At 42.8% G+C, this 104,789-nt stretch overlaps 2 protein-coding genes and 1 pseudogene across 3 annotated transcripts; 2 read left to right on the plus strand and 1 right to left on the minus strand.

The window, feature by feature from the left end:
• The first annotated feature begins 4,905 nt into the window (after nucleotides 1–4,905).
• Nucleotides 4,906–42,407, plus strand: LOC129815063 (rab11 family-interacting protein 1-like). Its single transcript, XM_055868389.1, has 5 exons — nucleotides 4,906–5,441; nucleotides 17,160–17,602; nucleotides 17,727–19,662; nucleotides 30,843–30,957; nucleotides 41,431–42,407. Exons 1-5 carry the CDS (start codon nucleotides 5,092–5,094, stop codon nucleotides 41,626–41,628), a joined length of 3,042 nt encoding a protein of 1,013 aa, XP_055724364.1. The 5' UTR covers nucleotides 4,906–5,091; the 3' UTR covers nucleotides 41,629–42,407.
• A 698-nt stretch (nucleotides 42,408–43,105) lies between these two features.
• LOC129833759 (transcription factor IIIB 50 kDa subunit-like) lies at nucleotides 43,106–58,164 on the plus strand (annotated as a pseudogene).
• Nucleotides 58,165–58,653: 489 nt separating this feature from the next.
• Nucleotides 58,654–68,255, minus strand: LOC129815067 (prolactin-releasing peptide receptor-like). Of its 2 annotated transcripts, XM_055868401.1 has the most exons (3): nucleotides 68,076–68,255; nucleotides 61,813–62,322; nucleotides 58,654–61,630 (listed from the first exon to the last, which is right to left on the minus strand). In XM_055868401.1, exons 2-3 carry the CDS (start codon nucleotides 62,262–62,264, stop codon nucleotides 60,994–60,996), a joined length of 1,089 nt encoding a protein of 362 aa, XP_055724376.1. In that variant the 5' UTR covers nucleotides 62,265–62,322; nucleotides 68,076–68,255; the 3' UTR covers nucleotides 58,654–60,993. The 2 variants fall into 2 exon arrangements, with proteins under 2 accessions (XP_055724376.1, XP_055724385.1); XM_055868410.1 differs by lacking the exon at nucleotides 68,076–68,255 and having other exon boundaries at nucleotides 61,813–65,206.
• Nucleotides 68,256–104,789: the final 36,534 nt, after the last annotated feature.

The raw sequence follows: 104,789 nt of genomic DNA on the forward strand, positions 1-104,789 counted from the left end.
TTAGACACGGCCGCCCAGCAACCCCTCCTGTTGAGAGTGCAGATGTTCCGCACATGTCAAAGCTGTGGAACTCTCATTGTGTAATAATATGACTCTGCTATTGGTCTCCAGTAAAATATTTACTTTCTTCTCAGGGTGTGCCATGATATAGTCGCCAATTATTGTGTCACAAGTATTTTCTGAAAACAACTTGTTGAGCTTTTCCAGCGGATGCTTTCACACAGAGTTAATAGTCAACCTACAAACTGTCCAAAGTCAATGTAACATTGCAATCTGTACTGTATCATTCTGAGATCCATGCAGCTGGGTAAATGTTTGATCCTCTGTGCCATTGACTGTGATGGTAATGGAGTTCCTTTCTCTGCAAAACTCAAGCCTTCAAGATCAGAGAGGGGCATCACAGGACTGGATAAGCCTTACCAAGACTCAGATAATTTCTCTCAGAGCTACAACACAGCAGCCATGGTTCTAACCTTGTGAGAAATCTAACATTCTACTACCACCACCATCTCCCCACAGAATAGACAAATTTTACAATGATAACACATAGGCTACTTGTTGTCAGACCAAATCCAGGACACATGATGTGCTTTACTTGTGCTTGAGAGGGGACAACCTTGTCAAACGTATTTATTGGTGTATTATATTTGTGTGCAGTAGGGGGCAACCTCTACACATTTGCTGCCGGAGTTATTTTACTCAAAGTGGGTATGTAAGATCTTATTATGATAAAACTACATCATTTAATTATGTGTAACCATACTATGCATTTATTGCAGATATTGGGCTGTTATATCACATTGTTATGTAACTGGTGACGAGTTTAAATAGAATGATCTGAGTAGAAATCATGCTGTTATTATGTAAATCAACATTAAAGTGATCACTCCTTTGAATAAGAGGTGAGACATTTGCATGAGAGATATAAGAAAGCCCTGAAGGTATATGTGGAAGATGGACATTCAACATTCAGCAGGGGGCAGAAATCCAGAATGATTATAAACCACCTCTTTCAATACAGAATGCCTCAAGAATCAATCTTAACTGGCAATTGTGTTTCCAGGATAACACTGAGAAGATATTTATTGTACTGTGAGATAGCTTTAGAACTCAAATCATGATGTTTTTTTCCCTAAAGAGGCAATTCAGTCCTCTTCCAACAGTCAAAATGAACCTTCTCTGGTACAGACTTGTAAACTGGTCTAGCAGTGTCTTGACAGACTGAAGGAAAGGTAAGAAGATAAATGAAAGAGATCATGCCTGTGTTCATTTCTGTGATTTGCATATACTAACCCCTATCAGAAACCCAATCAAACTTTTCGGTTTATTTTAATTTTGCTCAGAGTCAATTCTTATTAGAAACATAATTGTTTTGATGTAAATAGAGATGGGTAAGGTACATTGGAGCCACATTATGGTGGCTGTGCAGAGATTCATTTCATCTCAATGCTCCCTAAAAAGAAATAGCCTTGAGTGATTGGATAGATATTGCCTGCAGGCTCATGGTTCACTAAACCTGTCCTGGTGAAGCTGGATTTGACATTACAGCCATGATGATTTGACTGACATACAGATGAAGTCGGAAGTTTACATACACTTAGGTTGGAGTCATTAAAACTAGTTTTTAACCACTTCACAAATGTATTGTTAACAAACTATAGTTTTGGCAAGTCGGAAAGGACATCTGCTTTGTGCATGACACAAGTAAGTTTTCCAACAATTGTTCACAGACAGATTATTTCACTTATAACTCACTTTATCAATTCCAGTGGGTCAGAAGTTTACATACACTAAGTTGACTGCTCCTTTAAACAGCTTAGAAAATTCCAGAAAATTATGTCATGGCTTTAGAAGCTTCTGATAGGCTAACTTACACAATTTGAGTCAATTGGAGGTGTACCTGTGGATGTATTTCAAGGCCTACCTTCTGGAAAAAAATTGTAGACCTTCACAAGTCTGGTTCATCCTTGGGAGCAATTTACAAATGCCTGAAGGTACCACGTTCATATGTACAAACAATAGTACGCAAGTATGAACACCATGGGACCACGCAGCCGTCATACCGCTCAGGAAGGAGACACGTTCTGTCTCCTAGAGATGAACGTACTTTGGGGCGAAAAGTGCAAATCAATCCCAGAACAACAATAACGGACCTTGTGAAGACTGGAGGAAACAGGTACAAAAGTATCTATATCCACAGTAAAACGAGTCCTATATCGTCATAACCTGAAAGGCCGCTCAGCGAGGAAGAAGCCTCTGCTCCAAAACCACCATAAAAAAGCCAGACTGCTGTTTGCAACTGCACATGGGGACAAAGATCGTACTTTTTGGAGAAATGTCCTCTGGTCTGATGAAACAAAAATAGAACTGTTTGGCCATAATGACCATCAATATGTTTGAAGGGAAAAGGGGGAGGCTTGCAAGCCAAAGAACACCATCCCAACTGTGAAGCACGGGGGTGACAGCATCATGTTGTGGGGGTGCATTGCTGCAGGAGGGACTGGTGTACTTCACAAAATAGATGGCATCATGGGGTAGGAAAATTATGTTGATATATTGAAGCAACATCTCAAGACATCAGTCAGGAAGTTAAAGCTTGGTCGCAAATGCGTCTTCCAAATAGACAATGACCCCAAGCACACTTCCAAAGTTGTGGCAAAATGGTTTAAGGACAACAAAGTCAAGGTATTGGAGTGGCCATCACAAAGCATTGACCTCAATCCTATAGAAAATCTGTGGGCAGAGCTGAAAAAGTGTGTGCGAGCAAGGAGGCCTACAAACCTGACTCAGTTACACCAGCTCTGTCAGGACGAAGGGACCAAAATTTACCCAACTTATAGTTGGAAGCTTGTGGAAGGCTACCCGAAACGTATGACCCAAGTTAAACAATTTAAAGGCAATGCTACCAAATACTAATTGAGTGAATTTTTACTAGGATTAAATGTCAGGAATTGTGAAAAACAGAGTTTAAATGTATTTGGCTAAGGTGTATGTAAACTTCAGACTTCAACTGTACGTAGGTTAGCTATCAGGAACAGGTTGGTAGTAGCTACTAATTCTCACATGTGTAAACCTATACTGTCTTGTCTTGGATTATATGGTGTTTTCATTAGTGGACCTGATAAAATATGTGCATGTAAACTCAGCAAAAAAAGAAACGTTCTCTCACTGTCAACTGCTTTAATTTTCAGCAAACTTAACGTGTAAATATTTGTATGAACATATCAAGATTCAACAAATGAGACATAAAACTGACAAATTCCACAGACATGTGACTAACAGAAATTGAATAATGTGTCCCTGAACAAAGGGGGGGGGGGGGGGTCAAAATCAAAAGTAACAGTCAGTATCTGTTGTGGCCACCAGCTGCATAAAGTACTGCAGTGCATGTCCTCCTCATGGACTGCACCAGATTTGCCAGTTTTTGCTGTGAGATGTTAACCCACTTTTCCACCAAGGCACCTGCAAGATCCTGGACATTTCTGGGGGGAATGACCCTAGCCCTCACCCTCTAATCCAACAGGTCCCAGACGTGCTCAATGGGATTGATATCCGGGCTCTTTGCTGGCGATGGCAGAACACTGACATTCCTGTCTTTCAGGAAATCACGCACAGAACGAGCAGTATGGCTGATGGCATTGTCATGCTGGAGGGTCATGTCAGGATGAGCCTACAGGAAGGGTACCACATGAGGGAGGAGGATGTCTTCCATGTAACGTACAGCGTTGAGATTTCCTGCAATGACAACAAGCTCAGTCTGATGATGCTGTGACATACCGCCCGAGACCATGATGGACCATCCACCTCCAAATCTATCCCGCTTCAGAGGACAGGCCTCGGTGTAACACTCATTCCTTCGACGATAAACGCAAATCCGACCATCCCCCCTGGTGAGACAAAACTCGTCAGTGAAGAGAACGTTTTGCCAATCCTGTCTGGTCCAGCGACGGTGGGTTTGTGCCCATAGACAACGTTGTTGCCGGTGATGTCTGGTGAGGACCTGCCTTACAACAGGCCTACAAGCCCTCAGTCCAGCCTCTCTCAGCCTATTGCGGAAAGCCTGAGCACTGATGGAGGGATTGTGCGTTCCTGGTGTAACTCGGGCAGTTGTTGTTGCCATCCTGTACCTGTCCCGCAGGTGTGATGTTCGGATGTACCGATCCTGTGCAGGTGTTGTTACACGTGGTCTGCCACTGCGAGGATGATCAGCTGTCCGTCCTGTCTCCCTGTAGCGCTGTCTTAGGCGTCTCACAGTACGGACATTGCAATTTATTTCCCTGGCCACATCTGCAGTCCTCATGCCTTCGTGCAGCATGCCTAAGGCACATTCATGCAGATGAGCAGGGACCCTGGGCATCTTTCTTTTGGTGTTTTTCAGAGTCAGTAGAAAGGCCTCTTTAGTGTCCTAAGTTTTCATAACGTGATCTTAATTGCTTACCATCTGTAAGCTGTTAGTGTCTTTACGACCATTCTACAGGTGTATATTCATTAATTGTTTATGGTTCATTGAACAAGCATGCGAAACAGTGTTTAAACCCTTTACAATGGAGATCTGTGAAGTTGTTTGGATTCTTACGAATTATCTTTGAAAGACAGGGTCCTGAAAAAGGGACGTTTATAATATATTTGTCGTGACCACGATTTTGAGTACCACCGCTCTTTTTTTTCTTATTTTTTTTTTTTACTGTACCATGATTCAACCAATTTCAGTATTCAGCAGGAAATCTAAATTAAAACCAACTTTTTATTAATAGCCTACTACTTTAATATTACGTTTATACTATATTATTCTTCTAGTGGATAACGTTTCCTCATATTGTGGGTGGTATATTTCTCACCTCAGGCATTCGATCCAAAATCGAGCTCCGTTAATCTGGGGGAGTACCTTGGCTCAGCAAATGACCTGTCTTGCAAAAGTCTGCCGTACATCCTGTACAACATACCACGCCCACTCAGCTGTTTCCGCAACTTTCCATTCGTAAAAGTTTTCCTCTTGCGAGGTACACTAATTTATCTACTTCTATTCAACACACCGAAACGTTTCTAGACGGTATTGGTTTTCCTCGGGCTAAACCGCCGTAGGTGTCAGCCATGTCTCTATCAGACCAGAGCCGACAGTGGTATCCGACCAGTGTACAGGTAACTGTGGTTCAGGCAAGAAGCCTGAGGATAAAGGGGGGAAATGGCACCAATGACGCATACGCCATCATGCAAGTGGCCAAGGATAAATTCGCTACATCGGTGGCAGAGAAGAGCGTGGCACCGGTGTGGAAAGAAGAGGCCACGTTCGAGCTGCCGCTCTTCCACAACGGCAACACAGAAAAGTGTACGTTGAACGTCCACGTAATGCACCGGGCTCTCGTGGGACCTGACAAGTTGCTCGGCCAAGCAGTCATCAACCTGTTGGAGCTCAGCGAGGTTAAATCCCGTAATAAGACTGAGTGAGTGTTCTCAGTCTCTGTCCAGTAATAGGCACAGCCGTACTATTTCTAGATTGCTCCAGAAAGGGCTTTGGAGTTAGTTCCATAATTCCTTTTAAAATGAATCACTGTAGTTGTTGAAATAGCCTAAGGCAATAATGGAGCGCCACAATATTTGTCAACAATATTTGTCTTCAGTAGGGGTTGTAATTATACAAGAACAGGGACTGCACCATATTCCAATTATAAAATAATCATCTGACTCAACATGTAACCAAAATGTTATAATGTAGTAAGTTATAAGAGCAGGCCATAGGCCTAAAAATGTCCCACAGTTTTACTCTGACAGTTAATTCACCCAGCAGAGGTGCAACAACCAGTTGTTAGAGTGAAACAAGCCAATGGAATAACAGCGCTTTCTCCCCTTGCTTTTTACTTCGCTCCTCATGCCTTCCCCTCCCATTGAGTGACACTGTTTTTTTTAGCAACCTGGGCAGTCTACTGATTTAGCCCGATCATAACAGTGGCGCATGTGAGGAGCACAACATCCCATTATGAGCGAGATTCCCAAATATACACTTCGATACAGCTATGACTCGAAGTGACTTTGTCGTAGCAGGTTATGAGAATTATGTTAAGGAAAATGTTCCTAACCTGCTATGAAAAGTTACTTCCGGTCGTAGATGTATCGAAGTGGCGTGTTTTTAGGGAGTCCCCAAAGGCAATACCTCACTAATTGCCTCTCCTGTGAGTCTTTAGTTCATATCAGTGTTCTCTCTCTTTCTGAATATCTGTAAAGGAACTCATTGATTTTATTACAGGCCTTCTCTCCTAACCAATTAACCAATGGGTTTGCATTACTGAAGCCTCTGGCTGACCTTCCTCATTATTGCTCTTTGCTCAATGGTAGAATTACTAGGAAGGCTTTGCTGGTACAGTTTATTGCTAACACAGTCTAACTGAAAGAATATAATAAATACTGCAAAAGGATAAACAACTTTCCTGCTGGGTCTTTGGTCAAACTGTTACTGTTTTCCTTCACACATTAAGTGAAGTCTTTGTTAAAGAGTTGAGCAGCAGGTGTTTATTAATTAAGCTGCAGGCTTATTTATTTCAAAACTTCTTGAAATATAATCTGGAACAAAAAGTGCTGTGGACAATAAAAGGCCACTCTAAAATGTGCAGTTTTGTCACAGAACACAATACCACAGATGCCTCAAGTTTTGAGGGAGTGTGCAATTGGCATGCTGACTGCAGGAATGTCCAAGAGCTGTTGCCAGATAATTGAATGTTAATTTCTCTACCATTAGCCGTCTCCAAAGTCATTTTAGAGAATTTGGCAGTATGTCCAACCGGCCTCACAACTACAGACCACGTGTAACCACGTCAGCCCAGGACCTCCACATCCGGATTCTTTACCTGCGATATTGTCTGAGGGGGTGCACTGCTGAGGCATATTTCTTTCTGTAATGAAGCCCTTTTGTGAGGAAAAACTCAATCTGTTGGGGGGAGCCAGGCCCACCCATGGCAGCCCCCTTGCCCAGTCATGTGAAATCCATAGATTAAGGCCTAATGACTTATTTCCTTATATGAACTGTAACTCAGTAAAATTATTAAAATTGTTGCATGTTGCATTTACATTTTTGTTCGGTATACATCCCACTAAGTTGTCTCTATGCCAATAGCTTATTTAGCTGCTATACACAACAGCAGGTGATGTGCACGCACACACACACTGATGTCTGGGAAGGGGGCACTTGAAAGTGGATATTGCTGGGTCTTTTTATGTATAAGGAGAGCACTTCTTGGTTAGACTGTATTAGAGTAAATCTACTTTGGTTATTGCATCTTGATCTTTCTGATTACCTTTATGGCTCAATATTTTTGACAGAAACGGACAAATGTAACTAAGGCCTGGATTGACAATACAATCAAACTAGCAAGGGCAATGATCACAAGTCAGTCATAACGTGGCTAATAGGCTAGCGGATCTATTGATTTAGCAAGCTAAAAACACGGAGCCTAACGTTAGCTAGCTGCTAGGAGGATGTCATGTCATTCGAGGAGTTGGTGAGTGACTGACATTTTCCCCTCATTGTTTTTCGATGAATATACACAGCTAGCGATGCAGGTGTCATTTCGTTAGCTAGCAAAAACTTGAACAACTGTTATTCAGTTAGCATATCTCTTGCATTCGCAAATTCACTCTGGCTATCTATCTACTCCGATTTCAGAGCACTCTCATCTGAGTGCCAGAGCACAGAATAACTGATGAATTTACATACGCGCAACATCCGCTGATTATGGCCAGTGTCAATAAACATAGGCAATGAAAGTAATAGTTAGTCACAAACGCTCTAGATAACATTTACATTTAAGTCATTTAGCAGACGCTCTTATCCAGAGCGACTTACAAATTGGTGCATTCACCTTATGATATCCAGTGGAACAACCACTTTACAATAGTGCATCTAAATCTTTTAAGGGGGGGGGGGGATGTAAACAGCCTAACCAACTCTGGTAGGGCAAGTAAAATGGTCAGAGTGAGCTGTTCTCTCATTTGTGTCTGGAAGTAGCTAGCTAGCCAACTTTAGCCAGTTAGCTTTGGGTGCTTAATTGAGACAAGCATGCATTGTTGGCAGGCAAGCTGCGGAAGGACAAGTAGGCTACAATTCTCCATTGTTTATCAGTGCAATTTTGAAGGCCAACTAGCTGAAAATGTTTGAGGGTTTATCTAATGTTCCTTCGTTAGATGTTAGCTCATCTTTCTCTGGCTAACATTAGTTGATCTTTTTGTTGTTGATGTGCATAACTAAGGGAGAGAGAGAGCTTACCTTTTTCATGGTTGTTTGATCAATAGGAATGTAAAGTTTGGAAATGCAATTGGCATTGACATATTTGCAGAAAATCATTCAGGTGTATTTTTGTGGCTTTTGGCGAATGCGTTTTAATGATCTAATGTCGCAACTGCCTGTAAACACACAGTCCAATTCAAAGTAATGATGGCAGGCCCTACTGCCTGTAAACACACAGTCCAATTCAAAGTAATGATGGCAGGCCCTACTGCCTGTAAACACACAGTCCAATTCAAAGTAATGATGGCAGGCCCTACTGCCTGTAAACACACAGTCCAATTCAAAGTGAATGATGGCAGGCCCTACTGCCTGTAAACACACAGTCCAATTCAAAGTAATGATGGCAGGCCCTACTGCCTGTAAACACACAGTCCAATTCAAAGTAATGATGGCAGGCCCTACTGCCTGTAAACACACAGTCCAATTCAAAGTAATGATGGCAGGCCCTACTGCCTGTAAACACACAGTCCAATTCAAAGTGAATGATGGCAGGCCTGTGTGCAAATGGCTTGTTTGCATAAGGCCTACTGTAGCTCTGATTGGTTATGGTCCACCGGTCTGCGTAGACTCCAGTCCTGGATGAGACAGATGTTTTATTTACTGCAGTGTCTATTAATTGTCCAAATGCACGGCCGCTTTCCCACTCTATTTTGCTATAGAATTTCCACAAATTCTTTAGTATATGTAATACCCAAACGTTCTAAGAATTTATGTAATTGATGAAAATGACCATATATTTTGCTTGTCAGATTTAAAAAACAACAACATTTTGTCATATTCGTCCTGGTGCTAAAATGCTGTCAGTTCCACTTGAAAGAGTATTCTCCATGATAGTAATTGGTTTCATGCAATCTGAGTAGGAGTCAGTCTGGAGACAGAGCTGAGGATCTCCACGGCTGATAGCCCATTTTGCTGTGTGACAGTGATAGGTTCATCTGACATTATTGTTATCGTTGCCCTTTAGCTCAAATGCCAAACTTCAGCAGAACATGTTTTCTCAGACCTGAATTCATCCCAGACCTACTTTCATATGCACTCCTCAAAGCCTCTCAATTTTTATTTTTCTGGTCAAAGGATGTCCATGCCAACTCATACAACCTGGTTCATCCACCTTAGCCATTGTATACAATACTATCAACTTTTGCAGCATCCCACAGGATTATCGTTTTGAGTGCTTCATAAAATCTTATATAAAACCAATGCACACACACTTTGAGCCATATTGAGGAAGTTTTCTCATGGTTTGTTCTGCTCTGATTTCTCATTGTTGACTGTGGTGTACCTGATTTCTGTGGGGCCCAAATCCAGACTTAGCCTCACATTCTGGAGTGTTTTTCGGTGAAAAACAAACACATTTCTGTCTCTGTGCTCTCCCTCCCTCTCAGGGGGTAGGGACTTGACTGTGGCTTTACCAGCTCCCACACAGACTGTTATGTTTGACTTAAAGCAGATAACTGTTAATGGTCATGTTTAAACAGCCTCACTGCCAATTCTCACTAGCCGCTGGAAATGATTTCTTGCTAACTCTGAACTGTGTTTGCGTATACCTGCAAGCCCTCCCTTTTCTAAAGGCGGAACATGAACCATGGAGATGTCGGCCTCTGTGAAGGCCAGTATCCCAGAGTCGCCTTTTCACTGTTGACGTTGAGACTGTTTTTTTACGGGTACTATTTAATGAAGCTGCCAGTTGAGTACTTGTGAGGCGTAGGTTTCTCAATCAAGACACTAATGTACTTGTCCTCTTGCTCAGTTGTGCACCGGGGCCTCCCACTCCTCTTTCTATTCTGGTTAGAGCCAGTTTGTCTGTTCTGTGAAGGGAGTAGTACACTGCGTTGTACGAGATCTTCAGTTTCTTGGCAATTTCTCGCATGGAATAGCCTTCATTTCTCAGAACAAGAATAGACTGATGAGTTTCAAATGAAAGGTCTTTGTTTCTGGCCATTTTGAGCCTGTAATCGAACCCACAAATTCTGATGCTCCAGATACTCAACTAGTCTAAAGAAGGCCAGTTTTATTGCTTCTTTAATCAGAACCACAGTTTTCAGCTGTGCTAACATAATTGCAAAAGGTTTTTCTAATGATCAGTTAGCCTTATTAAAATGATTAACTTGGATGGGATAACACGCCTATGTAGATATTCCATAAAAAATCTGCCGTTTCCAGCTACAATAGTCATTTACAACATTAACAATGTCTACAGTGTATTTATTTTTATTTTTTTCTTAATTTTTTTAGCCCCTTTTCTCCCCAATTTTCGTGGTATCCAATCGCTAGTAATTACTATCTTGTCTCATCGCTACAACTCCCGTACGGGCTCGGGAGAGACGAAGGTCGAAAGTCATGCGTCCTCCGAAGCACAACCCAACCAAGCCGCACTGCTTCTTTAACACAGCGCGCCTCCAACCCGGAAGCCAGCCGCACCAATGTGTCGGAGGGAACACCGTGCACCTGGCCCCCTTGGTTAGCGCGCACTGCGCCCAGCCCGCCACAGGAGTCGCTGGAGCGCGATGAGACAAGGAAATCCCTACCGGCCAAACCCTCCCTAACCCGGACGGCGCTAGCCCAATTGTGCGTCGCCCCACGGACCTCCCGGTCGCGGCCGGCTGCGACAGAGCCTGGGGGCGAACCCAGAGACTCTGGTGGCGCAGTTAGCACTGCGATGCAGTGCCCTAGACCACTGCGCCACCCGGGAGGCTCTACACTGTATTTCTGATCAATTTGATGTTATTTTAATGGACACAAAAAAACGAGGACATTTCTAAGTGACACAACTTTTGAACGGAAGTGTATATGTTTGCGATTCTTCAAAGTAGCCACCCTTTGCCTTGATGACAGCTTTGCACACTTTATATTCTCTCAACCAGCTTCACCTGGAATGCTTTACCAACAGTCTTGAAGGAGTTCCCAAATATGCTTTTTGGCTGCTTTTCCTTCACTCTGTGGTTTTACTCATCCCAAACCATCTCAATTGGGTTGACGTTGGGTGATTGTGGAGGCCAGGTCTTCTGATGCAGCACTACATCACTCTCATTCTTGGTGAAATAGCCCTTACACAGCCTGGAGGTGTGTTGTGTCATTGTCCTGTTGAAAACCAAATGATAGTCCCACTAAGCGCAAACCAGTTGGGATGGCGTATCGCTGCAGAATGCTGTGGTAGCCATGCTGGTTAAGTGTGCCTTGAATTCAAAATAAATCCCTGACAGTGCCATCAGCAAAGCACCATTACACCTCCTCCTCCATGCTTCACGGTGAGAATCACCCATGTGGAGATCATCCGATCACCTACTCTGCATCTCACAAAGACACGCCGGTCTCAAATTTGGACTCATCAGACCAAAGGACAGATTCCCACCGGTCTCATGTCCATTGCTCGTGTTTTGGCCCAAGCAAGGCTCTTCTTATTGGTGTCCTTTAGTAGTTGTTTCTTTGCAGCAATTCGACCATGAATGCCTGATTCACGCAGGTTCCTCTGAAAAGTTGATGTTGAGATGTGTCTGTTACTTGAACTTATTTGGGCTGCAATTTCTGTGGCTGGTAACTCTAATGAACTTATCCTCTGCAGCGGAGGTAACTCATGAGAGCCAGTTTCATCATAGCGCTTGATGTTTTTTGCGACTGCATTTGAAGAAATTTTCAAAGTTCTTTAAATGTTCCTCATTGACTGACCTTCATGTCCTCAAGTAATGATGGACTGTCGTTTCTCTTTGCTTACTTGAGCTGTTCTTGCCATAATATGGACTTGGTCTTTTACCAAATAGGGCTATCTTTTGTATACCATCCCTACCTTCTCACAACACAACTGATTGGCTCAAATTCATTAAAAAGGAAAGAAATTACACAAATGAACTTTTAACAAGGCACACCTGTTAATTGAAATGCATTCTCGGTGATTACATCATGAAGCTGGTTAAGAGAATGCCAAGAGTGCGCAAAGCTGTCAAGGCAAAGGGTGGCTACTTTGAAGAATCTCAAACATAAACAAATACAAATATATTTTAACACCTTTTTTGGTTACTACATGATTCCATATGTGTTATTTAATAATTTTTGATATATTCACTATTATTATACAAAGTAGAAAATAGTCAAAATAAAGAAAATCCCTTGAATGAGTAGGTGAGTCCAAACTTTTGACTGGTACTGTAACTACTCAGCTACTACAATGTAACAGTTGTGACTGCTATCCCTTTTGTGAAGTGTTCCAAAAACACATGTTTTCATATGATCACATGTGAAGTTAATGTGATACCATGTGACAACATGTAAAGCAACATGTGATATCATGAAACTACACGTGAAAAATGTTGTCACATGAAGTGTTCCAAAAACACATTTTCACATGATTTATCATGTTAAATTACGACTTCACATTAAATTTTCCACGTGAAATCATGTCGTTTTTCTGTAAGCGATGTGACCCCTAGGTAAATTCCAGGAGCAGGCATGTCTTTCCCTGACGTTCTGGCACAGTATTCCAAAAACTAGCAGGGAGGAGTAGGACAGAATGAGTATTTGGGGGGAATTCAGTCACTCAGTAACAGGGTGTGTGAAGCTGCCTAATATTCCATGCTGGATCAGTATTTTTAGACTCAATGGACTCTCTCATAAGGGTGAGGTGTTACATAAACAAATCACTTGTTTACTCATGGACACACCCACATTAACTTCTTATGGCTGCAGGGGCAGTATTGAGTAGCTTGGATGAGTAAACGGCCTGCTCCTCAGTCATAGTTGCTAATATATGCATTATATTATTAGTATTGGATAGAAAACACTGACGTTTCTAAAACGGTTTGAATTATGTCTGTGAGTATAAAAGAACTCATATGGCAAGCAAAAACCTGAGAAGTTCCACTTCCTGTTTGGATTTTTTCTGATGCTGGTAGTTTTTCAACCAAGCTCCCATTGACATTACAGCGAGATATGGATGAGTTTTCACTTCCTACGGCTTCCACTAGATGTCAACAGTCAATATAACTTTGTCTGATGACTCTACTGTGAAGGGGGGGGGCCGAAGGAGACAGGAATGAGTAACCACTGCCATGAGGTGACCACGCGCGTTCACGTGAGAGGCAGCTCCGTTCCAACGCTCAACTGAAGTCAATGTAATTCTCCGGTTGGAACATTATTCAAGATGTATGTTAACTTCTTATGACTGCAGGGGCAGTATTGAGTGATTTGGATGAAAGGTGCACAGAGGTGCCCATAGTAAACTGCCTGCTCCTCAGTCCCAGTTGCTAATAAATGCATATTATTATTCACATTGGATAGAAAACACTCTGAAGTTTCTAAAACTGTTTGAATTATGTCTGTGAGTATAACATAACTCATATGGCAGACAAAAACCACTTCCTGTTTGAATTTTTTCTGAGGCAGGTAGATTTTCAACCAAGCTCCCATTGAAATTACAGCGAGATATGGATGAGTTTTCACTTCCTACGGCTTCCACTAGATGTCAATAGAACTTTGTCTGATGACTCTGTGAAGGGGGGCCGAAGGAGACAAGAATTAGTCAGGTCTGCCACGAGTTGACCATGCTTTCACATGCGCATTCACATGAGGAGGACCTCTGTTCCATCGCTCTTCTGAAGTCAATCTAATTCTCCGCTTGGAACGTTATTCAAGATGTATGTTAACAACATTCTAAAGATTGATTCAATACATCATTTGACATGTTTCTACTGACTGTTACGGAACTTTTGGACATTTCGTCACGTTTTAGTGAACGCGCGTTGTGACTTTGGAATTGTTTACCAAACGCGCTAACCAAAGTAGCTAATTGGACATAAATAACGGACAAATCAAGCATTTATTGTGGACCTGTGACTCCTGGGAGTGCATTGTGATGAAGATCATCAAAGGTAAGGGAATATTTATCATGTAATTTCTGGTTTCTGTTGACTCCAACATGGCGGCTAATTTGACTCTTGTTCTGAGCTCCGTCTCATATTATTGCATGGTTTGCTTTTCACGTAAGGTTTTTTTGAAATCTGACACAGTGGTTGCATTAAGGAGAGGTATATCTATAATTCCATGTGTATAACTTGTATTATCATCTACATTTATGATGAATATTTCTGTTGAAACGATGTGGCTATGCAAAATCACTTGATGATTTTGGAACTAGTGAATGTAACGCGCCAATGTAAACTCAGATTTTTTTTATATAAATATGAATTTTATCAAACAAAACATGCATGTATTGTGTAATATGAAGTCCTATGAGTGTCATCTGATGAAGATCATCAAAGGTTAGTGATTCATTTTAGCTATATTTCTGCTTTTTGTGACTGCTATCTTTCGCTGGAAAAATGTCTGTGCTTATTGTGGTTTGGTGTGACCTAACATAATTGTTTGTAGTGCTTTCGCTGAAAAGCATATTTGAAATCGGACACTTTGGTGGGATTAACAACAAGATTACCTTTAAAATGGTATGACACAAGTATGTCTGAGGAATTTTAATTATGAGATTTCTGTTTTTTGAATTTGGGGCCCTGCACTTTCAGTGGTTGTTGTCATATCGATTCCGTAACCCGGATTGCAGCCATAAGAAGTTGTTAAGTGAGGACTGAGGAGGTGTGTGTGTGTGTGTGTGTGACATCTTTCACATTTCTCTCATACAGTCTCCATCGCAGCGATGTAATGCTCAAAATATTTCTCATAGCACTTACAAAAATGTATATGTGTCGTCAGTTCGCAAGGGATTGTAATGACAGCTAGGACATATAGTAATGTCCATCAATTCTGTAATTTCTCTGTACATTGCACAGTAATTGACTCAATAGAGGGACAGGTTGAGCAAGCCTGACCGCTTTGTTTTTGGATTGTTGTACAATTCCCAAATGTATTGCTCTATCTTTCCCGTGAATTAATAACAGCAATGGACAATAAAGAAATATATAAAATATGTGTTTTATTGTCACACAGCAGATAGGTCTCGGTAAATGTGTTGTTCTACTAGGTTAATCATAGTAGTATAGTGACCCTGGAGAAAATAAGGGTTATGTTCCTTGGGTATTCAAACCAGCAACCTTTTAGTTACTGGCCCAATGCTCTAACCACTAGGCTACCTGCCACCCCAGCTGACACCCCTACTTACCTTGTGCTACCTTTCCCCATTCGGTCCTCTCTAAAACACAGCTGCAGTAATAGTGATGGAGTGAGTTGATGCTCTCTCACCCCATTCAATGATTCATCACATTTGTCATTCTGTGAGTAGCCAGTCTCTTTCATTGCCTTTCTGTTTGGATTTACATTGAGTGCTTCACTGAAGATAAGAAGCTGCAGTCACGGCATTGTGTTCATTGTTCATTTTATTTTTGTAACCTCCAAGAGGGTACTCATTGCCACACACACACACACACACACACCCTAACCGTGCAGATCTAAAGCCCCTAGCTGTCTCTTCCTGTCCTCGTCCTTTTTCATTTCCCTCGACTTCAACTGGGTTGTTTTTTCAGGAAAGAGTTTGAGGAACAGACAACCTCAGGCCTTATGGGTTTTGCTTGACAGAGACTTTTACTGCTGCCTCAGCTCTTAATTGTTCAGTTCCAAACTATAAATTAGTGATTGTTTTGACAGATGTATGTACCTTCTAAAATAACATAATGACAATTTGTAGAATACAAACAGACAGACTAACCCCTCTTGTTTGATGTTTTATACAATAGTGATTTATTGAGGGTCATTGAACCAGTCAGCGTGAAGAATTCTCTTTGTTGAAGAATTCTAACAATGTCAGTCTCTGTACTTTGACCTTCATATCCTCAAAAGGAATCTTCTGTACAAGTGAACCACTAAATGAAACAGACTTTAGGCATAGAGGAATTATATTTATGGTATTCTAATTTTCTATTTTGTGAACCACATTCATAAATAGACAAATGCCTGGGGATTTCTAAAGTCATTAATTAAATATGAACCTAAATTGATTGGAATTGACTCCCACAGTATTTAGCATGCATAGCACTTTGAGATATCAGCTGATGTAAGAAGGGCTATATAAATATATTTGATAGCATGTAGCAGGGGTGGGAAAAAATCACTCAGAACCCACTAATGTAATCTATCAATTCAATTTTACATTGCAAAATTATTTCACTCCTGCAACCCGGTTCCCCCTTTTAGTAGCCTTTTATTGTACATTAGTGTTTTAAGGCATGGTATTCAGTCTTAACAGAGTAGTGACAACAATTTATTAGGACGGCACAGATAGAAATAGAAGAAATGCATAATGTTCCTGCTGGTGAACATTTAGTATGAATCATTATTGCCCAAACACTGACTCTCCAGAACACTCACCGCATCATCAGTCATTTCCGCTGGTCCCTCCACCCTTGGGCCAATTCAGAGAGAGCTACTGTACTGATCACTGTTTCCATGGAGGAACTCTAAACAGTAAAAGGAAAAATGGCATCAGCCCCTACTTACTGGAATTATTCACTTGGTTATGATAAACTTTTGGAACCCTGCAACAAAAAGGGATAAAAATAGCATCCTTAAATAAAGCTATGCTACGGGTGAAAGCGTTCTTTATTTGTGAAAATCTATCAACATGTAGACACTGTCTTTTTTATAGCTGGAGACTGGGATTATTCAGACAGATCAGTCAGTCTGAACAGTGTGTGTGTTATCTGAAAATAAGTGGTTAATGCCTACATATGTCAAGTTATTTCTGAGCTCACAAGTTATTTTCAATGGCCATGAACCCCTGGGGGAGACAGCAGGCATCTGAAAAATAAAATATTATGTTGATTATTTTTTCACTGCCTCATTAACTTACACCTTTAGTTCTTGTGACATCTCTTGGAGAACAGCATTTCTTTTATACCAGTTATATTCGGTTGAAGTTTTTTGATAAATAATACAGATTTTCTCTCGACAGATGGCATAAACTGCTGGACAAGGCAGGCAAGCCAGATAAAGACCAGGGAGAGGTGCAGGTGGACATCCAGTTTATGAAGAATAACATGACAGCCAGCATGTTTAACCTCTCTGCTACAGACAAGCCACGCTCCCGCCTGGGAAAGTTCAAGGACAAGGTGCGAGGCAAAAAGGAGGTTCTGTCGGACACTGCGTCTGCCGTGGTACCGTCCTTCACCCAGGTTCTGACGGACAGTGAGGGGGAGGGAGAGGGGGTAGGGAAGGGGGTTGCAGACAAAAGAGAGAAAAAGAAGAAAAACAAGCTGAAGTCTCTGTTTTCTCCCAAGTCTAACCTGCAGCGTCATGGACTGTCTCAGTCTATGTCTGTCCTGGGCCCTCTGCCTGAGAAGAAGTCCTCACTGAGTGGCAGCCGCTCCACAGGCCTCAATGTGGACTCCTCTGACGGTGAGAATCATCACAGGCTGTACATTCAGTTGAAAATATAGCAGCATTATCTATTTGAAAACGCTTATGTTACACAGTATGTGTTTGCAGATCTAACCTTTCCCCGTTTCTTTCTCATCCAAAGGTAAAAATAAATTCACGTTTCAGACCCATAAGCGCACAGGCAGTTCCCTGTCCCTAGGGCGCTCTAAGATTCCTGCCCCGCTTGCAGAGCAGAGTAACCTGTGCATCAATGGCACTCACATGTACACAGAGGAGCCCCAGCCCCGGAGCGCCCGCACCGGCTCCAACTTTAGCCTGGCCAGCTCAGGCCATGGCTCCATGGAAGACCTGCGCAAGGCCCAGGGTCGTAAGAGCTCCGGCACCTCCATGGACTCTTTCAGGGCCCTGAAGCAGCCTTCGAGCTGGGCAGAGGAGGAAGAGAGGGTTATGTTGGATGAGGAGAGGACGAGAAAGGAAGAGCAGGAGAGTAAGAAGTTAGACGAGGAAGAGAGGATAAGGAAGGAGGAACAAGAGAAAATCAGGATTACGGAGGAGGGGGAAGAAATACGGCTAGAAGAGGAACAGGGGGAGAGGAGACTGAAGGTGGAGGGAGAGGACAGAGTTTGGAAGGAAGACCAGGAAAAGTGGAGGTTAGAGGAGAAAACGAGAGAAATGGAGGAACAAGCGAGGTGGGAAGAAGAGGAGAGAATTAGGAGAGAAGAACATGAAAGAATGAGGAGAGAGGATATACTGAGAAAGGAGGACAAGAGGAAAATGAGGGAGGTGGAGGAAAGATTGAAGAGGGAGAAAGATGAGAGGATTAAGGAGGAAGAACAGATTAGGAGAGAACAGGAGGAGGAGGATATGCAAAGAAGAGAGGAAGAGGAGAGGAAGATGAGGAAGGAGGAAGAAAGACTAAGGAGGGAACAGGAGGATATACTGAGAAGAATAAGGGAGGAGGAAGAAGATGAAAGGAGGGGTGAAGAAAGAATGAAGAGAGAGGCTAAAGAAGAAAGAATGAAGAGAGAGGCTAAAGAAGAAAGAATGAAGAGAGAGGCTAAAGAAGAAAGAATGAAGAGAGAGGATGATAGGCTGAGGGAGGAGAAAGAAGAAAAGAAGAGGATTGAGGCGGAAGAAGAAATAATGAAGAGAGAGGAGGACAGAGTGAGGAAGGAGGAGGAAGAAAGGAGGAGGAAGTTTGAGGAGGAAGAAGGAATAATGAAGAGAGAGGCTGAAGAAGAAAAAATTAAGAGAGAGGAGGACAGAGTGAGGAAGGAGCAGGAAGAAAGGAGGAGGTTTGAGGAGGGAGAACAAAGAATGAAGAGAGAGGCTGAAGAAGAAATAATGAAGAGAGAGGAGGATAGGCTGAGGAAGGAGGAGGAAGAAAGGAGGAGGAGGATTGAGGAGGAAGAACAAAGAATTAAGAGAGAGGAGGATAGGCTGAGAAAGGAGGAGAGCAGAATGAGGGAGGAGGAAGAAAGAGTGAGGAAGACCGCAGAGGAAGATTGGCTGAGAGAGGAAATGGGGATAAAGAGGATGGAGGAGGATGAAAGAATTCAGAGAGAAGAGGAAGATAGGCTGAGGAAGATTAGGGAAAAGGAAGAAAGGCTGAGGGCAGAGAAGGATGATATGTGGGGAAAGGAAGAAGAGCAGAGGAAGATGAGGAATGAGGAGGAAAGGATAAGGAGAATAGAGCAGACGTTGAGAAAGGAAGAAGAAGGAACGAGGCTTGAAGAAGAAAGGGAAGAGGAGAGAAAAGATGAGGAGCAGAGAAAACTGATGGAGGTGAAAGAAAATATGAAAAAAGAGGAGTTGAGAGGACAGGAAGAAAAGAGGAATGCACAGATGGAGGAAAAGAGAAGGCATGAGGAGGTGAGGGTAAAGTTGGACAAAGTTGAACAACAGATGAAGCAGAATAGAGAGGCAGAGGCCATCGTGTGCAATAATCCTTTTGAGGAAGTCTCTCCTACCACTTCATGTAATGACAACTCTTCAAATAACCCGTTTGAGGAGACCACCACAACCTCTTCTACTGGTCCCATCAGCCGAACAAATAAAGTATCAGCAGTCAAGCCAAGGTCAGTCCCACTCCCAAACCACACACACACGAGCACACACACACCCCATCACTGTCTCAGTTCCCCAGAATTGTGTTACCACTTGGGTGTCATAAATTATGGCTGCACTAGTTATTTAGTCTGCAAAAGCAGCAGGTGGTCTCCAAAAGCAACACACACGTTTCTGTTGCTCTGTCTCCTCATCCACACACACCTACTAACATCCCTGTATCCTCACTGAACTCTCATTCAGACATCCTCTTTCATCTTCTAACAGAACTATGTCAATTATGCTAACATTCTCTTTTCCTGTGCTGTCAGTGCAGGGTGGCACAAGTCTGATTAGAGTGGAAAACCTGCCAATTTGTCTGAGAATACTTTTATACAACCAGTTAATCAGGCCAGGCAACAAGCCTGATTTATGGATGTGGGACAGTCAGTATAGCTGCTTGTAGAAACTCAGCAGGATGCAATTGGGAGGATTTTATTGGATCTGTACAGCTGTGGCACAAAATACAGATTCGAGCACAAAACCTGTCGCTTTATCAAAGACTTTAGTACAGGAAAGTGTTTTGTCTAATATATTAAGTCAATTGGAACGCTTGGTAAGAGTTAGATCTCAGTGTGTTGGTGTCGTGGGCATTTGGTGTGAAGGGAGTGTGGAAGCTGATGTCATGGTATGTTTGTCTGTGTGGCGCATGACACTACTCCAACATGCAGATCTCATTAAAGCACAATCCCCTAAAGGAAAGATGGGCAACTTTGATGGGGGTGGGGGCCACCAAAAATCTAAACTCATCATGAGGGGCTGCAGTTGTTCGCAGTTCTGCGTACCCACAAACATACCACACTCATTTTGTCATGAGGTGGAGAGGAAAATAAGCTGTTTTACAGCTAATTTCCTGCAATTCTACACATTCTTCCATAGGGTGGAGAGAATTTTTTTCAATTTTCAAAATGATATCTGAGTGAAAGTGACTAACAAAATCAATGGCGTCCCCCCAGCCAGTAATTCGACCATGATAATTAGATAGCCGGCCGCTAAACTATCAGTAAAACTGCTGATGCACAATCAAATTTCAAAATTGCACCTTACCTACTATTCTAACTCGTAAGTTGAGACCCCGACTAAGTTCCAAAAAGTTAATAATTGGGAAATTGATCCCAGGGTCTTCAAAAAAGTTGCCCATCACTGCCCTAAAGTAATCTAATAACTTAATGAAAATTGTACCGCTGTGGAAAACGTAGATGTGAGTGTGCATCTCTGTGGCTGTGTTTACACAGGCAGCCCAATTCTGATCTTTTTTTCACTAATTGGTCTTTTGACCAATCAGATCAGAAAAATTTCTGATGTGATTGTTCAAAAGACAAATTAGTGGAATAAATATCAGAACTGGGCTGCCTGTGTAAACACACCCCTTGTGTCTTCGTATTGGAAGCCTTTGGCTAAACTGAGATTGGCTGCGCTTCCCATGACTCAATCGTACCTTGTTATAAAGATTCTACAGATCAGTCATATTAAAGGTGTTACAGAGAGACATAAAGCATTAGGTGATTGCTCAAGTTTTTAACAAGGGTGTTGATGTTGAATGACTCATGCCAATATGTATCCTGATGAGATTGGACCAAAGAAACCATCCAATAGGATGACATGACTCAGTATAGGCAAGTCTGTTTGGTCATGTGAACAGGGAATGGTTCAGAGGGTACAAGCATTACCTTTTATATTGATCATTTACATTTGTTTTATTATTTGAAATCTACATGGATAACCTTTCTGTTCCCTAGTGTGTTTGTGTAACTAACCTAACCATTATAACTAACCTTCATGTCTCTCATAAAGACCTAATGAAGGAATGAATGATGAAATCCCATCCTTTCTCCCATTGTCTTTCTCCCATGGCCAAATGTTTGTGTAACCAATATTCTATTGGTTACACAAATATTTGGCCTCCCATCCTATTCTAACCACCTGTTGCCGGCTTTGTATTCATGTTGCCTAATGAAACTGCTGTATAATATGATATTTTTGCCATCTAAACAATTTAATGGCAATGCTACTAAATACTAATTAAGTGTATGTAAACTTCTGACCCACTGGGAATGTGATGAAAGAAATAAAAGCTGAAATAAATCCCTCTACTATTATTCTTACATTTCACATTCTTAAAATAAAGTGGTGATCCAAACTGACATTAGACAGGGAATTTTTACTGGGATTAAATGTCAGGAATTGTGAAAACTGAGTTTAAATGTATCTGGCTAAGGTGTATGTAAACTTCCGACTTCAACTGTATAAAAATGCCTAGAATATTTCAATTTTGGAGAATGTCTTATAAAATGGATTAAAGTTGTGTGTGTGTGTGTGTGTGTGTGTAAAATAATAAATCATGGCTATATTTCAAATTTTTAAACTGTCAAGAGTGTTAAAACTAGGCTGTCCACTATCGGCATATTTATTCATTATCGCCATCGAAATGTTAGCTGTTAAAATTAGATCCAACAATAATATTAAAGGATTAGAAATCCAAGGCTTGAAATCAAAAGGTGCCATTGTACGCTGATGATTCATTTTCTTTTAAAACCACAATTAGAATCCATCCACAGCCTCATAGAGGATCTAGATACTTTTTCTAACCTCTGGATTAAAACCAATTTTCATGTATTTGATCACAAAAAAAAGCAACTTTTACATTACCGTGTAGTTTACCAATAAAATGGTCTGACGGGGATGTGGACATACTCGGTATACATATCCCGAAAGAAATGTTTTGACTCCAATACATTTTTATAGAAAGTTAGCAAAAATAGATAAGATCTTACCATGGAATGGAAAATACCTGTCAATTTGTGGAAAAATTACCCTGATTTGACTCTTTAATCATATCACAGTTTACCTATTTGCTTATGGTTTTGCCTGCGCCTGGTGACATGCTTTTTAAATTATATGAACACAAAATATAACATTTTATTTGGAATGACAAGCCAGACAAAATTAAAAGGGTCTATTTTATATAATGAATATGAATTCGGAGGGTCAGAAATTATTAAAGCATTAGACCTCTCACTAAAGGCATCAGTCATACAAAAGTTATGCTTAAATCTGATTCAATTAATGAACATGCACCTGTGAAACGGTCGTTAAGACACTAACAGCTTGCAGACGGTAGGCAATTAAGGTCACAATTATGAAAACTTATGAACAATTCTGAAAAACACCAAAAGAAAGATGCCCAGGGTCCCTGCTCATCTGCGTGAACGTGCCTTAGGCATGCTGCAAGGAGGCATGAACACTGCAGATGTGGCCAGGGAAATAAATTGCAATGGACAGCTGATCATCCTCGCAGTGGCAGACCACGTGTAACAACACCTGCACAGGATCGCTACATCCGAACATCACACCTGCGGGACAGGTACAGCATGGCAACAACTGCCCGAGTTACACCAGGAACACACAATCCCTCCATCAGTGCTCAGACTGTCCACAATAGACAGAGAGACTGGACTGAAGGCTTGTAGGCCTGTTGTAATGCAAGTCCTCACCAGACATCACCGGCAACTACGTCGCCTATGGGAACAAACCCATTGTCGCCGGACCAGACAGGACTGACAAAAGTGCTCTTCACTGACGAGTTGTGGTTTTGTCTCACCAGGGGTGACGGTCGGATTCACTTTTATCATTGAAGGAATGAGCATTACAGCGAGGCCTGTACTCTGGAGCGGGATTGATTTGGAGGTGGAGGGTCCGTTAGGGTCTGGGGCGCTGTGTCACAGCATCATCGGACTGAGCTTGTTGTCATTGCAGGCAATCTCAACGCTGTGCGCTACAGGGAAGACATCCTCGTCCCTTATGTGGTACCCTTCCTGCAGGCTCATCCTGACATGACCCTCCAGCATGACAATGCCACCAGCCATACTGCTCGTTCTGTGTGTGTGATTTCCTGCAAGACAGGAATGTCAGTGTTCTGCCATGGCCAGCGAAGAGCCCGGATCTCAATCCCATTGATTGATTTTGACCCCCCCCCCCCCCCCCCCCCCCCCCCCCCCCCCTTGTTCAGGGACACATTTTTCAATTGCTGTTAGTCACATGTCTGTGGAACTTGTTCAGTTTTATGTCTCATTTGTTGAATCTTATGTTCATACAAATATTTACACGTTAAGTTTGCTGAAATTTAACGCAGTTGACAGTGAGAGGACGTTTATTTTTTTGCTGAGTTTATGTATATAGATATGTATATATATTTACCCCAAAAATGTATGGGGGATTAGAAATGATGCAGACAATTGCATTGATGGATGCAACAAGCTTTCTGCAAATTAAAGCTGATCCACCCCCTAAAAAAAAAGAAAAAGATTTGCATTTGGCGAAAGGCTCGGCACAAGCATACTCAGGCTGACTAGCTCTTGTTCATGCAAATGAGAAATACATTTTTTCAGGCTATCCAGAGGGCCAAAGTTAGTTACTTTAAGGAGCAGTTCTCTCACTGTGGGTCTAACCCCAAGAAGTTCTGTAAAAAAAAGAGCGCTCCGATGCTCCTCCCTCTTTTTCCTCTGCACCGCTACAAAGTTTTCCCCTGCAGGCGGTCACTGAGTCCGAGGTGCTAAAGGAGGTCCTTAAACTTGAGCCCAAAACCATCTGGGTCAGATGGTTTAGACCCTTTCTTCTTTAAGGTTGCTGCCTCTATAATCACCAAGCCTCTCTGACCTTTTCAACATGTCTCTCCTTTCTGGGGAGGTTCCCATTGCTTGTAAGGCAGCCACGGTTCATCCTTTATTTAAAGGGGGAGATCAAGCCGATCCTAACTGTTATAGGCCTATTTCTATTATGACCTGTTTATCAAAACTGTTGGAAAAACTTGTCAATCAACTGACTGGCTTTCTTGATGTCTATAGTATTCTCTATGGTGAGCAATCTGGTTTCCACTCAGGTAATGGATGTGTCACTGCAACCTTAAAGGTCCTCAATGATGTCACCATTACCCTTGATTCTAAGTAATGTTTTACTGCTATTTTCATTGGCCAAAGCTTTTGATACGCTAGACCATTCCATTCTTGTGGGCCGGCAAAGAGGTATTGGGGTCTTTGGCCTGGTTTGCTAACTACCTCTTTCAAAGGGTGCAGTGTATAAAGTCAGAACATCTGCTGTTTCAGCCACTGCCTGTCACTGTGTACACCAAGGCTCGATCCACTCCCACGCTCTTCTCAATTTACATCATAGCTCAGGCAGTAGGAAGCTCTCTCATCAATTTACAGTGGGGGAAAAAAGTATTTAGTCAGCCACCAATTGTGCAAGTTCTCCCACTTAAAAATATGAGAGGCCTGTAATTTATCATAGGTACACTTCAACTATGACAGACAAAATGAGAAAAAAAAATCCAGAAAATCACATTGTAGGATTTTTAATGAATTTATTTGCAAATTATGGTGGAAAATAAGTATTTGGTCAATAACAAAAGTTTTTCTCAATACTTTGTTATATACCCTTTGTTGGCAATGACAGAGGTCAAACGTTTTCTGTAAGTCTTCACAAGGTTTTCACACACTGTTGCTGGTATTTTGGCCCATTCCTCCATGCAGATCTCCTCTAGAGCAGTGATGTTTTGTGGCTGTTGCTGGGCAACACGGACTTTCAACTCCCTCCAAAGATTTTCTATGGGGTTGAGATCTGGAGACTGGCTAGGCCACTCCAGGACCTTGAAATGCTTCTTACGAAGCCACTCCTTCGTTGCCCGGGCGGTTTGTTTGGGATCATTGTCATGCTGAAAGACCCAGCCACGTTTCATCTTCAATGCCCTTGCTGATGGAAGGAGGTTTTCACTCAAAATCTCACGATACATGGCCCCATTCATTCTTTCCTTTACACGAATCAGTCGTCCTGGTCCCTTTGCAGAAAAACAGGCGCAAAGCATGATGTTTCCACCCCCATGCTTCACAGTAGGTATGGTGTTCTTTGGATGCAACTCAGCATTCTTTGTCCTCCAAACATGACGAGTTGAGTTTTACCAAAAAGTTATATTTTGGTTTTATCTGACCATATGACATTCTCCCAATCTTCTTCTGGATCATCCAAATGCTCTCTAGCAAACTTCAGACGGGCCTGGACATGTACTGGCTTAAGCAGGGGAACATGTCTGGCACTGCAGGATTTGAGTCCCTGGCGGCGTAGTGTGTTACTGATGGTAGGCTTTGTTACTTTGGTCCCAGCTCTCTGCAGGTCATTCACTAGGTCCCCCCGTGTGGTTCTGGGATTTTTGCTCACCCTTCTTGTGATCATTTTGACCCCACGGGGTGAGATCTTGCGTGGAGCCCCAGATCGAGGGAGATTATCAGTGGTCTTGTATGTCTTCCATTTCCTAATAATTGCTCCCACAGTTGATTTCTTCAAACCAAGCTGCTTACCTATTGCAGATTCAGTCTTCCCAGCCTGGTGCAGGTCTACAATTTTGTTTCTGGTGTCCTTTAACAGCTATTTGGTCTTGGCCATAGTGGAGTTTGGAGTGTGACTGTTTGAGGTTGTGGACAGGTGTCTTTTATACTGATAACAAGTTCAAACAGGTGCCATTAATACAGGAAACGAGTGGAGGACAGAGGAGCCTCTTAAAGAAGAAGTTACAGGTCTGTGAGAGCCAGAAATCTTGCTTGTTTGTAGGTGACCAAATACTTATTTTCCACCATAATTTGCAAATAAATTCATAAAAAATCCTACAATGTAATTTTCTGGATTTTTTCTTTTTCTCATTTTGTCTGTCATAGTTGAAGTGTACCTATGATGAAAATTACAGGCCTCTCTCATCTTTTTAAGTGGGAGAACTTGCACAATTGGTGGCTGACTAAATACTTTTTTGCCCCACTGTATATGCAGATGATAGTCTTATACTCAGCTAGCCCCTTCCCAGATTGTGTTAAACGCTCTACAACAAAGCTTTCTTAGTGTCAAACAAGCTTTCTGAACACCTCCAAAACAAAGGTCATGTGGTTTGGTGAGAAGAATGCCCTTCTCCCCACAGGTGTGATTACTACCTCCGGAGGGTTTAGAGCTTGAGATAGTCACCTCATAAAAGTACTTGGAAGTATGGCTAGACAGTACACTGTCCTCTCAGCACATATCAAAGCTGCAGGCTAAAGTTAAATCTAGACTTGGTTTCCTCTATCCTAATCGCTGCTCTTCACCCCAGCTGCCAAACTATCCCTGATTCAGATGACCATCCTACCCATGCTAGATTACGGAGACGTAATTTATAGATCGGCATGTAAGGGTGCTCCTGAGCGGCTAGATGTTCTTTACCATTCAGCCATCAGATTTGCCACCAAAGCTCCTTATAGGACACATCACTGCACTCTATACTTTTCTGTAAACTGGTCATCTCTGTATACCTGTCGCAAGACCCATTGGATGAACCCACTGATTCTTATTTATAAAACCCTCTTAGGCTTCACTTCCCCCTATCTGAGATATCTACTGCAGCCCTCATCCTCTACATACAACTACTGTTCTGCCAGGCACATTCTGTTAAAGATCCCCAAAGCGAACACATCCCTGAGACGCTCGTCTTTTCAGTTCGCCGTAGCAAGTGACTGGAACGAGCTGCAACAAACACTCAAACTGGACAGTCTTATCTCAATCTCTTCATTCAAAGACTCAATCATAGACACTCTCTTACTGACAGTTGTGGCTGCTTCGCGTGATGTATTGTTGTCTCTACCTTCTTGCCCTTTGCTGTTGTCTGTGCCCAATAATGTTTGTACCCTGTGCTGCTACCATGTTGTGTTGCTACCATGCGGTGTTGTCATGTGTTGCTGCTATGCTATGTTGTTGTCTTAGGTCTCTCTTTATGTAGTGTTGTCTTAGGTCTCTCTTTATGTGATGTGTGTTTTGTCCTATATTTTTATTTAATTTATTTTGTTTTGAATCACAGCCAGGTCCCCGCAGGAGGCCTTTTGGTAGACCATCATTGTAAATAAGAATTTGTTCTTAAATGACTTGCCTAATTAAATAAAGGTTAAATATAATAAATAAACAATAAGAGGTAACTCTGCGTCTTCCTTCCTGTGGCAGTCCTCATGAGAGCCAGTTTCATCATAGCGCTTGATGGTTTTTGCAACTGCACTTGAAGAAACTTTAAAAGTTCTTGGAATTTGCCGCATTGACTGACCTTCATGTGTTAAAGTAATGATGGACTGTCATTTCCCTTTGATTATTTGAGCTGTTCTTGCCATTATATGAACTTGGTCTTTTACCAAATAGGGCTATCTTCTGTATACCACCCCTACCTTGTCACAACACAACTGATTGGCTCAAACGCATTAAGAAGGAAATAAATTCCAACAAGACACACCTGTTAATTGAAATGCATTCCAGGTGACTTCATGAAGCTGGTTGAGAGAATGCCAAGAGTGTGCAAAGCTGTCAAGGTTAAAGGTGGCTGCTTTGAAGAATCTCTGAAATCTAAAATATATTTTTATTTGTTTAACACTTTTTTTTGGTTAATACATGATTCTGTATGTGTTATTTCATAGTTTTGATGTCTTCACTATTATTCTACAATGTAGAAAATAGTAAAAATATAGGAAAACCCTTGAATGAGTAGGTGTGTCCAAACTTTTGACTGGTACTGTATATGTTTTTTTATGTGTGGTAGTTAGACATTGTCATCAGCAAAGTTCAAATGTGTGAAGGCAACCATCTTATACAGCTGTAAAGTGCAGATTTGGTTCTCTTACTGCATCCTCCCTATCCCTCTTCTTCCAGAACCTCTTCATGGGTGAACCCTTCTCAGCCTAGTGTGTCTTCCAACCCCTTATCATTATTGTCTCCTGAAATTGAGATTTCTATGGACTCCCCTAGAGTCGATGGGGAAACCAGAGGCGCCCAGGACCCGTCTACTGATCTAATGGAGAAGAAAGACCCTGCCCCCCTGCCCCCCAACAACCAGCGCTGGGCTCGTATGGACAACTGGCCTAGCAAGGGCAACGCTCATTCTGTCACAGTGAACCTCGCCCAAACAAAGCCAACAAAACAGCCACATCCTCCAAGGCATCAATCTTCCATGTCACTGGTGGGATGCGGGGATGACCAGGAGAGTGTTAGTGGTCAGGACCATTCCAGTATCAGGATGGACAAGGGTCCTGCTCCAGACAGACCAAGCCAGGCTCCAAGCCAGACACAGAGGAACCAGAGTATGACTAGAGTGAACCTGGGACATAAGGACATAGTAGGTGCCTCCATGTCCAAGGTCTCTCAACGTGTAGTACAGATGATCACACCACTGAGATTTTCCTCCACAGCTACAACAGAACACACAAGTGGAGGCCAGAGCTCTACCCACCATTCGAACCAACCAGAACAACACATGCCATCTGCCACTGGGGGGTTGAGGGTGGCTAAACACAATAAAGGTCCAGCACCTTCTAGGCCCCAGGACCCTCCAGGGAAGACAATGGCAAAAGTTGATGTATTAGATAAGCAATTGAATACTGAGGAACATGACTCTTTGGTTGAGTTTGATCCAAATAATCCCTTTGCAGAAGACTGCAGAATGGAGAAGTCCTCTGGACAGGGTGAAGAACAGAGACTAACTGGTGAACATCAGGAGAGCCTAGACTCTCCCAATCACCTGAGTCGTACCTCCACAGAAGCAAATCCAGGTTCAATGCAGAATAGTGTGCTTGGGGACTCAATGGAGCTTCCAACACCAGATGTTCTGCTAGCTGAGGATGGCTCCCGTTCCATCAAAAACACATTAGCAGAGCGGGTCTGTGTTCCCTTGCCTCCATTGAAGAAAACATCCACCTCTAGAGAGGAGGATACTGGTAAACATAGTTCTGTAAAACTACAAAGCCCAGGGGCTTCCTCTTTGAGTAAGCTTTCCTCAAGTATCTCAGAAAAAATGCAGAATCGAGGTGTGGGTGTGGCACTAACTTGTGTTAACATTGCCCAGCCCCCATGTGTACCCTCACCTGCCCCCTCCTTCCTACCCCAACCCAAGCCCCTGAAGGGATCAGGGGGCAGGAGTAACTGTCCTCCCCAGACAAGCTCTCTCCCTGGCCAGAGGATCCTGCTTCAGGCTGGAGCTATGTCCTCCGTTGCAGAGCATTGCAGTGGAGAGGAGGGGGGAGGGAGAGGGGACAGGCCTACCTCAAGCACACGCAGGTGAGAGAGAGATTGCAGCCTTTTCCTGTAGTGTGTAGCAGCTTTGTGCTCTCCACGAAACCTCTCCTGTACTGTAGTTAGATTCACTAAACCTTTCCAATCGCTAGTAGGATGCATTGTTCGAGAACACTTCATGAATGTGACCCTTGTAAAATAATTTTACTCTCTTATAAAATGTTTAATTTCACTTACCTGAATTGAATCAATGGAACTTCTGACCAAGTTGTTTTTGCAATACTTTCAAAAGTTGTACAGGACATCATAGCTAGTACTACTTTAATAATGATTATATAATTCTGTAGTTATTATTAACATAGTTTAACGTAAAGCAACATGAGCATAGCTCCCCAGAGAAATTAGCACTATATTAAGTAATCAAAAGAGCACTTACTAATTACTGCAAATCTAATTTAGCTCGATTTAATTGCGATGTCATTCACACAATCCCCTCAGCCCAGTATGAATCATGGCTATAGAAATGCCAGCCTTTGCAGCTTTCATTGCTTTTTGACAAGTTATTCTCCCTGTAGAATCTCAGACAAATCTCAGTTGCGCCTGTAAAATGCCATTGTTCAGAGTATGTGTACACTGTGGCTCCTCTGCAGTCTAACCTTATATGAGAGGGAAAGAAGAGATATGCTTGCCACTGTGTCACGTATGATGGGAATCAGTCAAGAGGGAAGAAGAAACCATGCTCGGCTTGCTTGTCATGTCTAACTCTGTCTGTGTTGTCCGTTTTGTTTTACATTGATTTTATTTATTTTTTAATCCCAGCCTCCGTCCTCACAGGAGGCCTTTTTTCTCCTCTTGCCAGGCCATCATTGTAATTAAGAATTTGTTCATAGTTGACTTGACTGGTTAAATACATTTTTGGTCCACCGGATTGAACAAATCATTTCAAGCTGTTGGCAGCAATTACACTTGCTTTATGAGAAAATGTCATTATCCGCATATCCCCCATATCCACCTGCTGCATCTCCTCAAATATCACAACACTTCAGGAAAGTTTGAGCCTCTCTCATTTTGACTGTCTCTGTCTATCTCTATTCAGGCCCCATCCAGTAAAGCCCTTGAGCTCCCTGGAAAACCAGCTAGCCTCCAACATCCAGGATGGGCAGGCTGGCATATCTACAGGATTCCTCGGTGTCCTTCAAGAGAAGATAAAGGTACTAATGCAATATATCTCTCCCATGAGAGCAATGGGAACATCATTGAGTGAACTGATGCACACCAGCAGCAGATGAAAGAGCTACCTACAGGTTCTCTCAGCAATCACCTGTCACATAGATCTGCTTTAGGCAGGAGGTATGTGTACTAAATAATCAGATCTCATTGTGTCTACAATCTATTTTGGGAAAGTGTGTGCATGTTAATATGCACATACTGTATATGCTTAGTCTTATGCCCTATAATATGCACAGCAGTGGCTCTTCTTGATAATATTATCATAATAATCGTATGCAAATAAGGTACCAGTATATCTTTGAAACCATTCCCCCAGGCACCTCATGAAAATGCCCTCTGCTGCTGTTTCAATTTATCCATTCCAGTTCCTTGATGCATGCACAGTTGGTTTTATTAAAACCTCAGTGCAATATTCCCATTCTTGCTGCGCGCACGCCGACACACACATGGTGCACACACACATGGTGCACACACACACGGTGCACACACACACGGTACACACACACACACACACACACACACACACAGTCTCAACAAGCCCTCCCACCAAATGCTCACTATAAACAATTCCCACAAACATTATTTATCTTGACAGTGACTCACCTTAAGGTCACTGTGAATAACACTGGCATTTGCCTATGGTGTTGGGATCTGAGAGATCAGAGCTCTGAATGAGTTCTCACAAAGCAGTCAGAGCTCACACAACACAATCTTTTCTCAAGTCTCTGATTGATGATATGGGCACAATCAATCGAATGTATTTATAAAGCACTTTTTACATCAGCAGATGTCGCAAAGTGAAATACAGAAATCCAGCCTAAAACCCCAAACGGTAAACAATGCAGATGTAGAAGCACGGTGTCTAGGAAAAACTCCCTAGAAAGGCAGGAACCAAGGAAGAAACCTAGAGACTTACCAGGCTTTGAGGGGTGGCCAATCCTCTTCTGGCTGTGCAGGGTGGAGCTAGTACATGGCCATTAAGGCCAGCTTGTTCTTCAAGATGTTCAAACGTTCATAGATGACCAGCAGGGTCATTCAGAGGTCGAGACAGCAGGTGCGGTAGAGAGGCAAAATCAGCAGGTCCGGGACAAGATGGCACGTCCGGTGAACAGGTCAGAGTTCCATAGCCGCCAGCAGAACAGTTGAAACTGGAGCAGCAGCATGACCAGATGGACTGGGGACAGCCAGGAGTAATCAGGCCAGGTAGTCCTGAGGCATGGTCCTAGGGTCAGATCCTCTGTGAGGGGAGGGAGAGAGAATTAGAGGGAGCATACTTAAATTCACACAGGACTCCAGATAAGACAGGAGATTTACACCAGATATATCAGACTGACGCTAGCCCCCCTGCACAGAGACTATTGGAGCATAGATACTGGAGACTGAGACGGGGGGGTCGGGGGACACTGTGGCCACGTCCGACAATGTCCCCGGACAGAGCCATCCAGGCAGGATATAACCCCACCCACTTTGCCAAAGCACTGCCCCCACACCACTAGAGGGATATCAACAGACCACCAATTTACTACCCTGAGACAAGGCTGCGTATAGCCCACGAAGATCTCCTCCACTGCATGAGCCCGGGGGGAGGCAAAACCAGACCGGAAGATCAAGCCTGTGACTCAACCTACTCAAGTGACGCACCCCTCCTAGGGACGGCATGGAAGAGTACTAGTAAGCCAGTGACTCAGCCCCCATAACAGGGTCAGAGGCAGATAATCCCAGTGGAGAGAGGAGAGTTTGCCAGGCAGAGACAGCAAGGGCGGTTTGTCGCTCCAGTGCCTTGCCGTTCACCTTCGCACCCCTGGGCCAGACTACACTCAATCGTAGGACCTACTGAAGAGATGGGTCTTAAAGACTTAAAGGTCGAGACCGAGTCTGCGTCTCTCACATGGATCGGCAGACCATTCCATAACAATGCAGCTCTATAGGACAAAGCCCTGCCTCCAGCTGTTTGCTTAGAAATTCTAGGGACAATAATGAGGCCTGCGTCTTGTGACCGTAGCGTACGTGTAGGTATGTACGGAAGGACCAAATCGGAGAGATAGGTAGGAGCAAGCCCATGTATTGCTTTGTAGGTTAGCAGTAAAACCTTGAAATCAGCCCTAGCCTTAACAGGAAGCCAGTGTAGAGAGGCTAGCACTGGAGTAATATGATCAAATATTTGGGTTCTAGTCAAGATTCTAGCAGCTGTGTTTAGTACTAACTGAAGTTTATTTAGTGCTTTAGCCAGAGAATAGAGCATTGCAGTAGTTTAATCTAGACGTGACAAAAGCATGGATTAGCTTTTCTGCATCATTTTTGGACAAAAGTTTTTTGCAATGTTACGAAGATGGAACAAAGCTGTCCTTGAAATATTCTTGATAGGTTCGTCAAAAGAGATCAGGGTCCAGAGTAACGCCTAGGTCCTTCAGTTTTATTTGAGACGACTGTACAACCATCAAGATTAATTGTCAGATCCAACACCAGATCCCTTTGTTTCTTGGGACCTAGAACTAGCATCTCTGTTTTGCCCGAGTTTAAATGTAGAACATTTGCAGCCATCCACTTCCTTATGTCTGAAACACAGGCTTCCAGGGTATGCGATTTTGGGGCATCACCATGTTTTATCGAAATGTACAGCTGTCGTCCGTATAGCAGTGAAAGTTTACATTTTGTTTCCGAATGACATCACCAAGAGTTTGAATATATAGTGAAAACAATAGTGGTTCTGAAACGTAACCTTGAGGAACACCAAAACTTACAGTTGATTTGTCAGCGGACAAACCACCCACAGAGATTAACTGATATCTTTCCGACAGATACGATCTAAAACAGTCAAGAACTTGTCTGTGTAGACCAATTTGGGTTTCCAAACTCTCCAAAAGAATGTGGTGATCGATGGTGTCAAAAGCAGCACTAAGGTCTAGGAGCACGAGGACAGATGCAGAGCCTTGGTCTGACGCCATTAAAAGGTAATTTACCACCTTCACGAGAGCAGTCTGCTATGATGTGGTCTAAAACCAGAATAAAACATTATTTGTCTTCAGGAAAGCAGTGAGTAGCAACGGCTTTAAGAAAAAAAATTAGAGGAATGGGAGATTCGATATAAAGTACCAGTAACAGTTTGGACACATCTACTCATTCAAGGGTTATTCTTTGTTTTACTATTTTCTACATTGTAGAATAATAGTAAAGACAACAGAATGAAATAACACATGGAATCATGTAGTAACCAAAAACGTGTTAAACAAATCAAAATATATTTTAGATTGTTCAAAGTAGCCACCCGTTGCCTTGATGACAGCTTTGCACACTCTTGGCATTCTCTCAACCAGCTTCACCTGGAATGCTTTCCCAACAGTCTTGAAGGAGTTTCTACATATTTTGAGAACTTGTTGGCTGCTTTTCCTTAATTCTGCGATCTAACTCATTCCAAACCATCTCAATTGGGTTGAGGTTGGGGAATTGTGGAGGCCAGGTCATCTGATGCAGCACTCCATCACTCTCCTTCGTGGTCAAATTGCCCTTACACAGCCTGGAGGTGTGTTGGGTCATTGTCCTGTTGAAAAACAAATGACAGACCCGCTAATTGCAGACCAGATAGGATGGTGTATCGCTGCAGAATGCTGTGGTAGCCATGCTTGTTAGGTGTGCCTTGAATTCAAAATAAATCACATACAGTGTCACCAGCAGTGTCACCATCACATCTCTTCCTCCGTGCTTCACGGTGGGAACTACACATACAGAGATCATCCGTTCACCTACTCTGCGTCTCACAAAGAAACGGTGGATGGAACCAAATATCTCAAATTTGGACTCTTCAGTCTAAAGTATAGATTTCCAGTAGACTAATGTCCATTGCTCGTGTTTCCTGGCCCAAGCAAGGCTCTTCTTCTTATTGGTGTCCTTTAGTAGTGGTTTCTCTGCAGCAATTCGACCATGAAGGCCTGATTTCACGCAGTCTCCTCTGAACAGTTGATATTGAGATGTCTGTTACTTGAACTCTGAAGCATTTATTTGGGCTGCAATTTCTGAGTCTGTTAACTCTAATGAACTCATCCTCTGCTGCAGAGGTAACTCTGGGTCTTCCTTTCCTGTGGCAGTCCTCATGAGAGCCAGTTTCAGCATAGCGCTTGAAGTTTCTTTTGCGTCTGACCTTCATGTCTTAAAGTACTGATGGACTGTAGTTTTTTCTTAGCTTTTTTTGAGCTGTTCTTGCCATAATGTGGACTTGGTCTTTTTACCAAATAGGGCTATCTTCTGTATACCACCCCTACATTGTCAAAACACAACTGATTGGCTCAAATGCATTAAGAAAAAGAAATTTCAACATTTTGTATTTTAACAAGACACACCTGTTAATTGAAATGCCCTCCAGGTGACTTATTCATGAAGTTGGTTGAGAGAATGCCAAGAATGTGCAAAGCTGTCATCAAGGTAAAAGGTGGCTACTTTGAAGAATCTCAAATGTAAAATATATTTGTTTGTTTAACACTTTTTTGGTTAATACAAGATTCTATATGTGTTATTTCAAAGTTTTGATGTCTTCACTATTATTCTACAATGTAGAAAATAGTAAAAATATAGAAAAACCCTATTCTACAGTTTTCTTTACATTTTCCTGGTCAAGGTTTGGCTTTTTCAACAGTTTGGTACACATCCGGTGGATAGGAATCCATTTATTATGTTCAACATAGGAGGGCCAAACAGAGGAAGTAGCTCTTTTCAGTAGTTTAGTTGGAATAGGGTCCAGTATGCAGCTTGAAGGTTTAGAGGCCATGACTATTTCCATGAATGTGTCAAGAGATACAGGATTAAAAAACTTGAGTGTCTCCATTGATCCTAGGTGCTGGCAGTTCTGTGCAGACTCAGGACAACTGAGTTTTGGAAAATTTGCAGATTCAAAGAGGAGTCTATAATTTGCTTTCTAATGATCGTGATCTTTTCATCACTGCTGAAGTGAAAGCCATCCTCTCTTGGAAAATGCTGCTTTTTAGTTAGCTTTGCGACAGTATCAAAAATAAATAAATGTTATTTTGTTCTTATTCTCCTCAATTAGGTTGGAAAAATAGGATGATCGAGCAGCAGTGAGAGCTCTTCGATATTGCACGGTACTGTCTTCCCAAGCTAGTCGGAAGCTTGCTTCAGGGCTCGGGTATTTTCTGTGTACCAGGGAGCAAATATCTTGTGGCAAATGTTTTTAGGGGTACAACTGCATCTAGGGTATTACACACTGTTAAATGTAGATCCTCAGTTAGGTGGTTAACCAATTGTTGTACTCTTACGTCCTTGAGTAGGTGGAGGGAGTCTAGAAGGGCATCTAGGAATATTTGTGTTGTCCGAGAATTTATAGCACGGCTTTTGATGATCCTTGGATGGAGTCTGAGCAGATTATTTGTTGCGATTGCAAACGTAATTAGACGGTTGTCCGATAGTCCAGGATTATGAGGAAAAACATTTAGATCCACAATATTTATCTCACGGGACAAAACTAGATCCAGGGTATGACTGTGGCAATGAGTAGGTCCGGAGACATGTTGGACAAAACCCACTGAGTCGATGATGCCTCCGAAAGCCTTTTGGAGCAGGTCTGTGGACTTTTCCATGTAAATATTAAAGTCACCAAAAATGTGTATATTATCTGCCATGACTACAAGGTCTGAATTAGGAATTCAAGGAACTCTGTGAGGAACACCGTATACGGCCCAGGAGGCCTGTAAACAGTAGTTATAAAAAGTGATTGAGTAGGCTGCATAGATTTCATGACTTGAAGCTCAAAAGACGAACGCAGTCTTTTTTTTGTAAATTGAAATATGCTGTCGTAAATGTTAGCAACACCTCTGCCTTTGCGGGATGCGCGGAGGATATGGTCACAAGTGTAACCAGGAGCAGAGGCCTCATTTAACACAGTAAATTCATCAGGCTCGAACCATGTTTCAGTCAGGTCAATCACATTAAGATTATGATCAGTGATTAGTTAATTGACTATGACTGCCTTGGAAGTGAGGGATCTAACATTAAGTAGCCCTATTTTGAGATGTGAGATATCACTATCATCTTTCAATAATGACAGGAATGGAGGAAGTCTTTATTCCAGTGAGATTGCTAACGCAAAGACCGCCATGTTTAGTTTTGCTCAACCTAGATCGAGGCACAGACATGGTCTTAAGGGGATAGCTGAGCTGACTACACTGACTGCTAGTGGCAGACTCCACTAAGCTAGCATGCTGACTAACACGGTGCAGGCCAGGCAGCAGGCAATCTCATTGTGCCGCTAGAGGAGTTAGAGCCCTGTCTATGTTGATAGATGAGATGGGAGCACCTCTCCAGCTAGGATGGAGTCCGTCACTCCTCAGCAGGTCAGGCTTGGTCCTGTTTGTGGGCGAGTCCCTGAAAGAGGGGCCAATTATCTACAAATTCTATCTTTTGGGAGGGTCAGGAAACAGTTTTCGACCTGCGATTGACTTGTGATATTCTGCTGTAGAGCTCATCAATCCCCCTAACTGGGAGGGGGCAAGAGACAATTACTTGATGCCGAAACATCTTTCTAGCTAATTTACATGCTGAAGCTATGTTGCGCTTGGTGACCTCCGACTGTTTCATCCTAACATCGTTGGTGCTGACATGGATAGCAATATCCCTATACCAGTGAAGGCTGGTGACTTCAACAATTGAGGAGAATGGGAGACCCACGGTATAGGTGCATAATGCACAGAGATGACGAAGTGTGTTTAAAAAAAATCGTCAAAGACTAATTATTTTAACCTAAAGCATTTAATAAAGATATTTATAGTACAATATTATGGAAATGAGAGGGCTACTTACACCGTGTGGCAAAGGGATCACAGCAGTGATTGAATGAGGGTATGAGGCGTGAGTTGAGGTGTTCAGAGGCTTGACCAGTACAGGACAGTATTTGACTGGGAAGACAAAAAAACAATAACACAACACACAGTTAGACAAAAGAGACAATGATTAGTTTGTCCAAGCAAGGAGTAAAATCATTGATGTGTTATAATGTGATTGTGTATGTGATTGACTCTACATACAGGAATGAGATACTTTATAGGGGTACTCACAGTGCTTGGAGGGGAGGCATTCAATGTGCCAGTGGATGAGCGGGCACGTGAGACATGGCTTCAGTTCATGTCAGGAGAAAGTTGACAAAGGCAGTGGAGTGGAGTAATCATCACCTCTTAATCAGGGAACAGGAGGGGACTTGGCTGTAAATACAAATAGCAGATTCATTCCATTACAGCTGCGCCATCGTAGGTTTGGACAACGGATTTCTCTATGAACTTAAACTCAGATATCTCAAAATTCATAAAGTCGAACACAGACTGCGCATCTCGCCCACTTGACACGTCAAAGTAGCCCAAGAAACGTTCCTGAATAAATCCCTGATCAGCCACATACCTGACGATAACTGACAACTGCAAGCAGACTGGTGCCACCGTAGGTCCCAGCACGGTGGGACAATTTTACCCCCTGGGGCCTGGAGTTTTTCCTTATATGTTGACCTAACTAGGAAAACTCTGAACCCTATAAGGTATGACAGTGATTAATCAGTTGTAAAAAGGTTTTATATGGGCTATGATGGGACCAGTTTTTCCTAATCAGGTCACATTATTTTTTTAAACTCCTGGCCTTGGGGGGGATGAAAACACTGTCAAGCTGCAGCAACCTGATACTTGTTCATATGAATTATATTTAGACTAGATTAAGAGGGGAATTTCCTCTACCCAGACACAGAGACAACAACTGAGCTTGCTTTATGCATGTTTGCATCATGCAGGCCTATGCAACTGTAGGCCTTACAAAACATTTACTCACATCTGTCATCACTATTATGTTGATTCATTAATTCCAGTTAATAATTATAGATTAAAAACGTATAGTCAGCCTAGCCAGCCCAATTTTGAATATAAACAACATTATTAGTTTACCCTGACCAGATGGACAGGGCGCATAGGCTGTACGCAGCTGCTCTTATTAGTAGCCTACAGTTGATCAGACTGAAAAATAGGCTTGTTTTCATCCCGTACAGCATGTCAGATTTCCAATGTTTAGGTGTAGCCTCGGGACTGCGGTTGAAAATTAGCCGGCTGGCTAAAACTGTCACTTTTACTGAAACGTTGATTAATGTGCACTGTCCCTGTAAAAATCAACTCAACAACAACAACAGCCTAGGCTGCTGCAACATTTATATCATGAGTTTTTGCTTGTGTCTGTCCGGAGTGATTATGTGCTAAATAAATACCAGAGGAAAGTGGAAAGCCTACTTGAGCGCACGCGAGAAATTGTGCTGTGTCAAACTCTCTCTTTAATCTTTTAATGGATGATGCGATGGAAGCTATCAAATCATTCAGAATTGTTTTCAACATCCCAGAAAAGACAGTTGAAAGTTCGATATGTTCAGCAAGTAAAGTATCGTAACGTGTAATTTCCTCTGCAAGCTCCTTGTAGTTTCCCTTGTCGGCGGAAATTTCCATCTTGTCGTCTCTTCTAAAAGCAAATTCTTGCAATGGCAAAAACGCAGGCAAGGCCAGTTGTAGTTCACACTGCAAAAGCTTTGATTGGTTGGAGGACGTCCTCCGGAAGTGATCATAATTACCATGTATGTCTATGGAAGGGGGTGAGGCCTACGAGCCTCCTAGGTTTTGTAAGTCAATGTAGCCAGAGGAGGATGGAAGCTAGCTGTCCTCCGCCTGCACCATGGTGCTACCCCGGACAGTGCTGTTGACGTTACTGTAGACCTTCATTGCAAAAACGTGTTATTTAATCAATTATTTGGTGACATATGAATATATTTAATATAGTTTTATCAAAAAAAGAATAACTTTTTTCATGTTTCACTTTTTATTTTTATGAAATTTCACTGAGGGGAGGGTGGTCCTCCTTCCATCTCTAAGGAGCCTCCACTGCCCTATACTCTACGCTCTACAGTTTTAGCCTTAGCCAGTACCCTCTTCAGATTAGCATTTACGTCGGTAGCCCTGCCGCCTGGTCAACAGTGTATTTATTTTTATTTTTTTTATTTTTTTACCAGGTAAGTTGACTGAGAACACGTTCTCATTTGCAGCAACGACCTGGGGAATAGTTACAGGGGAGAGGAGGGGGATGAATGAGCCAATTGTAAACTGGGGATTATTAGGTGACCATGATGGTTTGAGGGCCAGATTGGGAATTTAGCCAGGACACCGGGGTTAACACCCCTACTCTTACGATAAGTGCCATGGGATCTTTAGTGACCTCAGAGAGTCAGGACACCCGTTTAACGTCCCATCCGAAAGACGGCACCCTAGACAGGGCAGTGTCCCCAATCACTGCCCTGGGGCATTGGGATATTTTTTAGACCAGAGGAAAGAGTGCCTCCTACTGGCCCTCCAACACCACTTCCAGCAGCATCTGGTCTCCCATCCAGGGACTGACCAGGACCAACCCTGCTTAGCTTCAGAAGCAAGCCAGCAGTGGTATGCAGGGTGGTATGCTGCTGGCATGATTGCTGGATGATTCTTTTTAAGTCTAATTTTGGGGGTAATGGAGTCGCCAATGGCTCAAACCCCGTAACAGGTGGAGGAGAGACCTGAGAAGGCTCGGCCTCTGACTCCGACTCGTTGCTTAATGGGGAGAACCGGTCAAACATTTCTTTCAGTTGAATGAGCGACACAGGTTGAGTGTGCCAACAGAATTTCTTTCCAGAAGCCTTGAGAAAATTGTTCTGCTGCAAGGACTGTATGGGGGAGATTTATACTACTATCTGTACTTACTGGTGGCGCAGACGCTGTTTCATCCCTTCCTACATTTAAATTTCCCTTGCCTAACGATTGCATCGGAAGTTGGGCTTGTAACACGGCTATCCTCACAATAAGGAGAAAGTTGTCTTGTATATTAAGAGTACAGCGACTGCAATTAGAAGGCATAGTGTTAATGTTACTACTTAGCTTTTTCAGCTGGTGGAGGTCCTGTAGAACCATGTCCAGATAAAGCGTCCGGGGTGAAAAAGTTGAGTGAGGAAAAAACATAGACATTGGTAAATGTGTTAAATGCTGATTTTGATTAAACTGTTAATAAAAGTAAAAACAGGTAGCCAAGTAGCAACAAACAGCACAGCAACACGGAGACAAGTCCAGAAGTAACACTTGCAATTCCTCCAATCAGGAGTGAGATAGAATCATGTGTGGGACGTCATAGACTCCAGGACTCCTTAGAAATTAGATCTGGTTGACATTGCACCTAAGCATGCCATCCATTACAAGTGTCTGAAAGCTATACATTTTTTGTGCATTGAATCCTTTCTGCTTATGTAAAGAAAAAAACTACAGGAGCCTTGGTAGGTGCTTAAAGTTTAGCATGTTTCATGTATAGACTGAACATTGCTTAATGGGTAATGCATGGCATATCTTTGGAGAATTATATGGAAACATATAAATGGCACTGACTCATACCACCTCCATTCCCCTCTTTCCTTCTAGGTCAAAGACACAGGGGTCAAAGGTCAGTACTCCCAGCTGACCCAGGAGGAGCTGATCTCCCTGGTGGTGAAGCAGCAGGACCAGCTTTCCAGGAGGGACAACAAGATCAAGGAGCTGGAGCACTACATTGACAACCTGCTGGTGCGCATCATTGAGGAGCATCCCAGTATCCTGATGTCCATGAACTCACTCAAATGAGACGTCTAGAAATATATATTTCTCCATCCTGTTCCTAATCATTCAGAGCAAGGCTTCCTAGATGTTTATCTCCCTCAATGCCTATGTTGGGCTGTTTGAAGAATTCCTGCTTGCCTCCCTAAGAACGTTTCATTCACCTATGTATAACATACCAAGCACTGGCTTTGTCTATTCCTACTGAACAGATGCACTTTGATTGTTCATTACATTTTGAATGTTGTTTAACTCTGAATAATGGTATCTTAACCACTACAACTCTGTGGTGTGTGTGTGTATAAAGGCTGTATAAGAACATGAACCAAATCCACACAGGCCTGTTGGAAGGTGCTGTACATTTTTGGCAGTTGGTTTGGTTTGTCTTTCTATTAACGTTTTGATGTGTTTGTAAGGAGGAGTGTGATATGAAGGTTAAATCCAGAGCAACAACACTGAAGAAGGAATTGAATAGCAATAAAAGAAAGAAAGCTCCAAAAGAACAGGGACACATTGAGTTTGTATATTCGGTAACACTGTGCAGGACAGACCGGTATAATAGGGGTCATACTGGTACATGCTTATGACAAGTATTAACATTCATTACAATCACATTATAATGAGCTATACCTGTCGGTAAAGGGTTACTTTGTATTATTGGTTGTCTGTGAACTAACAAAAATAATGTGAATATTAGTCCCTGTTACTGTATAACTCATGTATACGTGTTGTACATATTGAGATGTCCTTTTCTTATATTGTAAACTTTATGTTAAAGCACTTTGAAGAATAAATAATAGAACAAATTGTAGTCTAAAGAAACATGGATGAATAATTAAAACAATTTTGACTACCGATAAACCAATTTAGACTACAGACAAACCAGGTTTAGACTACCACTATGCCTTTGGATGAATGCACTCTCAATTTATTGCAATCACCCTGCACCTCCAGAAGCAAATTGCATGTGTGTAATATATGGACATTTTCTAAAGTGGCATTTCCTTGTGAAGAAAGCTATTGGGATCCAGGGACAGTTGTTTTTATAGGTAGATAGCAAGATGTGTTAGAGTGTGTTGGTCTGCCTTTGGTCATAGGAAGGATTACTGTATAGTTGGGTGAAAGTCAGAAAGTGTCTTCTTTCAACTTATAGCCTATAATTTTTACAATTATGAAATAAATACTTATTTTCTATCATAACATTTATTTAGCCTCTGGTTGGAGTAGACCCACACCTCTCTCTCTTTGACCATTACTTCATGAAGCACTTTAAATCAAGTTTTCACTGTTCACACTGAATATAGCAGCTATATTATGCTGTTTCAATGGGAATGTTGCAGTTGCTTTCAAAAGCAGAACTAAGGTAAGGGTGGTAGTGTGTAAGGCTCGATCGAGTTTCGTATTATGAGATGGAGTTATGTTGGGATGCCACCAGGTCGCAATCAAAGTTGGAAGAAGAGGAATACTGGGACATGGACACAGAAAAGTGGATTTCTGAGGAGGAATGGAGAAGAGGTCGAAGAGAATGAGGAAAGTAGAGGTTGGATTTGAATTTGAGGAAGATGGAGATGGGTTGTCGAAGAAGATTGGTGTCAAGTGCAATCAAAGTGAGCCGTGCACCAAACCGAATTCTGGAGGTGAAATGGAAGTGAATGAGGGCGAGTTAAGTGAGGTGGAAGGTGTGGTGAAGAGCTCGGAACCTAAGCTTGGCATCAATGGACATAAAGAAGAAACTGTAATAGTATGAGAGATTTTTGGAGAAAGTAGATCCTTGCCTTTTGGTGCATACACGTGTGGTTTCAGGGCAGAAGAAACACAAACAAATATCCCAAGTCCACTACAGGTTACTACAGGTTACTGATTCAACTGCACCCAACTCCTTTTTGGGTGGAAAGGAGTTGGGTGCAGTTGAATCAGTAACCTGTAGTGGACTTGGGATATTTGTTTGTGTTTCTTCTGCCAGAGGGAGCGGGTGCTCCGTGTCACTCAACTTGGGTCAAGATCTGTTTCTTGCTTTGCCCTTAGTAATAGGGTAGCATTGAAAGGCGTGATTTCTGGGGTAGCTTTAAGTGTGGAGATGGAGCAATTGAAGTTGAAGATTCCTAGTGTTTGTGACACCCGCCGTTTGGTGTAATGCATACCTGGTGGTGAAATAGAGGAGTCACTGTCAGTCGTTTTGAGTTTTTACCCGAAAAAGTCATGTTAGGATATATCAGTTATGCTGTTAGAGCTTGTGTGCCGAATCCACTGTGTTGTTTCAGGTGCAACATTTATGGTCATGTTGCAGCAGTGTCCAGAGGGGGATTCCAAGATGTTGGAAGTTTGCAGGAGGGCATGGGACAGACGATAGTGTAGTTTCGGTGGATAACATTTTGTGTCAACTGTAGGGGTGCTGGAGATTGGAAGTGTCCGGTGCAAGAGAGGCAGGTTGAGGTGGCTAGTCAGAGTAGTGCAGAAGGTGTTGTATGCTGAGGCAGTGAAAAAAGTAGAGGAGGATGGGTCAAGGGTGAGGGATCCGGAGAGGATCCCTGTGAGTTGTAGATCTGTGCCAGCAGAGGGATAGGCCAACGAGTGATGTATGCTTCTGTAAGGTTGGCTTCTTAGCGTTCATAGCAATGGTTATCAACTGTAACGTAAATGACAGAAAATAGATGTTGTGGTGGCAGATACAGAGAAGTATATGGGTATATGAGATTTGACTTCAGAAAAGTTCCAGGGTGTTTTGAGTGGCGGTGTCCCCTCCTCTCAAGTCATTGGAAAGCTGCAGGAGCAGAAAGGGTCAAGGTATTGGAATGGGATAGTGGATTTTTATTGAGTGTAGGGTTTAGTTGGAAGGGGATTTTATTATTATACATTATAAAATATATGTATAATTTTTGTTTATGAAAAAGTTGTATAGGTGTAGGGTTAGTTGGTGGTGCAATTTTTGCTTTCCCCGCCTTCCTTTTTATTTTTGTATCACAAAATATAACGTAATTGACCACACACTACCGCACAGTAGGTGGCGGCATGCACAAAATAGATGTGTGAACGCCATGATACCAAAGAAGAAGAAGAACAATTCAAAACTTTCATTCGTCGTTCACAGCACATGAATAATAACTGTTAGTGTTGGCTGGCTCACAATTGTATGTTTTGCTAACTAACGTAGCTAGCTACATTTAGCCTGCTATCTATTTAAAGTTAAGATAGCTGTTATCTGTCAGAAGTGTTTTTTGTATTAAAAACCAAAAACAATGTTTTAAGTGAGAATAGGCATTGGTCTGAAGCCGAAAATTCATGACCGCCACAGTGCCTATTTCACTGATGCTCTACCAAGGTTTTCCAGCACACAGCTTTGACCTACGACAGTAGCTATGTGTAGCCAGGTTGCTTAGGATTCAAATCTTCTCAAACAGCCATACTCTTAGAGGAGGTGCTGCCAAAATAATGTGATTTGTACCTCATGCAAGCTAAAGTAGTGGATTCCTTACACACCACAATAAGATATTATCCCATTATGCTACCTTTTCATGCTTTTTATTATTAAATGAAAGCAAACTTTAGTAGTGGTTTCTTTGCAGCAATTCGACCATGAAGGCCTGATTCACGCAGCCTCCTCTGAACAGTTGATGTTGAGATGTGTCTGTTACTTGAACTCAATTTCAGAGGCTGGTAACTCTGATGAATTAATCCTCTGCAGCAGAGGTAACTCTGGGTCTTCCTTTCCTGTGGCGGTCCTCATGAGAGCCAGTTTCATCATAGCGCTTGATCGTTTTTGTGACTGCACTTTAAGAAAATGTCAATTTCTTTTAAATGTTCCATATTGACTAACCCTCAAGTCTTAAAGTAATGATGGACTGTCATTTCTCTTTGCTTATTTAAGCTGGTCTTGCCATAATATGGACCAAATAGGGCTATCTACTATAAACCACCCCTACCTTGTCACAACACAACTGATTGGCTCAAACGCATTAAATTCACTTTTAACACAGCTGTTAATTGAAAAGCATTCCAGGTGACTACCTCATGAAGCTGGTTGAGAGAACGCCAAGAGTGTGCAATGCTGTTATCAAGGGAAAAGGTGGCTACTTTGAAGAATCTCAAATATAGAATATATTTTGATTTGTTTAAGACTTTTTTGGTTACTACTTGATTCAATATGTGATATTTCATAGTTTAAATTTTTAAACTATTATTCTACAATGTAGAAAATAGTAAAAATTAAAGAAAAACCCTGGAATGAGTAGGTGTGTCCAAACGTTTGACTGGTACTTTAGCTACGGTAGTAGATAAATCTGTGTGGTGAAAAACCTTGGTAGAGCATCGGTGTAATAGGCATTGTGGTGCTTATGTGAATTTTCTTTCTTTTTTGGCTTCAGACCAATACCTATTCTCACTTCAAGCATGTTTTTTGTTTTTAATTTCCATGGTTATTACACCGGAAGGTGATTATGTAACATTATTATACAACATTATAATACAGCATAACACATGCTCTACTTGTGAACCCTCACAATGTCATGCGTTTTATTGATTTTATTTATTGATAAGATCCCAGTTCATAACCCTACTGATCACCAGGACCGAGTTTGGGAAACCCTGCCATAGGGATGGCATGCATCTCACAGATGAGGACAACGACCTCTTCCTTGAGAGTCTGAGAGCTGATCTCTCCTGCGTTCTAGTAAGACGCAAGCAGCGGTAGCTAAATAGTAGTAAGTAGTTGAAAAGTTGCTAATTAGCTAAAATGCTAAAGTTGTCTGTGATGAAATTCAATCTAGCAACCTTTGGGTTGCCTTAAGTAACCATCTGTCTTTTGTAACCATACTAAAGTTAACATATCATACCAAATGGAGCATCACAGATTTACATACAGAATAATACGAAATGCTTTGAGACCAGGTTGCACCTACACACTTAGTCAATCCGCATTTTTTAAAACCCAATGGTCATTTAATGGGCGCTATAGTCTCGTTTTAATATGACGTCTAGAATTTGAGCTAGGTAGGAGCAAGAAATCCTCTTAAAATTAAATTGCTAAAGACCCTGTTAAAAATTGTGGTATGTGCATCTCGGCAATGGACGGATGACTCATGACGAGAGGCAGGATTGTGTTGTGTACCTCCAATCAAGTTGATTTGGGAATTTTCATCGAGATTGGTGTCATATTGATATGATGATAGGGAGATTTGAATTTAACACTGAGCTTCAACCAATGCCTATAATAGACGTGACTATTGTCGGGTCTATAATGTGTAAATTGTGGCACTGTGGTATCTGAAGGTCTACTCACCACAGGAAGTTGTTGGCACCTTTACTTCTTTGGGACAGGGGGGCGGTATTGAGTAGCTTGGATAAAAAGGTGCCCAGAGTAAACTGCCTGCTACTCAGTCATAAATGCTAGAATATGCATATAATTAGTACATTTGGATAGAAAACACTCTGAAGTTTCTAAAACTGTTTGAATGATGTCTGTGAGTATAACAGAACTCATATGGCAGGCAAAAACCTGAGAAAAAATCAAATCAGGAAGTGGGAAATCTGATGTTTGGAGTTTTTCAACTCTTTGCCTATCCAAGATACAGTGGAAATGGGGTCATATTGGACTTCCTAAGGCTTCCACTAGATTTCAACAGTCTTTAGAACCTTGTTTGATGCTTCTACTATAAAGGAGAGGGGAATGAGAGGGGATTGAGTCAGAGGTCTGGCAGAGTGCCATGAGCTGGTCACGTGCATTCACATGAGAGGTAGCTTGCGTTCCATTGCATTTCTGAAGACAAAGGAATTCTCTGGTTGGAACATTATTGAAGATTTATGATAAAAACATCCTAAAGATTGATTCTATACTTAGTTTGACATGTTTCTACGAACTGTAATATGACTTTTCGTCTGAACTTTCACCTGTCGTCATTTTGGATTGTGTACTAAACGCACGAACAAAAGGAGGTATTTGGACATAAATTATGGACTTTATCGAACAAATCAAACATTTATTGTGGAACTGGGATTCCTGGGAGTACATTCTGATGAAGATCATCAAAGGTAAGTGAATATTTAGAATGCTATTTCTGACTTTGTTGACTCCACAACATGGCGGATATCTGTTTGGCTTGTTTGGGCTCTGAGCGCTGTACTCAGATTATCGCATGGTGTGCTTTTTTGGTAAAGCTTTTTTGAAATCTGACACAGCGGTTGCATTAAGGAGAAGTTTATCTAAAGTTCCATGCATAACAAATGTATTTTCATCAACATTTATGATGAGTATTTCTGTAAATTGATGTGGCTCTCTGCAAAATCACTGGATGTTTTGGAAGCAAAACATTACTGAACGTAACGCGCCAATGTAAACTGAGATTTTTGGATATAAATTTGAGCTTTATCGAACAAAACATACATGTATTGTGTAACATGAAGTCCTATGAGTGTCATCTGATGAAGATCATCAAAGGTTAGTGATTAATTTTATCTCTATTTCTGCTTTTTGTGACTCCTCTCTGGCTGGAAAAATGGCTGTGTTTTTCTGTGGCTATGTACTGACCTAACATAATCGTTTGGTGTGCTTTCGTCGTAAAGCCTTTTTGAAATCTGACACATTGGCTGGATTCACAACAAGTGTAGCTTAAATTTGGTGTATTGAATGTGTGATTTCATGAAAGATAAAATGTTTATAGTAATTTATTTGAATTTGGCGCTCTGGATTTTCACTGGATGTTGGCCATACGGGAAGCTAGCGTCCCACATATTCCAGAGAGGTAAATTGGGGAGGACGGGCTCATGGTGATAACTGGATCTGAATGGGAGTAATGGTATCAAAGACATTTATTCCGTTTCAGCCATTGATATGAGCCGTCCACCCCTCAGCAGCCTCCACTGCTACTCACCACCACCTGAAGTGAAGACACAGGGCACAGGTAGCTAGTTAACTAACTATGGTTTATCTGTCATCTTCTTAGCTAAACGATGTATACAGCTATCTATAAGAATGTGCTTTCCTTCTGAATGTTAGTCCGTAAGGCTTGAGTCTTGGTCTGTAAGGCCATTCAACATCTCTGTCAAACATCATTGTTTGTGACTGTGATTTAGCTAACTGAATACTTTGTTTGTTTTTCCTTATCTGCTTGTTTTACTCCTGTAGATGTCAGATACAGGAATTGCACAGAAGAGGACAAGACGCTATGCTGGGATCAGATAAAAGGTAGGAACGTCAGTTTCCCTGTAGAGAACTACTACTACTACTGTTTCCTTCAACCTGCTGTTGAACAACTGACACAATGTGAGGGTTGGATATCACAAAATACTGTGTCTTTTAATAATGTTTGGCTGACAATACTGTATCACTTCTTTAAAACAGGCATACACCGGGTGCGGGCTCTCTGTTGCATTCTTAGACTTACCTTTCTCATGGAAGAGACTGCAGATACCTATTTGAAGCAGTCCAATGAGCACCTTATAATCCTGGTCAGCCTGTAGAAGAAAGAGGCTCTGGTAGGATTCTGCGTGCTGGCCCATCGCAATGGGTACCATGACTTGTCTCATCGCAATGGGAACCATGAGTTGTCTCATCGCAATGGGCACCATGAGTTGTCTCCTGGAGGCAAATCCCAGGCTGATAGGCGTGGTCTACCAGGAGATGGGGAAGACTCTGAAGATAATGGCTCCCCCACCACTATCATTGAACAACTGGAGACACACTGTCAGGCGCAAGTGTGTAAGCATTCACCTCAACTGTAAGCATTAGCCTTGATTACCTGATAAATAAATTGCATGACTAAATACATGTTGCTGTTATTAGGCAGACATTTGATGCTTATTGGGCAATTCCATGGTAACGGAATTACTCTTTGACTCAGATGCCAAACAATATCATTCTCTTCATGGTTAGTTTTACTGGGGGATGTTGGGTAATGTAATTATGTTGTAAGAGCACAAAACACCACATCCTTAAAACTTCTCTAGGGTAGGGGGCAGCATTCAGAATTTTGGATGAAAAGCATGCCCAAATTAAACTGCCTGCTTCTCAGGCCCAGAAGATATGATATGCATATAACTGGTAGATTTGGATAGAAAACACTCTAAAGTTTCCAAAACTGTTAAAATAGTGTCTGTGAGTATAACAGAACTGATTTGGCAGGCGAAAAACCTGAGAAAAATCAATTCGGGAAGTCGTTTTATTTTTTGTTTTGTAGTTTTCTATTCAATGCCATTACAGTATCCATTGACTTAGGACTCAAAATGCAGTTCCTATGCCTTCCACTAGATGTCAACAGTCTTTAGAAATTGTTTTAGGCTTGTATTCTGAAAAATGAGGAAGTAAGAGCAGTCTGAATGAGTGGACCCTAAAGTGTCACAGAGCTTTTCATGGGCGCGACCGAGAGCGTGCCTTTCTTGTTTACCTTTTATATTGACTGTTATTGTCCGGTTTAAATATTATCGATTATTTAGGCTAAAAACAACCTGAGGATTGAATATAAACATAGTTTGACATGTTTCTATGAACTTTACAGATACAATTTGGATTTTTTGTCTGCCTGTTTTGACGGCGTTTGAGCTGGTGGATTACTGGAGAAAACGCGCAAACAAAACGGAGGTTTTTGGATATAAAGAGACTTTATCGAACAAAATGAACATTTATTGAGTAAATGAATGTCTGCTGAGTGCAACCATATAAAGATAATCAAAGATAAGGGATTAATTTGATCTCTATTTCTGACTTGTGTAACTCTTCTACTTGGCTGGTTACTGTTTGTAATGATTTGTCTGCTGGGCTATGTTCTCAAATAATCGTAAGGTATGCTTTCGCCGTAAAGCATTTTTTAAATCTGACACCGTGGTTGGATTCACAAGAAGTTAATCTTTAAACCTATGTAAAATATGTTTTGTTTTCTGAATTTTTATAATGAGTATTTCTGTATTTGAATTTGGCGCCCAGCAGTTTCACTGGCTGTTGAAGAGGTGGGACGCTAACGTCTCACGTACCCAAGAGAGGTTAATATTAGAATCTGCCATGTCAGATTTACATGGCAGGAGAGTAACAATTGCAGACAGAATAACCTACAGTTTTTTTTTTTAACTCCAACGTCCTCTGATAATACTAGTCCTGTGCATAGCAATATCACTGTGTTTTCTGAGACATTACAGAGTTTGACAGGTGATGCGCACAGTTTGTGCAATAAAACAAGAACTGATTTGATAAATTGATGCTTTAATTAACAAAGTGCTGCACATACAGTACACTACCGTTTAAAAGTTTGGGGTCACTTAGAAATGTCCTTGTTTATGAAAGAAAAGCTATTTTTTTGCCCATTAAAATAACATCAAATTGATCAGAAATACAGTGTAGACGTTGTTAATGTTGTAAATTACTATTGTAACTGGAAACAGCAGAATATCTACATAAAAAATCCAAGATGGCGTAGCAGTGCAGACGTGGTTTGTTGTCCTCTCATTTACTTTTTGTATTTTTTGTATTTTTTGTATATATTCCAATTTATTTTTCAATCTCTTTTTCCATTTTTCAATTAAATATACCTTCCGGTAACCCGCCTCACTCAATATGACACGGATCCGCTATTTTCTTTAGACCCTATAGCCAAAACTTTCATCAGAAGGTAGCCAGCTAATTAGCTAAGTTACTAGCCATTTAGTCATTGTTAGCCACTCATTTACCCTCTGCTCAGGCACCAGCCGTTTTTTTAGCCTGGATAATACCTGCCAGCCTCAGACTGTTTTTCTCCACTACATCACCAGATTCCTGCCCTAAACCCCAGGACCCTTGATCATCACAGCTAGCTATCTTCAACTGAGGGACCCAGCCCCGAAGCTAGCCCTGAGCCAGGCGCATCTCCCGACTAGCAAACAAAATACCTCTTTCGCCATCTGGCCTGGTCCCTTCGTCGACACGGCGCCCTGCCGTACCACCACGACTGGGCCCCAGACGAATTCCATCAGCTGTGCCTTCAACCGGCCTTTGCCGGACGACGGGGCAGACGCTTCTACTTACCCCTGACTGCTAACTTTAAACGCTGTGTCTCCCGCGTGCTAGCGTAGTAACGACTACCTAGCGGTTTCCCTGTTTCATCTATTGCTGTACACCCTATAATCACTTGGCTACATAGCTGATGCCTGCTGGACTGTTCATTTATCACGGTACTCCACTTTGTTTACCTTTGTTTATCTGTCGCCCTAGCCCTGAACTCAGGTCCTGTGTGTAGTTAACCAACCCTCCCTGCCCATTCATTGCCATTTTACCTGTTGTTGTTGACTTAGCTGATTAGCTGTTGTTGTCTTATCCGTTGTTGACTTAGCTAGCTCTCACATGCGGTGACCTCACCCAGTATAACCAGCATGTCCAGAGATGCAACCTCTCTTATCATCACTCAGTGCCTGGGCTTACCTCCACTGTACCCGCACTCCACCAGATTGCAGATTATGCCCTGAATCTATTCTACCACGCCCAGAAATGTTATTCTCTGTCCCCAACGCACTAGACAACCAGTTTTGCTAGCCTTAGCCGTACCCTCATCCTACTCCTCCTCTGTTCCTCGGGTGATGTGGAAGCTAACCCAGGCCCTGCGTGTCCCCAGGCACTCTCATTTGTTGACTTCTGTAATCGAAAAAGACTTGGTTTTATGCATGTTAACATCAGAATCCTCCTCCCTAAGTTTGTTTTACTCACTGCTTTAGCACACTCCGCCAACCCCAATGTCCTTGCCGGGTCTGAATCCTGGCTTAGGAAGGCCACCAAAAATTCTGAGATTTCCATACCCAACTACAACATTTTCCGTCAAGATAGAACTGCTAGAGGGGGAGGAGTTGCAATCTACTGCAGAGATAGCTTTCAAAGTTCTGTCATACTTTCCAGGTCTATGCCCAAACAGTTTGAGCTTCTAATTGTAAAAATGAATCTCTCCAGAAATAAGTCTTTCCCTGTTGCCGCCTGTTATAGACCCCCCTCAGCTCCCAGCTGTGCCCTGGACACCATATGTGAATTGATTTCCCCCCATCTATCTTCAGAGTTCGTTCTGTTAGGTGACCTAAACTGGGATATGCTTAACACCCCAGCAGTCCTACAACCTTGGCTAGATGCCCTCAATCTCACACAAATTATAAAGGAAACCAACAGGTACAACCCTAAATCCGTAAACATGGGCACCCTCATAGATATTATCATGACCAACTTGCCCTCCAAATACACCTCTGCTGTTTTCAATCAGGATCTCAGCAATCACTGCCTTATTGCCTGCATCCGCTATGGGTCCGCGGTCAAACGACCACCCCTCATCACTGTCAAACGCCCCCTAAAACACTTCTGCGAGCAGGCCTTTCTAATCAACCTGGCCCAGGTATCCTGGAAGGATATTGACCTCATCCCATCAGTCGAGGATGCCTGGTCGTTCATTAACTTAATTTCCTCACCATCTTAAATAAGCATGCCCCTTTCAAAAAACGTAGAACTAAGAACAGATATAGCCCTTGGTTCACTCCAGACCTGACTGCCCTTGACCAGCACAAAAACATCCTGTGGCGGACTGCAATAGCATCGAATAGTCCCCGCATTATGCAACTGTTCAGGGAAGTCAGGAACCAACACACGCAGTCAGTCAGGAAAGCAAAGGCTAGCTTTTTCAAACAAAAATTTGCATCCTGTAGCTCTTACTCAAAAAAGTTTTGGGACACTGTAAAGTCCATGGAGAACAAGAGCACCTCCTCCCAGCTGCCCACTGCACTGAGGATAGGAAACTCTGTCACCACCGACAAATCCACTATAATTGAGAATTTCAATAAGCCTTTTTCTACGGCTGGCCATGCTTTCCTCCTGGCTACCCCAACCCCGGCCAACAGCTCCGCACCCCTCGCAGTTACTTGCCCGAGCCTCCTCAGCTTCTCCTTCACCCAAATCCAGATCGCAGATGTTCTGAAAGAGCTGCAAAACCTGGACTCGTACAAATCAGCTGGGCTAGACAATCTGGACCCTCTCTTTCTAAAATTATCCTCCGCCATTGTTGCAACCCCTATTACCAGTCTGTTCAACCTCTCTTTCATTTCATCCGAGATCCCTAAAGATTGGAAAGCTGCCGTGGTCATCCCCCTCTTCAAAGGGGGTGACTCTCTAGACCCAAACTGTTACAGACCTATATCCATCCTGCCCTGCCTTTCTAAAATCTTCGAAAGTCAAGTTAACCTGTTGAGGATAAAAGTCTTTGAAAGCCAAGTTAATAAACAGATCACTGACCATTTTGAATCCCACCGTACCTTCTCCGCTGTGCAATCCGGATTCCAAGCTGGTCACGGGTGCACCTAAGCCACGCTCAAGGTACTAAACGATATCATAAACGCCATCGATAAAAGACATTACTGTGCAGCCGTCTTCATCGACCTGGCCAAGGCTTTCGACTCTGTCAATCACCGTATTCTTATTGGCAGACTCAATAGCCTTGGTTTCTCAAATGACTGCCTCGCCTGGTTCACCAACTACTTTGCAGATAGAGTTCAGTGTGTCAAATCGGAGGGCCTGTTGTTCGGACCTCTGGCAGTCTCTATGGGGGTACCACAGGGTTAAATTCTCGGGCCGACTCTTTTCTCTATATATATCAATGATTTTGCTCTTGCTGCGGGTGATTCCCTGATCTACCTCTACGCAGATGACACCATTCTGCATACATATGGCCCTTCTTTGGACACTGTGTTAACTAACCTCCAAACGAGTTTCAATGTCATCTCACACTCCTTCCGTGGCCTCCAACTGCTCTTAAACGCTAGCAAAACCAAATGCATTCTTTTCAACCGTTCGCTGCCCGCACCCGCCCGCCCGACTAGCATCACTACTCTGGACGGTTCTGACCTAGAATACGTGGACAACTACAAATACCTAGGTGTCTGGCTAGACTGTAAACTCTCCTTCCAGACTCATATCAAACATCTCCAATCCAAAATCAAATCTAGAATCGGCTTTCTATTTCGCAACAAAGCCTCCTCCACTCACGCCGCCAAACTTACCCTAGTAAAACTGACTATCCTACTGATCCTCGTCTTCGGCGATGTCATCTACAAAATAGCTTCCAATACTCTGCTCAGTAAATTGGATGCAGTCTATCACAGTGCCATCTGTTTTGTTACCAAAGCGTCTTACACCATCCACCACTACGACCTGTATGCTCTAGTCGATGGGCCCTCGCTACATATTCATCGCCAGTCCCACTGGCTCCAGGTCATCTACAAGTCTATGCTAGGTAAAGCTCCGCCTTATCTCAGCTCACTGGTCACGATAACAACACCCACCTTAAGCACGCGCTCCAGCAGGTATATCTCACTGGTCATCCCCAAAGCCAACACCTCTTTGGCCGCCTTTCCCTCCAGTTCTCTGCTGCCAGTGACTGGAACAAATTGCAAAAATCGCTGAAGCTGGAGACTTACATTTCCCTCACTAACTTTAAACATCAACTATCTGAACAGCTAACCGATCGCTGAAGCTGTACATAGTCCATCTGTAAATAAACCACCCAATATACCTACCTCATCCCCATATTGTTTTTCATTTACTTTGCTGCTCTTTTGCACACCAATATCACTACTTACACACCATCATCTGCTCATCATCATCTGCTCATCTATCACTCCAGTGTTTATCTGCTAAATTGTAATTACTTTGCTACTATGGCCTATTTATTGCCATTCCTCCTCATGCCATTTGCACACACTGTATATAGACTTTCTTTTTTTCTATTGTGTTATTGACTGTGCACTTGTTTATTCCATGTAACTCTGTGTTGTTGTTTCTGTCGCACTGCTTTGCTTTATCTTGGCCAGGTCGCAGTTGTAAATGAGAACTTGTTCTCAACTAGCTTACCTGGTTAAATAAAGGTGAAATAAAAAAAATATATATATATAGGCGTACAGAGGCCCATTATCAGCAACCATCACTCCTGTGTTCCAATGGCACGTTGTGTTAGCTAATCCAAATTGATCATTTTAAAAGGCTAATTGATCATTAGAAAACCCTTTTGCAATTATGTTAGCACAGCTGAAAACTGTTGGGCTGATTAAAGAAGCAATAAAGCTGGCCTTCTTTAGACTAGTTTAGGAACTGGAGCATCAGCATTTGTGGGTTCGATAACAGGCTCAAAATGGCCAGAAACAAAGACCTTTCTTCTGAAACTCGTCAGTCTATTCTTATTCTGAGAAATGAAGGCTATTCCATGTGAGAAATTGCCAAGAAACTGAAGCTCTAGTACAACGCTGTGTACTACTCCCTTCACAGAACAGCGCAAACTGGCTCTAACCAGAATAGAGGCCCCGGTGCACAACTGAGCAAGAGGACAAGTACATTAGAGTGTCTAGTTTGAGAAACAGACGCCTCACAAGTCCTCAACTGGCAGCTTCAATAAATAGTACACGCAAAACACCAGTCTCAACGTCAACAGTGAAGAGGCGACTCCGGGATACTGGCCTTCTAGGCAGAGTTCCTCTTTCAAGTGTTTGTGTTATTTTGCCCATCTTAATCTTTTATTTTATTGGTGAGTCTGAGATATGGCTTTTTCTTTGCAACTCTGCCTAGAAGGCCAGCATCCCGGAGTCGCTCATAAAAATCCCCAGTATAAAAATCCAGAAATCATCCCCGTATGATGTATTTTGCAGCATATGATACAAAGTGCAGCATCACGTGAAGCAAAATGCATCATACGGTGAACATTTCTATATTTTAAAAGTTACATATCTTGAAAAGTTGATTACTGACAAGTGAAACATTGTGGGACTATGTCAACAATGGACTAATTAATTAAATACCTAAATATAGTTTTGGGGTGGAGTTTTCCTTTAAGATATACATTTTTTGCATTGGATCCACTGCATCCGCTGATGTGGCACTTCCGCATTTGCAGTGAAATGTGACAGAGCAAGAACAGAGTTTGTCAGACGATGAGACATCCTGAAAATTGGTCTTCCCACAAAATTGTCTGAAGCGTCCGAACGGTTGAGACTCTCATGAACATGATGGTGTTCTCCATTTTGCTCTATGACCCCCCACATTTGTCTTGGGACTCTGCCAACTTCAGTCCGAACAGTTTCGCTATACACTAATATGACCCCTTTTTGGAAAGGTGAGACTCTGTTTTGCTCTAGGACACCCACAGGCCTCACAAGACTCTGAAGGTCCCCTGGTACGAGTTTAAAAAATGAATGGAAGTGCATATGTCGACCGTTAAGTGACAAAAATAAGGGGTTAAATACATATAAAACAAAATAACGTGTTTCCTGATCTTTCTTATATCTGTCAGATATAGGACAGACATTTCAGAACAAACTTCATTTTGATAATATTTTTTAGGCACTAATGTTGTTCCATGTACTGAATTTGTTATTTAATGCATTTGTATGGGCTAATAGGAGTAAGGTATACAATTATTTTTCATTCATAATTTGTATTTATTTATTTTACACTTCAAGGTGTCTTAAAGTTCAAAATCAAATAGCTAAATGATCCTTGGTAGGACTTTCTTAAAACAATTCCATATAGCTTAGTAGAACCCCGCTCCCCCGGCTGAGAAAGGGCTTAGTCTGTAGAGGGTTAATAAAAAAATATATAGACTCCTAGCTTCCACTTGAGGCCCAATTTGACATGCTCCTATGAACTTTTAGATGGATTAGCCCAATTGTTTCAGCTTTCTCTGTCAGATACAAACTAAGCTCTCAGCATGTTCATTAAGAGTTCTCAAAGTCCTCCAAGGATTTGACAAAGCGAAACGCTGTCCTGTTGGAGCTGGTTGCAGATGCCTAGCTGGTGACCGGCCACCAAGCTATCCCCATTCTCACAGCCTCCATCTTTCTGGCCTGGCAGTCCCTGAAGCTCACCCAGATTCAGCTCAAATACACTCTGGCCAGGTTCTGCCAGATGGCCACGATCAGCAAGTCCTCCATAGCTCTGAAGCAGATGATGGAAGCTGTGCAAGCTGGGGCCAGGAGCTGCCCTGGTTGAGGGGGCTAACACGCTCTGCCTGTGATCCAGATGGTGGATGACATCCTAAACCATAGACTCACCCTACTGAGGAGGGACCTGAGCAGCCACGAGGACACCCTGGCCTCTGAGTCTGAACTCCCGCCCAGCTTAGAGGACTCCCTACCTGGGCGCCACACCAACACACCCTGCCTGGAGGGGGTTGTTCCATCCCAGAACACAGGACAGACACTTCAAGAACCATTTGTGGTGGAATCAGATGCAGAAAGCGCCCAGCAACAAGGAGATGTTGACTTGACATACAATGTTGTAATGGACTCAGCACAGCCAGCCCTCAGCACAGAACTGGGGAAAGAGGATTTTGTTTGAACAGCCTTCTGTGATGTACGCTAAGATAAGGAGGGTGCAGGTCCCGGTGGTGGAGGTGGCTGGTGATGAGGAGATCTTAGACAGTGAGGTTGATAGTTATATCCGTACTCCTCAGGAGGTCAGAGACTGTACTGAGGCTAAGGAGGCATCGGTTTACTATGATGCAACATCAATTTGTTACCTAGTTGTGACTAAATATATATATTATAATTTGCATGGATATTGAATAATCTCTTGTTCATATACATTAGATCCACTGATTTCACATCACTCACCCACAGTGTTTAGGGCAGGCCTATATTTGTTTGATGGTGATTATGTCCTTAATTTCTTTGTTTGATTGAAAGATTGTTTTCAGATGGTAATTTTAATTGCATCTAATTGGATGCACGCACACCATAATGGTCTGCACTTCAAGCACAATAGGATATCTGGGCTTGATTTGCTGTTTGGAGTGGCCAAAGGACGCCTCTGCTTTGCCTAATTAGTGTCAATATTGTCACTGCACAGTAGAACAGACAGAATAGCCTAAATGTGTTTTTCCAAACAGTCAGTAGTGTTGGTTGTTAGGTGGTCTACAGCTGTTAACCTAAAATATATATATACACTGCTCAAAAAAATAAAGGTAACACTTAAACAACACAATGTAACTCCAAGTCAATCACACTTCTGTGAAATCAAACTGTCCACTTAGGAAGCAACACTGATTGACAATACATTTAACATGCTGTTGTGCAAATGGAATAGACAAAAGGTGGAAATTATAGGCAATTAGTAAGACACCCCCAAAAAAGGAATGGTTCTGCAGGTGGTGACCACAGACCACTTCTCAGTTCCTATGCTTCCTGGCTGATGTTTTGGTCACTTTTGAATGCTGGCGGTGCTTTCACTCTAGTGGTAGCATGAGACGGAGTCTACAACCCACACAAGTGGCTCAGGTTGCTGAATCCACATTGTGGCACAAGTGGCTGAATCCACATTGTTCTCAAGTGTGTTTGTTGCTCTCTATGGATTTTTTCGGATGCTATTGGGTGGTGTGAGGATTGTTATCGCATAGGCCTAACACATTAACAGAATATAAAATCCCTAATACGTGACCATGGCAACCATACGTGACCACAGCAACCTCAGATGGAATTTGTGGACAGTCATACAGATCACTATTTACTTGTTGAAATAAAATATTTGTTTTTGTTTACTTGTTCTTGGATTAGTGCATTCTAGTTGTTCTCTAGTTACCTGCAGTCTTGCCTCTAAATATTCCATTTACTCCTTCTCAGTCTATTCATTATGATATTTACATCTACAAACTATGCCTAAAAACTAACATTGCATTTAAGTGATATAGCCTAATAAGTGTATATGAAACAGTCCTGTGTAAACATTGTTTTGTGTTGTTATTTGATTTAATTAAGTTTTTAATGATTTAAGACATTTGCCATCTGTAATTCATTAAGCTTCTTAGCTTTTTTTTCAATCAGCAATTGGCCAATTCTCAGTGTTTGTTTATTCAGAATTTTACACATAATTGCATGCAATCACTAAAGGACAGACATTTTATATGGTATGACACAAACCACAGAAGGCCATTTATTATGGATTCACAAAGCAAGGCCCCATGACATTTCGCTAAATATATTGAAAGTGGGGAAGGTTTTTTGTGGTTGGTCTAAAAAAACAATAAGAATCAACACCTCAGTTAAACTATAATGCAGTCATTAATGCAAGCATGCAGTGGGAAGCATGACCTCAGCAAATGCCTAACAAACACCTAATTAAATTTGAGTTTTTTGTAATTTTATACCCTTTTTCTCTCTAAATTCGTGATATGCAACTCCACAATGGGCTAGGGGGAGGCAAAGGTCGAGTCATGCGTCCTCCGAAACATGACCCGCCAAACCCGCGCTTCTTAACACCCGCTCACTTAACCCGGAAGCCAGTTGCACCAATGTGTCGGAGGAAACACCGTTCAACTGACAACCGTAGTCAGCCTGCAGGCGCCCGGCCGGCCACAAGGGGTCAATAGAGTGCAATGAGTAAAGCCCCCCCGCCCCCCGTCCAAACCATCCTCTAATCCGGACGACGCTTGGCTAATTGTACGCAGTCCTATGGGACTCCCATAGGTTGTGACACAGCCTGGGATATAACCCCGGCTGTAGGGATGCCGCAATACCGCGATGCAGTGCCTTAGACCTCTGCGCCACTCGGTTAGCAAACAATTCTAAATGACTATTTTCAGAAGCGGTGTACGTTCCCCAGAGACAAAGATGGGTAACAGACTGATAAGACTGCAATAAAAATAGAGATGTAACCATGGGGGAACAAACACCACCTACTGTTTTATTAAGCATGTTTCTTCAAAGAGTGGAGACCGAGATTATATCTGTATTCATGTCATTAAGCATGTCATTCACTGCCAAACACCAGTCTGGGGACCAAACCTGCATTGACTATTTACATTGACATTTTAGTCATTTAGCAGACGCTCTCATCCAGAGCGACCTACAGTTAGTGCATTAATCTTAAGATAGCTAGGTGGGACAACTACTACCCTCTAACCTCAGCAGACAACTGTCCATCTGGAGTTATGGGGGATATCGCGTATGTAGAAGCAACTATTGTGTGACCAGTGCCTTGAAATTATCCACCAAACCTCTCATTTTTGGCAGATGAATCTCCTGCTTGCTGATGTTTCTTGGTGTTAAACATTGACTGTGGCTGTGCAAAATGGCCTTCAAAATAACATTTGTTTGGTGGTCCTGTCACCTCGCCTCCTCTTTCTCCCTCTCCTTCCCTCTCCTTTTATTCTTTCTCTTGCTTTTTTCTCTCTTGTGTTACCTTCATATTTTTGGCATTCGATCAGTTCATTCATTCTTTCCAGGCAATCACCTCATGCATGTTCAATTGATTTGTTCATCGAAAAATGACTAGGGAACCACCTAATATCTCTGTAATCAGCTGTAAGTCACAATTAACTCTTGTCATGTCCACATTAGGTCAATAGCAAATAATCAGAAAATTGGACCTACAACATGTTTACACTGGTATCAGATATCTTCTGTCTCTTCTATCTCCTTGTCCCTGCACAGTCACAGGGCCACGCTGGCTGTAGCACAGTGGTTGGCAGGGATGCCGATGCGGCGGTGGCAGGTGAACATCTTCCTCAGCTCGGCGCGGAAGCGGTCGTGCAGCCAGGCGTACAGGAAGGGGTTACAGCAGGACGAGCTCATGGCACACAGATGGCACATTAGTTGGATGAGCAGGAAGTGGCGCTTGTTGATGAGGCGGATGTCGATGTCACGCAATACGTTGAACACGTGAATGGGCAGCCAGCACACCCCAAAGGCCGCCACAACCAGCGCAACCAGACGGAAGATCTTCCGCTTCCGGGCTCGCTGTGCCTCTGCCTGGTCCCGGGTCCGATGTCCCGGTGCCACACAGTTCCTCAGCTTGACAGAGATGCAGAGGTAGGAGACACAGACGGCAGAGAGTGGCAGGACGTAGGTAACCAGCAAGGTGCTATAGGCGTAGGCTAGCCTCTCCTTCTCTTGCCCCAGCCAGAACTCCTCACAGATGGTGAGGCCCTCCTCTCTGAATTCCACGTGGTAGGTGTGGGCCACAGCTGGAGCCACCAGACCACAGGACAGCAGCCAGATCCCTGACAGCACATAGGCACAGGTGGCCACCGAGGTGCGCTTCTTCAGAGGATGCACAGTGGCATAGTACCTGGCAGGGACACAGAGGGACAGTAATATTGATTTATTCATTGCTTTGAAAAACATTTTCATAAAAATCAATAATTACAATTATATTATTTTACATACTTTTTTTGTATTTCAGTTCATTTGAAACTATCCAGTCAAAAGCGATGGGCTTTTTGTTATCTCAAGTCAGAGGGACCCACCCACCTGTCGACAGCAATGGCGGTGAGGGTGAAGACAGACACGTAAACTGTGACTGGCTGGATCAGGAACACCAGGTAGCACATAAACCTTCCAAACACCCAGCCACGGGGGTTGAAGGCATAGGCCAGGGTGAATGGTACACAGGTCACACACATCAGCATGTCTGAGAAGGCCAGATTCCCGATGAAGAAGTTGGAGACATTGTGCATCTTGCGGGTGCGGCAGATGACGTAGAGCAGCAAGTAGTTCCCCAACACACCCACCACCACCACCAGGGCGTAGCATGGGATAATGAGCAGCTTGAAGCTCTGCAGCAGAGCCACGTCTGCAAACAGGGAGCTGTGGTTGGCCAAGCTGTTCTGGACAGCCACCTCAAAGACTGAGTGCTCCTTAGTTGCCTCTTCGCCCACAGAGGGCAGCAGACCTCCAGTCCATCCAGTGCCACTGCCTTCCATACTGTAACCGATAAACTACACAGCAGTAGGGAAGCCCTGGGTACCAGCCACTTAGCAGCTTACCATGGAAGAGGCAAAGCACAGGGGTTGGGGAAGTTTTAGTGACAAACAATGACAATAAAATGCTCATAACTGGAAAACAATGGCATTCAAACAAGTGAATGATGTAGATCCTAAATGATTGTACACTGAACAAAAATGTATAGGCAACATGTAAAGTGTTGGTCCCAGGTTTCATGAGCTGAAATAAAGGCATGCGGCCTGTACAGGTATTAAAAAGTGCCACACGTTCAGATCTTTCATCACAAATAAAGAATAGACCATCAATAGATTAATTACATGTCAATCTAACAATGTAGTGCATCTACTGTCTTGTCCATACAGTTGTATTACGCTCAGACAACTACAGTTACGCATCAACGAGCAATGCAGTGCTATCTGAAGAAATTACTTAAAATCACCAGTGGCCAGACATTTTCATGGGCCTAATCATCTTGTGACTGATCTTAAGTTCGGTGCCATTGACCATGTTTGGTCAAGCCGCAGATGCCGCAATACGGATGAACGCCTACTCCAGTGGGAAGCAAGATGGATCTTATACTTAAAAACTCTACACCCCAAAGGGCTTAATGAGGAATTGGACCTTGTATGTTTCCAGTAGTGTTGTCTACATGCACCAGCAGTCTCCCCCAGTATTTCATATCTATTGCTTCTGATATTGCTATGTAGCCCAGACTCTTGTCTCTTTCCAATTATATGTGACATTTGAATTGTCCATTTTTGATACTGTTCTATATATTCCTTGTTAATATGCTTTGACTCCGGATTCACTAGTCTCTAATTAACTATCTGCTTGCACCTGTTGCACCTGTTACACACATCAGGTGTGTCTTCTTAAGTATGTGTCTTCTTAATTTGTTTGTACAGCACTGATGAAGGCTTAAGACCAAAACGTATGCTCCTTCCTTTTTATTTGTTATATAGCTCCTTGCACTTTCACGTTTGTATTCTTTCGAGCATGTATTAAATTCATGATATTATATTTGCATCTCGGACTCCTTGGGTTAATCCTCTTCACGGTTTTGAGTGAGAGTACTTTTTTAACTCTATAAATATTTTCACTCCCACGCGCCCGCTGACCTTTCATTCTCGCCTGAGCCTAAACCTCATACTGGCTTTCTACTGAAGTAAAAGATCCCAGAAATGTTCCATACACACAAAAATATTATTTCTCTCAAATTGTGTGCACAAATTTGTTTACATCCCTGTTAATGAGCATTTCTTATTTATCAAGATAATCCATCCACTTGACAGGTGAGGCACATGAAGAAGCTGATTAAACAGCATGATCATTACACGTGCATCTTGTGCTGGGGACAATAAAAGGCCACTCTAATGTGCAGTTTTGTCGCACAACACAATGCCACAGATGCCATTCATCCGCCGCCATCACCTCATGTTTCAGCATGATAATGCACAGCCTTATGTTGCAAGTGTAACGGATGTGAAATGGCTAGCTAGTTAGCGGGTACACGCTACTAGCGTTTCAATCAGTTACGTCACTTGCTCTGAAACCTACAAGTAGTGTTGCCCCTTGCTCTGCAAGGGCCGCGGCTTTTGTGGAGCGATGGGTAACGACGCTTCGTGGGTGACTGTTGTTGATGTGTGCAGAAGGTCCCTGGTTCGCGCCCGAGGTCGGGGCGAGGGGACGGTTTAAAGTTATACTGTTACACAAGGACATGTACACAATTCCTGGAAGCTGAAAATGGCCCAGTTCTTCCGTGGCCTGCATACTCACCAGACATGTCACCCATTGAGGATCGACAGGTACGACAGCGTGTTCCACTTCCCGCCAATATCCAGCAACTTCGCACAGTCATTGAAGAGGAGTGGGACAGCCTTCCACAGGCCACAATCAACAGCATGATCAACTCTATGTGAATGAGATGTGTAGCGCTGCATGAGGAAAATGGTGGTCACACCAGAAACTGACTGGTTTTCTGATAAACGCCCCTACCTTTTTTTAAGGTATCTGTGACCAACAGATGTATATCTGTATTCTCAGTTATGTGAAATCCATAGATTAGGGCCTAATGAATTTATGTCAATTGACTGATTTACTTATATGAACTGTAACTCAGTAAAATCTTTGAAATTGTTGTATGTTGTGTTTATATTTTTGTTCAGTGCACATGAGGTTGGTGGCATCTTAATGGGGGAGAACGGGCTTGTGGTAATATCTGGAGCAGAATAAGCAGAACAATATAAATATATGGCTTTCTCCTTTCCTTCGTTTCCTTAAATTTCTTCCGTTCTGCATGAAAACTAATCATGCATGCAGCATGATTGGTTGAGGACTGCAATGAAGCCCATCAACAAAGTTGAAGCAATAATTTCAATAATTACTTCTGGTAATGTACATTTTATAAGACACAGTAATGATGGTTGTAATTAATCTTGGAATCCCTGTAAAATGTGTGTATGAATAGCGGACACATAATTTACAGGGAAAATGTCAAAGCTTTTACTATTTTTTGAAGGCTTTCATACAACAAAATAATTAATGAAATAACACATGATTATACAATAGTGAATGTATTGGTAAAGGAAGGACAGTCACATTTTGAAATCCTTAGAAAGGAGATTAAATTACAAAATAAAGTCCTAGGCAAGACAACAAGCTTGATGGATTTCTCAAAGATGCCTGACAGACCCCCTTAAAAGAAAGTATCACCATGATTAGAGCTGGCACTATTATCGTATAATCATGTAACCGACAATTATGGGAAATAACCATGAACTTTCTTGAACTCTCCTTTATTTTTGAAGTGTTCCACTCCGCTAGCCAGCACCTCGCCTAAATAGGTGTGCGTTTCTTTCGCCTTTAGATTATTATGAGAGAAAAAAAACTGTCATAATAGTCTTAATAAATGTATTTTAGGGGGGGTTAAACTTTATTTTTATGTAGATATACTATATTCAATACCATTTTTTTGTTGTTGACATGAAGTGAGTAATGATGGTAATCATTTTACAGCAGAATGGCATGTTTCTTTTTTGTTTTATTGAACCTTTATTTAACTAGGCAAGTCATTAAGAATTTTATTTTAATTACAATGACGGCTGCCCGTTGGGAGGAGAAACTATTCATTTTCGAGACGGTGTGTGTCACCAAAGCTGTATTGTATACATTAGGTATATCATAGCTAATTTATAAGGATGCATTATGATGCATTTCAAGCAAAACATGTTTTATTATTATTACAATTATGATTAGAACTCTCAAAATTTGCATCACACTTAGTCATTACCCTAAATTTCATAATTGTCACACCACTAACCGTGATTGGATACGAGTGTGACATTTGGTTTAATGGTTGAGTTTAATGGTTGTGGTTTTCTCCAAACTATTAGAAACTATTACAGTGGCCGTGGTTACAGTGACCATGGGCCAAAAGCCAAGTTTTCAGATGACCCCTGAGTAGTCACAACACAGACACAACCAATAGATCCATCAATGTGGACATTACATTAATCAATCAGAACATATGTTTGTAGGCTTTCTACAGTATGCTAATTAAAGCAGATTCATTCTGTAGTGATTAATGAGAAAATATTCTAAACCCCTTCATAAATTTTCCTTTCATTTACTAAACGACTTCAAAAAAAAAGAATCATTCACTATCACGAATCCATTCCCATGCCAACTGTACCATATTTAAAAAGCTTAAGGGAAACAAGTTTTCAAGTATAACAAGTATAAATGCAGGGCCGGCCCTAGCCTTTTGGGGGCCCTAAGAGAGATTTGGTTGGGGGCCCCCCACCTCGCCGGCAAAACATTTTAGAAGACCCCCTCTTGACGGCATAGAGATAAGTATTATTAGTATACATTTGTTTTAACGTACATTTCCTGAAATTCTACAAATTTTGCCATGGGACATAGATAACATTTAACAATTTTACAACATATTTCATGGAACTCTACTAATTTTGCCTCAGGGCGGAGAGAAAAACTTCAGTTTTACAGCATATTTCCTGAAATTCTACACATATGCCATGTTAATATGATATCTGAGTAAGAGTGACTAACACAATCAATGGGGACCCCCTAGAAGTCAGGGCCCCTGGGCATGTGCCCTTCATGCCCGATCAGTAATTTCGCCCAGTTTAGATCTAAAAAAATGTTAGCTGACATGGGCTAATTGAGTGACTGTCAGTGACTTACATAAGAGAAAAACTGCTGATTCACAACCGCACCTTGTGTATTACACTATTCTAACAGTAAGTTGAGACCCCGACTGATTTCCTTCATGTATTTATTCTATTTTTTTGGTCAGGGGCCCCCTAGCCTAAGAGGGGTCTCAACTCATGACCTCATGTCACCTATGCCCAGGGCTGGCCCTGTATGAATGCATGCCTGGCTGCTCAAACAGCTGTAATCCCTGCCCCCAGCTTGAAATGGCCAGGGTTTTAAGACATCAAATATACAGTATCAGTCAAGAGTTTGGACACACCTACTCATTCAAGGGTTTTTCTATATTTTTGCTATTTTCTACATTGTGGAATAATAGAGAAGCAATCAAAACTATGAAATAACACATATGGAATCATGTAGTACCAAAAAAGTGTTAAACAATATATAGTTTATATTTGAGATTCTTCAAAGATTCTTCTTCACCCTTTGCCTTGATGACAGCATTGCACACTCTTGGCATTCTGTCAACCAGCTCCACCTGGAATGTTTTTCAATGGTCTTGAAGGAGTTCCCATATATGCAGCACTCCATCACTCTTCTTCTTGGTCAAATAGCCCTTACACAGCCTGGAGGTGTGTTGGGTCATTGTCCTGTTTAAAATGAGTAGGTGTGTCCAAACTTTTGGCTGATACTGTACATAGAGCAGTGGATCCAATTAATATCTGAACTATCCCATCCCATGCAAGCTTACCACATGTAAGCCTTATTAACTTAGTGCCTTTGAACTTGAATGTAATTTCTGATAGTTCAGATTGCTGACATGCCTGCATTACCATCAATTTGATGTACAAGTACCTCTGGTTAATAAAATAAAAACAATGAGTGTTGTAAAATGATTAATAAATACCTTTAATATGATATGATGTAAATCTCCACATATCATTCAGTAGTTTGGATATGCAAAGTCAGTCAAACTCAATATAAACTAGTTTATGGTAAGGATTGCGGCTGACTGGATAGATCAGTGATTGGAGGAGTAGAGAATGCAGACAGTCAGTCAGAAGCATTACACCCAACACAGACAACGGACTTGGATGAAAGGTGGATATGATTCTTTATGCTAACGATACAGATATCTTCAGAACATATCTGCAATGTTTAAAACCTGCATTCAATAGATCTGAACCCCAAAATATTATTCCAATGTTCAAATAATGTAAGGTTTAATGAGAATTATTGTAGTTTATTATCTCCTTGCCTGTTAGTCATTGTAATTAAGTTCAGATTGATTGTCTCCTGGGATATTCTTTCACATTTGCTAAATGTACAACTGTAGGATGAATGAAATAAAGGTTTAGACGTGTATTCAATGTGGGATCTTGTTCTAATAAACATGTCAAACAGATGGTAGTTGTACTCTTGTTATACTCCTATTACTACTACAACAACTTACTATACAGCTGTAAAGTAGCCTGCCAATAATAACCACAACAACAGTAGCCTAATATTCGGATTAATATCAACAACAAATCACTGGGGAAAAACACTTGATCAAACCCTTATTATAGTAAAGATAATAATGATAATTTATAATAGTAAATAATAACTGAACTCACCGTAAGTCTTACCTTGCTAATGAAGTAAAAACGAAAGCTGCAATTCTTCAAAAATTAAGGAAACAGATATATTTGATCAAAGACGTGGTACCTCAAGTGCAGTGAGCAAAAGGTGAAGTGAACTCCTTGAAAGACAGAACGTTCGTCAAGTGCGCTCTAGACACACTCATGTCCTGAAAAGTGTTGAGTATACTGTTGCTGATATGAAGCGGGGGAGAGCGCAAGAGAGAGAGAGAGAGAGAGAGAGAGAGAGAGAGAGAGAGAGAGGGAGAGAGACGGGCGGTTTATCTCCAAGTTAGTGGTGGAGATTTTATTTTCTCCAGTGTCAGACTCGATTATACATTTTATTATAGTTTTAGTAGGCCTACCTGTAATTGGCCGCCCATAGGCTATATAATACTAATATCAGTTGCCTGAAATCATCTGCACAACTTTCCCTGGCGGCAATTTATATTCAATTAAGCCAGGCGCAGAGCCGTCGGCAATACAATAAAAATATTCAACATGCTCATTGTAATCATGCCTTTGAGCAAACATTTCTACGGAACCATTCAGATTGTTTTTAGATAGTTTTGGGTAAAATAAAAACCTAAACCCTATTTGAGCACCGTCCACGGCACCGTGTACTTAAGAATATTGTAACGACCCGGTATTGTGTTCTGTGTTTGTGGGTGTGTTATGGTTCTCAGGCTACTAGCAGGGGTTAAATATGTCAGATGGAAAGGTTGGGGGGTATGATGGATAATCCCGCGGGGTTTGGAAATGCATAAATAGGGGTTACTGTGTCATCCCTCTCTCTTCTGTTCGGGACCTTGATCTGTTCCTATGAGAGTGACCCTTAACTCGACTTGGTATAAATGTATACGTTCGGTATTTAGCGGCGTGGGCTGTGGCCTGAACAATAGCCCAGTTTAGGAATAAACCTGTGTTCTGACCTGCACACCTAGAGTCCGTCTCTTTTCCTTTTATGACCCAGCCGGGTCATTACAATATTTTGTGTTGGCCTATGTATGCGTGATATGATGATGATGCGTTGGCTGTTGATGTAATGCCCGTTCACGTGCTAGTCGGAACTAGGACACTTAGAAATGTTCGACTTGCTAACTGGTTGAACGCTGCACGTGAATAACTATAACCAGTTAAAAACTTGAACATTTCAGTTTCCTAGTACCGACTAGAACTTAAACGCGACATAACTCCACAGTTGCAGACTCGGCTACCTGCTGATGATGTTAAACTCGGGAAACTCATTACAAAGTTCTCACAAAATTAACCCCATCTTTAAAACAATTGCTGAATCTCGGCCATAAAAAGGGAATCCTGGTAATGAACTTGGTTACAGACCCTGCAGGGTGTGTTTTGACGAAACCAATTGATTGGTCAAGATGTATCTGTTCAAGTCCATTACTTACAGACACCAAATGGTCCTCTTGTGTCAGTCCTCAGTGTGCACGGTTATGAAGCTGTTGTCCAAATTGTTCAGTTGGTTGGAGAATGCTCCTGGCAAATCCAAGCTTTTTTTGCAATGCTCAAGTGGAAGGGAAACATTTGAATATAGGTATATACACAATGTGCCTCAACAGTAAGGGCTCTATTAAATCTGTAAAGCTGAAGTGTTAGAAATCGAAAGGTAATTTCCAGGGGTGCAACTTTGGTTTTAGAAGTGTGGGGGGAGGCATAACTTGGTGGGGTTGTCTGGGGGTCGTCCCATTTTTGGTGGCATATAAAGCTCTTTTCCTACATTTCTACACAATCTAATATGACCCATGGCTCTTCTAGCTGTCTCTATTTAGAACAACAAAGTAAGCAAAAATGTCCAGTCATCAAGATAAGTAAGAGATCATTATTAAATCTGTTTAAGTGAGTGATAAGACTGAACTAGATCAATGCTAATTAAATAATCCCTGCCGTTATCCCTGCCGTTATGGACGACCAATATCTCCGGCTTTGATTTTATTTGATACATGTGACCATATCATCGTAAAGTATGTTTTTTCAATATAGTTTAATCAGATTATTGAAATTTTTTCGGGAGTTTTGCCGTGTTCCGTTCTCTTCCGTTTGTTGACATGGAGAGATCCGTGCCACCCGGCGTGCTAAATGAAGAGGGAAAGTGTCCGTTCTGAATCCAAACAATGACTGTTCTGGACAAAGGACACCTTGTCCAACATTCTGATGAAAGATCAGCAAAAGTAAGACCCAATTTATGATGTTATTTCATATATCTGTCGTAGTCGCCGGCGCCCAAGTGTTTCTGGCTATTGTGCTAAGCTAATATAACGCTATATTGTGTTTTCGCTGTAAAACACTTGATAAATCGGAAATATTGTCTGGAATCACAAGATGCCTGTCTTTCAATTGCTGTACGCTATGTATTTTTCAGAAATGTTTTATGATGAGTATTTAGTTATTTGGCGTTGGTGTCTGTAATTTTTCTGTTTGCTTTCGGTGCAATTTCTGACTGTAGCTGCAATGTAAACTATGATTTATACCTGAAATATGCACATTTTTCTAACAAAACATATGCTATACAATAAATATGTTATCAGACTGTCATCTGATGAAGTTGTTTCTTGGTTAGTGGCTATTTATATCTTTATTTGGTCGAATTTGTGATAGCTACTGATGGAGTAAAAAACTGATGGAGTAAAAATAGTGGTGTCTTTTGCTAACGTGGTTAGCTAATAGATTTACATATCTTGTCTTCCCTGTAAAACATTTTAAAAATCGGACATGTTGGATGGATTCACAAGAATTATACCTTTCATATGCTGTATTTGACTTGTTAATGTGTGAAAGTTAAATATTTAAAAAAATATATATTTTGAATTTCGCGCCCTCCACTTAAGCTGGCTGTTGTCAAAAGTGTACCGACGTCGGGCTGCAGCCATAAGAAGTTAAACGCTGCACCTTGGTCCACTCTTCCTTCAGCCCACGAGAAGCGTGACAGACATCCTCTATATCAAATTTCAGCCAGACCGCCAAACCAGCCTGAGCCGCCTGCATGCCCATCCCCCACCAGTCTAGTCAATAACTTAACTCTCTCCCCAACAATTTTTTTTTTATGTCTCAAGGAACGGTTTGGAAAACAAAAGTTTTATAAAAACACATATTCACCTACACATTAACACACAGAAACAGTACACCATGCATATACAGTTGAAATTGGAAGTTTACATACACTTAGGTTGGAGTCATTAAAACAAGTTTTTCAACCACTCCACAAATTTCTTGTTAACAAACTATCGTTTTGGCAAGTCGGTTAGGACATCTACTTTGTGCATGACACAAGTAAGTTTTCCAACAATTGTTTACAGACAGATTATTTCACTTACAATTCACTGTATCACATTTCCAGTGGGTCAGAAGTTGACGTACACTAAGTTGACTGTGCCTTTAAACAGCTTGGAAAATTCCAGAAAATGATGTCATGGCTTTAGAAGCTTCTGAAAGGCTAATTGACTTAATTTGAGTCAATTGGAGGTGTACCTGTGGTTGTATTTCAAGGCCTACCTTCAAACGCAGTGCCTCTTTGCTTGACATCATGGGAAAATCTAAAGAAGTCAGCCAAGACCTCCAAAAAATGGTGGACCTCCACAAGTCTGGTTCATCCTTGGGAGCAATTTCCAAACGCCTGAAGGTACCACGTTCATCTGTACAAACAATAGTACGCAAGTATACACACCATGGGACCACGCAACTGTCATACCATTCAGGAAGGAGACGCTTTCTGTCTCCTAGAGATGAACGTACTTTGGTGCGAAAAGTGCAAATCAATCCCAGAACAACAGGCAAAGGATCTTGTGTGGATGCTAGAGGAAACGGTTACAAATATATCTATAAAACGAGTCCTATATCGACATAACCTGAAAGGCCGCTCAGGAAAGAAGAAGTCACTGCTCCAAAACTGCCATAAAAAAGACAGACTACGGTTTGCATCTGCACATGGGGACAAAGATCATACTTTTTGGAGAAATGTCCTCTGGTCTGATGACACAGAAATAGAACTGTTTGGCCATAATAACCATCGTTATGTTTGGAGGAAAAAGGGGGAGGCTTGCAAGCCGAAGAACATCATCCCAACCGTGAAGCACGGTTCATGTTGTGGGGATGCTTTGCTGCAGGAGGCACTGGTGCACTTCACAAAATAGATGGCATCATGAGGCACGAAAACTATGTGGATATATTGAAGCAACATCTCAAGACATCAGTCAGGAAGTTCAAGCTTGGTCGCAAATGGGTCTTCCTGTCACGCCCACGCCCTGACCCCTGAGAACTTTTTATGTCTCTGTTTTGGGTTTGGTCAGGGTGTGATTTTGGTGGGCATTCTATGTTCTATTTTCTATGTTTTTCTATTTCTTTGTTTTGGCCGGGTATGGTTCTCAATCGGGGACAGTTGTCTATCGTTGTCTCTGATTGGGAACCATACTTAGGTGGCCCTTTCCCTCCTTTCTGTGTGGGAAGGTGTCTTTGTTTGTGGCCCTATAGCCCTTAAGCTTCACGGTCGTTTTTGTATTGCTTATTGTTTTGTCGGCGTCATTCTAATAAAAAGGGAATATGCACGCCTACCACGCTGCGCTTTGGTCCAGTTCACTCGACAGCCGTGACACTTCCAAATGGACAATGACCCTAAGCATACTTCCAAAGTTGTGGCAAAATGGCTTAAGGACAACAAAGTCAAGGTATTGGAGTGGGCATCACAAAGCCCTGACCTCAAGCCTTTGGAAAATCTGTGGGTAGAACTGAAAAAGCGTGTGCGAGCAAGGAGGCCTACAAACCTGACTCAGTTACACCAGCTCTGTCACGAGGAATGGGCCAAAATTCACCCAACTTATTGTGGGAAGCTTGTGGAAGGCTACCCAAAACGTTTGAAAATTTAAAGGCAGTGCTACCAAATACTAATTGAGTATATGTAAACTTCTGACCCACTGGGAATGTGATGAAAGAAATAAAACTGAAATAAATGATTCTCTCTACTATTATTCTGACATTTCACATTCTTAAAATAAAGTGGTGATCCTAACTGACCTAAGGCTGGGAATTGTTACTAGGATTAAATGTCAGGAATTGTGAAAAACTGAGTTTAAATGGTTAAGGTGTATGTAAACTTCCGACTTCAACTGTAATTCATATCATAGGCCTAAAAGTATTGTAGAGCTCTTTTTATCTGCACACAATATAGCTGGTCAACCCGTACTGTCCCTAGGGGTCTACAGCCTTGCAGCGCCCCATCCCAAGGCACCCCACTCAGCTTGTCTGGATTTCTTTTCTCATTTTGTCTGTCATAGTTGAAGTGTACCTATGATGAAAATTACAGGCCTCTCTCATCTTTTTAAGTGGGATAACATGCACAATTGGTGGCTGACTAAATACTTTTTTGCCCCACTGTATATGAGAAAACAGAGAGTAGCAGCAGCGTAAAAAGAGGGTTTTGGGGGGGGGGGGGGGGGGGGGGGGGGGGGGGGAACACAATGCAGATAGTCCGGGTAGCCATTTGATTATCTGATCAGGAGTCTTATGGCTTGGGGGTAAAAACTGTTGAGAAGCCTTTTTGTCCTAGACTTGGCACTCCGGTACCGCTTGCCTTGTGGCAGTAGAGAGAACAGTCTATGAATGGGGTGGCTGGGGTGTTTGACAATTTTTAGGCAGGCAGCTTAGCCCCAGTGATGTACTGGGCCGTACGCACTACCCTCTGTTGTGCCTTGCAGTCAGAGGCTGAGCAATTGCCGTACCAGGCAGTGATGCAACCAGTCAGGATGCTCTCGATATTGCAGCTGTAGAACCTTTTGAGGATCTCAGGAGCCATGCCAAATCTTTTCAGTTTCCGGAGGGGGAATAGGCTTTGTCTTCACGACTGTCTTGGTGTGTTTGGACCATTCTAGTTTGTTGTTGATGTGGACACCAAGGAACTTGAAGCTCTCAACCTGCTCCACTACAGCCCCGTCGATGAGAATGGGGGCGTGCTCGGTCCTCCTTTTCCTGTAGTCCACAATAATCTCCTTAGTCTTGGTTACGTTGAGGGATAGGTTGTTATTCTGGCAACACCCGGCCAGGTCTCTGACCTCCTCCCTATAGGCTGTCTCGTTGTTGTCAGTGATCAGGCCTACCTCTGTTGTGTCGTCTGCAAACGTAATGATGGTGTTGGAGTCGTGCCTGGCCATGCAGTCGTGGGTGAACAGGGAGTACAGGAAGGGACTGAGCACACACCCCTGTGGAGCTCCAGTGTTGAGGATCAGCGTGGCAGATGTGTTGCTACCTACCCTCACCACCTGGGGGCGGCCCGTCAGGAAGTCCAGGATCCAGTTGCAGAGGGAGGTGTTTAGTCCCAGGATCCTTAGCTTACTGATGAGCTTTGAGGGTACTATGGTGTTGAACGCTGAGCTGTAGTCAGTGAATAGCATTCTCACATAAGTGTTCCTTTTGTCCAGGTGGGAAAGGGCAGTGTGGAGTGCAATAGAGATTACATCATCTGTGGATCTGTTTGGGCGGTATGCAAATTGGAGTGGGTCTAGCATTTCTGGGATAATTTTGTTGATGTGGGCCATTACCAACGTTTCAAAGCACTTCATGGCTATGAACGTGAGTGCTATGGGTCTGTAGTCATTTAGGCAGGTTGCCATTGTGTTCTTGGGCACAGGGACTATGGTGGTCTGCTTGAAACATGTTGGTATTACAGACTCAATCAGGGACATGTTGAAAATGTCTGTGAAGACACCTGCCAGTTGGTCAGCACATGCCCAGAGCACACGTCCTGGTAATCCATCTGGCCCCGGAGCCTTGTGTATGTTGACTTGCTTAACTTCTTTGGGAAAGGGGGGCAGTATTGAGTAGCTTGGATGAATAAGGTGCCCAGAGTAAACTGCTTGTTACCCAGGCCCAGAAGCTATGATATGCATATAAGTAGTAGATTTGGATAGAAAACACTCAAAAGTTTCCAAAACTTTTAAAATAATGTCTGTGAGTACTGAACTCATATGGCAGGCAAAAACCTGACACAAATCCAACCAGGAAGTGGGAAATCTGAGGTTTGGTTTCATTTAAGTGATTGCCTATCCAATATGCTGTGTCTATGGGGCCAGATTGCACTTCCCAAGGCTTCCAGCAGATGTCAACAGTCTTTAGAAAGTTGTTTGAGGCTTCTATTGTGGAAGGGGGTCGAATAAGAGCTGTTTCAACAAGTGGACTAGGCTGAGGCCAATGAGTTGTTTACTGCACGGTCACGCGGGCGCGCCGTTCCTTCTTTTTCCTCTGTAATGAATACGCTATTGTCCGGTTGTAATATTATTGAAGATTTATTATAAAAAGACCCTAATGATTGACTGTAAACATCGTTTGACATGTTTCTACAAACTGTAATGGAACTCTTTTGACTTTTCGTCTGGATTTTGCGCTCGCGCATTGTGCCTTTGGAATAGTGAACTAAACGCGCCAACAAAACGGAGGTATTTGGACATAAATATGGATGTAATCGAACAAAACAAACATTTCTTGTGGAAGTGGGAGTCCTGGGAGTGCATTCCGATGAAGATCAGCAAAGGTAAGTGAAGATTTATAATGCTATTTCTGACTTTTGTTGACTCCACAATTTGGCGGGTAACTGTATGGCTTGCTTTGGTGGCTGAACGCTGTACTCAGATGATTGAATATTGTGCTTTTGCCGTAAAGCTTTTTTGAAATCTGACACAGCGGTTGCATTAAGAAGAAGTTTATCTTTAATTCTATGTAAAACGTGTCTTTTATCAAAGTTTATGATGACTATTTCTGTTATTTGATGTGGCTCTCTGCAATTTCTCCGGATGTTTTGGAGGCATTTCTGAACATGGCGCCAATGTAAACTGAGGTTTTTGGATATAAATATGAACTTTATTGAACAAAACATACATGTATTGTGTAACATTGAGTCCTTTGGTGCCCTGCAATTTCACTGGCTGTTGGCGAGGTGGGACGCTAGCGTCCCGAACGATCCCAGAGAGGTTAACTTCTTCTGGCTGCAAGCCCGAGGCCGGCCACAATATGACAACAGCCACTTCAAGTGCAGGGCGTGAAATTCAAAATATATTTTTTAGAAATATTTAACTTTCACACATTAACAAGTCCAATACAGCAAATTAAAGGTACACATCTTGTGAATCCAGCCAACATGTCCGATTTTTTAAATGTTTTACAGCGAAAACAGCACGTATATTTATTTTAGCTCACCACCAAATACATAAAAGGACAGACATTTTTCACAGCACAGGTAGCATGCACAAAGTCAACCTAACTAACCAAGAACCAACCAAACTAACCAACAAACAACTTCATCAGATGGCAGTCTTATAACATGTTATTCAATAAATCTGTTTTGTTCGAAAAATGTGCATATTTCAGGTATAAATCATAGTTTACATTGCAGCTACAATCAGAAATTGCACCGAAAGCAGACAGAATAATTACAGACACCAACGTCAAATACCTAAATACTCATCATAAAACATTTCTGAAAAATACATAGTGTACAGCAAATGAAAGACAGGCATCTTGTGATTCCAGCCAATATTTCCGATTTCTTAAGTGTTTTACAGCGAAAACACAATATAGCGTTATATTAGCTTAACACAATAGCCAGAAACACAAGCCATTTCCCAGCAGCAAAAGTTAGCGATCGTAACAAACCAGCAAAAGATATATAATTTTTGACTAACCTTGATAAGCTTCATCAGATGACAGTCCTATAACATCAGGTTATACATACACTTATGTTTTGTTCGAAAATTTGCATATTTAGAGCTGAAATCAGTGGTTATACATTGTGCTAACGTAGCATCCTTTTCCCACAACGTCCGGATATTTTTCTGACACTTTTTCTGACACACATATTCTGACCAAATAGCTATTCATAAACATAACTAAAAAATACATGTTGTATAGGAAATGATAGATACACTAGTTCTTAATGCAATCGCCGTGTTAGAATTCTAAAAATAACTTCATTACGACATCCAGCTTAGGTATAGCGAGAGAGTACCCGAAAGCTGGGTGCAAACGACTAGCACAACATGTTCGACAGATATATGAAATAGGATCATAAAATGGGTCCTACTTTTGCTGATCTTTCATCAGAATGTTGTACAAGGGGTCCTTTGTCGGGAACAATCGTTGTTTGGATTTAGAACTGCCTTTTTCCCTCTCGATTTAGCAAGCACACTTGCCAAGTGGCGCGAATCTCTCCATGTCAACAAACGGAAGAGAACGGAACACGGCAAAACTCCCGGAAAAATTTAAATAATCTGATTAAACTACATTGAAAAAACATACTTTACGATGATATTGTCACATGTATCAAATAAAATCAACGCCGGAGATATTAGTCGTCCATAACGACAGCTTATCAGAAGGCAAATTCAGGTCCCTTGACGCGCTCTCCAGAAAACAGGAAACTGGTGACACGTCATACAAAGAGCTATTATACGAGCCCAGATCAAGTTATTCACTCCATTTCTTCTCTCACTCTTTGTTGACATCTAGTGGAAGACGTATGAAGTGCATCTAAACGAATAAATATCAAGGACTTTAATAGGCAGCCCCTAGAAGAGAGCATCGATTTCAGATTTTCCACTTCCTGTTAGGAAGTTTGCTGCAAAAGGAGTTCTGTTTTACTCACAGATATAATTCAAATGGTTTTAGAAACTAGAGAGTGTTTTCTATCCAATAGCAATAATAATATGCATATTGTACGAGCAAGAATTGAGTACGAGGCCGTTTGAAATGGGCACCTTTTATCCGGCTACTCAATACTGCCCCTGCAGCCCAAACAGGTTAAAGGTCTTACTCATGTCTGCTATGGAGAGTGTGATTACACAGTCATCCGGAACAGCTGATGCTCTCATGCATGCCTCAGTGTTGCTTGCCTCGAATCGAGCATAGAAGTGATTTAGCTCGTCTGGTAGCATCGTGTCACTGGGCAGCTCGCGGCGGTGCTTCCCTTTGTAGTCTGTAATAGTTTGCAAGCCCTGCTACATAAGACGAGCGTCGGAGCCGGTGTAGTATGATTCAATCTTAGCCTTGTATTGACGCTTTGCCTCTTTGATGGTTCGTTGCAGGGCATAGCAGAATTTCTTGTCAGCTTCCAGGATAGAGTTCCGCACCTTGAAAACGGTAGCTCTACCCTTCAGCTCAGTGCGAATGTTGTCTGTAATCCATGGCTTCTGGTTGGGGTATGTACGTACAGTCACTGTGGGGACGATGTCCTCGATGCACTTATTGATAAAGCCAGTGACTGATATGGTGTACTCCTCAATGCCATCGAAGAATCCCGGAACATGTTCCAGTCTGTGATAGCAAAACAGTCCTGTAGTTTAGCATCTGCTTCATCTGACCACTTATTTTATAGACCGAGTCACTGGTGCTTCCTGCTTTAATTTTTGCTTGTAAGTAGGAATCAGGAGGATAGAGTTGTGGTCGGATTTACCAAATGGAGGGCGAGGGAGAGCTTTGTACGCGTCTCTGTGTGTGGAGTACAGGTGATCTAGAATTTTTCCCCCTCTGGTTGCACATTTAACATGTTGATAGAAATTTGGTAGAACTGATTTAAGTTTCCCTGCATTAAAGTCTCCGGCCACTAGGAGTTCCGCCTCTGGGGGAGTGGTTTCCTGTTTTCTTATTTCCTAATACTGCTGACTGAGTGCGGTCTTAGTGCCAGCATCTGTCTGGGGTGGTAAATAAACAGCCACTAAAAGTATAGCTGAAAACTCTCTAGGCAAGTAGTGTGGCCTGCAATTTATCACAATGTACTCTACTTCAGGTGAGCAAAACTTCCTTAGATTTCGTGCACTAACTGTTTCTTACAAATATGCACAGACCGCCCCCCCTCGTCTTACCGGATTGCGCTGTTCTATCTTGCCGGTGCATTGTATGTCCCACTAGCTAAATATCCATGTCGTCATTCAGCCACGATTCCGTGAACCATAGGATATTACAGTTTCTGATGTCCCGTTGGTAGGATATTCGTGATCGTACCTCGTCTAATTTATTGTCCAATGATTGCACGTTGGCGAGTAGTATTGACGGTAAACTTTCCCAGTCGCCTTCTCCGGGTCCTGACCAGGCATCCTGCTCTTTGTCCTCTGTACCTGCGATGCTTCTTCTTAACGGGGATGTCGGCCCTGTGGCGTGTTTGAAGAATGTCTTGATCGTCTTCCTTGTTGTAGAAAACATCTTTGTCTAATCCGAGGTGAGTGATCGCTGTCCTGATATCCAGAAGCTATTTTTTGCCGTAAGATATGGTTGCAGAAACATTATGTACAAAATAAGTTATATATAACCCGAAAAAAAAACATAATAGCACAATCGGTTGGGTGCCCATAAAACTGCTGCCATTTCTTCCGGTGCCATTTTCCACTCTACTGGCACTCTAACATCATCTGGTCTCCCATCCAGGGACTGACCAGGACCAACCCTGCTTAGTTTCAGAAGCAAGCCAGCAGTGGGATGCAGGGTGGTATGCTGCTGGTCTTTCCTATGCTGGTCGTATACGCCAGCCTTTCAGAAGCTTTGCCTTCACACAGCCTGTCCGTACGCTCTGTGATGTCTGTGAGGTCCTAAATCCAGCCAGCTCAAACTGAAAAACAGCCTACCTGACCACTCTGAGGCATCTGCATGATCCTAAAGCACACCGTATCCGAGTTTTGCATCATAGTGCAATGATAAAAATGAGGGGGGGGGGGGATGCAATTTCAGAAAGTGGGGCGGTGGAGGCATGTCCCCCTCATCTCCAGTGAAAGTTGTGCCCCTGGTAATTTTGGATTTAGCTTATATATGCAGCTTTTACTGTGAATGTAGTCTCCGATGAAGCGGGAACATTGCCTTTAAATTTCAATCACGCTGTAAAGCTGAACTTCTGCGATGTGGATCGAATAGAGTCCTAAGTCACATGAATAAAGGTGCATTTTATCAAATGTTCTATGGCAAGCCAATCCTGGCTCACCTATTGTCAGTCTAGAGATGGGATGGGGTTTAGGGCTAATAGAGTTTCGAAGGCAACATACTGCACTTGCATATTCATGAATTTTACCGGGCAAAACAAGCATGCATACCTGTTTAAGTCTGCCCTGGTATGCTCTGCTGGTCTGTGAAGTGAAGAAAAATGGCCTGGACAGATGCACTGGGATGTTTTGGCGGATTAAATATGGATGACCAAAGGCCAGGCTGTGACGTTACAGTGCCCATTGGCTAGAGAGGAGTTTTATAGTTATCTGTGTCTGTGTCTATTCAGACCTCTCCAACCAACACCATGTTTGAAGAACATGCTGAGCATTAATACCTCTTCCATAAACACCAGAAGAGGAGAATGGAACAGAACAGGCAAATACTTCCTGTTTCCTTTGCTTGGTTAGGCTTGGGCAGGTTTTACCTTATTTGATACCTTTGTACAATTAAGAATCCGGTCAGTATGAAAAGTGTATGTAATGCCGTTTCCATTTCTCTTGAACACGTTTTCTGTTTCCATGGGTACCTATTTGAGTGCTGTTTAACTATTGGGTTGTTACAAAGCCATAAGCAGGTAATTTCAGGTTGCAAGGGAAAACTCCACAGGAGGCCATCTCCTTTGAATCAATTGATCACATTCATCTCTCTACCTTGAAGGTATTATTGAGCCATGGCTAACCTCTGTGAGGTGCTAATGGTTTTCTCACAGCCCACTCTGTCCATCAATACCCATGGTGTCTTAGAACCATATGGGAAATGCTAGCCTACTCATTGGTGGTGTGTAATCATTTCTGTGGTGTAATAATGACACTTTCCCCAGTATAACCAGAGGATGCATCAGCAAGGAAGAGTCAAATAATGAAGAGTTGAAAGTAAAGCTTTTGCTAACCGTAGCAGGTGTAGTTGACAGGAGCCTGAGGAAGTAGAATAGGACTAAAATAATTATATTTGTGTAGAACACCTGTTAGCCATGGTGTATTCAGAGAAAGACGATATTCTGAGAACCATCAGTGATAAAAAAAGCAACCCAGTTCACAAACACACCGTTTTAAAGGTCTCCAAGAATACTGTGTGGATAGCTCTGTAAAAGAAAGAAGGAAAGCTGTTCCAATTGTTCTGTTCTGAGAAAACTGGTAGTGGTTCCTCTCTGAATCATGAACCAGTGGATTGGATAATAAGAGCAGCCTGATCACTGTGATGAATGCTATCCACCCCATGTAACCAGGGGCTCAATTTGCAAATGCATTCATTACTTCAACAATCAGCACATCTTATCACCCAAGCATCTCTGCCCATGTCCATTAGAAGAACATACGCTCTGCATCTGTTTTCATGTTATATAACAACGTAGATTGATAATTGAATCATACTAAAAGAGAGGGCTAACTTGACTGTTTAAACAAATGTAACTAATGGATCTGTAGTGTTAAGCTGTCACACTTTGTGTTGTGTGAGAGGTAGGCCTAATTATATTTCCAGCTGGCATCTCCTTGTTCTTTGAGAAGTACACTCTAATTTTACATTGTCATTGCCCCAGCATGGATTTCAAGTGTGCCTGTTCATTTTGCTGTCTGTGTGACCAGATCAAAGCTCCAGTGTTTATGGATTGAGAGAGAGGCATTTTCTGCTTGCCACCGTTTCCCCAAACCTCTACTCCTTCCTCCCACTCAGAGACAGGCTAACAGTTACATTAGACAAATGCTGTATACTGCTTTATGCATGGAAGTACCCCTCGGCACCAGCCAACATACACTACATGACAGAAAGTATGTGGACACCTGCTCGTCGAACATCTCATTCCAAAATCATGGGCATTAATATGGAGTTGGTCCCCCATTTGCTGCTGTAACAGCCTCCACTGTTTGTGGGAAGGCTTTCCGCTTGATGTTGGAACATTGGTGCTGGGACTTGCTTCCATTCAGCCACAAGAGCATTAGTGAGTTCAGGTACTGATGTTGGGCGGTTAGGCCTGGCTCACAGTCGGTGTTCCAATTCATCCCGAAGGTGTTCGATGGGACTGAGATCAGGCATCTGTGCAGGCCAGTCAAGTTCTTCCACATCGATCTTGACAAACCATTTCTGTATGGACCTCGCTTTGCGCATGAGGGCTCCCAAGTGGCGCAGCAGTTTAAGGCACTACTTCTCAGTGCAAAAGGCATCACTACAGTCCCTGGTTTGAATCCAGGCTGAATCACATCTGGCTGTGATTGGGAGTCCCATAGGGCGGCACACAATTGGGGCAGCTTTGTCCAGTTAGGCCTGAGTAGGACGTCACTGTAAATAAGAATTTGTTCTTAACTGACTTGCCTAGTTAAATAAAGGTTCAAATAAAAAGTGTAATTGTCATGCTGCAACCGGAAAGGGCATGCCAAAAAGTTGGAAGCACAGAATAGTTTAGCATGTCATTGTTATAGCTATTGCTATAGTGTTAAGATTTCCCGTCACTGGAACTAAGGGGCCTAGCCCGAACCATGAAAAACAGCCCAGACCATTATTCCTCCTGAGTGTTGGACAGATGATTTTTACGTGCTACTCGCTTCAGCGGTCGCATTCTGGGAGCTTGTGCGGCCCACCACTTCGCGGCTGAGCTGTTGTTGCTCCTAGATATTTCCACTTCACAATAACAGCACATACAGTTGAGCGGGGCAGCTCTACCAGGGCAGAAATTTGACAATCTGACTTGTTGGAAAGGTGGCATCCTATGACGGTGCCACGTTGAAAGTCACTAAGCTTTTCAATAAGGCCATTCTACTGCCAATGTTTGTCGACTGAGATTGCATGGATGTGTGCTCGATTTGATACCTGGGTGTGGCTGAACGGGTGTGGCTGATATAGTGTGGCTGATATAGCCGAATCAACTAATTTGAAGGGGTGTCCTCATACCTTTGTATATATAGTGTGTCTGCCTATTTTCTTACGAAGTGTTGACATACAATTGAATGTGTTAACATGTACATATTACCTCAATTACATAAACTACCTCGTACCCCTGCACATTGACTCTGTACTGGTACTCAGATGACTGGTGGAGTGGTTGGGGTGTGGGAGTTCAAAATACAGTGCTGTAAAAAAGTATTTGCACCCTTCCTGATTTCTTATTTTTTTGCACATTTGTCACACTTAAATGTTTCAGATCATCAAACAAATTTTAATATTACATAAAGATAACCCAAGTAAACACAAAATGCAGTTTTTAAGTGATCATTTTATTTATTAAGGGGAAAAAGCTATCCGAACCTTCATGGCCCTATGTGACAAAGTAATTTCCCCCCTTTGTTAAATCATGAATTTACTGTGGTTAATCACATTTTTTGGAAAGCTGAGTTCAATTTCACTAGCCCGAGGTTAAGAGTTCTCCAACACCCAGACCACATGAAAGCTATAATTCCTTATTGATGTCACTTGTTAAATCCACTTCAATCATTGTAGATGAAGGGGAGAAGACAGGTTAAATAATGATTTTTTAGCCTTGAGACAATTGACTCATGGAATGTGTTTGTGTTCCATTCAGAGGGTGAATGTCAAGACAAAATATTTAACTGCCTTTGAACGGGGTATGGTAGTAGGTGCCAGGCACACCAGTTCGTGTCAAAAACTGAAACGCTGCTGGGTTTTTCATGCTCAGCAGTTTCCTGTGTGTATCGAGAAGGGTCCACCACCCAAAGGACATCCAGCCAACTTGACCCAACTTTGGAAAGCATTGGAGTTAACAAGGGCCAGCGTCCCTGTGAAATGCTTTCAATACCTTGTAGAGTCCATTCCCCAACGAATTGAGGCTGTTCTGAGGGCAAGGGGGGTTCCCAATTAGGATTCCCAGAGATGTAGGTGTCAACCCTACCTACCTCCAAATCAAAATGAAATGCATTATGTCTCCCATTATTGGCATGAAATGCATTCAAAGTGTTGCTGAGCAGCACGTCTGTCTGGTTATCAAACACAATTTGTTGCTTTTTTAGTTAAATAGATTACATCTCAGAATGATAGTGGAGCCATGTGATTGGCTTTATTACTCATTCAGTATTTCATAATTGCCATTTGGCCTTTATTACGCCCACATATCATCGTCCCTCTCCACTGTCCTTGAGAGAGAGAAAGAGAGAGAGGCCATTCGTTGGAAGTGCAACTACTTATTATTCCCAAACAGGCAACGCAGGCAGACATCTATCCACAAGGATTTCAGTAGATCCTATTGGGAATGGGCTTTTCTATAAAGAGACTAGATTTAGCAGATTCACCTCTGATCAAGGTCTTGCATAATACAATATGTACAGTTCAGGTCTTTAATTGTCCATTCACTATAAAACTCTAACACAACTCTTAGATGTGCTGTGGGATTATTTAAGATACTCTTTGAAGAGGTAGTGTTTCAGATGTTTTGATGGGTAGGGACGCAGGGGGAAGCTGGTTCACCGATTGGGATGCCAGGACAGAGAAGAGCTTGGACTGGGCTGAGCGGGAGCTGCCCTCCCGTAGAGGCAAAGATACCAGAGGTGGCAAAATGGAGTGCTCAGGTTGGGGTGTAGGGTTTGACCATAGCCTGAAGGTAGGCAGTTCTTCTTGCTGGTCCGAAGGCAAGTACCATGGTCTTGTAGTGTATGCAAGCTTCGACTGGAAGCCAGTGGAGTGTGCGGAGGAGCTGGGTGATATGAGTGGGGTCCTTTTAATGGCACCGGAAGGGATGGCTGCCGTTTTACGCGCTCCTAACCAACTGTGGTATTCTGTTCGTTGTTGCATTGTTTGTAACTTAAATTGTACATAATGTTGCTGCTACTGTCTCTTGTGACAGAAAAAAGTTTCTGGACATCAGAACAGCGATTACTCACCTCTAACTGGACCAAGATTTTTTCTTTAATAAGTCCGCCACGAAGGATATACTGCTTTCCCAAGACCAGGCCCAAATCCCTGTCATTCGCGTGAAGAAAAGTTGGGGTGCCTTGTGGGAATTCGTAGGCGAGTGGGTAAATCGCCACTACCATCCGTTCTATTGGCCAACGTGCAATCATTGGGGGGAAAAAATGTATGATCTATGATCTATGATCAAGACTATCCTACCAATGGGACTTTAAAAACTGTAATATCTTAAGTTTACCGAATCATGGCGACGAAACGGATAATATAGAGCTGACTGGGTTTTCCATGCATCAGCAGGACAGAGCAGTGTCATGACTGTCCTGATCAGGTCAGGTTACAGGAGACCACAACCCTACAGATTATCTCTCACCCCCAACAGAGGAGGAGAGATCTAGGGGTCAGAAGATGTGGGGGTTTTGTGACCCCTCACGTCCATGGTAAATCTTAGGCCACAGACAACATTCCTTTGTGCTCTCACTATGGAGAACCAGCCTCAGAACTGTAAACATGTAATAAAGGGACTTTGGAACAATGGTTTCCGTCAGCCACAATGATGGTCATGACGATAGATGGAATATGAAAATGTATGTCATTTTTGTTTTGTTATTAAAGGTTAATAGATGACGTTATTACGAAAACATTGTCATCTTAAGAGTTTTCCCAGTATATGCTTGATGTTTATACATTGTACGTTGTGTGGAAAATGTCCAAATCAAAGAGAATGTTTTGGTAAAGATGAAAAGTGAAGTTAGTTGTCTAAAATTGGATTTGAGTCAAATCTAGACCTTGCCTCTTAACTTGGTATGCCCAGAGAATTGCCCTAAAGGCGGTTACGCCCACTTCTGACCCGAGGGTATAAGACATGTAAATTAAGAATGAACAGATCAGACTAAGTGACCCAAGCTGCAGCCGAGGTCTAAAAAGTCAACAAACCCAAAACTCAACCCAAGGTTGAAGACAAAGAAATATTTTTCTACCCATGCTACTGATGAGTAGCTGTGTCTAAGCAGGTGAATTCAAGCCGGACCACCTAGCCTCCACTCTCCATCGAATCGTGGTATCTACACTGTTTCATTCCTACGCTGTGAGCTCTGAGCTACAGAGTTGTCTTTCCTCAGAAGACCCCTATCAGAGCAAGGGCAAGGAATCAGACCACTAAACTAAAAGGACACTGACATCGTGAGGACAACCAGAGAGTTGCGCCAGTGAAGTGCACCTAAACGACCCACGCGGAGCTTCACATCTGAGACCTCCAACACGTAACTACATCATTATATTCTGACCCATAAGAGCGTGACACGCGCCATAGTGTGTTGGCCGTTATACTAAGTTCTAATCAATAGCCTAGACTGTGTTTCGTGTATGTGTATATTTTATCATCATTTTAGCTTTCTAGTAAATAAATACTCAACTAAGATTGGTGTGGTACGAACTCATTGGTGGGACCAAGGTCTGTGTAGATTCCCAGATAATGCGATGTTCATAATGAGATTGTAGAGGAAACGGATTAATTAGCGACTGTTGTAAAATCGATATTCTGATATTCTTTGAGTTAATTTGGGAAATAGAAACTCAATAAAACTAATTTTCCCATGGTGCCCCAGGTTAATGAGTTAATAATTGCTTGATTCATTTCATCACGCAATTAGAAACCATTAGTCATTCGATGAGCAACAGTCGTCACATTAACTAATACAACGTCACGACAGCAGCTACCTCTGGTAAAACAAGGGGCCAGGGGTGTGTGTCTATTTGTCAGTAACAGCTGGTGCGCAATGTCTAATATTAAAGAAGTCTCGTGGTATTGCTCATACCTCATGATAAGCTGTAGAACACACTATCTACCAAGAGAGTTCTCATCTATATTATTTTTTGCCATCTATTTACCACCACAAACCGATGCTGGCACTAAGACCGCACTCAACGAGCTGGATAAGGCCATAAGCAAACAAGAAAATGCTCATCCAGAAGCGGCGCTTCTAGTGGCTGGGGACTTTAATCCAGGCAAACTTAAATCCGGTTTACCTCCTTTCAACCAGCATGTCACATGTGCAACCAGAGGAAAACATTTTTTAGACCACCTTTACTCCACACCCAGAGACGCATACAAATCACTCCCTCGCCCTCCATTTGGAAAATCTGACCATAATTCTATCCTCCTGATTCCAGTTTACAAGCAAAAATTAAAGCAGGACGTACCAGTGACTCGCTCAATACAGAAGTGATCAGATGAAGCAGATGCTACTCTATGCTACAGAATCCCGGCACAAACTGGCATTGAGGAGTGTACCGCCTCAGTCACCGGCTTCATCAATAAGTGCATTGACGACGTTGTCCCCACAGTGACCGTACGTACATATCCCAACCAGAAGCTATGGATTACAGGCAACATCCGCACTGAGCTAAAGGTTAGAGCTGGGACACTAATCCAGATGCTTATAAGAAATCCCGCTATGCCCTCAGACAAACCATCAAACAGGCAAAGCGTCAATACAGGACTAAGATTGAATCCTACTACACCGGCTCTGAAGCTCGTCGTATGTGGCAGGGTTTGAAAACTATTACGGACTACAAAGGGACACCCAGCCCAGAGCTGCCCAGTGGCACAAGCCCCCCCCCCCCTTTGTTTTTACACTGATGCTACTTGCTGTTTATTATCTATGCATAGTCACTTTACCCCTACCTACGTGTACAAATTAAGTTGACTAACCTGTACCCCTGCACATTGACTCGGTACCGGTACCCCCCCCGTATATAGCCTCGTTATTGTTATTTTATTGTGTTACTTTTTATTTTATGTTAATTTAGTAAATATTTTCTTAACAGTATTTCTTGAAATGTATTGTTGGTTAAGGGCTTGAAAGTAAGCATTTCACAATAAGTTGTATTCGGCGCATGTGACAAATCAAATTTGATTTGATTTGATATTTGAGAGAACTAGGGAAGGTTGAGCACCAGTCAGGCTGTAGCGTTTTGGATAAGTTGCAGGGGTTTGATGACACAAGCGGGGAGCCCAGCCAACAGCGAGTTGTAGAAGTCCAGAAGGGAGATGACAATTGCCTGGATTAGGACCTGCGTCGCTTCCTCTGTTAGTTAGTGTCGTACTCTTCGGATATTGTATAGCATGAACTTGCAGGAGCGAGTCACTGCTTTGATGTTTGCAGAGCTCAACAGGGTGTTGTCCAGGGTCACGCTAAGGTTCCTTGCACTCTGGGATGAGGACACCGTGGAGTTATCAACTGTGAATGAGTGGTCTTGGAGCGGGTAGGCCTTCCCCGGGAGGAAGAGCAGCTCCGTCTTGTCGAGGTTGAGCTTGAGGTGGTGGGCTAACATCCAAGCTGAGATATCGGCCAGGCACATATAGATGTGTGCTGCCGCCTGGGTGTCAGAAGGGCAGAAGGAGAAAAGTAGTTGTGTGTCATCCGCATAGCAATGATAGGAGAGACTATGTGAGGATATGACAGAGCCGAGTGACTTGGTGTATAGAGAGAAGAGGAGAGGGCCTAGCGCCGAGCCCTGGGGAACACCAGGTGGTGCATACAGAGATCCTCTCCACGTCATCTGGTAGGAGCGGCCTTCAGGGTAGGATGGAATCCGACAGTGTGCAGAGCTTGAGACGCCGAGCCCTGAGAGGGCGGAAAGGAGGATCTGATGGTTCACGGTGTTGAAGGCAGCGGCTAAATCTAGGAGGATGAGAACAGAGGAGAGAGAGTCAGATTTGGCAATGCGGAGAGCCTCCATGACACAGAGAAGAGCAGTCTTGTTTGGGTGACCTGTCTTGAAGCCAAACTGGTCAGGCTCAAGAAGATCATGGTGAGAGAGATAGCGAGAGAGTTGGTCAGGGACAGCACGCTAAAGTTTTTTGGAAAGAAAATAAAGAATGGATACTGGTCTGTAGTTTTTGACGTCAGAGGAGTCAACTGTTGGCTTCTTGAGGAGGGAATGGACTCTGACCATTTTGAAGACAGAGGGGGGACAGCCAGTGGTCAGGGATGAGTTGATGAGGGAAGTGAGGAATGGGAGAAGGTCTCCAGAGATGTTCTGGAGAAGGGAGAAGGGGATGGGGTCGAGTAAGGCAGCTTGTCAGGTGGCAGGACCTCACTAGTTGCGGGATTTCATCTGGATAGAGAGGGGAGAAAGAAGTCAAGGCATAGGGTAGATGTGTGAGTGAGACCAGTGGACTCAATTGGCTGAGTGAATGAGGAGCGGATGTCGTCGACCTTCTTTTCAAAGTCTTGACAAAGTTGTCTGCAGAGAGGGAGGAGGGAAGGGGAGGGGTGGAGGATTAAGGAGGGAGGAGAAGGTGGAAAATAGTTTTCTAGGATGAGAGGCAGAAGCTTGGAATTCAGAGTGATAGAAAGTGGGTTTAGCAGCGAATACAGAGGGAGAGAAGGTAGAGAGGATGGAGTGAAAGGATGATAAGTCCTCCGGAGGTTTAGTTTTCCTGAGGCTGAGACATCTCAAGATGAGGAATTAGCTAAAATAGAATAAAACAAGGTCAATGAAATGGTTGCAATTAAGAAAATTCCATGAATTTTACCCTCATCTTCTGCCCTGACAACATATTGAATATCGCTTGTGTAACCCTCTCACCAAAGACTCGGATAGATCCGCATGGGAATAATGGTGAAAAGGACATCAGTAAATTAACTATTTATGTACAATAAATAAAAATTCATTCACGCTATAGAAATAAAAACCCTCTGGTATTTGAGTGCAATCTGAAAACTCAGTCTTGCACCCGTTGGAGCTCAATGAAGATAGAATGATTCAGCAAATGAATGGGAAACCCAATGTTACTCACAATACCGTAGCAAACTCACTGAAACAATCATTCCAAGGCCGATGCCTAACTATAATCAACGGTGGAAAATACACTGCATGAAATAGAAGAGATGTCCATCGTCACAAAATAAGTTTTCAGGTCGTCTTGGAACAAAAACCAGGCTAACTCTTGAAGCGACGATGGCAAAATTATCCACAACCGGTGAATTCAGTTAATTTCATAGATAGATGTTTAACTAGACTTTTTCTAGACTTGTAACGGCGGTCCTCCTCCTCTTCGACCGAAAAGGAGGAGTATTGAGGGAACCAAGGCGCAGCGAAGTTTGAACACATATTTATTTAACAAAACACGAAAGTGACTAAACTAACAAAAACAACAAACGGTGTAGACAAACCTATACGACGAACTCACATAAAACAAGAAGAACGCACGAATAGGACATTTAGACTACACAAACCGAATAAACCGTACACAGTCCCGTATGGTGCAAACAATTACACAGACACGGAAGACAATCACCCACAACGAACACTGTGACAACGCCTACCTAAATATGACTCTTAATTAGAGGAACGCCAAACACCTGCCTCTAATTAAGAGCCATACCAGGCAACCCAAAACCAACACAGAAACAGAAAACATAGAATGCCCACCCAACCTCACGTCCTGACCAACTAACACACATAACAAACAAAGATAAATAGGTCAGGAACGTGACATAACCCCCCCCCATAAGGTGCGAACTCTGGGCGCACCAGCACAAAATCTAGGGGAGGGTCTGGGTGGGCATCTAACCACGGTGGTGGCTCAGGCTCCGGGCGAGGTCCCCACCCTAGTCAATCCCAACCTCCATCTACCCCTAAAAATGTCCACCCATATCCCACAAAATCCTCCTTGTAACATTCATGACAGGGACAGCACCGGGACAGAGGAATAAATCAAGATAGAGAGGGAGATCATAATAGAGGGGCAACTCCGGACTGAAAGGCAGCTCCGGACAGAGAGACAGCTCTGGACTGAGGGGCAGTTCTGGGTATATAGCCATTTCTGGCTGAAGGGCAGCTCCTGGCTGACTGACGAATCTGGACGCTCATGGCAGGCTGACGGCTCTCGACGCTCATGGCTGGCTGACGGCTCTCGACGCTCATGGCTGGCTGACGGCTCTCGACGCTCATGGCTGGCTGACGGCTCTCGACGCTCATGGCTGGCTGATGGCTCTCGACGCTCATGGCAGGCTGACGGCTCTCGACGCTCATGGCAGGCTGACGGCTCTCGACGCTCATGGCAGGCTGACGGCTCTCGACGCTCATGGCAGGCTGACGGCTCTCGACGCTCATGACAGGCTGACGGCTCTCGACGCTCATGGCTGGCTGGCGGCTCTCGACGCTCATGGCTGGCTGGCGGCTCTCGACGCTCATGGCTGGCTGGCGGCTCTGGCAGATCCTGTCTGGTTGGCGGCTCTGGCAGATCCTGTCTGGTTGGCGGCTCTGGCAGATCCTGTCTGGTTGGCGGCTCTGGCAGATCCTGTCTGGTTGGCGGCTCTGGCAGATCCTGTCTGGTTGGCGGCTCTGGCAGATCCTGTCTGGTTGGCGGCTCTGGCAGATCCTGTCTGACGGGCGGCTCTAGCGGCTCCTGTCTGGCGGGCGGCTCTAGCGGCTATTGTCTGGCGGGCGGCTCTAGCGGCTATTGTCTGGCGGGCGGCTCTAGCGGCTCCTGTCTGGCGGGCGGCTCTAGCGGCTCCTGGCAGACGGGCGGCTTTGCAGGCTCATGGTAGACGGGCGGCTTTGCAGGCTCATGGCAGACGGGCGGCTTTGCAGGCTCATTGCAGACGGATGGCTCAGACAGCGCTGGGGAGACGGATGGCTCAGACAGCGCTGGGGAGACGGATGGCTCAGACGGCGCTGGGGAGACGGATGGCTCAGATGGCGCTGGGGAGACGGATGGCTCAGATGGCGCTGGTGAGACGGATGGCTCTGGCCGGATAAGGCGCACTGTAGACCTGGTGCGTGGTGCCGGAACTGGAGGCACCGGGCTAAGGACACGCACCTTCATACTAGTGCGGGGAGCAGGGACAGGGCACACTGTACTCTCAAAGCCCACTCTATACCTGGTGCATGGTACCGGCATTGGTGACACCGAGCTGAGGACAAGCACATCAGGATTAGTAGGGGGAGAAGATACAGTGTGTACAGGGCTCTGGAGACGCACAGGAGGCTTAGTGCGTGGTGCCGGAACTGGAGGCACCGAACTGGATACACGCACTACAGGGAGAGTGCGTGGAGGAGGAACAGGGCTCAGGAGACGCACTGGTAGCCTAGTGCGTAGTGTAGGCACTGTAGGTACTAGGCTGGGGCGGGGAGGTGGCGCCGGAAATACCGGACCGTGGAGGCGTACTGGCACTCTTGAGCATTGAGCCTGCCCAACCTTACCTGGTTGAATGCTCCCGGTCGCCCGACCAGTGCGGGGAGGTGGAATAACCCGCACCGGCCTATGTAGGCGAACCGGGGAAACCATGCTTAAGGCAGGTGCCATGTATGCCGGCCCGAGGAGACGCACTGGAGACCAGACGCGTTGAGCCGGCCTCATGACACCTGGCTCAATACCCAATCTAGCCCTACCAGTGCGGGGAGGTGGAATAACCCGCACTGGGCTATGCACTCGTACAGGAGACACCGTGAGCTCTACTGCGTAACACGGCGCCTGCCCGTACTCCCGCTCTCCACGGTAAGCCTGGGAAGTGGGCGCAGGTCTCCTACCTGCCCTCATAACTCCGGTTCCTCTCTCCGGTAGCCTCTGCTCTCCTCAGTGCCTCCAGCTGTTCCCATGGGAGGCGATCCCTACCAGCCAGGATCTCCTCCCATGTGTAGCAACCTTTCCCGTCCAATATATCGTCCCAAGTCCATTCCTCCTTCTTTTCCTGTCCCTTACTCCATTTACTCCGCTGCTTGGCTCTGGAATGGTGGGTGATTCTGTAACGGCGGTCCTCCTCCTCTTCGACCGAAAAGGAGGAGTATTGAGGGAACCAAGGCGCAGCGAAGTTTGAACACATATTTATTTAACAAAACACGAAAGTGACTAAACTAACAAAAACAACAAACGGTGTAGACAAACCTATACGACGACGAACTCACATAAAACAAGAAGAACGCACGAATAGGACATTTAGACTACACAAACCGAACAAACCGTACACAGTCCCGTATGGTGCAAACAATTACACAGACACTGAAGACAATCACCCACAACGAACACTGTGACAACGCCTACCTAAATATGACTCTTAATTAGAGGAACGCCAAACACCTGCCTCTAATTAAGAGCCATGCCAGGCAACCCAAAACCAACACAGAAACAGAAAACATAGAATGCCCACCCAACCTCACGTCCTGACCAACTAACACACATAACAAACTAACATAAATAGGTCAGGAACGTGACACAGGTAAGCTAAATTAAACAACAGTCTTTTTGCTAAATGCAATTCATATCTTCACAAATGTACACGTTTAAGTTTAACAACAGTGCTGCTTCTTTTCTCTCACGTCGTGAACAGCCTCAAGGTTCATATAAAGAGATCACATGATTGGCTCAAAAACTTAATAAGACTTCTTATTGGCTTAAACTAACCAGGTTACTTTAGTTCACATCAATGTGAAGGTACATTAAATAGTTAAACCTATACTGCCTCTTAAATTATTGACAGATTGTTTCTTTGAAGCTTTCACGTGTTTGATGCAATGCAAACAACATAGTCTCAATAGCAAAGGCTGTAATAAAATGTAGTGTTTCTAATACATGGTGTTAACAGGGTATTATACTTGTCTGCCTCCTTCACCAGCAAACCCTGTGTTACATGACAGCTCTGCTACCTTCAATCCTCCCTCTGCTCCTCATTTTGGTGGAAGCTGGGAGCATGAAATCAAACGTGTAAAAACGTCCCTTCATTTGGTGCTAGGGAATCAACAGCCTAAGCAGTCTGTGTTGGTAGAGGTAGAGGGAATCCTTACTTCTAAACCACTGGGACATGCACAGTATCCTCTGACCTGGCTGACCCTAATCCAGTCACACCAAACATTTAGCTAATGTTGCAGCGCGATTCCTCTCTCCCACAAGCCATCTTTTACTCTAGTGACCTTCTTGGTTGTCAACTTCTGAGCTGCTTTCATCTGAAACTATCTCCCTACTCTTCAGATACATCAGAAATGGGAAACTGGCAGGGTAAACCTTCATGTAGGCCAGATTGCTATGATTGTGGACCCTCAGTAGCCTCGGGCTTCATGGCCTATCGGAAAGATCACTGAAACGTACCCTGGGGTGGATGGCCGAGTTCGGACCGCAAAGATCTCCATCAAGGGTCAAGACTATGACACAGAGGACTAAACACAGATGTGCTGCTCAAATCTGGGTGCAACTGTATTGAACTGTGTCCATAATGTGTCTAAGTGTCTACCAACGGAAGATATACATTGCTGGGCAGATGCGCTGTCCACACTGTGTGGATTGTTTAGCTCTATTTGAACCACAAATCTCCTTCATGTAACATTTATTTATCCTCCACGAACGGTAAGCCAAATGGTAATACACATGACATGGGTTTCTTGAAGTGTTGTCGTTGTTTTGACAGGCAATCAAATGTAGAATTCCTAAATTGAACTATTCACATCAGCAAAAGCATGAGATGACAAACATCCCAGGTCTTTCAGCGCGTAGTGGCATACATAGACACACTTGTTTTGTATTTTAATTTCAAATATATCTAGTCAATATAATTTTTTATATAGTCTGTGTTTTTGTCTTGTGGTCTCAGAACTAATTATCTTCTGTCTGCCTCTGGGCTATTACAGAGGTATGAGCTGAAGGGGAGAATGATCAAAGAGAGAGAGAGCCCAGTTAAATTTAATCAAAATAATGTAATTATGGAATAACATTAGCATGCACAGCTGCAAAGAATCCAATTGAGAGAAAAGCAAAGTAATCCCACACTTTTGATTGGTGGGTTAAGTATAATCTTATCTTGTCAGCACTAATCACACGGTTGCTATTACCATATTCACACGCTGAGCTTAAACTCATCTCAAGTCTTTTGAAACTACAGTACAGTGAATATGCAGACAGGTAAAGACAGCTGTGTGACTTCTTGGTTATCTGTGAAGAGCCAAGAAGGGCAGAGAGCTGACAGCTTGTCAGTCATGATTCACAGAGCATCTCAATCTCTTCTCTTCTAGATCGCCTCAACTTGCCTGCCTACTTCACAACTCAGTTTTTAAACTCAACTGTTGCCAAGCTATCATTCTAGGTTCTCACAGTTCTCATTTCAAGTTTCAAGTTGTGATACAGTTTCAGTTTCAGTCTATTTAAAATCAAATCAAACATTATTTGTCACATGTGAATGTGTGAATTTGTCACATGTGAATGGGGGGGGGGTGTTGTGTCAATGTAAATAGTCCGGGTGGCCATTTGATTAATTGTTCAGCAGTGTTATGGCTTGGGGGTAGAAGTTGTTAAGGAACCTTTTGGTCCTAGACTTGATGCTCCGGTTCAGCTTGCCGTGCGGTAGCAGAGAGAAGAGTCTATGACTTGGGTGACTGGAGCCTTTGACAATTTTTTGGGGCTTTCCTCTGACACCACCTAGTATATAGGTCCTGGATGGCAGGAAGCTTGGTCCCAGTGATTTACTGGGGCGTATGCACTACCCTCTGTAGCGCTTTACAGTCAGATGCCGAGCAACTGCCATACCAGGCGGTGATGCAACCGGTCAGGATGCTCTCGATGTTGCAGCTGTAGACCTTTTTGAGGATCTGGGGACCCATGCCAAATCTTTTCAGTCTCCTGCGGGGCAAAAGGTGTTGTCGTGCCCTCTTCACATCTGTCTTGGTGTGTTTGGACCATGATAGTTCATTGGTGATGTGGACACCAAGGAACTTGAAACTCTCAACCCACTCCACTACAGCCCCGTTAAAGAGGAATGGGGGCCTGTTCGGCCCGCCTTTCCCTGTAGTCCACGATCAGCTCCTTTGTCTTGCTCACATTGAGGGAGAGGTTGTTGTCCTGGCATCACACTGCCAGGTCTCTGACCTCCTCTCTATATGCTGTCTCATCGTTGTCGGTAATCAGGACTACAACTGTTGTGTTGTCTGCAAACTTAATGATGGTGTTGGAGTTGTGTTTGGCCACGCAGTCGTGAGTGAACAGGGAGTACAGGAAGGGACTAAGTACACACCCCTGAGGGGCCCAAGTGTTGAGGATCAGCGTGGCAGACGTGTTGTTGCCTACCCTTACCACCTGAGGGCGTCCCGTCACAAGGTACACGATCCAGTTGCTGAGGGAGGTGTTTAGTCCCAGGGTCCTTGGATTATTATTAAGCTTTTTGGGCACTATGGTGTTGAACGCTGAGCTGTAGTCAATGAACAGCATTCTCACATAGGTGTTCCTTTTGTCCAGGTGGGAAAGGGCAGTGTAAAGTGCGATTGAGATTGCGTCATCTGTGGATCTGTTGGGGTGGTATGGGAATTGGAGTAGGTCTATGGTATCCGGGATGATGCTGTTGATGTGAGCCATGACCAGCCTTTCAAAGCACTTCATGGCTACCGACGTGAGTGCTATGGGGCGGTAATCATTTAGGCAGGTTACCTTCACTTTCTTGGGCACAGGGACTATGGGGGTCTGCTTGAAACATGTTGGTATTACAGACTCAATCAGGGAGAGGTTGAAAATGTCAGTGAAGACAGTTGCCAGTTGGTCCGCACATTCTTTGAGTAAACATCCTGGTAATCCGTCTGGACACGCGGCTTTGTGAATGTTGACCTGTCTAAAGATATTGCTCACATCGGCTACCGAGAGCACCATCACACAGTCGTCCAGAACAGCTCGTGCTCTCATGCATGCTTCAGTGTTACTTGCCTCGAAGAGAGCACAAAAGCCATTTAGCTCATTTGGTAGGCTCGCGTCACTGGGCAGCTCGCAGCTGGGGTTTTCCTTTGTAGTCCATAATAGTTTTCAAGCTCAGCCACATCCGACGAGCATCAGAGCCGGTGTAGTAGGATTTAATCTTAATCCTGTATTGACACTTTGCCTGTTTGATGGTTCGTCTGAGGGCGTAGAGGGATTTCATATAAGCGTCCGGATTAGTGTCCCACTCCTTGAAAGCAGCAGCTCTAGCCTTTAGCGCAATGCGGATGTTGCCTATAATCCATGGCTTCTGGTTGGGACATTGTAGATGCACTTATTGATGAAGCCGATGACTGAGGGGGTATACTCCTCATTGCCATTGGATGAATCCCGGAACATATTCCTGTCTGTGCTAGCAAAACAGTTCTGTAGAGTAGCATCCGCGTCATCTGACCACTTTTGTATTGAGCGAGTCACTGGTACTTCCTGCTTTAATTTTTGCTTCTAAGCAGTAATCAGGAGGATATAATTATGGTCAGATTTGCCAAATGGAGTGCGAGGGAGAGCTTTGTATGCGTCTCTGTGTGTGGAGTAAATGTGGTCTAGATGTGGTCTTTCCCTCTGGCTGCACATGCTGGTAGAAATTAGGTAAAATTGATTTAAATTTGCCTGGATTAAAGTCCCCAGCCACTAGGAGCGCCGCTTCTGGATGAGCATTTTCTTGTTTGCTTATGGCCTTATCCAGCTCGTTGAGTGAGGTCTTAGTGCCAGCATCAGTTTGTGGTGGTAAATAGATGGCTACGAAAAATATAGATGAAAACTCTATGGTAAATAGTGTGGTCTACAGCTTATCATAAGGTGCTCTACCTCAGGCGAGCAATACCTCAAGGCTTCTTTAATAATAGACATCTCGCACCAGCTGTTATTGACAAATAGACACACACCCCTGGCTTCTCTTCTTACCAGACGTAGCTTTTCTGTCCTGCCGATGCATGGAAAATCCCGCCAGCTCTATATTATCCTTGTCGTCGTTCAGCCACGACTCGGTGAAACTTAAGATAATACAGTTTTTAATGTCCCGTTGGTAGGATAGTCTTGATCGTATATCATCCATTTTGTTTTCCAATGATTGCACGTTGGCCAATAGAACGGATGGTAGTGGAGGTTTACTCACTGGCCTATGAATTCTCAATAAACAGCCTGACCTCCGCTTCCTTTTTCTCTGTCTTTTCTTCACGCAAATGGCCTCCTTTTTCGATGTCTTTTCTTCATGCAAATGACAGGGATTTGGGCCCGTTCCCGAGAAAGCAGTATATCCTTTCCGTCGGACTCGTTAAAGAAAAAAATATTTGTCCAGTTCGAGGTGAGTAATCTTTGTTCCATGTTCAGAAGTTATTTTTGGTCATAAGAGACGGTAGCAGCAACATTATGTACAGAAGAAGTTAAAAAAGAAGTTACAAACAACGCAAAAAAACTAACAAAATATCACAGTTGGTTAGGAGCGTGTAAAACGGCAGCCATCCCCTCCGGCGCCATTCAAATCAGTACCATATTCTAGTACTATATTTATAAAAGGTTGATTACTGTCCATATTTGTTTATTTTCTTCATACAATCACAAACACATCCAGACTTAAGCATATCCATATTCTGTCCTCGTAATAGAAGACCGAATGTCAATTCAAATCAGATTTTTGGCTCTCTTCAATGGCAGTATCTCTAGAATAAGACTTTGGTGAGTGTGAGCACACACAGATTCAGTGTTTTCATCCAATACCAGCCTTTGTTTGTGTCATCGAGGCCCCATGAGGCCCAGTCAAAATCTTCCTCTGACACTTTCCTGTTTTGTAAATTCTTCACAGATTTAACGAACTTGACAGTCTGACAACTCTTAAATTCATTAAATCCATCCAATTATTTTTAGACCATAGCAAAACACATTCTTGTAAAATCATCTAGAAGGGTAATTCTTGAATTGCGGTGGTAATGATGTCCCCGAACATTGGCATCATGTAAAAACACTTTAAAATTACATTACATTTTTTACAAATAATACACTTTTATTTTTACTAAACTGTTATTTAATAAGAAAACATATGGAAGTCGTTTATGTTGTAACACGTGTATTTGTATGCATTTAAGAAAAAAATGTTTTGAGGTGTAGTGACATGTTTTGAGTAAATCTATATATTATTTTGAATGCCATGAATTGAACAAAAGCCTTATATTTACTGAATAGATAACCAAAAAACCCAAAAATGTATTTTAACGAGTGCGCTGAGAGTCAGGAAGCAAGTTCAGGGAGTGAGTGATTTAATAAATAAACGCAACTAAATACAACGGTTTTTCACTGTCAAGTTTTGACCTCTTTCTTGTGCAATTCCCCACTTGAAAAGGACAGTCCCTCCACATGAAGATTTTAACTGGATTTCACTCAATAAACAGCCATGGAATCAGTTGTTTGTCTTTTGAGTGGCAGCACTCACCAGAGCCCAAGCGAAAAGAAGTCTTCCAAGTCTTGTGGGACAATTTCCTGCAGGTGCAGCTGTCCTAAACTTGGTGGATGAGAGGCGCTTTAGTAGCATAAAGTGTCTAATCAAGACTGTTGCTTTTATCTGGAGAGCCGCCAAAAAGTTTAGATCTGCAACAAAGTCCATCGAGACCCCAAAGTGGGAGGCGATTCCCACAAAAGGAGTTATCACCGCCACAGAACGTCAAGAGGCAATAAGAGACATCTATCTTGCTGCTCAAGAGGGGGTGACGTTCTCAACTACCACTACAGACCGCTTGGTTGTGTACAGAGAGCCAGAATCTGGGTTACTAGTCTGCGTTGGGAGAATCCATGACTTCAGGGAGGATGGCGCTGCAGTTCCCCTTCTGCCTTTCAATGCATGGGTCTCTACTTTATTGGCACGGGAGGCACATGATGAGGGTCATGAAGGTGTGGCTGCAACCCTGCTGAAAATGAGGAGGAAAGCCTGGGTCATCCAAGGAAGAAAAATTTCCCAAAAAGTAGTGGATAACTGCCTTTTCTGCAAAAAGTCAAGAGCAAGAAGGTGCGAACAGGTAATGGCTGACTTACCTGCTGAAAGAGCCACACCTGCAGCTCCGTTCGAGTTCACTACAGTCGACCTCTTCGGACCGTACCTTGTCAAAGATGACATCAAGAAACGGGTCTCAATGAAAGTGTGGGGTGTCGTCTTCAGCTGTATGGCCAGCAGGGCAATTCATGCAGACCTGGTCAACACAATGTCGACAGAGAGCTTCTTGATGGCTTACCAACGCTTTACTGCAATTAGAGGGCACCCAAGAAAGATCTGGTCCGACCCGGGGACAAACTTCATTGGCGCCAAACCTGTCCTAAGAGAGCTGTACCAGTTCCTGGATGCTCAGAATAGAACTTCAATAGAAGAGATGTCAGCTCAAAAAGGTACCAAATGGGAGTGGACAATTCACCCTGCTGACTCACCTCACCGCAATGGGGCTGCTGAAGCCGCTGTTCGCATTCTCAAGAAGGCACTGCAGAGCCTGGGCAACAACACTGGCCTTAGCTACAGCGAGCTTCAGACAACACTACAACTTGCTGCAAACCTTGCCAACGAATGCCCAATAGATGCCAGGGTGCAGAGCCATGAAGAAAGCGTGCAGTATGTGTCACCCAACACACTTCTCCTGGGCCGGGCCTCTCCAAGCGGTGAGATCAGAACATTTGACTTTGCGAACTACCCTTACAAGAGACTCAGAGAGATGCAGAACCAGGTCAACAAATTCTGGAGGTCTTGGAGCCAGCTTGCCGGCCCAAACTTATTTCTGAGAAGTAAATGGCACACTTCATAGCGCAACTTTGCTGTTGGTGATGTTGTCTGGTTGTGTGACCAAAATGCAGTGAGGGGCCAATTCAAGCTAGGACGGGTAGTGAGCGTTAATCCAGATGCTAAGGGCATTGTTAGAGACGTGAACGTCAAAGTGGTCCAAAGCTCCTGCCTTCCTGTCACAAAACCCGCACTAAACCGGCCATCGGCCAAAGTCCTGAAAGAAGCTACGCAAACCACAGTCCTGCACAGAGATGTTCGACGCCTGGTTGTCTTGCTACCAGTTGAGGATCAAACTCGGAGCTGACCGGCAGTATGTAGTTGCTGATTTACGATCTTTCCGTCGGTTCCCGTGGGAAGATTGAGTGGGAGGTGTGCTGACAAACTGCCTGGGAGCTCCTCAGTGGTGAAACTCCTCCTCCTTCAATCAGTGGTGAACCAGGTGGAACAAATCTTCCAGGCAATCTGGGCGTGCCAGCACCTGGCTCTGCTGTTGTCTTTAGACCGCAGTGAAAGGAGCATTTATAAAACCACAAGACCAAGGAAACTTCATCTTTGTGATCAAGGTGACTGTGCAAGTCCAAGCCCTCCAGAAAACTGTGAAAGACAGCCGGTAAGCGCCATATTGGCCATGCTTTGCTAGACTGAATTAAGCAGTAGACTGCTAATGATACTCTGGAAAACACAGACTCTTAACTCTTAACTTTGATAGGACTTTTGCAGTGGTATTTAGAACTTCAAATGTAGTTTGTGGGGTAAAGGAAAAGTAAGAAAAGTCAAATTCATTGTTGACAAAGAACTTGTTTGAAATGGTTAAAAGTAATTTAAACTTTGTAGAAATCTTAGTAAACCAAGTTCTTAATTCAGTAACAAATGTATAGTCTAAAAAATCTTTGGCTAAAAAATGTAAGATTTGTCTGCTTAAAACTACTGATTAGAAAATAAATGTAATTTTTTACTACTAAAAATATTTTGAATGTATTTGGCTAAAATGCAAATTTAGATAAAAATATACTGATTCTGCTCATTTGATTAAAAATGGTGGGTTTCTATTTTGGGAAACATTTGCTTAAAAGTAGAAACCTTGTATTTTATAATGGCAGAAATGTGTTTATCTGAGGTGAATGTGGATAATTTTGTGTATTTAATTAGGCTGTCAACTCAAATAATAACTTGTATTTGTCATCTCTTTTTTGAGGTTTTTCACCTGTTTACTGCCAACCAAAGAATGGTAAATAAAAGACAAACAACTGATTTCATGGCTGTTTATTGAGTGAAATCCAGTTAAAATCTTCATGTGGAGGGACTGACCTTTTCAAGTGGGGAATTGCACAAGAAAGAAGTCAAAACTTGACAATCTGTCTGTAAACAATTGTTGGAAAAAGTACTTGTGTCATGCACGAAGTAGATGTCCTAACCGACTTTCCAAAGCTATAGTTTGTTAACAAGAGATTTGTGGTTGAAAAACGAGTTTTAATGACTCCAACCTAAGTGTATGTAAACTTCCGACTTCAACTGTATTATACTAATTGTAATTTGTAACAATTCATGCTCGACATCCAGAAATTAATACATACCAAACGTAACATATCACACTAATTTGAGTGTCCTGGATTTTTGTTTGCTATGTTCTTGCAACCTGGTCTCAGAACATATAATATTCTACCCCTGAGTCCAGGTTGGTACAGTAAAGACGCCAATGACCCTGTGTACCCCTGATTCAAAACAGTCGGTTTTAATGGCTTTCTACAATTGATGTTTGTCTCCCAATAGGGGTTGTTATTTCTCACAGAGGTTATTGACTGAATGTGACATATGTGTGCATCTACTGTTTTCTTTTCAGTTGCCCAGTGTGAAACTGCATATTTTGAGTCCATTTAGACCACATGACGCATCATCCACTTACTATTCACCATTACATTTTTTATTTTTTTATTTAACCTTTAACTAGGCAAGTTAGTTAAGAACAAATGATTATTTACAATGACGGCCTCACCGTCATACAATCTGGACGATGCTGCGCCAATTGTGCGCCGCCCTATGGGACTCCCAATCACAGCCGATTGTGATACAGCCTGGATTCAAACCAGGGTCTGTAGTAATGCCTCTAATGCCTCACTGAGATGCAGTGTCTTAGACCGCTGCCCCACTCAGGAGGCCAAATAAACACTCAACACTCCATCAGAGACAAGAACTTGTTACCCTGCTGAGAGAGTCTGTTCTTTCAAAGAGGGAAGGTCTGTATGACTGAATGAGAGCAGGGAAGCAGTGATAAAAAAAGTACGTTTTGTGAGTTTCCTGAGGATATTCACATAGAGGCAGAGAACACGTTGTTGCAATTGAACAAAGGGGAGATTCAAATTGCTCAGTATATTAAAATGTACTAAAACTGAGTGCAGTGCTCTTCAATTAAACCTCATGCCGAGTACAGATTAGGCAGCCTAGGCAGCATGTAGGCTAGTGGTTAGAGTGTTGGGCCAGTAACCGAAAGATTGCCAGATCGAATCCCTGAGCTGACAAAGTAAACATCTGTTGTTCTGCCCCTGAACAAGGCAGTTAACCCACTGGTCCTAGGCCATCATTGTAAATAAGAATTTGTTCTTAACTCTATCCCTAATTTACTTGTTTCCTTTATTTTGTCAGTTACCTGTACTATGCTAGTCAACTGTACATAATGTAATTATAAAATATGCGCTTACAGTAGCAGTAAGTGACATAGAAGTTTAGAGGCTGCATACAAAACAGGACTAAAGGTTCTTTGCAAAACTTCCTGTTTTACTTTGTCCAACAAAGACCCTAGATTTGTCATTCCTTTGGGGTGCAGTCTGTCAAGGCACACATCTTGTTCGAGTAGCAGTTTGTTTATGGCGAGAACAGGCTGTCAAACAGGCTCAGTACAAATGGGGCGATTTAAGAAACTACATTTTCATGTTTTTCCATGATTGAAGTAAGAGTAAGAGCAAGCATTGAGTAAGAGCAAGCATTGAGTAAGAGCAAGCATTGAGTAAGAGCAAGCATTGAGTAAGAGCAAGCATTGCAACTGAGTCATAGCTCTACTACTCATACTCAGTGTCTACTAGTGTTTCATGTTTTCTAATACATAATTGCAAAGCAGCTTTGTCTGGCTGAAAGGATGGCATAATTTGTCCATGATCCCATCTCATTCAAAGGCTTTTTGGTCGCTGTCAGAATTGACGAATTAGCTGCTAAATTAACATGTTTGCGGTTGTCTACAAGATTTCAATGAATTTATTTGAATCAGGTACGCTTCCAAAAGCAAACATGTTATATATATATTCAATCATCAGATCATGCCAGTTCAGTCTATGTCTCATGTTGTATAACTCTGCTGTATGTCTTTCACAGTAAACAACACATCTGCTAATTTCTTCCTGGTCTTTATTATTTTTCTAAATTGGAGTCTGTTTTTCCCTTTATCATAGCACTCTTCACACTGTTCAATACCAGCAATCTTATCCTTTACTTTCTACTCAAGATGGTCTTTCTACTTGACGTCAACAAACAGGCCAACTCAAAAGCATCTGACATTGATTGTAGAGACCCGAAGATATTCCTGATGAATGACCAAACTATATATTATCTAATTTCATCTCATATTTCATGAGAATAATTCTCTCATGTTTTTTTAATCGCAGTGTCAGATAAAAATACAACTTCAGACCTGGCTGAAAATCACTGGGGAAGCAGCAGAAATGATTGATCACAGAGCTCATGATCTTCGGCTCTTTCGTCTCCTGTTTCTCTTGCACTCACGCTACCAAATCCTTAGATCCTTTTGCTCTGCTTAGTCACCTCACATATGAACTTTCTCTTGGGTTCTTAGTTCAGCCTAATGGACACAATCAGAGCTCAGATACTGATTGTGAGTAATCAGAAATTTCAATAGCTGCTTTCTCCTCCCCTCTGAGCAGCTAGAAATGTCTTCCACTTGACAGTCAGCAGAACCACTGCATTGCATTCATCAGAACAAGATGGAGTAGAATCAATGCTTTCTCCAGCCCATGCCCAGCATAGCCCATTCACTTCACTTCACTCTATCTTGGTGGAAGGAGTATATTACTTTCCCCAGCAGGACATCTGATTGATATATCCATGTGAACATTTGAGCTGTGAATGGAATCATGGGAGATTGGAGAGATTGAAATTGTATATCAGATGGTTTATGAAACGTGACTATTTTCTAGTCATACACTCAGACAATTTTCTGTTTGATGGAACATGTCTGTGAAAGGAGAGGAGTAGAATTCTGATGCCGTCATTTACTCCCTCTGGTTGGTAAACATAATGCATACAGTCTTGTCTGCCATGTGTCTTCCTGTGGCAGGTCACCTTAGATGAAGCGTTCAATTTGAACATCAATAGTAGATGTAATTTTGACTGGGTCCTTCTC

This window comes from Salvelinus fontinalis, chromosome 2, assembly GCF_029448725.1.
Source record: "Salvelinus fontinalis isolate EN_2023a chromosome 2, ASM2944872v1, whole genome shotgun sequence".
Lineage (NCBI taxonomy): Eukaryota > Metazoa > Chordata > Actinopteri > Salmoniformes > Salmonidae > Salvelinus > Salvelinus fontinalis.

What these genes read in the sequence shown, in the direction of transcription:
- LOC129815063 (XM_055868389.1), top strand. Translation starts at nt 5,092, where the DNA reads ATGTCTCTATCAGACCAGAGCCGACAGTGGTATCCGACCAGTGTACAG. An exon ending in CAATGTGGACTCCTCTGACG is followed by an intron (nt 17,603 to 17,726) that starts GTGAGAATCATC and finishes TCTCATCCAAAG; the next exon opens with GTAAAAATAAATTCACGTTT. An exon ending in TCCTTCAAGAGAAGATAAAG is followed by an intron (nt 30,958 to 41,430) that starts GTACTAATGCAA and finishes CTTTCCTTCTAG; the next exon opens with GTCAAAGACACAGGGGTCAA.
- LOC129815067 (XM_055868401.1), bottom strand. Translation starts at nt 62,264, where the DNA reads ATGGAAGGCAGTGGCACTGGATGGACTGGAGGTCTGCTGCCCTCTGTG. An exon ending in ACCGCCATTGCTGTCGACAG is followed by an intron (nt 61,631 to 61,812) that starts GTGGGTGGGTCC and finishes TGTCCCTGCCAG; the next exon opens with GTACTATGCCACTGTGCATC.